We start from the raw sequence: 127,284 nt of genomic DNA on the forward strand, positions 1-127,284 counted from the left end.
CCACCACAACAATGGTCCCTTTGGCCACCATCCATGCAACCATGTCCGTCGTTTACCCTACATGGACACTCACTTTCTTCCTAAACTTCAAATATGTATTTATTACCTACAATTTTTTTTGTAACATCTCATTCCCCATTCTTTTGTCTTTTGTAGTTTCTCTAACCAATTTCATTTCATAGGTGTGGTCACGATTTTAGCGTATAAATATTACTAGTACCTTTTTTATGGAAGGCAGTTGCCCCCGTGCTTTGGTAATCGGTCCGCCAAGGTATAAATAATAAGCGTGTTTAGTACAATCCGTCAAGTGAAATTGCACTAATTTTAACGTTATTTTGCTAATCTCGTGGAAATAACATTAAAAGTGGTGGAAGGTTAATCAGGCATCATGTGGTAGCGTTGATAGTTGAAAGGCAAGGGTACATGCACCAATGGTTGGTGTCCCGATGGTTGAGTGTTATGTGCCTTATGTCCAAGCTTGATGCAAAACTACTATCGAGCCAAGAGTCTCACCGGAAGCAGTCTCTCTATACCTACGGGGTAGAGGTAAGGTTGTCTACATCTTATCCTCCTCAGACCCTACCGTAACTTTGCTATTGGTGGGATATACTAAGTACGATAATGATGATGATGAATACAAAATCAATATTAAATAGAGAAGTATGAGAACTGAATTAAACACTTGCATGTATTACTAGTTGGATGTAATGAAAGGAAGTGTGAGGGTTACATAATTACCTTATTAGAATGGTATCAGCTCGTATCATATTAGAAAAGCTTGTGGAGTTGTTCGTATAACTTAATGGAACATGAGAATTACCATAATAAAAATTTGCGAGGTTAGTTCTGTTAGTAATGGAACTTGAGAGTTATCATATTAAAAAGTTATGGGTTTAATGTTGTAACGGAATGAAAACTCTGGGGTATCATATGCAAATAGTTGTGTTGTATTTAATTGTGTAACTAATGAAACTTAAGGATTATTGAGTAACTAAATGAATCTTGAGGAGTACATGTAAATAGCATGAATTTCAAAACTATAGTTTTAATATATACAATAATATTCAATTGGATTCGTTTCTTAGAACAATGAATTCACTTAACTTCTAATTGTACTCCTAAATTTATACATTGATAAACTACGATATTAGAACCAGTAACCATTTAGATAGGAATATCATTTAGAACCAGTAACCATTTATCATTATGTATGCACTTTAATATGAATAAGTTACAAGTCCTTTAATAATTGGATTGAGTTCTCTAGTGAATAGATGAGTTTTTTAAATCAAATTGGGTGGGTGGAGGGGGGGGGGGGGGGGGGGTTTATGGTTTTAATGGTTTCTTGGAAGAGAGATTAAAAGTTTTTGGTTTCTAAGCGATCTGTCATTTGAAATGACGGATTTTAAGATGTGTTCATATGTTTGTCAGTGATTGTCTAGCAACGTGGAGGTTTCGAAAGTGTTTCCCCATTCCAAATGATGAAACCAGTTTGAATTGCTAGGCTTGAAATGGCGCATCCCATGCCACAAAAAGCTAATACATCAAGTCAAGGTATGTACTTGTCCATGTTAAGATTTAAGATATGCTATTTCAAATGGTGAATCATAGTATATTTAAATTGGTTATGTCCTTTGAAAGACAGAACACGTTCAAAACCTCCAAGTCACCAAGTAATCACTGACAATATCTGGACACTTCTTAAGATCTACCATTTCAAATGGTGAATCGCCTAGAACCAGATGCTCTTATTCTCTCTAAAGAGAAGCCATTTGAACTCTTATTTTTATCCAATTTTGAAGAGTACATCATGGTTACATGGATTGAAAATATAAGGTTAAAGCATCTTATAAGTCTTGATTTGGGGACTATTGATATAACTTTAAATGATTTTAATGCTGTTGGATACGTCCATTGATTTTAAGTTGAACTTACTTTGGACTTTAGAATGCTACACTTAACTACCCACATTTTAAGGAATTGATATAACCTTAGATAGAAATAAGTTTTCTCGAATTTATAGTTGTCTTTGGAATATATTTAATGAATCTAAGTTGTCAATTGATTGACATAAAGTATCATCACAATTTCATTATCATCTAGCCTTATGTCTTGCTTTGTACTAGTAATGGTCAAGGCAAACCTCAAGTGTTTTGTATGACAACTTGAACCACTTGATGATAAGGGATGCATTTTCTTTAAAGTTCATATGCATTATGTTACGTCAAAATCAATCTTGTTCTTCTCATTGTATTCTTACTCGCTTAGGTCAATTGATAACAGGACGCCCTCTAATCCAGACAATGATCTTAATTAGAGTTGTTCAATGAATAAGCTGACTCTGCACATAATCAGTAATCTGATCAAGAAGTTGAGCTCATATACAACTAGAACTGGCTCGTGGAGATTAACTAACGTTCCTGTTAACTTTGTATTCATTTATTTACTAGTCTCGAATGATACTTAACAAAAATCTTGACTACAAAATAATGTAATATGTGATTTGACTATATGAGAATTCGTTATACATAACTAAATTATATTTTTTATTTGGTATTTTTTGTGTGTTCATATAACTATTTCACATGCTATGACATTTGCTTATTTTTGCTTTCGCATATGACTTATATATTACATATGTAAGTATTTTTTTGTTCACCGTGTCTTCTTTATTCAGCATGTGTAGTATTTGAGTTACTAACCTAGTTTTAAATTATTAAAGTTAAAATTAACAAAATAACATACAATAATATAATAGGAAAATAAAAAATGAAGATCTAACCCAACGAGGCAACGATTTACCTTCCACTCAGATGTTTTAAGGGCCAACTAGCTATAGCTGAATTGTGAACAGGTTTTTACCATACTAATTATGAGCTACACGTTATATGAAAGATCACTCATCCTAGTAATTTTTGTCGTTTTTTTTTAAATTTTTGTCACCCATAAGATTTAATCTCTCACCGTTTAAAAAGACAAAACTTTATCTAAAACTTTAATACCACTATGTCAAAAGCCCTTTGGCACCACTCTTCATTATCTCGCAATAGTGTGACTCATACGAGTTAAACATAAATAAATGCACTTGATTCGCTTAATCTGGCTTAATCTTTTGAAGTTTCTGATAGTGTATATTCATAAATGGCCTTTGTCCTTACACAAAACATTTCAAATTGGTAATCTACTAATGACAATACATATTATGAATATATTCAAATTTATAAAAAGTCTTGTGGAAAAAATAGAGAGAAACTGTATAAAAAGGAAGATATTTGTACATTAATGCACTTTTTAAAAATATATATTTTATACCTACATAATTTGGTTTGTTATTTCGCTTTCAAAACCAAAATACTATGAATAAAGTTGATTGAATTGTCTTTTGCCTTTCTGCCCATCATTCCATTACTCAATCCCCATGCCTTCAAAACTTTATGAAGGTTTTGTGCATCATCATATTCATATATGTTGCTCCATTCCTTTAAGAATTTTAAATATGTAAAATGTTAATTAACATAATATCACTTTGCGTTTGAAACCAGTGTTTTATACGGGTTGAATAAGAAAATATTACATTAAATAGTTAAATTCAAGATTTTAAAGTTGTAATACAATGTTTTGAGATAAGAGGTGATTGGAATTAAGTGTAAGTTACTAGTTCAACCAATAAAACAATAACATTGACATTGAAAAGAAATGATCGTAACACAAATGAGCCGTGTCGAACAAAAAACATTAAAATTTATGTGATGATTGGTTAGCTTTTTCTAACCGTTATTATTATTAATAATAATAATTATTATATATAATATCTTTTACTGTTAAAAAATATAACAATAATATTACTTGCAACAACTAAAGATTTGACGTAATAATAGTTACGGTGTACTTTAATCCTTAATGTTAAAAAAATGTTATAAACTTTAGATATTATAAACTTATAACAACTCATATGCTTAACATATAAAAGCTTTATAAAAACTAATTTGCAATAGTAGGAGTCTCTCATATAAGTATATGCATCAATTGTTTACATTATCTTTTGTACTCATTATTCGAACTTGATGAATTTGCTAATAATTTATAAGATCTTTAATTATATTTATTAAAAAATTCTAGGAAATATTTTAATTTTAGCGAACAAATATGCATATTAAATTGTGTGTTATATGTGTTCTCTTTACTGTGGGGTGAAGTGTATGGCATAATGGCCTCCATTGACAAAATGAACATTGAAATAAAGTAACTTTGTTACAAAAGTCCACAAAAGTGCCTTTGTGGTCATAAAAGTAAAGATAAAATGTGCTTTCAAAGCCACCTCAAAATCCTTCCTTAATTCTATCATCTTTCCTTTGAGGATTACTGCAAGGTATATTTTCAATTGTTTGGTATTTGAGCATATGCATGAACATGAATTAAAAAATAAAAAACAAAAGGTGATCATAGCATATTTTTAGTACATTTTTTCTAAATAAAGATAAAAAAAGTTGCTTTCATATTTTAAGTTCTAGAAACTGGTTATGATTTGCCACATCAAGCATTTTCGTATGCCTTGCAAATCAAAGATCATCAAAGTTAACTACTATTTAGAGTTAAAAGTTTTACTCTTATTTCTAAAAGTTTTATGCTAAAGTTAGTTTTACATACATAGTTTCGTTGAAAATACTCAAAACACGTCATTCTTTTCTTATTATATCATTCGTATATCAACGAGACAATAATGCGATACAAACATTGAAGTATGCATATTAACTACACCGGTACACCCAAGATACTGAAAATCTGATTCAAAATATATGCATGTAAACTTTAACCCCGAAAAACCTTAGTTTGCTAGTAACAAAGTACTACTTATTTCTACCTATAGTTAACATGAAATTTTAATCACGAATACCCAAAACACAAACAACTACATTCCAATAAACATATCATGGTACATAATATTAATCATAATTACTCTAAGGTAATTACACTAAAACAAGCAAACAATAGTGTTCATATTAGTATATTACAACACTAACAAGCCAATATACAACAAAGATATTCATTTAGTCCATCAAATTGTCGTATTTCCTTGTTTTTCTCCTCAAAGGCATGCATCTCTTTGATTGCTTTCTTGGAACAATAGCACCTAATTTGTAGGTTGTAGTTTGGGGGAGCAAGATCCTTAGATCAAGTATCAAGTCAAAATTTTCATATCCTTGGTCAACGACTAAATTGTTTCCTTAAGACAAATCAAACAAACGACATTCGATCATAAAGATTTCTTCATCTTCCCCATGTTTTGTACTTTAATCCTATGCCTTACAAACCGAGAAGAATGTAGTAGACTAGAGTTATCGGTAACGCAATCAACATTCCAAATATCACCCTGTAAAATCCAAATTAAAAGATTAATTATTAAACTAATTTGTGACATTAAACATTTAGTTCACAAAATTTACTCACGCTGTGCTTAGAATTGCGGGATGAACGTTGTATTCTTTGGCAAAAACAAATGGTACAATTCCTTGTGGAAGTGGAGCCTGTTGTTTAGAAAATAATAAAGTTAAATTTGGTAACACTAGAACATAACTATAGTACATTGAGCGGGTAATGATAATTAACGTATGTATGTATATATGTATGCATACTTGTACGATGGCGACATGTAGGAGTGTCCCTTTGAGACCAACAATGACGGAAGCCACCGCCATCACAGCCGGTCCGGTCAAGAATCTCACGGCCATCGCAAAAGTAGCTACAGAATTTCCGCACGCTATTATCTTTGGTTGATGTGCCATAAACAATCCTTCAAAACACCAAACGCTATAATTTAATAAATTATTACTAACCCGTTTATAGTTAACGCTAAAAGATAAAATAAAAAAAGAGTCTATTCAAACAAATTACATTCTTGACAATCAGTAAAACACCTGTTGTGTTCGAGTTCATGTATCTCGAACATGATTTTGAGGTTCATGCTAAAATTTTGAGTAAACTGCGGTTTTCGTCCTTATGGTTTGTCCAAGTCTACGGTTTTAGTCCAATAGTTTTAAATCTGTGATATTCGTCCCCGTGGTTTCATTTCACTTGCAGTTAAACCCGATCCCGTTAACCCCGTTAAGTCGATCATTATACCTATCAATGTGCCCCTCACGTGAGGGGTAATATTGTCATTTTCCCCCATATACACCTTAGCCCCCCACGCAAGGGGCTTGCGAATTAGCGTTGGGGTTTATTTGGAGAGAAAAAGGACAAAACTGCCCCTCACATATGGGGCACGCTGAAGGGTTACATGACTTGATTTAACGGAGTTAGTGGGATCGGGTTTAATTGCAAGCGAAATAAAATCACAGATTTAAAACTATTGAACTACAACCGCAGATTCATACAAACCAAAAAAACAAAGCTTACTCTAAAATTTTGCATTAGTGTGAGAATGAAAACTATTCATCAATTGTATATTATTATTATTTATTATTATTATTATTATTATTATTATTTTCTAAATAAAAAAAAATAAACCTCAACTTTAAACAACTAATTGATAAGATTGATGTTGATTTTTCCATTAAAAAGATGTACCCACCTTATGGGACCGCAATGAAGTCTATTCCACAATCATTATGGTCCCCGATAATACATTTAACCATAACTTTTAAATAATAAAACAAAGATAATAATAATTAATAATCATAATTCATAACCCTTTTTCTTTTGAAGAGAATCATAAACATTAACATAAACAAAATCCACTAACTACTAATACTAAATTAGAATGTTCACAAACTTTAATAATTATAATTATGAAACACTTACCTAAGCTAAACATGGCCATGCCAAGACCAGTATCTGAGAGTATTGAGATTGATTTTTCAATTATTTTTGGCATTGCCACATCCCACCTGTCATCATTAAACTCGTTCAAACATATATTTATTACTATTTATATTTATTTACATCCATCGAAATTCATTCCATTTATTTCAAAACATTATCTTTTTAGCAAGTATAGTAACATAAATATTTACTATTTTTATAGGAAAAAAAAGTAATAAAAACCAGTCACAGTGTATAAAACTACAAAACACACATATTTTAGGCATTGTCACATGCCACCTGTCATCATTAAACTCATTCAAAATATATTATTACTACCAGAAAGATACTCGCACGATGAAGCGAAAAACACAGAAACTGATAATCACGTAATATATTAAGTTTTTAGAATTCAATAAAAATTATAGAAATATCATACTCAAATCAAAATAAAATAAAATGTTCATTGGCATACTTCTTTATTTAAATATCAACTTATGAAATAATTATGTAGTTTAAAAATCGCAAGGGAACATTGTTTTATAAAAAAATAGAAGAATATATAGTTAAAGATGAGAGGAAAAAATACAAATTTGTCTGTTTAACCTAAATTTAATCGTCATGTGTTGTGCAATAAGCTCTAAATCTTGTAATTACTTAAATTTATGCATATAACATACGGGGAAGGTTTTATAAATGAAATTACATTATATGTTAATTTTAATTGTGCTTAATTCAAATCCTATAAAATATATATATTTAGTAGTATATATTTGTTTGTATTCCCATCCACTTTATTTTAAAACATTATCCTTTAGCAAGTATAGAACCATAAATATTTACTATTTTTTATAAACATTTTTAAATTAATAACTAATCAACGTGTACAAAATATGAAAATAAAAACACATTTACATACCTGAACGAAACAAGTGACCAAATTAAACCAATGAGACTCGAATATGTGTTCGGGTACCGGATAAGTTTCCTCCAAACCATAATCAGTATCAATCGGGTCATAACACTTGCCGGCGGCATATGCTTACCGGCGTTGCCGTCAACCTCTTTCGGGTTTAGAACAGCCGTCGAGCTCGAGCCCATCTTCACTTCTTGCTCTCCGAAACTAAATTCGTCCCGCTTGGGATCCCTTCGACGACCGGACCGAATACATATCTGCGGGCCCAAAATTCGATAACCGCCCACCCGGAAACCCCATCATCGAATAAAAATCCGAGTGATTAAAATTCGACGAGCTTAAACTATAAATCTCCGCCCCCGTCAAATTAGACGGGCGCGGAGTCATTCCCGCGAGCCCAACCGACCGTCTAGACACGTTCGACTTCCTAACCGTCACATGGAGCTTCCCATCGTCTCCGATCTCCGCGTCGGTTTCCAAAAAGTCGTGTCCGTCTAGCGACAAGACATCCGATTCGACTTTAAAGGACACAATCGAAGCCGCGGTCTCGGGAAATTGTTCCATAATTAAAATTTTCGCCCCGCGGTACTCGAACAAAAATAATAATAAAGTGTACCAAATGATACACTGTAATACGACTACCTGGACCATAAGCGAACCCGAATATTCTCCGTACATTGCGATTAATAATGGTATCCCCATAACCAAAGTGTTTGGGAGTGTACGTTATCGCCCATTCGAGACTCCCATATTTCGTAAAATTCGCCCAAATCGCGAGTAACGCGAGCATAATAATCTTTTGAAGCGTATCGGCCTCAACGAATCGAAAATTCATTTCGTAAGGATTATTTAATGAAATGAAGTGGAACGAAAGCAACGGGACGGCGAAAATGGCCACGAATCGGTTAATACCCGAGCACTGGTCGGGTGAGAATATTTTCCACCAGCGTACGCTGCCGTACGCTAGGATCATGGCCACGTATAGCGGCACCATGGCCGCCATGACCGTGTAGAAATCATGGCCAGTAATCATTGTGAATGGTGGGAACAAATTTTGTGGGATTTAGCTGACAGCTTGCTGCCGTCTGCCTTCTGTTTTTTAAATATTAGGAAATGGAAGTTTGATTGTATTTAAATATTAAGAAATGGAGTGATTGAGTGAATGACTGATTGAGTATATGGATGGAAGGTGTATATATAGGTGAAAGATAAGGTGTACTGTATGTGTGTATACGTGCACGTGTAATGTAGTGTAGTGTAGTGTGGGTGAGTGAGTGAGGAGTTGACTGAATTGTTGACCTTGGAAACGGGTCGGGTTAAGAAGCATTTAAAGAAAGGGTCATGTTATAGTTATATCACTTATCACCGGAGTTTGTTTTTATCAGTGACGAAGCTTGAACGAAAATATTCAGGAGGGGAGGGAGAGGGGGAGGGGGAGGGGGAGGGGGAGGCAGTCGACTCAAAATATATTTAAAAATTCATAAACGAGAGAGGTCGATCTCAAAATTTCTGTTAAAAACGAGTAAATTTATACTTTGTATAAGAACTTTCAGGCGAAAAGCAGATAAATCTACAATATTGCGGAAAAAAAGGTGGGGCGGGACCACCCCTGGCCCTCACTATGCTTCACCTATCAATCAAGACTTTGTTTTCACTCGTGACAAAGTTTGGATGAGAGGGGGACACTCAAAATGTATTCGAAAATTTATAAACAAAGGGGGTCGGGCTCAAATTTTCTGTCGAAATCGGGTAAATTTACATTACGTATAACATTTTTTGGGCAATTAACTGATAAATTTAAAATACTGCGCAGAAAAACAGGGGGGTCGGGGCCACCCCTAGCCCTCACTATGCTTTGCCCATGGTTTTCACTTATCAAACGACGGTTAACGAAACAATAAGACAGTCATTTCAAACAAACAAAAAAGTCAAGCTTCGAAAATTATTGTCCAGCATGACCATTTGAATAATTTTCGGACGACCTTTCTGGCCATTAGATGTCAAGCTTTGAAAAATATTGGTCACAGCGGTCGTGTGACAGGTATTCGGATAACCGTTCTAGCAATAGACTGTCAAACATTGAAATTGTTTATGTGAAAATAGCCGTTCAACCTCTGTCTAAACGGTTGCGTTGATATTTTGAGAAACTATGCACTATTCATTGTAAGATTTAATGAGAATAAAAGAAGTATACGTAAAGAATTAGGAATGATTTTCTTTTACTGTTGTTTTCTATATATGAAAATTTATATATTAGTGACCGTTAAAAAGCTCAATAAAATCTAATCATGGGTAAGTGGCACGGGTAATATATTGATAATCATTTCACTTTGTGTTTTTATGTTATTTATCAACTAAGGACTTTCACCTATGCACGTTGCTGCATGTTAAACCGTGAAATAATTTAACGTGGTTGAAACATTTAAAAGATAGAAACCTTAACGCGAATATGAAAACATATCATGGCTCACGCTCCTACGCATAACCCATGAAATTAATAGTCAAAAAAGTTTGTTAAAGAAATAGCAAAAACCGACCGGCAAGCAACAATCCATGATTGGGGTGTGACACACACTAGACCACTAGTCACTTAGCTAAGACTTGGTTTTTAACATATAAATGTAAATTTCTGGCGTTTTGTTTTAGTAGAATACCATACTCAACCAGTCATAACGCTACCTTAGGTTGCTCATCATACCACCTCCCCGAACCGAAATGTGCTAGGATGGGATTCGTTTTGTTCCATAAGGATTATAGTAAAATTATTAGTTTAACACATGTATGTTACAAATATCAATTTTTAATAAAATATGAAGAATTTTTAAATAAATAAAGACTTGGTGTTAATAAACGATGAAATTTGTAATTTTTATTATCCATATAAACTATAGTTACTGTATTATCATCTAGTTTATTTTAGATGTTATGTTGTCATGTTATGTTATTTTGTTAGGTTTATCTATTTATTCACTGAAAATGAAAATCTGAGGGAGATAAATGCATTAGACTTTGATTTTATCCTATGTTAAAACATGAATATTGATATATCTTTTTGTTAACAGCTAAATATGTTGTACTCTTATAAGGTTTGATCCGTTGACCTCTCATTTTACACCCTTACCACCTCACAATACTCGGGTAAAATTTGTGAACTTTATTACAATAAATCATTTAGCTTTGTATATTTTGATTTTATAACGTAGGTTTGTTTATTTAGGTTAACCTTTTTTACAGGGCCATCTCTAGGAATAACAAAATAAAGCTAGGGTTTTAGGCCCTAATTTTATAAGGCCTGCAATTTCTAAATTAAAATTAATAATTATACGTTTGTAATTTGGGATTTGGATTAATGTGTATGATTTAAGCGATGTTTAAACTTAATTAAGTTTAGGAAGGTGTGATTTGAGCAGCGCTTAAACTTATTTGCAAATAGTGATGACATCCTAATTTAGTTAAAGTGAAAACAATATATTTTTTTTACAACAAGACATCGTTTTAGGTCATCAAATTGGTTGAGCCGGCTATGTTTATTTACAGTTATTATCTATAATTTCTAATTCTATAAAACAAACTTGTTAATATGTTATCAAGATAGAAACACCACGTTAGTCTAGAGCTATACACAAAAAAGTAGTGGAAGCCATAATCGTCATTAAGTGACTTAAATCTTTATTAAATTAAAACGTACGTTATCTCCATTTTCTAAGTTCTTTTGTTTGGGGTTGCATGGTAAATGATGTCATAGTGGTCGAACATGTTCCCATAAAGTATATATATATATATATATATTTATGAATAGTAATACTTATTTTGACCTAAATGACTATTGTAATATTATAAAAAATAATAAAAAAAATTGTATGATTAACTGATTAAGTAGCTATTCTTTAGATCTAAGAGCCCCTTTAACGTATCCCATGCGGAGGCCATCCGGATTAGGTGGCAAGACAAGGACGAGCCGGTGACGGACAAAGCTATGTCGTGGACATGATGTCTGGACGTGGAGTTCAGCTCAGCAGACGAGCTTTGAATGAGTTTGTGAGAGAGAAGAGGAGAGAGGGTGGTGATGTGGCGTCCGGTGGTGTCCAAGCGCCAGAAGTGCTCTAATCTATCCAAGCTTGCTGGACACGTGATTTAAATAAGTGTGATATTGGTCTGGTGGTTAGGTGTCCGCGCCTCATAAATTAGTGTGAGTTTAAATATTTGCGTAGCTTATTGCCCGTTTGTCTGTCACTTTATTGTAATCGTTTTGAGTTTTACGAGAAATAGTTTTTTTTTTAAAAAAAACATACAATTGTGTAACAAATATAATTACATTCTTTATATAATAGCTACATACGAATATAACTAAATAAATAATATACGCGCTCTGCACATAAGACGTAAAATTACTCACAAGTCAAGCTTAAATTTGGACATAGCCACATAGGGCTTGAAACATGCCGAGCTTGACCATTAAGACCGACACTCTCGCTTACATCTCTAAACCAGATAAACAAAGGATGAAATATATGTAACTCCGAGTTCATAAACACATATATAAGTATATAACCTAATAACCTCAATTCATATCAAATCAATTAGACACACTTTTGGACCAAACTCAAACTATATTCTATAAATTTGGTAACTTAACAATTGTGATAAAAAGTAAAGGTGCAAAAGGCCCATTCTTTGTACAGCTAAGTCTATACAATACTCTCATGTAACCTTTTGCCATAATGCCACCATCTACATGTGCTTTGAGGGCCAATACTCATTTTCGGATTTTGGGGCTTTCCTAATTGTCGTTGACACTTATTGTAAAGAATTAAAAATTTAAAAGATATAAAGATAAAAAAACATCAATTGTGATAGGTACACCAAAACCGATGTGTCGTTATTGTATAACTGCGTTACATCCTGTCGTCGCGTCTTTTGTATGAGTTGGATGCAGGACGAAAGTAATAACGGGAAAATATCTTGGGAATGTAAGTTTTGAAATGATAATGATACGGATGTAATTTAATAAGGTTATATAGTTATACACAATAGCTCACGATAGATTGTCTTGTACCTGTCATCGTCAAAGTTATATTGTTAAATACTGTTAGAAATTTTGTTGTACTTGTAGTTACGTTATTTTTTGCTATAAAGTATCTCAAACGAGTCAAAAAGATTAGGTTAAAAGGTCTACAAAATAACAAGCGTGCCAAACGGATTAAATACGCCAAAAGCTTCTCATAGTTTCATCTCCCATTCTACAACAATAACAACCATACCCAACAAAATCTCACTAGTATCAAAGTTAATACCTTATTTGTGTACAACCCATACACACGTCTATCCCAAAGGGTCAGGTAGTTGATTCAGTGAGACCCTGACTAAAAATCTACCATTTAACCTGTAAAATATATCATGATCATAGAAATAATTAAACAGACAACAAAAGAAGCTAAAAATATATAATTTGTAAGCTACTAATACATAAGAAATAGAAAAAGACATTAAAAATAGTAATAATTAAAATAAATAAATAAATATATAAAAAGTTTATAGCGAGACGAGAACAAGAAGATTATGACATGCGAAAACACTAACAGAAAGCATATCCCTCATTCGTTATTATTTTATTTAATATTTAAAATTTTGTACTAGTAACATAATCAAATCTAATAAAAAAATTATATTATATTAGATTACATTATGAACCCAAAGTACCATTCAAATCATGTAACTTTTGAATAAAGTTGATGTTACATATGTATAGCTAAGATATAAGGGAGCAATAAGATAAAAACACAAAATTGTTGATGGGTGTGATGGGGGGTAGGTTTGATGATGGTGTGGGGAAGATGGCTCGGTATGGTTAGATGGGCATGGGCCAGTGGGTTAGTGGGTGTGGGCGAGGATGAACATTAGGCCGACAAGAAGCACCTCTTTGGGCTCACATGCCCCCCAACCCTAACTTCCATGAACCACTCAACTTGGACCACTCTATTTTGTTTTATAGACTTCTTTTTAATTAAAAAATAATTTTATGGTTGAGTCATCTTTTTTTTTTTTGGAAGCTTTATGTACTTCTTCTTTTTAGTGAATTTAATATCCAAAAAATTATAGATAAGGGTGTAAACCAATGTTTATATAACTGGATCAGGCAACGAACTTAACGGCAAACCAATTCACCGATTCAATCGGTCTGAGCGACTAAACAACTTTTGTCTAAAAAGTAACGTTGGGACTGAAAATAATCTTTTCAAAAGAAATTAATATTTTTTTATATTAAAAAACCGGTTCAACTGGCTGGTCAATAGACCGAATCCCGGTCGTACCGGTTCGACCGGCCGTCTGGTCCGGTCTCAACAACATTGGTGTAAAGGAGTCGAGCCGTACGCTGTTACTTAAAAGAGGACCGAACAAAAGCTCGAAACGAGCGGAGACGAGATCGGTACTGTACCGGTTAACGATACCAAATTTCTAGAAAAAATGGGTACCAATACCGTACTTTTTACAAAATATTCATCTTTATATGGTATCGGTACCGTACCGATACCAAATTTCTATAAATGTGAGTAGCGAATACCAAACCGGATCTATTGGTAAAGTATCGATTCAGTATGACCACCCATGCTCAGTAGTCAGTACCATATGTCATCACTATTAAAGAGTCTGAGTCACATATAATGCTCGTTTAGGCTTGTTGAGCCTTAACAAGTTTGGTGCATTTTTAATTTGACCTTTTTCTACTTCTATTTATTGGTTTCACACTACACAACCGACTAGTCGAGCTGGAACCTAACTTTGGCTTGCTTAAGGTACTGTTCACGAACCCAATCGAAGTTGGTTAGTTAAGGTTTTCTCAAAATATATAAAAGTAATTAAAAATGTATATAAGTTAAATAATAAAAATTATAAACGGGTCATACACGAGTCGAGCTCGAGCGTGAAAAACAATTCACGAGCCAAGCTTGAGATTTAAAAAAAAATAGCCCGAAAGAGGCCGAGTTTGAGCTCAAGCTCGTATAAATCAAAACGAGCCAAGTTCGAAAATAATCGAGCTCGGTCCTGGCTCGAGGATAATCTATATATGTCTTAAACTATAGAAAACACCCATTGATTGATGAAGAAACACTAATCGACCCCGGGCAGATTACGAATAATTTGGGGGTTAAATAGATGTTTCCCACGAGGGTTAGGTCCGGCAAGATGGTTATTCTTCTGATGACCCGCAAAACAGACACCGTGAGCTCGTCACTGAGAAGGGGGGGTACCTCCTTGTGACCACCCTCCGGCGTGAGAATCAGACTAGATTGCTCTTGAATATAAGTGTATATTAAGAGAAATGACTAGAGCAGATATCAGATAATATATGAAGATATAAGATCATAAGATATGATACCGTTCCAAGGTATTGGAGTATTTATAGCTGAAGGTAGGTTTCCAAGCAGGTACAGCCGGCTGAATAGTATTCTTGTTCTACCAACTTTGGGCTACGCACGTGCCATGCTGATGGTTGGTGGGTAGGCAGCGGCTGATAGTGACCAGGCCGGCTGTGTACTATTCCTTTTCCACCAACTGCAGGCTATGCACGTGCTACGACAGGTTGGTGAGTAGGCAGCGGCTGATAGTGACATTAAATAGTAGAGCGTGCTGCTCGTCGTACTGTTGTCAGTGAGCTGTCGCAGCTTTGGTCAGATCTTTTGTCCATACCTTGGCAGGTACAGTACAAAAGATCCTCCAGTAGCGTACGGACTGGCTCATTTGGGCGGGAGTTTTCCCGGCTTTGGGCGGGAGTATTCCCAGCTTGCTCACTCCTTCTTCAGGTGACATTGCTGAATTATTTAAGAGTTAGTGCCTTGTGCGTGTAGCCTTGCTGCGCGGGTAGCCTTCCCTGATGGCTAGTATCTGTTGCTGCGGGAACAGGCGGAGTACGTCGACCATTGGGAGGCTTTTCCTGCGGGAACAGCTTGCGTACTGCGCGTAAGGACGTCACGTCTCTGAGCATGGTGGCTCCTGCGGATCCAGTTGGTTTTTGCGCAGACGTCTCTCTTCAAGGTGAGTCTTGCGAGTTTAGTCTTTGCGCAGACGTCCCTCTTGAAGGTGAGTCTTGCGGGTTCAACTGCGCAGACGTCCCTCTTTGAGGTGAGTCTTGCGGGTTCAACTGGGCTCTGCTGGGACCTACCTCTTCAAGTCCCCCTAGTCCAATGTTCTTCTCATGAATTGTCAATAAGTGAGGTGAACTTTTGGACTTAAGCAAGGGGTTTTGAAAAGGGTTTAGTTTTAAGGTTTTCTATGGGGATTCTTCCCGCGGAAGTCCTAATGTCACGTGCAGAAATTCCCGACTTTTCTGCTTGATCTTTGGGTATGATGCGGGTAGGTCTGTAACCTCCTCGCAAGTCAGGAGCGTTGAGTTCCACTTGTGTAGATTCTCCATGAGGTTTTGGTAGTTTTAAACATAGTGATCAATTATGTTAAACCACCAATTCCATCTTGGAGTTTCAAACAATCTAGTTCTCAACGTTCCCGCTATGCGGGGATGTTATTTCCGTTTCCGCAAGCATGGCCCAGAAGATCCTTCTTGGTTTCAATTCCCTGCAGAGTGATAAGTATGTGAAGGGTTTTGCCTTGACACTGTACCCGCACTCGTCTTATAGTTACTTTACTTCCAAGGTATTCCTGGCGTCAATTCCCTGCAGGTGCTAAGTATGTGAAGGGTTTTGCCTTGACACTGTACCCGCACCCGTCTTATAGTTACTTGGTTGCCGAGGTATTCTTGGCTTCAATTCCCTGCAGGTGCTAAGTATGTGAAGGGGTTTTGCCTTGACACTGTACCCGCACCTGTCTTATAGTTACTTGGTTGCCAAGGTAAGGGGTTAAGTCCCGCTTACTTTTGAATCTTTTTGAATCTTTTTGAAATTCGAAGAGTTGGTGAAAGGATAAGAACAGTCCAACTGTTGAAGGGACGTCAGCGTGGTCTGACGGTTTCTTTTGACAGTTTCAGGACGTGCATGAAGTTATGGCGACGTGACAGTATATGGTCATTCCAGACGCTTTTTCAGGCGCGTGGGCGCGAGTTTTCGGGCGCGTGGCCGCGAAGTTTACGGCGCACGTCCTGTCGACAGCTGTTGTCAGCTTGCTTTTTCCACGTGTCATAGTTTCATTGCACCTGCGCTTTTCCGTCTCTCCCGCATTAAATTCATCGCATTCATTGCGATGAGTATATAAAGGGAGGAGAGGATGCATCTCAATTCACAGTTTCACTTCTTCTTCTAAGCGATTTCCGGCGAATGCTCTACTTTTGTCGAGCATTCTCCTGAAATCGTTCTTCTTTCCATCTTCCAAAACATGTCTTCCATTCGTGATCCTGAGGCTATTGCCGAGGAGTCCGAAGTATACACCGAGAATCCGATGTCCGCGTCTGATAAGGATGATAAGAGTACTGCTGGCGAGTGCCAGTGTGCTCTTTTCGTCGACCTGTACCAGTACATCGTCAAGAAGTTCATGCTCGAGCCTTTCGAGCCTGAGTTTCTTGAGTCTCACCAGACGGTGTATGATGCCCCCAAGGGCAAGATAGGGGAGTATGCTGCATTCTTCGTCTATGGGAATCTGAGGTTCCCATTGACGAAGTTTGTGTACCGTGTTTTGGAGAGACACGGTGTACACCTAACGGAGGTGCACCCGATGGCGATCGCAAAGGTTCGCCATTTTGAATGGGTGTGCCATATTCTGGGCGTTGAGCCCCGCGTCGACCGCCTGATGACCTTCTACTCCTGGAGGTGCATCCAGGGCTGGATACCTTGGTCAATCGGATCAAGGGTTTGAAGATCTGCGCTACCGAACGCAGTCTTCGTTCTTGGAAGCGGGAGTTTTTCTATGTCTCCGCTCGCGTCGTCCCCATTGCGATGACGTTTAAGAACGGGAAGGCGCTCCCTAGCCTTCACGCCTCCAATTACCAAGAGGCGGAATGGTTCGCCAAGATCTCCCAGATCCAGACTCCGGTTTACCGCTTTGCGGAGTCTGGGATGGTGATGCTTGGGATGAGCCGGGTATGGAAGGATGCTGGGGCAGAGGCGCCACAGATTCCCATCGTCCTCGAATACGGTTTGAACTCTATCCCATACGGTATGCTTCATATCTTTTTGCTGATTTAGGGTTTTTCTTCTAACTGCTTTTCTGTTTATTTTCAGAGGGGAACAATTTGCAGTCGCTTCTGCAACCGCGTGAGAGCGGTGGTCCCGCTCGGTTGGGTACTCGTGCTCTTGACGAGAATGAGTTGCCCATCCTTGAGCAAACGGCGGATAGGTTCGTGGAGGTCTACCTGCCAGGCCACGAGATTCTAAGCGCCCCGCGGCCAGGTAAGGGATTATTTAACCCTCGCCCACTCAATGCTCAAACCTCTGCTGGAATTCCTCTAATTTTGTCTTCTGATGAGGAATCCGCAGATGGTCCTTTCTTCGCGAGGAAGAAGAAGGCTGCTGGTGGGAAAGGCAAGGCGAAGGTTGCCTCCGCCGATCAGGGCAACCGGTCTGACTCGGAGACCGAGAGCGAGAAGGCGGCGGGGAACCCTGGCGGTGGTAAGACCACTGTTCCGGAGGTTGAGACAGCTATCACCTCCGGGCAGCCCAGTTCGACGACGGTGACCGGCGTGAAGAGGCCGGCTCCATCGGGTTCGTCCCCGCCTGTCAGAACCTTCAAGCTTAAGAAAACTCGTAAGTGTAAATTAATCTTACCCGCAATTCTTTCCGCCATTGTTTTTAATATCTTGTCTTCATGCAGGCGTGGATGCTACTGCATTCCAAAGTGATGCGGGGAGGAGCAGATCTGGACCCATGACGGTAGGTTTGGTCAACCAACCCGAGGCGATGACCCAGGCGGCTACGCCTGTTTGCAGTATTGGTTCAGTTGCTCATCCTGTTGAGGCAACTGTTCCAACTGTAACATCATCCCCGCCGGCCGTCAGTGCGATCTTCACGGAATCCTTCACTGAGCCGGCGGTGATTGTTTCCGCGGGCTCCTCCGCAGCGGCGGCCACGGTTGTGAGTTCACCTCCAGTGAGTTCACCTCCGATAGTCTCTACCGCGGCGGCTTCAACCGTGCCTCCGGCACCGGCGACTACCTCGTCCCCGGCCGGTTCAGCAGGTATGTTCGGGGCTTCTCTGCCTCCTTCCCATCTGCCTGACCTCTTGGATGGTTATCTGTTAGGTTCGGGTGATTGGTTTGGCGGCTACCGGCCTGTTGTCGACCCTACAGGTGCGTAGGGTTATTTTGGCCTTTTTATATTTTTATCATCTTTTCCTAACTGCTTTTTGTTTTTGAAGTGTCGGATTCGAATGAGGTGTATGTTCCACGGTGGAACATCCGCTGGGGAACAACCCTTCGGACGGCTGTGGACTGCGTCGAGTGGGCGCGTCACGCGGCCCCAAGTGGCGCGTTGGGGGAAGCCATGTCTAGCTACCAGGAGGGTAGGCTGACAAATGAGCTTCGGATTCTCCTTGCCCAGATGCAGCCGCGCGTCGAGTTGCATTGTCGTGAAAACGACAAGTTAAAGGCTGCGCGTATCCAAGAAGTGGCTCAGACGCGGGCTATCCGGGAGGAGAACAGGAGACTTTCCGCAATTGCTGCGGAGAAGGAAAAGGCCTTCAAGGCCCTCAAGGTTGAAGTGCAGGCCCGGCTCGAGGCCCGTTCCAAGGCTACCAAAGCTGTTAACGAACAGCTTCGGTTGGCTAAGGAAACTGTGCGGAACGCGACCGAGAGGTCCACCAAGGCTGAAGCCGTTGCTGAACCTCTGCGCGCCGAAAATGAGGAGCTTAAAGCCAAACTAGAGAGGCTTCAGCAGGCTCATTGTCACACCCGGCCCTGAGCAGCGGAAACAGCCGGGCGCGCACGAGTGGGGATTGATAATTAAGCACGGGCCATTGCAAACATTCAAAGATTTTCATTGCGCATGAAAAGTTTAATACAAATACATTACATTGTTTAAAAATTACATAAAAACATCCAAGTATAAAAACTGTTGAAGATTTCCACGCCATATCCCCTTGCGCGGCGGGAACAACCACGCGCATCGAAGGGATAGAACTAAAATCTTCCAAAAAGCTAGTTTTAGATGTTCAGCGTGAGGTGCTCTAAGTGTGACTCCATGCGCTACCTAGTTATCTCCTGAAAGACACGTAAAAACATTCGAATCAGTATAAACTGAGTGAGTTCACAAGTTTTAGTAACTTGATAAATCGTATTGCATCATAATCTTGATACAAATCATTCTGAAACATAATTCTGATATCATCATTAAAACACATGCTTGGTAAAACATAGTTCTATCAACATATTCTGATAAAATCGTTCCGCGGTTTACGCGCGAACATTTCTGGGAACTGTGCTCGTATATGCAAAGTGGCGCTGCCACTACGAGCTAAAATAAGTAATACCGTCCCGCGGATTACGCGCGAACGTTTCAGGAAAAATGTGCTCGTCCATGCAAAGTGGCGCTGCCACTACGAGCTAAATAATATAATGCCGTCCCGCGTTTTACGCGTGGACATTTCTGAAAAACCGTGCTCGTCTATGCAAAAGGGCGCTGCCCCTACGAGCTAATCAATGATTCCGTCCCGCGGGTTACGCGCGGACGTTGTGCCGGAAAACAAGGCGCTCGTCCATGCAAAGAGGTGCGACCCCTACGAGCGGGCTCAAACCCATAGTACTGCCCCATGACCATACTAGGCACTCGTCCATGCAAAGAGGTGCGACCCCTACGAGTGGGTGGATCAAACCAGCAGTCCCTACCCTTAGAGTTCCAATGGTAAAGTGATCACTTACTCGAATCTGGTGCACTAACATCGAAAAACCATAGATAACCGTTCGCATTACTCATCATGAAACATAAACACATAATCGCTTGCATAGCTTGTAAGTATACCATGATAAAACATTATTTAAGTACGTGTCCCTCGCCCCGAAAGCAGTTTAAAAATAGTGAAAACAGTGAAAATAGGGGCTGTGAGACTCACCTGTGGTTCTTGTTAAGGAATTAAATCGAGATTCGGGTTTTCTTGGTGTTGGCCTCGGAATTGAAGGTCTAGAATACGATTAAATAACAAGAAGTATATATATTAAGATCAAGAAATAGGAGAATATAAGGGTTGGAAAGTAGATCTCAAGGTTATATTCTCGGCTTACCTAGTAACAGGATCGGAAATGAAAACAACGGATGCTTGGGAGAGGATTAGTGCAAGTTTGCAGTTCTTTGAAGTGTGTTTTGGGTGATAATTTAGGTTACATATTTATAGGAAAACTCAAGGGAACACAATCCCTTGCTTTAGGGGATTGTAATCTTTTCATATCTAGGGGTAATGATGATAAAGTATGGAAATTATTATTATTTATTTAAGAGTGGAGTAGTGGATAAAAGATTTTGATTTGATTTGGTCAGGACATGCAGGTCTGGGGTTGGTGAGAATAGGGTGGCTGACAGTTGACTTTTCATGTTACAGTGTGCTTTTTCAGGTACTTTTGTTAGTGTACAGTAAAAAGTGGAAAAATCTCTGAAACACGCTACTGTTTCTTTTTGGGCGGGAGAAATCTCCTTACGTCTGGAGAATAGACTAAGTGTTCTGTGCGTATCACTTTGTGCGCATAGCTTTCTGCGTGTAGGACATTACTTTGCTGCGGGTAGGCACGTAACCTTCTCGCAGTTAGGGACATTGAGTTTCATTTGTAGATTCTCCAGGTGGTCTTGGTATTTCAACATAGTGATCAGTTATGTTGAAGTCAATTCCATCTTGGAGCTTCAGACAAACTAGCTCTCAATGTTCCCGCCATGCGGGGAGGTTAGTTCCCTTCCGCACGCGCATAAACGATTTAGGATGCACCCGCCTTAGCATCATGCGGGATGGTCAGCCCATTAGACAACATAACGTTAAGGTACATAAAACCAGTACACTCGCGCATGGCGCATATAACATATGCCCACGCAGGTTCTTAACATGGCGCGCTCGCGCAGGGCGCACATAACAAATGCACGCGCTGACTAACATGACGCGCTCGCGCAGGGCGCACATAACAAATGCACGCGCTGACTAACATGACGCGCTCGCGCAGGGCGCACATAACAAATTACCTAATATTTAGGTTGATTACTTGGTTTAAGGGATTGGGAATTTACCGGGTGTCACATTCTCCCCCTGTTAAGCGAATTTCGTCCCGAAATTTAGGAGACGTTGCTGGCAGAAGCCATGTTCTGAAAGAGGTGTGGGTATTTCATGCGCATCTGGTCTTCTCTTTCCCAAGTGAATTCAGGCCCACGCCTCGAGTTCCATTGAACCTTTACTAACTTGATTCTGCTTCTGCGTAACTTTTGTTCTTTCCAATCGGTTACTGCTATCGGTTCTTCTACGAAGTGCAGCTGTTTGTCGATGTGAATCTCTTCCAACGGCAAAATCAACGTTTCGTCAGATAAACACTTTTTGAGGTTGGACACATGAAACGTATCATGAACTCCACTGAGTTCGGCGGGTAAACGGAGTTTATAAGCAACCGGACCGATCCTTTCCAGGATCTCAAATGGTCCAATGTAGCGCGGATTCAACTTTCCTCGCTTGCCGAAACGGGGGACTCCTTTCCATGGAGAGACTTTCAAAAGTACTCTATCCCCTACCTGAAACTCCAATGGTTTCCTTCGCACATCTGCGTAGCTCTTCTGTCTATCGCGCGCTGTCTTAAGGCGATCCCTTATCTGAAAAATCTTGTCTGTTGTTTCTTGGATTAATTCTGGACCCGTCATTTGCTTGTCACCCACTTCAGCCCAGCACAGTGGGGATCTACACTTGCGCCCATACAAAGCTTCGAACGGCGCAGCCTTGATGCTTGTGTGATAACTGTTGTTGTAAGAAAATTCAACCAATGGGAGATGAGTATCCCAGCTACCTCCGAAATCGATCGCGCACGCGCGTAGCATATCTTCCAATGTCTGGATTGTTCGCTCGCTTTGCCCATCCGTTTGGGGATGATATGCCGTACTCATGTCAAGACGAGTACCTAAAGCCCCTTGTAACGATCTCCAAAACCTTGATGTGAACCGACTATCTCTATCAGAAATGATGGACACTGGGACTCCATGTTTTGAAACTACTTCTCGAATATACAATCGGGCTAACTTTTCCATCTTATCGGTTTCCTTGATCGGCAGGAAGTGTGCTGACTTAGTTAGCCGATCCACAATAACCCAGATCGTGTCGTAACCCCCAGGTGTCCTTGGCAGTTTGGTGATGAAGTCCATAGAGATTTGTTCCCACTTCCACATGGGAATTTCTGGCTGCTGAAGCAACCCTGATGGTTTCTGGTATTCAGCCTTCACCTTCGAACACGTCAAGCATTTACTGACATACGTCGCGATGGCGCCTTTAAGATTGGGCCACCAATACAGCACTTTAACATCTTGGTACATCTTGTCTGCGCCAGGATGTACGGAATACCGCGTCTTGTGAGCTTCGTTTAATACTTGCTCGCGCAATCCTCCCCTGAGAGGGACCCATATGCGGTTAGCAAAATATCGAGTGTCGTTCTCTTTGAGCTCCAAATCCTTAATCATACCCCCAATGGATTCGTTTTTAACAAACTCTGGTTTCAAGGCTTCTTGCTGAGCGTCTCGGATGCGGGTAGAGAGATCTGCGTGAATGGTCAACCTTAGAGCCTTGACTCGTAGCGTTTTTATTCGCTCCTTCCTACTTAGCGCGTCTGCTACCACATTCGCCTTTCCAGGGTGGTACTTAATTTCACAATCATAATCATTCAACAACTCCACCCATCTTCGTTGCCTCATGTTTAAATCCTTTTGATCAAATATATTTTGAAGGCTCTTGTGATCCGTAAAGATTATACACTTTGTACCATAGAGGTAATGGCGCCAAATCTTTAGCGCGAAGACAACCGCTCCAAGTTCCAGATCATGCGTTGTGTAGTTCTTTTCATTGGTCTTGAGTTGGCGCGAGGCATACGCTATGACTTTGTCTCGCTGCATAAGGACACATCCGAGTCCCTGATGTGAAGCGTCGCAGTAAACGACGATGTCATCCGTCCCCTCGGGCAGAGACAGAATTGGCGCACTACATAACTTCTGTTTTAACATCTGAAATGCTGTTTCCTGATTTTCGCCCCAAACAAACTTCTTGTCTTTCTGAGTTAGCGCGGTCAGAGGTAGAGCTATCTTGGAGAAGTTCTCAATGAAGCGTCGATAGTAGCCAGCTAGTCCTAGGAATTGCCTCACCTCAGTTGGGGTTTTTGGCGCTTCCCAGTTTTCGATGGCCTTGACTTTGAAAGGATCAACGTGTATTCCTTTCTCGTTTACAACGTGACCGAGAAAATGAACTTCTCTAAGCCAAAACTCGCACTTGGAAAACTTCGCATACAACTTTTCTTTCCTCAACAGTTCCAAAATCAATCTCAGGTGTTGCTCATGCTCGGCCTTGGTCCGTGAGTAAATCAGAATATCATCTATAAACACAATCACAAACTTGTCCAAGTATGATCTGCACACGCGGTTCATCAGATCCATGAATACAGCCGGCGCATTAGTTAGCCCGAAGGGCATCACTAAGAACTCATAATGGCCGTATCTAGTTCGAAAGGCTGTTTTCGGCACATCTTCCTCATGGACCCTAAGTTGGTGGTATCCTGACCGTAGATCTATCTTCGAATAAAAACTGGATCCCTGCAACTGGTCAAATAAGTCGTCAATCCTCGGTAAGGGGTACCGATTCTTGACTGTCAGCTTATTCAGCTCCCTGTAGTCAATACACATTCTGAACGAACCATCCTTCTTCCTAACAAACAGTACTGGAGCTCCCCAAGGTGAAAAGCTTGGGCGTATGAAACCCTTATCCAATAGTTCCTGTAACTGATTGGATAGCTCTTGCATCTCAGATGGAGCTAATCGATAAGGCGCTCGAGCTACTGGCGCAGCTCCTGGGACTAAATCAATACGAAATTCGACTTGTCGCGGCGGCGGTAATCCGGGCAAATCTTCAGGAAAAACTTCTGGAAATTCGCGCACTACTGGTAAGTCTTCAATTCTTCGCTCATCTCCTTTCTTCTCTACTACATGCGCCAGGAAGGCGTAGCACCCTTTCCTTAGGCACTTGCGCGCTTTTAGGCACGAAATTAGTTTCGTCGCAACTCCCCTTCTTTCTCCTTGAATCACCAAGGTTTCTCCGTTCAACAGTGGAACCCGAACCTGCTTCTCATGGCAAATAACTTCCGCGTGGTTCTCGACTAACCAATCCATACCTATCACAATGTCAAAACTTCCCAAGTCTATTGGCAACAAGTTAATATTGAACCCGTGACCTCCCATGACTTTTACACATTGTTCAGTTCTTTCGCTTGCGCATAACTGCCTACCATTGGCTAGTTCTATAGTATAAGGTGTGTCTAGCCTACTGGTTGCTAGGCCTAGGGAGTCTTTAAACTCAGCGGATATAAAACTCAGGTCAGCGCCAGTATCAAATAAGACAGATGCAAAATGTCTGTTAAGCAAAAACGTACCGGTTACCACATTCGGCTCTTCTTTAGCTTCGCCTGCGCTGATCACAAAAGCTCTCCCGCGAGCTTGGTTTCCCTTTTGCGGGCAATCCCGGCTAAAATGCCCTGGCTTCCCGCATGCGTAGCAGTTGTCGCTCGCTCCAGCTTCTCTGACACGGCAATTCATCGTCTTGTGCCCTGGTCTGCCACATTTGGCACAATCGATTCTTGCGCATTCACCCTCGTGGTGATACTTGCATTTGTTGCACCATGGGCGAGGCCCGCTGTATCCTTTTCGTGGTGGCTCCGCGGCCTGAATCGCGTAAGTCCTTGCGCTCTCCTGCTTCTTGAACGGTGGCTGCTTGGAGTCGGACCCTCGGTGGTGAGAGTTCCATTTCCTCTTGGGATCAGAGGTTCGCTGCTCGATTCCGCGCGTAGTTAACATACCCGCACGGACCGTATCCCTTGTAAGGGTGATGGCCCGCGCTACCGCCTCATCAAAGGTTGGAGGCGCTGCGGCGTTGAGCGGAACCCTAACAACAGGAGGTAACCCAAAAATATACCTCTCGATCTTCTTTTCCTCCGTGTTTGCCATGTCTGGCACCAACTGGCAAAGCTCGTTGAACCGGTTGTTGTAGGCGTCGATATCCGTTCCTACCATGGTGTGGTTCCAGAATTCCTGTTGTAGACTCTGGATTTCTGCGCGAGAGCAGAACTTTCTCATCATCATCTCCTTCAGCTCCTCCCAGGTTTTGTGAAGAGCAACTTCTCGCCCCAAGGTCTTCACTTGAAGCTTCCACCAAGATGAAGCTGCTTCTTGGAACATGCAGGTCGCGTAAAGGACCTTCTGGTTCTCACTACATCCGCTAATGGAGAGAACTGTCTCCATCTTGTCAATCCAGTTGTAGAGCCCAATGGCCCCTTCGGTACCCTTGAATGGCCAAGGCTTACAGGCCATGAATGTCTTGTAGGAGCATCCTTTGTCCAAGGCTCCTGATTCGGGTTCTGGGGTCTCATTCTGACGACCCTGACTTGATTCGGCCTTGCTGGCCTCATGTGTCGCAATCGCCTGCGCGATTATTTCCGCGAGTTCCTCGGGTGTCATGGTAATTCCTTTGGCTTTAGTTGGAGGCATTCTCGCTTTAAAAGAGAATGAAAATATATCAGACTTAGCGCATGTACTCTGAGCACATAATGTTATCATTATTTACTAGACACTGTGTGACCCGTGTTCCTAAGTGTGTGTATAGTTTCTTTTGAAAATATTTTCTTTGAAAAATATTTCATGCGATTTCCCCCAACGGTTATAGTCTAGGTTAAAACTTCTTTTCCTAGTTCGCTATAACCAGTGCTCTGATACCAATCTGTCACACCCGGCCCTGAGCGGCGGAAACAGCCGGGCGCGCACGAGTGGGGATTGATAATTAAGCACGGGCCATTGCAAACATTCAAAGATTTTCATTGCGCATGAAAAGTTTAATACAAATACATTACATTGTTTAAAAATTACATAAAAACATCCAAGTATAAAAACTGTTGAAGATTTCCACGCCATATCCCCTTGCGCGGCAGGAACAACCACGCGCATCGAAGTGATAGAACTAAAATCTTCCAAAAAGCTAGTTTTAGATGTTCAGCGTGAGGTGCTCTAAGTGTGACTCCATGCGCTACCTAGTTATCTCCTGAAAGACACGTAAAAACATTCGAATCAGTATAAACTGAGTGAGTTCACAAGTTTTAGTAACTTGATAAATCGTATTGCATCATAATCTTGATACAAATCATTCTGAAACATAATTCTGATATCATCATTAAAACACATGCTTGGTAAAACATAGTTCTATCAACATATTCTGATAAAATCGTTCCGCGGTTTACGCGCGAACATTTCTGGGAACTGTGCTCGTATATGCAAAGTGGCGCTGCCACTACGAGCTAAAATAAGTAATACCGTCCCGCGGATTACGCGCGAACGTTTCAGGAAAAATGTGCTCGTCCATGCAAAGTGGCGCTGCCACTACGAGCTAAAATAATATAATGCCGTCCCGCGTTTTACGCGTGGACATTTCTGAAAAACCGTGCTCGTCTATGCAAAAGGGCGCTGCCCCTACGAGCTAATCAATGATTCCGTCCCGCGGGTTACGCGCGGACGTTGTGCCGGAAAACAAGGCGCTCGTCCATGCAAAGAGGTGCGACCCCTACGAGCGGGCTCAAACCCATAGTACTGCCCCATGACCATACTAGGCACTCGTCCATGCAAAGAGGTGCGACCCCTACGAGTGGGTGGATCAAACCAGCAGTCCCTACCCTTAGAGTTCCAATGGTAAAGTGATCACTTACTCGAATCTGGTGCACTAACATCGAAAAACCATAGATAACCGTTCGCATTACTCATCATGAAACATAAACACATAATCGCTTGCATAGCTTGTAAGTATACCATGATAAAACATTATTTAAGTACGTGTCCCTCGCCCCGAAAGCAGTTTAAAAATAGTGAAAACAGTGAAAATAGGGGCTGTGAGACTCACCTGTGGTTCTTGTTAAGGAATTAAATCGAGATTCGGGTTTTCTTGGTGTTGGCCTCGGAATTGAAGGTCTAGAATACGATTAAATAACAAGAAGTATATATATTAAGATCAAGAAATAGGAGAATATAAGGGTTGGAAAGTAGATCTCAAGGTTATATTCTCGGCTTACCTAGTAACAGGATCGGAAATGAAAACAACGGATGCTTGGGAGAGGATTAGTGCAAGTTTGCAGTTCTTTGAAGTGTGTTTTGGGTGATAATTTAGGTTACATATTTATAGGAAAACTCAAGGGAACACAATCCCTTGCTTTAGGGGATTGTAATCTTTTCATATCTAGGGGTAATGATGATAAAGTATGGAAATTATTATTATTTATTTAAGAGTGGAGTAGTGGATAAAAGATTTTGATTTGATTTGGTCAGGACATGCAGGTCTGGGGTTGGTGAGAATAGGGTGGCTGACAGTTGACTTTTCATGTTACAGTGTGCTTTTTCAGGTACTTTTGTTAGTGTACAGTAAAAAGTGGAAAAATCTCTGAAACACGCTACTGTTTCTTTTTGGGCGGGAGAAATCTCCTTACGTCTGGAGAATAGACTAAGTGTTCTGTGCGTATCACTTTGTGCGCATAGCTTTCTGCGTGTAGGACATTACTTTGCTGCGGGTAGGCACGTAACCTTCTCGCAGTTAGGGACATTGAGTTTCATTTGTAGATTCTCCAGGTGGTCTTGGTATTTCAACATAGTGATCAGTTATGTTGAAGTCAATTCCATCTTGGAGCTTCAGACAAACTAGCTCTCAATGTTCCCGCCATGCGGGGAGGTTAGTTCCCTTCCGCACGCGCATAAACGATTTAGGATGCACCCGCCTTAGCATCATGCGGGATGGTCAGCCCATTAGACAACATAACGTTAAGGTACATAAAACCAATACACTCGCGCATGGCGCATATAACATATGCCCACGCAGGTTCTTAACATGGCGCGCTCGCGCAGGGCGCACATAACAAATGCACGCGCTGACTAACATGACGCGCTCGCGCAGGGCGCACATAACAAATGCACGCGCTGACTAACATGACGCGCTCGCGCAGGGCGCACATAACAAATTACCTAATATTTAGGTTGATTACTTGGTTTAAGGGATTGGGAATTTACCGGGTGTCACACTCATGATGCTTTGGCTATGGAAGACGCCAAAAAGCTTCAAGAGATCTTGGATCAGAGGGGTATGCTTGACCATACTGAGCGTAAGCTGAAGGGCGTTGAAGAGGTTGCTGCTAAGGAAGTGTTGCTTGCCAACCTTAACAAGAATGAAGCCGAACGCGCCCGTGACCTAGCTCAGGCTGCCCACCAAGAAGCTTTGATTACCAAGGAATGGCTTCTACGAGAAGCGTTGTCGCAGGTATGCGTAGCTTTATAATATCTTTACGCTTTTCTTTGTGCTTAGAAAAGGTTTTGATACTTGTATTTTTTCTTGTTGTAGGTTGTGCATCGAGTCTTCACGAATACATCTTATGACGATGCCATGAGCGCAGCCCTCAATGCTTCTCATGAGGATGGGGAAAAGGCTGGCTTCCTGCTTGGTCTAGGGTTTGTTGAGAAGGGCATCCCGCCTTCCAACTTCCCTCTATATGATGTGGATACTGAAGCTGCTTATGACCAAGCAGTGAACCAGTATGCTGCCTTCCCGCATCTGGTGGTGGAGAAGGTGAGCGAGATTGCTGCTGCTGATGATGGGCTAACCATTCTCAAGACTTTCCTTGAACCGCCACAACCAACTGATGGTGCGGGTACAAGTGGGTTTGGAGGGAGTGGCCCTGAAGTTTGAACCTTGAGATCCCTTCCCACCGTTAGGATAGATTTATATTTCTGTAGGCGGGTAGATACTCGGCCATTCTTGTAATGTTTGAATTTTTTATGAAATATACATGTTTGTGCGGGTAGGACCGCCAATTTCACTGGATGACTTGCTTTATAAACGTTATATGACTTGCTCATGCATATTATAGCTTAATTTGGCACTTGTTTTGCCGCATAAACAATATATGATTCGCTCGTGCATACGTTAGTTTAACAGCAATTTTCCAAGTGTTTTGAATAAGTTAACCGTTCGACGCGCGGTTGTCAATAGGTTAGTGTTCAGTTTCCTCTATCATGATTGTGCGGGTAGGACCGTCACTTTCATTTAGTGGGATGACCAGTCTTCACCTATAACTGACATGCGTGAAGGTTTGCCGTTTTTTGTGTTTATGCGGGTTTTGCCGCCGTCCACACGCAACGACGTCTCCACTTATTTATGCGGTGAATACCGGCATCAGTGTTTTGAATAAGTTAACCGTTCGACGCGCGGTTGTCAATAGGTTAGTGTTCAGTTTCCTCTATCAAGATTGTGCGGGTAGGACCGGCACTTTCATTTAGTGGGATGACCAAACTTTACCTATAATTGACCTGCGTGAAGGTTTGCCGTTTTTTGTGTTTATGCGGGTTTTGCCGCCGTCCACACGCAACGACGTCACCACTTATTTATGCGGTCAATACCGGCATATCAGTGTTTTGAATAAGTTAACCGTTCGACGCGCGGTTGTCAATAGGTTAGTGTTCAGTTTCCTATATCATGATTGTGCGGGTAGGACCGTCACTTTCATTTAGTGGGATGACCAAACTTTACCTATAACTGACCCGCGTGAAGGTTGTCATAGAAATTTTTGCAGTTTTTTGTGTTTATGCGGGTTTTGCCGCCGTCCACACGCAACGACTTCCTTTCACACTTATTTATGCGGTGAATACCGGCATATCAGTGTGGAAAGTTCATAAGTATAAATGTAAGACCATCAGCGTCAATGTGATAAGGAGAATCATTTCCATTAGAAGTGGCTCTGGGCCTTTTCTTTACAAGTTTGGAATTGATCTACATGCAGCCTGTGTAATTGAGCTCCCTGGTTCTTGGGATGGGAGTGTCATCGAGCCTTTCGAGCCGATATGCACTTGGGAATCTCGTTGTTTACGCAGTATGTAGTCTCCAACATTGAAGCTGCAGTTTCATTCGTGTTTTTCCCAACTGGGGTTCAACACGTATTAGCCTGCTCAGCGTTCATTACGCAACGAGATGCGTGAGCGTCCCATCTCTGACAAATGCTTCGACGATGTCCTTCAAGTCTAAGCATTTCTCGGTGGTGTGGCCTCTTGTCCTGTGGAAGTCACAGAATTTGCTTTGATCAGCGTTTGGACGTTGTCGGATAATTGGAGCCTCTGGCCATAGGAGCCTCTCGGTGGCGAATATGTCGGTGACGCTTTTGGTGAGTGGCGTCAATCTGGAGTTCCGGTTCGACGACTGCATGTTGTCCTTTCCGCCTAACCGAGGGTGCGAGCCGGATGAGGTGTCAAAGTTTACCCTTGACTGCCAAATACCTAGCTTCCTCTTTTTGTTTAGTCGGGCGGTAAGGACGTTGTTTTCTCTTGTTTTCTGGGTGTAGAGGTTTGTGCTTTGGGGAAGATCTCTACCCAGTTGCTTTTCCATTTCCGCGAAGCGTTTAGCTGCTGTCATGATGGCATCCCATGTGGATGGCATGCCGTCTTTACCCGTTAAGGTGCGGATGAGCTCTGGATCTTTCGCGCCCTGGATGAAAGCAGCGCGAACAAGATCTTCGCTAATAGCGCCCAGACTCAGCTTCTTTTAGTTGAAGCGAGTGATGAAGTCTAGCAAAGATTCATCTTCCTCTCGGATGCAGTTGAGGATCGTCCATTGTTCTTCAGTGTACTTTCTTTGTTGACTGAAGTGTTGGCTGAACTTCTGTTGGAAGTCTGCCCAATCGTAGATGTGGTGGACCGGTAGACGGTCAAACCACGCTCTAGCCGCTCCAACCAGCGTCATCTGGAACATATAACACCACGTGGGTTCCGTCCAGTTGCTGACGGTTGCCCCCGCTATGAATCTGTTCAAATGATCGTCTGGGTCAGATATACCATCATAAGTGCCGATGTTGGACATCTGTTTGGCACTTCTCGGGGCGATTGCTTCCGCAATGTCCCTTGCAAACTTTGATGTTCCCGCATTTGCAGCAGTTGGTCTAAAGGTTTTGGAGAAGTCGCGTGGGTTTCCCCCCGCGTTCCTTGGTTTGAAGGTGTCTCCGAAATTCCTTCTCGGTTGGAAGTCCGTTTCCTTACGCTTCCCTTTTGCCCTATGGCGAGGGTTTGCGTCGGTGTCGGATTCCTCCCGATCATCGTCCGAGTACTCGCACTCACTGCTCATGTTGAGCTGTTGAGTGCTTCCGAATTCGTCAGCCTGTTGGAGTGAACACAAGCGTTCATCCAACTCAGCTTGGAATTCCTTCTGACGTGCTTCGGCCCACGCTTTAACTTGATCGAGTGTTTGGCGGGGGAGCCTCGTCTGTTGTCTCTCCAACTGGGCATTGGTGAATCCCAGTGAAGGATTGTTTACTGCACTTGCCCCGGCTCGGGTAACCGGGGTAGTTTTCGTAATTTTTACTGCACTTGCCTCGGCTTGGGTAACCGGGGTAGTGTTCGTAAAATTTTGTGTACTCGCCGGTGTTCCCCCCAGTAGCTGGGGTTGTGGTTACCGGGGTTTCTTGGTCACTCGTTGGCCTTGGCAACGGAGTAACCTTAACCATCTTTCCAGAAGTTTGAAAAAACTGAAAAAGAATAAGTTCTAGCTTTTATGAACGGATAGCGCCAATGAAGAAACACTAATCGACCCCAGGCAGATTACGAATAATCTGGGGGTTAAATAGATGTTTCCCACGAGGGTTAGGTCCGGCAAGATGGTTATTCTTCTGATGACCCGCAAAACAGACACCGTGAGCTCGTCACTGAGAAAGGGGGGTACCTCCTTGTGACCACCCTCCGGCGTGAGAATCAGACTAGATTGCTCTTGAATATAAGTGTATATTAAGAGAAATGACTAGAGCAGATATCAGATAATATATGAAGATATAAGATCATAAGATATGATACCGTTCCAAGGTGTTGGAGTATTTATAGCCGAAGGTAGGTTTCCAAGCAGGTACAGCCGGCTGAATAGTATTCCTGTTCTACCAACTGTGGGCTACGCACGTGCCATGCTGATGGTTGGTGGGTAGGCAGCGGCTGATAGTGACCAGGCCGGCTGTGTACTATTCCTTTTCCACCAACTGCAGGCTATGCACGTGCTACGACAGGTTGGTGAGTAGGCAGCGGCTGATAGTGACATTAAATAGTAGAGCGTGCTGCTCGTCGTACTGTTGTTAGTGAGCTGTCGCAGCTTTGGTCAGATATTTTGTCCATACCTTGGCAGGTACAGTACAAAAGATCCTCCAGTAGCGTACGGACTAGCTCATTTGGGCTGGAGTTTTCTCGGCTTTGGGCGGGAGTATTCCCGGCTTGCTCACTCCTTCTTCAGGTGACATTGCTGAATTATTTAAGAGTTAGTGCCTTGTGCGTGTAGCCTTGCTGCGCGGGTAGCCTTCCCTGATGGCTAGTATCCGTTGCTGCGGGAACAGGCGGAGTACGTCGACCATTGGGAGGCTTTTCCTGCGGGAACAGCTTGCGTACTGCGCGTAAGGACGTCACGTCTCTGAGCATGGTGGCTCCTGCGGATCCAGTTGGTTTTTGCGCAGACGTCTCTCTTCAAGGTGAGTCTTGCGAGTTTAGTCTTTGCGCAGACGTCCCTCTTGAAGGTGAGTCTTGCGGGTTCAACTGCGCAGACGTCCCTCTTTGTGGCGAGTCTTGCGTGTCCAACTGGGCTCTGCTGGGACATACCTCTTCAATTGATAAACACAAAGAGATTGTTGGATGGATAAATTTTAGAGTTGAGTTGGTTAGCTTGTTTTATACTAATTAGCGTAAGTTACATGTAACGCATTAATATATTTTTGAGTTATAACCTCAACCTATTAGGAATTCTAAGTAGTAATTAAATAATTACCATTACATGAATAATCATTTATAAAAAAAAGTATATATATTAAAGAGTGAACTGCGTTTTTCGTTCTTATGGTTTGTTCAAATATGTTTTATTCCAATAATTTTAAATTTGTAATTTTCGTCCATTGGTTTCATTTCACTTGCAATGAAACCCGAATTTACTAATCCCGTTAAGTTTGGTTATTAAATCCATTAGCGTATCCTTCACGTGAGTGGCAGTTTTGTCCTTTTTCCCCCCAAAATACACCACAGCTTCTCACGTGAGGGGGCTTGTGAATTAGAACTGGGGTTTATTTGGGGAGAAAAATGACAAAGCTGCCCCTCACGTGAAGGACACGCTGATGGGTTTAACGACCAAACTTAACGAGATTAGTGAATTCGGGTTTAATTGCAAGTGAAATAAAGCTACATGAACGAAAACCGCAAATTTGTAACTATTGGACTAAAACCACATGGACGAAAATTGCAGCATATTAAAAAAAAAACACTTAAAAAACCTTACATGAACAATGAATACAAAATACAAGAAAAGTACATGAAAATTTGCATGTGGAATAGTCAAATCTCAATTTTATGTATTGGATTTTAGTTCATGTGCAACGTTTATGTCCTAACACCACACGCATATACTGATATACACATATATAGACAGAGGGTATGCTAAAAAAAAGAATTTAGTTACATGAAAAGCATGTGAAATCATCATAATCCATTACGCGCTTCAGAGGTTGAGGTTATACTGATCGATTTCTAGGTTTCGTCGTAAATCTAATTGGTTACTTCCAATTATGTAAATCACTAGTTTAAACCGCACTCAAAGGTGGGATATTTCGCATTTTTATAGGAACTTCTGTACCAGAAACAATGGTATCAAGACCAAATTTTTTATACAATTTTTTTTAAAATAAAAAAAAAACTAGTAAGAATTTAGACTTACCGATGATAAATCCTGGCAGGTCGTTTGAAGAAAATCACGACGCACTGTGATATATACATTTCTAGGGCGTTTTAAATTTTTGTAAAAATTTCTAATACTACTTAAATTGAAGATAAGAATGATCAATTTTACGGTGTAATCTTATAAAAAAATAATAATAAAAAATAATTAATGTTAAAAAAGTAAGAAATCTTAATAAAAAACAGTAATCGCGGGTTTCTTTTTCTTGTCGTTTTTATTCATCCAGTATAAATTTTTAACAACAATTTATTCTACTCCTAACTTGTCTAGTATTTATAACTTAAAACTCGCATTTTTTTTCAAAAATATCTTAAAACAACTCGACTGTTATCTGCTTTAGCAATCGGGTCGGGGGCTAGGCGGGCATCGCAAAGTAGGGTTTGTTACTCTATGTTTCTATCTAGTTTGGAATCTTTATACAAACTAGTTACAACAAAAGGGTGGAAACAATGTTTTAGTTACATTATTTACGTTTTTTGATTTCTTATCCAGTGACAGCTATCACTTGGTGATATGGGCCTTGGTTAGAATTGCATATTTGGATCTTTATGTTTCACATCTTGTTTTTGTAGTTATTAATTTATTTTGTGGAGACTGTTTTCCATTTATATTTGTAAAACATATAATAATCATGATGTATATGGGGATGTATGCCATTAGGGTGTATTTAACTTTATGATCATTTTAAAAAAAAATTAATGTAAAAAAAATAATATCATTGAATCCAATGATCAATCCCTCACTTGTAGTCTAATGGTAGAAAGTTTGGATTCTGCGGTGAAGACCTAGGTTCGAATCTCAAGTGTATCACTTTTGAGTAGATATTGGCAATAAAAATTTTGAGCTAGGCCTTGTATAAAGGTTGTCAGTTCGAACCCAGAGCCCACCCGGTTTTTCATCCCATTGTGTGTTACGTCAGAGAGTTATGATCTTATGGTGGCACAACGACTGTCAAATGGCAGTCGGGGCATTGTTTCCCGGGGGAACGCCCAAGCTTCTGAAACCAACGTGGGTCTGGTTAATACAACATAATCTGGCCAGAGTGGGGCATCGGGGCTCTCCATATCTGAAAAATGCGGTAGCCTAAATACAAGAAAGTCGTTGTTTAAAAAAAAAATTGAATCCAATTATCAAAAGTGTTAGAAATGTAACATGGCCTTACCAAGCATCATGGGCCTTTTTCTTGGCTTAATGGTAGCCCGTTAGTTTCTCCTAGAAGAAGTTGTCGGTTCAAGGCTTGGCGCATGTGCAGGTGGGGTTGGGGGGGGGGGGGGTACATGGTTGTTCGGGTTTTCGCTAACGGGAGGGTTTCGAGTAAGACCTTATGGACGATTGAAATAACTAGAGATGATTGAAATCCGGAGGTAGACTTGGAAAAAAACACTGATAAAAAGTATAGCGTTACCGAAGTATCAATTAAAAACGACTAATAAATGATATTTTTTATAATTATTTTTAATTTTGTTTCTGTTTTGTTTTTAATTTTCGGTTTAAACAGACAATAGGCTTCTTTGTGGATTCACATACCTTATGGGTAATTATCTAAAGGGGCAAATTCATAGAATAGTAACCAACTTTCAAAAGTGTTCCAATTAGGTCACTCAACTTTAAAAAGTGTTCCAATTAGATCACTCAACTTTCGTGTTTGATTAAATTAAAAGTTTTAACATGTTTTTTTAGCCAATTTCTTTTTTGTTTCACATAGGAAATCTTTTTATCTTCTTTTTGAAGTTGACGTTGAGTGGCGACGTGAATTTTATTTTTTATTTTTAAATTTTAATATACTTAACGTTTTTTAAAAATTTTTAAATTTAACTACATATATTGCAAATTCCGACACCCACATCTTATCATCCATTTTTTTTTGACGCACACAAAAATTGGTGAGATTTGATTTGAAGATTTAATGACTCGATTTGGAAAAAATATGCATCAGTGACCTAATTGAAACACTTTTGAAAGTTGGTTATTATTATATGAGATTTTCCCTTATCTAAACTCTAAAGTACAATGGCCTTATGCGTTGGCCCAACTAACTATTGGGCCGGGCTATATATTAGGTCAGGACTCAGGAGTAATTTTTAACGAAATTAAATAAGGAAATTCGAACGTTATTGCACAATGAGCGATTGCTACAAAATCAAAAGTTTTTCTATTTTTATTTTTTTATTTATATATTTCATAAGAATGGTTATAACTTATGAATATTAAAGTATCTTAATCTTAAATATATATAAACGTAACATTTAAAAGTTCTTTGATTGCTTACGACATTTTCTCAAGTCATCAGTTATATTAAATAGAGATTTCTCATGCATTTGACCCGAATTCATGGATATGGGTTTCATCAAACCCAGATAGTTCTTAAATGTGTTATAACATTTCATTAAGTTAAAAATTAGTCTCATCAAATACTTGATATGAAAATCCTATAAAATAGGGATATACTAAAAATTAATATCTTATTTTTTTAAGATATTATTTATAATTAAGTAATAATTTTATAGTAAAAAAATAAGTGGGTCATGGTTTCACTAAATCCAGATAGTTTTTAAACCGGGTCATAACATTTCATTTATTTGTGAAATACATTTATCATCAAACCCTAAGTATATTATTAACTTACTTATAATAAATAAATTAAAATCAAAATAAAGATATAAATATTAGAACAAATAATGTAAAACAACCCCCGTAATACGGGGGATAATTTGATTATATGTGTCGCTAATATATAATCGAACACTTCATGTTGCCGAATAAATCGTGCAAAACAAGTTTTTATATTATTATTGAACATTTTAACAAGTACACATATAATACAATAAGGAAGTGGTTACTTCTTAAGGTGGCACATGCCTCTGCTACCTTTAAGGTTCATCATCATATATCATCATCGTACTCAGTATATCCCACCAATAGCAATGCTATGGTAGGGTCTGAGGAGGGTAAGATGTAGACAGCCTTACCTCTATCCCATAGGGATAGAGAGGCTGCTTCCGGTGAGACCCCCGGCTCGATAGTAGTTTTGAATCAAGCCTTGGACATAAGACACATAACACTCAATCATCGGGACACCGGCTGATTGGTGCATGTGCCCTTGTCTTTCGGCTATCAACGCCACCACATGATGCCTGATTAACCTTCCGCCACTTTTAACGTTATTTTCACGTGATTAGTAAAATAACGTCAAAATTAGTGCAATTTTACTTTTGCCCACCCAAGGGTTCACACATATATACATTATATGTGCGCACCGCAAGCAGGGCGTCCCTCTGCTACCTTTAAGGTTCATGTCACGTATCCCGCTCTTTGCATATCCACACTAGCAATGGTGAACCACCCAACCATTGAACCCATGCCACAAGTTCCAAGAATTCAATATAATTGCCCGATCCCACGAAGAGCAATCTAGAGGTTTTAAAAAGAACTGATGTGGTGTGTTGGCCTATCCAACCGATCGGTTTGACCTGGGCTATGAAATTCATGGTAAAAGTTTTTAGTTTTTGAACTTTGTTCAATTTATTACTTAAACGAAATTTCCACTTTAAGACACTTTGATTTTCACAATCCGGTCCAACCTAGTGTTTTAGTAATTAAAATACTAGGTGTGAACATACGCATATATTATATATATTCTATTATTACAAAAAAATAAAAAAAAAATATTTATAACATGTAATCATGTTACTAGAATGAGAAGATGGCTTGATATGTATCATCCTTCTTATGGAAATTAAAGATATGATTAGGATTATATTGAAGTTGAATATTATTAGTTTACAAAGGATTGTTTATCTGTTGTGCAAGTTGGAGATAGGAGGCCATTTATAATTAGTTAATTAATTAATTAATTCTCATCTATTAAACAATCTTTGCATCTTAAAAGGTGTATGATGAAATATAAAATACTATTAATATTATTATATTTAAATGTTTCTTCAACTTACTTATGATTTACAAAGTCGTATTGGATCGTGAGAATTTTGGTCAGTTTCCATTTTATATCATGGAATTGAATATATAAAATATTTAATCATTCAACTTGTTAATTTCAACCCTTTAGCTGGAATCATACATGAAGGGTGTAGAACAACTTAGGACTAATATATAATATTTTATATTTTTTCAATGCCTTTCTCTGTTTCTTTTTCATGCTTAGTAACTATATATATTATATTTTATTTATTTACAAGATATAATTTTACTTAATAATAACTGATTATAATACATAATGGGTAAAAATATTATACGCAGTCTCTTAAATATAGGAAATATAAAAAGACACAATGAATCGCAAAATATAACACAATGTCGAGTAAAATATAATTCAATGTCGAGGAAAAAAGACACGGTGACGAAATTAAACAAAAAACACAAGAATAAATAAAAAGACACAATTATTTGAACAAAAATTCTAAAATCTCGAAAAATATAATACAATACCGAGCAGTATATAACTTAATGTCGAGGAAAAAAAACACTGAGGAAATTAAATAAAAAGACAATTATTTGAACAAAAATTCTAAAATCTTGAAAAATATAATGCAATACCGAGCAGAATATAATTCAATGTCGAGGAAAAAAAAACACACTCACGAAATTAAACAAAAAAAAACAATGATAATTATTGATACACAATTATTTGAACAAAAATTCTAAAATCTACAAGCTAGTAATGGAAAAGCGAAAACCTAAAACCTAATATTGTGGAGTTCGACCAGACGATTTTAACGTCCTTAGTTTGAGTTCACTCGAAGTTCGCTTGATGACTTCATACGACTTTCTATTTTGACAGAATTACAAATTTTGTCCTTTAAAAAAAGCCAAATTACGGTTCGTGTCCTTTGTTAAGTTTCCTTGCAGGCGGTGTACTTTAAACATTTTTTTCCTACACGTTATGGCCTTTACGCTAACTGGGTTAGAAAAACTCAGTTAAGTATGACATGTGCCAGACATGTGATGGGCATAATTGTAATTTTAGTGTATCTTTAAATTAAAAAAAAAAAAAGAAAATATATATAATCCCCTCCTTTCTCTCTTCTTTCTCTCTAAGCCACCACCATCACCATAAATTCCGGCCACCGCAAACGATCCCTATCACCCGAACCCGACCCATCCTTTTCCAAAGCCCACTTAACCTAACTCCAGCCACCATAAATTCGGGCTAATCATAACTCCGGCCGGAAAATCAGCCGGAATAACACACACACATAACCCCTAATTATCAATCAATTGAACCACAAACCCTAATTAAATTAATAGCTAATGCAATTGTCCAATAAATCCACATGCACGAATATATCAATGTCAAATAAGTGAAATAAACACAAATCATGCATCTATCTGTTCAATTTCAGGTCACAAAAGTATGCTCTGTGCCTCAAATCAATCAAAAGTACCAAATTGGATCCAGAAATCGAATTAAAACTGCATACTTTGGACTCAATTACAAATCGTACAACAAATTAAACACCAAATCGAGCGATAGCAGTAATCAGATTCAACATGCTATGCGAATTAGAGAACTTACGAGTATTGATTGAGAGCGAAAAGTAAAAAAGAAAAAAAACCCTAATTTAGAGGCGACGAATCGGAGAGAATTGAGGTGTAAATCTAAATAGTTTTATTAATATTAAGAGAGAGAGAAAGAAGAAGAGAAGATGTGGGTTAATATATATATTTGAAAGAAAAGAAAACTGGACTTGAGTCACCGCACACATTTGAAGCCCACGACTTGTATATTCGGACGCGTGTAACACCATAAATTCCGGCCGGAGTTATGATTAGCCCGATTTTCCGGTAAGATGTTATGATTAGCCCGATTTTCCGGTAAGATGTTATGATTATCCCACTTAACCTAACAGATGTGGTTATATCTGATCATGTTAACGGTGGTGGTGGTTGTTTCCAGCGAGATTCGGGAAGATCTCGAACCACCAATGATTTTCCGGCGAGATTCGGATCTCAGTGGAGGGTTTTGGAAAAGGATGGGTCGGGTTCGGGTGACAGGGATCGTTTGCGGTGGCCGGAATTTATGGTGGCCGGAATTTATGGTGATGGTGGTGGCTTAGAGAGAAAGAAGAGAGAAAGGAGGGGATATATATATTTTCTTTTTTTTTTAATTTAAAGATACACTAAAATTACAATTATGCTCATCACATGTCTGGCACATGTCATACTTAACTGAGTTTTTCTAACCCAGTTAGCGTAAAGGACATAACGTGTAGGAAAAAAATGTTTAAAGTACACAGCCTGCAAGGAAACTTAACAAAGGACACGAACCGTAATTTGGCTTTTTTTAAAGGACAAAATTTGTAATTCTGTCTTCTATTTTTATAAACCTATGTATTATAATATCCTATTAAATTAATTTTCTATTATTTTCTAGATTACGGATTCTTATTTCCATGAATATTTTAATGGTAATCGTCCTTTTAATCAACATAGTTTACTTTCATAAATGTCGTGTTTTGCAAGAATAAATAGAAAATTTGCTAATTTCATAATTATTTGGATTGTGTAAATATTTCTTGTCCACCTTACCGTTTTTTCCTTGGTCAAATTATTTTTAATTTGCGATGCAACGTACTTAAAATCACCAATCTCATTATTATTGAATGAGTCGTTTTAAAAAAAAGAGATGTGAAAACAGATTCATCTATTAATATATTATATTTGCTTTTATGGTTAGTGACGAGTGAAGGTAGTGTAAGTGGGGCGGTAGTAGTCAATACAATTATCATTATCATTATCATTATCATTATCATTATCAGGTAGTAGTCAATACAATTAGCAATCTGACTGTGTGTCTATATCATTATCATTATCATTATCATTATCATTATCAGGTAGTAGTCAATACAATTAGCAATCTGACTGTGTGTCTATATCATTATCATTATCATTATCATTATCAGGTAGTAGTCAATACAATTAGGCTGAGGGGTGTGGAGCGCGACAGGGGGCGCGTGAGCCCATCCGCTCGCGCCCCACCACACCACCGAGGCGCGAGAGGGGCGCGAGCGCGGAAAAAGAGGCAGGCGCAAGAGGGGTAGCGGGAGAAAATGGGCGTAAAGTTGGCCTGGGAATGCGTGAAGATGGATCTGTGTCACCATTGATGCAGGTTGGAGTTAATAAAACGGTATTGTACATATGTATGGTAGCCATTTTCTTCATTAATGCACAGTGAACACCAAGAATCCAAAGCACCAGAAAGATAATAATTTTAATTAATTAATTTATATATTCCATACCATAAATAAATAAATAAAAAAAGAATGATTAGATGGGTGAATAAAAGAAGAGTAATTAATAATACGTTTATATATTCCATACCATAAAAAATTTTTTTTATGAGTTGTTTTAATAATACGTTTTTTTAATACATTTATAAAAAAATAAAAATAAAAAACCGCTCGCGCCCCCTCTCGCGCCCCTCCACACCAGGGCCAGGGGCGCGAGCACCACAACCAACACCCATCTTATCAAGTTTCTCTCTCTGCCACACGTCACAATATTATTGGCTGGAGCCCCCACTCGCGCCCCCTCTCGCGCCCCCCACACCCCTCAGCCTTAGCAATCTGACTGTGTGTCTATATCATTATCATTATCATTATCAGGTAGTGCTTACTCATTATAGAGACATAAACGGGATAAATTGAGCAGGGCCCGAGCTTAAAAGAAATTTTGGGTTAGCCGCCAAATACTCATTTTTTTATGTATATTAATTATGTTATTTATATCAATTTAGTATTAGTCTTATATATTTACAATTATAGGTTCTATGCAAAAGATAATATATCTTCTTTAATTAATTTTTATTACAATTATTATTTATTTTGTAAATATAAAATCTAAGTCAAGGTCCATATGTAATACTTAGGCTTGATTTAAACTTTTAATGAATCGATCTAACGTAACTCATGAGTAGCTTAACATATTTTATGTAACCTGAAAGAACAAAATATAACTAACAAATTCATAACTTCAAAAGGTTCTAACCATCACAAAAGAATAAAAGCAATAAACTATAATTAAGAGAACATTTTTTTTATCAAGAAATAAAGAGACACCTACCTAACAAAGGTTTTAATCATAACATCCATGTACAAGGAGCAAGTGCAATTACTTCTGAATCCCAAACCTTATACTAACAAATGTTTTGTTAGAAACACCGAACTCGCTCGTTCGTTCACCATTTTGTTGACCTGCATTTGGCTGCGGCTTTTCCACCGTCGCTTAGGTGAGGCCTAAACGTCTTTATAACCTCCTCGTATGTCGGCCTTTTGTAGTCCACTGCCTGCTTGTTGTTATTAATATATATGTCACATTGTCACATAAAAATGATACACATATATATAAGCATACGATATTTAGACACCAGGATGTTATATACAGACACTGGCACTGTCTGTCATCTGCACAACTTGTATAGGCCTATACGGGTCATATAGATGGCATAGTGCGTCATGAGACGTTGACCAGTAAACTATACGAGTCATATAGGCACCCATACAAAATGCAACTATACGAGTCATATCGACACCCATACGAGTAATGACTCATACAAGGCCGGCTTTAAAGGAGGGTCGGGTGGTCGACGGCCTCCGGCCTAATCACCCCAGTAGGCCCGATTTTTTTTTAAAATTTATATATATATATATATATATAAACTAAGCCCATTTCTATAGAAATTTTTTTTACTAAAGGCCCAAATTTTTTCTCGCCTTCGGTCCAAAATTTTTTAGTGATTCTCAAGGACGGCCCTGGACTCAGATAGGCCTATACAGTCGTATAGGCATGAGGCTCTATACGAGACATCGGGGCCTATACGCCTTGTATAGGCCTATACGGGTCATAGACTGATGATGTCTGGAAAACGAGGTTGGTGTATGAATATAACATCCCATATAAAAACAAGAGGATATTAACCTGTTCAATGACTTCTTCCGGGCTTGCCCATTTCCACTCCGAAAACTCGGGGTCAACTTCACCACTTGCCAAATTGATCTCACTTTCATCTTTTGTTAGTCTCATGAGGAACCTAGTAATCATTCACTAAAAATGTTTAAACTTGGTAACTAAGATTATTAGTTCATTTCACTAGCAAATGTTTTATAGTCTTACCATTTTTGTGCTTGTCCGTGCCATTCGCCACCTCCCCACAAACGATTCACCTTAGCTTTAACAGCGGGCGGGAAGTCATAAGTCAGCCATTTTGGTACCTATGTATGCATAAAGTCATAAGCCACATCGAAAGTGATTCAACAAGATTGCATTTAGTAATATTATTATGAACAAAATTAACTATACATTTTTATGCATTATTTATTATTAAACTTTCGAGTTTGTCATGCGAATATATGTATTGTTCAAGAAAACAATCACTAGACCAAGTTTTGTGCAGAGCAACACAAAATCAAAATTTTTGCTGATAAATTATTTAAAAAAACTAGAGAATTATGCATATGTGTAATAATCTGAAACTAACCTCTGCAATTATCTCAGCGGAAACAACTCCGGTTTCTTCCCGAAGCTCCCTAACCGCAGCAGAAAGTGGCTCTTCTGACTCTTCAATCCCGCCCTGACAACAAAAATTCAAATATAAATATACACATTTTATCAAAATAACAACAAAAATTCAAATATAAAATAACTAATTTTTATATTATTTTAACAAATTCAAATTTATAATTCATAGAAAATTTCTTTTACATCGAAACAGAAGGCAAGCAGGCAACAAGCTGGGCCGCTAGCTCTTTTTGTATAGATAAAGTCTTTTAAAAATTTACATTTTTAGATAATAATAATAATAATAATCAAAATGGATACAATCATACAAACAATTAAAGTGTGTTATTTTCTTTATTTACCTGAGGCATTTGCCATGCTCCTGGTACATTTAATCTGGAAGCTACAAACACCTGCAGGCAATCATTAACAAAACGAATAAATCGCAAAGATTTATCGACAGATCATCAAGTCAAAAGTAATCTGTTAAGGGAAACAAACAGGTTTTATCTGGCCCGTATCGAACTAACGTTGAATAATTAAAAATTAAAGAAAAAAATTAAATATTGAGTTCATGGAGACAAAAAGAATATCCATGTAAACAACAATTTTATCCAGATCCAATACAGAGTCTCAAAGGCCTCTTCCACATGCTCACAATAACAATATTATAAAAAAGTTTAATAAACAAATAGATTAATGATAATTATAAGACTAGTAAACTAATTTTTAAATCCAACTTCAATGAGAAGACTCATCATAAACATGTTATAATAATAATTCTAAGCAAACTTTAAACAGAATTCTCAACGCATCGAACACCTAACAGACGTAATAAATAGGCGTGCAAATGAGCTGAGCTGCTCGCAAGCTACTCAAGATGAGCCGAGCTTTTTAGAGATCGGGCTGAGCCCAAGTTTCAAATAAAGCTCGTTTAGTTATTGAGCATGAGCTCGAGCCTTGTGTATTTTTAAGTTTGATCTCTTTTTGACTTCTATATATTGATTTCACACTACACAGCCGAGCTTTGGCTCGTTTAAGGTACAACACGAGCTCGGGCCAAGCTTAGGCTCGTTTAACTTTTTTCTCAAAATATACAAAAATAATTAAAAATGCATCAAAATTAAAATATAAGTAACAAACAAGTCGAGCCTGAAAGCTATTCACGAACTGAGCTCGAGCTTTAGAAAAAGAGCTCGAAACGAGTGAAGCGGAGCTTAGGCTCGTTAAAGAGTTTTCTCAAAATATTTAAATATAATTAAAACCGTATGTAAATTAAATTATAAGTAACAAACGAATTGAGCCCGAGCCATGCTTGAAAAACTACTCAGCCGAGCTCCAGCTTTAGAAAAAGAGCTCGAGCTTGAAAAACTACTCATGAGCCGGGCTCGAAAAAAGCTAAGCTCGAGCCAAGCCGAGCTTGAAAAACTATCATGAGCCGAACTTGAGCTTTAGAAAAAGACATCGAAACAAGTTGAGCATGCACAAACAACCAACTAATTACACAAATTTAATAGCAATTCATAAATTCAAATCACTCTAGTTGCGTGACTTGTATTTCTAACAGAATTCAGTTACAAGTACCAACCGCCCAACAGAACAGATGGTGATTTTCAAATGTAACTTAATTAAATTCTTACTGCTTGAATTTAAAATCACCAATCGTGAATCCGAATTCACAATTACAACACACAAACTGTTGTTGAATTTATGTGCTGTAGGTGCTGGATTCAGATTCACGGTAGGTGATCTACTCCGTTCGTACCTACTATTACTACAAACAAACAAACAGTACCAACGGAGTAGATTACCGCTTGATTTTAAATTCAAAACAGTTTTGAATTTAAAATCACCAATATTGAATCCCAATCCACAACTACAACACACAAATTGTTGTTGAATTTGTGTGTTGTAGATGCTGGATTTGAATTCACGGCAAGTAATCTACTCTGTTCGTACTTACTATTACTACAAGCAAACAAACAAACAGTACGAACGGAGTAGATTACTGGTCGATTTTAAATTCAAACTGTTTTAAATTTAAAATCATCAATAGTGAGTCCGAATCCAGAATTACAACACACAAACGGGTGTTAAATATTTGTGTGTTGTATACACTAGATTCGGATTCACGGTAGGTAATCTACTCCGTTCGTACCTACTATTACTAATACTACATACAAACAAACAGTACGAACGGAGTTGATTTCTGCTTGATTTTAAATTCCAACTGTTATGAATTTAAAATCATCTATAGTAAATCCGAATCCAGCATCTACAACACACAAACTCTGTTGCTGGTATTTATGTGTTGTAGATGCTAGATTCGAGTTCACGGTAAGTAATCTACTCCGTTGTATTTACTATTAATATAAGTACGAACGGAGTGGATTACTGATGAATGAAAAACTAAATTACCAGGTTATCGGAATTGATAAGGCAAACACCGACGTTAGGGCGGTAACCGGAGGGAAGATCGTCCATAGAATTGAAGAATTGATTGATGATTGATAGTTTTAGAGAGAGAGAGAGAGAGAAAGTGATTGTAATGAAAGTCAATGAAATGTCAGTAAGTACGTACAACACAATACAATACAAGTGTGTGTGTGTGTTTGTGTGGATGTAAATATATATACATACATATATATTCTCACTGATTTAGCCTTATCGTGCGCACCCGTTGAAATTACTTACTTTTTGAAAGAAAGAAAGAAAGAATCTGATACTTGCTGCCCCACCGGATTATTGTGAACCGCCGTCTAGCGCACTTGTATCAAAATCGAATAATAAGCAGCATATCCAGTGATAAAAGCTTCAAATCTAAGGAATATTAGGTAAACGAGTATGCTTTGAGTAATTGAGACTGTGGGGTTACTTATCATAGTTCAACGGGTCATGCATAGTAATGATATGACTCAAAGATAAGCGAATGAGGTTTTTAAAATATTAGGTGTTGCAGTTCAAAAAAGTGATAGTGACACAGCTTGTTGTCTGTTTGACTTCTGTTTCAATGTAATCACTATCTTACTTATTACAATTAAAGTATTGGTTTATAAAAAAATAAATAAAAATAATAAAAAATGAGACGAATACACCCACAGGCCACATACCCTTGAATAGTTAGTTTATCATCCTAAATTTCAATTAAGATATTGATAAAAAAAGTTAAAAAATGGGGGTGTAGGATAAGTACCATGAACATGGCAACATGGTACAAAATTTGAGAGTTGGTAGCGTACGTTAGCATGATGCACAATGAGGCAAATGGGTTTGGGGGAAAGTTGGAAGAAGACAAAAGGGAGTGCGGTTAAGAAATAGAGTTGACTTTCAGTCATAAAGTGGGAGCACCTATTTATATTGTTTCCTTTTTATCATTTTCTATAGTACTGGTTGTTTATATATTATCCATTTATGTTTTAAATCATTTAAAAATAATACATGACGTTTTTCATGTTGTTGTGTGTGAAACTATTAAACTTTGGAATTTTTTATATATTGTATGTTTAAAGTCAGCGTTACGACTAGAGGTGCACAAATCGGTTTAAAACGCAAAATAGGTTTGGGTTATGACCGCGTTGTTTTGGTCAACAAGAGTCAAAACCGGTTTATAATCTGTTTCACTTCGGGTTAGGTTGAAACTGGTTTCTTACCATATTACAATCGGTTTTGGTTCGGGTTTTGATTGGTTTTAGTTCGGGTTTTGACCAGTTTTGGCTGGTTTTGGTTTGGTTAACTGGTTTGGAACCAGTTTTGATGGAGAAATTTACAAACCAGTTCTGAACCTACGGTTTCAGTCTGTTCCACGCCGGTTCCTATATAATCAGTTTCAAACCGGTTCGGTGCAGTTTCCGGGTCGGTTCAGTTAATCGGTTTATTGCCCACCTCTAATTACGACGGGGGTGTGGCGGGAATTCAATCAGTAACAATTTAATTCGTTATAGTAAAAGTTGAGGCAAATGTTTCATTATTAAACTTGAGGCAAAAAAAAATAACAAAGATGTAAGTTGAAAGGACAAAAAATCAATTATCAAAGTTAAAGGACAAAAAAGTAAATATCTGAAAGTAAACTTGGTGGATCAAAAAGTATATATGTCAAATCTTTGTGACAAAAGTCTAATGAACCAAAGTTATGAAATTGCCTTTTAGATACATGTATAATTGGCAAAATAGTTATTACGATTGTGTTATAATAACAACTAAGGGTGTGAATGAGTCGAGTTGTTCGTGAGCCTTGAATGGGAAGTTTGTTTAGGCTCGTCGAGCCTTGCATATCATTAAGTTTTATCTTTTCTAGAATTCTATGTATTAACTTCACATTTCACTGCTAAGTTTTAGTCGAGCATTAGCTTGTTTATGGTAATACAAGAGGTCGAGCTGAACTTTGGCTTGTTTAAAGTTTTTATTAAAATATATAAGAATAATTAAACACTTATATGAATTAAATAATAAATAATAAAATGAGTTGAGTTGGAGCTTAAAAAAACAACTCAAGAACTAATCTCAACCTAAAAAAAACTCAAAACGAGCTAGCTTTAGTCTAGTCGAGCTCAGGCTCACCTCGACTCATTTACAACCCTAATAACTACATATATAGTAATGATATGTGGACTCTCGTAATATTTTCACTGGCACGTCACATTTTAGCTAAATAAAGTATATAAACCATAACCACTAAGGTCACACGAAATGCTTTCGGGAGATTAATTAGGGAAGCAAAATCGATACAGGACCCCCGGGGGAGGGGAGGGAGGGGGGTGTTCTCGCTCTCCTGAAACCTCTTTCCTCGAAATCTTCTTACTCTCTTTGTTATTTTTCTTCCGCTCAGACTTTACACTCCAAAGCTCCCGAACGAATTTCTTTTTTTCCAATTTATTGATGTGGCACGCGATACCAATCCTTCATGTTTTAGACACTTCCATCTCCCTAACAACACAAATTAGATGGGTGAATCTGATTCCTGTAACATTTATTATGGATGATAATTTAAACTACATAAACACTATTCTTTAAAATGGAAACCTTGTGATACAAAAAGTTATAATATGAAACTATTCTCATTTAATATTGTTTTTTTTTATTTCGTTCTTTCCAAATCTTTCTTGTGCATTTTTACATAATCCAACTTGGAGAATATTTATTTTTTAAATTGGCAAGTGGCATTGGATAATTATTTCCAAAAGGTAGTGAAATTTAAGTTTCTTACAATAATTTAAATCATACTTGACAAATGTAATTATATAAACGTATTTTAAGGTTTCTCGCTAATAATAAAAAATTAAAATCATATGATGGCAAAGTTTAAATATTCAGGTTCGAACTGATTAAACTGAAATGAGCTGTAGATTTTAAAACCAAACCAAACCAAACCAAAATACATATTCAGCTTTAAACCAAAACCGATTTAGGTAATCGGTTTTTGGTGGTATTTGGTTCTAGAAAACATTATTAAGTTAACCGAGGAACACATTATATGCAGTGGGCTATGGAATTTCTTATTTGTACGCCCCATTTATAAGACCGACAAAACCAAGCTGATGAACCCGAAATCCATACATCATCTCGTTAAATTTCGGGTTTTTGGTTTGGAACCTTAACTGGACATAATTAGAATTCAGTCGTTGGTTCGGTTTTAAGTTTTGACAAAAAAATATTTGAACCAAGAATCCAAAAGTAATAATCAGCCCCGTATGAGAAGCAACTTAAATTATATAGAAAATATAAATATAAAGGCTACAACGTAAATAAATTAAGAGAAATAAAACATGGCGATTCTTAGTTTCCAATAGAGGTGCATAAATCGGATTTTAAATTGCCCGGTTTCAGGTATGGAACCGGGTTCGGGTATGATCGGGTTTTGGAAAATCGGGTATTGGCAATATCTGGGTCGGATTCCGGCCTGTGTATTGTTTCTAAAAACCATACCCTACGCATCGGGTTTGGGTCGGGTATAGAACCGGGTATTCTAAAACCGGGCATTCTAAAACTAGGCATTTGAATACCCTATTTCTGGGTATTGAAAAAACTTTAGAATTTTTTATATATTGTATATTTTTTTCGGATATAGATTGAAATTTTTTTAAGGGGTTACAATTTTTAGGGGTATTTTTAGGTATTTTTCGGATAATTTCGAGTGTAGATCGGGTATTTGAGAAACCCGGTTTCGGGTGTTGGAAAAACCCGGTTCCGGGAATGGAACCGGTTCCGGTGTTCGGGTATTACCGGGTATAAATCGGGTCCGCTTCTGGGTACGGGTTTTGGTACTGAAATGCATACTCTATTCGTACCCTACGGGTAGGGTCGAGTACGAGTTCGGATATTGACGTGAGGTCGAAGACTCACTCAAAAATAAACCAAATACTACTAAATGGATAGCGATAAGTGGGTATCGAACACGAGGAGTTTGTGGAAAGTCAATAAGTAGCTCAACGATTAACTAAAATAAATATAAATGACGAAAAAGTAAATTTCAAGTTGGTTTTGATTTGATTTTATAAACTAGATTAAACTAAACGAAAGTTGTAAACGAATAACTAAGCAAGCATTCCTCTCGGGGTTCGGGTTATTACTCAACACTCTTGTTAACATTCAATGGATAAACCATAATATCTCGGTTTTGTGTACATGCAATTGTTTGTGATTAATCAAGAACTAAGTACTCGGATTCCTAGAATGCGAGGTTGTTACTCAACAATCAATCAATACGATTATCCCTAATTCATTCCACTAAATCTTGGTTGTCAACGACACCAAGAACGCATGGGTCAAAACTAGATATAAGCGATAAAGACCAGCTACAAACAATCACACAAACATCATGACTATACTAACATAACATTTAGATAATCAATCAAAGTCAAGAACAATAAACAAAAGTGTTTTGCGATTAACCTTACATCCCGAGAGGAATACCATAGAACTAGCCACTCATGGCTCGAGAGATCATTGATGCATCAAGTACCTTGTTTATATCAATCCCAAACATAAACAAATGAATACAATCACCCAAAATAGTGTTATTGTCTTCAAAAATCGCCTCCAAGCCGTCCCAAGTGAAAAGGTAGTCCAAGAGACACTCCAAATCGGCTAATGAAAGGACATGCAAATGTGTCTCCATGCCTGGACCGTGGGCCACGATGTGGACCGTGGTCCACGGTTGACTAAAGTCAGCCAGCCATCCAAGCACGACTGTGGGCCACGGTCCTCCCCACGGTGTCACTTCTTCTCCACGGTACGGTGTAAACTGGAAAGTTTGCTTCAGGTGGACCGTGGTCCACGGTCTGGACCGTGGGCCACGGTGGAGCTCGTTTCCAGCTTCTAGTTTTCTTCGTATCTCTTTCGTTCCAGCTCCGTTTTCTTCACCGTTTTCGCCTGTGTTCTCGTAACGCCGCTCTCTAGCTCCTCAAACCTACAAACACACGAGCAACCGTAGTCAACTAATTCCACAGAATTAGCTTAATCCCGTAAGCATATTTATATCTTTTGAATCACTTAGTTGCTTTCCTACGCAAACTGGCCAACGCCAGACAGTCCTAGGCACATTACGCTAGAGGTAAGTCAGCCTTGATCACTCAAAGGCAAAACGATTGTAGCTTATGATCGGATTCGAACCCGCGGCCTAATGGTTATTGTTTCAAGTCCTACGTCTCTTTAACCAACTGGAGCTACACGGCGGGGACTAGGGCATGGTTAATTAGTAAAACACTAATAACACTTTCAAATTTGTTTGACAACTATTACGTGTAATAATAACTTCAACAACAACTAAGACACTTTCAAATTCTACTCTATTACTTACACGTTTTTGCAATCACCAGACTTGAACCCATAACATATGGATGAGTAAACTGCGTTTTTCGTCCCTGTGGTTTGTCCAAATCTGCGGGTTTAGTCCAATAGTTTCAAATTTGTGATTTTCGTCCCTGTGGTTTCATTTCACTTGCAATGAAACCCGAATTCACTAATCCCGTTAAGTCTGTTCGTTAAACCCATCAGCGTGTCCTTCACGTGAGAGGCAGTTTTGTCCTTTTTCTCCCCAAATAAACCTCAGTCATAATTTGCAAGCCCCCTCACGTGAGGGGCTGGGTTGCATTTTGAGAAATAAAAAAACAAAACTGCCCCTCACGTGAAGGACACGCTGATGGATTTAACGAACAGACTTAACGAGATTAGTGAATTCGGGTTTCATTGCAAGTGAAATAAAACCATAGGAACAAAAATCACAAATTTGAAACTATTGGACTAAAACCGTAGATTTGGACAAACCATAGGAACGAAAACCGCAGTTCACTACTTCACTCCATATGAAAAGACAAAACTTTATACAATTCTTTGATACCGTTAGGCCAAAAGCCCTTAGTTACGTATGCATTATAACTAGCATTTTAATTGCTATTTTACCAAATCTTTCCTTAATACATTTTTTTTCATAATGTGACTTGAATAATATGGTCTTAACTCTTTCAACTTTTTCTCCTACCAACCTGAACGCAGAGCATGTGTTCTTTAACCATACTATGTTATTTCTTATAACATATAAATAATCAAAATATTACATAGGTGTTACAAAACTATATTTAACTATTTGCCCCATTACCTTCTAGGCACCTTACAATATTAGGTCCCTAACAAAACCTTAAAGAACACTACAACCTTTATAATACTTGAAACACACCACATTCATTCCTTAACATGACACAACTTTCATTGATGAAAATAGTGACGAAACCGCTTCTCCTACCGTCAAGTAAAGATTATTCTGTTGCAAAAGATCGTGCATCCCGTCCGCCTTTTGCAATTTCTCCACCACTTCTCCAACCGGATTCACCAATACAAGCTGCAAACAAATTAAAAGTGTTACATCTTTTTTTCAACTATAGCTAGCAAACTTACCTTTTTTTTTTTTTTTTTGTATATCAATAATATCATATGATAATTATTATACAACTTACCTCAACACCTTTCTTTTCTAATACCCTTCTGAGTTCTTGGAAAAACATAACTCCATTTGCATCAATGGCACTTACAGCTGAAATTTATCGAAAACAAGACAACGTTTTTAGAATTTTAATTTGAAGTTGCATCAACGGGTCGAATGACTTTCCGTTAAAAGGAATTACCGGCAAGATCTAGAATTAAAAATTTGAGATCAGAATGACTTTTCATTTCTTCTTCCTCATAATCTTGTATCCACCTCAATATCCTTCAAGAAACAATAAAAAAAATATCAAATATGACTTCAAACCATAAAATGACAGGGGTGTGAATTCATAACACGACACAAACATATCCAAAAATAGTAGGTTTGTCACGGGTTTGACCCGCTTAACCGGCTTATTTATTTTTTAAATTTGTTTTTCTATAATAATTTAAATTGGCTGGGTATTTTATTTCAAAATTTATAAAACTAAAAAAAAACTGACATAAGATTTTATAACTGGAAATGTAATTGTTTAATATAAATTTGTATTTTTTGCCGTAAAACGTAAACTTATAGTATTAATACGTGAAAGTTAAAATAAAAACTTTCGAGTCAAATGGGTCGTGTTCAGGTCAACCCACGAACACGGCCCGTTTGACACCAAAATGAACTAAATCATATGATAAAATCAAGCTAATTACCTTTCATTGAGATAGTTGGAGTTTGCAAAACTAATTGGAGCTTGAATGCTTAAAATCAAGAAACCTGGTACTGACACAGCATCCTTGTATTGATGTTTGTTCCTAAATATGTGAGTACCAGGTATATTCCCCAACACCACTGTTTTCGGTCTTGTCATCTGTAACACCATCTTGAATATCGAAATCCCCACCTAAAAAAATAATAATCAAATTATAAATTTTACTTGTTTTTACAAACTTTATAATTATGTTACACTATGAGATCAATCAAACACTTACCGCAAGTGCGAGTCCTTCTTGAACCGATAAAAATATAACACCAAAAAAAGCACTTAACATCACCACGAAGTCGAATTTATCGACTTTCCATATTTGGTAAGCCGCTGGGAGATCAATGAGACCAACGACTGCTGTGACAATGATTGCACCTAGTACGAGATTCGGTGTGTATTGAAACAATGGCATTAAGAATAGAAGCGTGACCATAACCGTCACAGCCATTATTATGTTGGAAACTGCGGTTTTGGCTCCTGCGTTGTGGTTCACAGCTGACCGCGAAAACGCACCTACAATTAATGATTCGGGTTATGGGTTTGGTAAATATTTTAATGTGGACCCATTTTTACCCGAACCCGAAACCTGACCTGTAGTGACATAACATGAAGTGGTGGAGCCCACAACATTCATAAGTCCAATTGCAATCATTTCTTTGTTGCCATCAACTTGGTAATTCTTTAAGGCAGCAAATGTTCTTCCTACCGCGATACCTTCCTATGTGAAATGACAAAAATACCCTTTTTAAGACTGATGAGCTTATAATGTGTTGTAAACTATGCGGTGAAAGTTGTATGCTTACGGTTAGGGAAATGATGCCCGTGATGAGACCGGTTTTCAAGACTAAACCGATGTGACTTCCGTGAAAATGTAACAAGTTCCATGAAGGTGGGTTTAATCCTTGTTCTAGTTTTCCAATCTATGTAACACATTAAATAAAAGTTAAAGTTTGAATTTAAATATGATTGGTTAAAAATTATTAAGTAGATAATTAATAATATATACCACAGAAATGCCATGTTTTTGTGCTTTGAAAGCAAAAACAAAGAGGGTTGAGACCATTACTGAAAGCAAAGGTGCTCCTGCTGATACCCAAAACAACTTTGGCTTCTTAATGCTCTGCATATAAGAAATATTAATTTTATTATTAAATATATAAGTAACATAACTTATAAATGAATTATCTTGATTTTTTTAAAACATTTGTAGGGTTTTTCATTATTTTTTTGGATAATAGTTTGATTTTAGGCTTAAAAAAGATTAGGCCCAATGGGAATCATATATGTTTGTAAAAGTCTTAGCAAAGTAAATCCTAAAATGCACCATAATACCATATGGCCATATATACATTATACTTACAATGTGTCTTGTCACAAGAAGGAATATAAGAAAACAAAAGCCCATGAGGATAGTTTGCCATGACCACTGCTCCACAAATTAATGTACAATACTATTAGAAATTTAAAAGAATTGCGCGAAGGGTTAATAATAATAATAATAATAATAATAATAATAATAATAAGTTACACTTAATAAATGGTGAATAAATGTTACAATAAAATAAATTACCTCTTTAGTATTGTGGAAAACAGAAGACATGACAGGAACCAAACCCATTTCTTTAGTGAAATGAGTGATGCCAAGAAGGGCTTTGAGTTGTTGAAGTGATACTATGATTGCTGCTCCAGCCATGAATCCAATAAGTGTAGCCTTTGACAAGAAGTCAATTATGAACCCAAGCCTATAAACATATGAACAATTAAACATCATCACATAATATTAAATGTTTTGTACAACATGATTTAAAAAAATTTTACATTAATTATTTGGAAAAAATGGCTTGGTCCCCCTTTTGGCACGACCCATTGAATGTTTTTGACAAAGAGAGGCCAGCATCGCCCATTCGACGTGACATGCGATAAATGTCATTAAGGCGTGAATTTTATGGACTTATGACATCATTTGGTTGCTAATATGCTTACCCGCACAAATTTTACAACGAAGTGTCAAAAATGTTATTTTCGCCATTTTGTCTCCTTAAAAGCATGATTTTTTATGATAGGTGTCAACTTCTAATTGAATAAATAAACTTTTATAACAAGTCATTTAGGTTATTTCAAATTTAGTCAAATGGCCATTTAGATAGTCTGTTGCTCAAGTGGTCGTTTACTTGATTTTACTACATAAATCCTAATCCTTTTTTTTACCATTACGATTACCGAAATAAATTAACATATTATATTTTCAGTAAACTCATGGTCAATGATGACCGTTGACTATATTTGATCACCAGTCCACCAATAGACTTTTTCAGAGTACTGAAATGAGATTGACAAGGCCGGCTGGAGGGTGGCGCCGGTTAGACCGTCGTCCGGGGCATGTAACTTTTAGGGGCCAAAATTTTTTATATCTATATTTTTTATATATACATTTAAAATATAAAACTTATAAAATATGAATTGCTCTTTACCATTTTATAATTATTAGGCCCGAAATTATTTTTTATCCATAATCCATTTAGTTAAGTTTAAATTATTGGGCCCGAACTAAAACTAAAAGCTAAAATAAATTATATAAAAACCCGATGCAAAATAAAAGAAATAAGGCAATTGAAATTTCTCTTTGGTTCCTTCCTTCTTTGCAAATGCTGAACAACGACCAACCCAACCGACCACCACTGTTGGTTCGTTGTTAACCACCAGGCTCCTCCACGGTTGACCAAGCTAGCCACCAAGAACCAAACTATTTTTTTTCCAATGTTATAACTTAGGAGAGTTTCACAAATCATTGGTTAATCATTAATTATTAAGGCATTTGATTTTAATAATATATTTTTCTATGTTTATTGTTATAAAACATTAAGCCTTGTTTAAAACAATTAGCTTATATATTTCGTTACTCGTTAAGGATATGAGCCTTTTTTTTTGGCTCGGCCGAGATATTTAAATCCTCGGAGACGGCCCTGGAGATTAACATATTTGATCAAGTTTGGATGGTCAATGATGATAGTTGACCATATAGTAGACTGTTGCATGTTTATAAGAGTGAGTGTGGGGACCTTAGAAATCCGAGAGAGGCTTGAAAGAGTCCTGCAAAGAAGGTTGAAGTGAAAGCCAACTGAAGATACAAAATAGGGTCAAGGGTTGGTGACACTTCTTGTCTTAGCATTGACCCCATCAATAACGATGCTATCGACACTGGTCCAACTGCTAAATCTTTTGAGCTCCCTAGCACAGCGTACACTAGCGGTGGCACAAAACTCGAATCTACACCATATAACCAAACAATATTAATCATATAAATATTTCCAATCATTGAAATGCGTGTGCAATTTATTTATTGTTTTTGCGTAGTGTTTGTCAAAACCATGCAAAAACATGTATGAAGGTGTTTGTGGCTTCAAACATGCATTCTGGATTTTACTTGTGTATTTGTTTAATCGATTGTTGATTTGTTCGTTGTAAACAAGTAATCATTCTTATGATAAATGCAAAAAGAACATTTTATTTTAAATGTATAAAGTACAAAGATTCTTATTGTACTCCTTTCACTATTGAAATTTATTTGTTCATGTATAGTATGATGTCTTTTACATTTTCACAAATATTCAGCCATTATTTTATAAGCCCATAGGAGGATAGGCTGGTTCGCTTAAAGAAAATTCTTTCCATGATCAAATACGAAACATGAAATGATCAATAATCTTGACGATCAACGAAAAACGAAACTTACATAGACCAACGATAGGAGGGAGATTGGCAAGCTTTGCATAGCTTATACCCTGTAAACAAAAAATATAAAACCAAAATGAATTCATATCATATCATATCATATATATTAACCAAATGAAAAGCCAAAGATATACCTGTGGAATGGCTAAACTGGCAATTGTGAGACCCGAAACAACATCGGATTTGAGTAGATTAAGGTTGTAATGAGGAAACCATTGAAGTATAGGGAAAATGTACTGAAAGGCAAGAAGCCATTTTTGCTTAGTGGATTGGCCTTTAAACTGCCTTAGAGGGTCATCAGGAAAGAATGTTTCTTTGAGCCTATTTGTCAACTTTTGTAAACTACTTCTCTTAGGTGGTGTCTCAACCTTATGAGTCTCCATTGCTATCTCTATACATGGATTATGATGTTCTTCAAACTTACCCTCCATTTATGTGTTACACAACTAACGAATCGTGTTGTTCAAGATTATTACAAGAGTGTATAGAGGAAGAACAAGAAGATGGAAGCAATATGAGGGGGGTGTTAGCACTTATAAAGAGTCATGAGCTAGCTAGTTGGTGTTGTTTATGTCATGTCATGAAACATGCATCCCCACACACATCCATCAACTTTTTAAATTGAAAAGATGAGAGAGAGATTTTCTTGATTTTCTTCCTTTTTTTCAAGAAAAGAAAGGGTGGGTATGAAATAGTGTGTGGGTGAGGGGTAGGCAACTTTTTAGGATTCTTGGTAAGTTCAAAAGGACATAAACCAAAAGGGTTTTGGTTGGTTTCATGAGTGGATCAATAATTGTAAAGGGTTTTGATTCATGTTAAAAGTGGGAGTATATGAAAAAAAAATAGGTATATTGGTTTCTTTTAATCATAACTATTGTCTTTTGGTTATTACTGATCCTAGCTAACGAACTGGCTACTAACGATCCAACTTTTAACGTATTTGTTCCTAATGGTCCGCACCTAACAGAATCTTAACGCCGTTAGTTTCAGGCCGTTGGAAAAACATTTTTGCCGGAAAAGGCGAATCTGTTGCTAGAAAACACCACCTGAACACCGCAACCACCACCAATTGACTCACTGCCAACCAACTACCACCACTTGAGCACCATCAACCGATTCCGACGATGGTTATAAGGTTTACGGCGACCTCAATAATTGGAGCTTTTACTAGAAAAAAGTTTCTAAAGGTCTAATACAAAGTTACCAAGATGCTTGGGACGAATAGGTTAATTTTCGGGGAAAAAATTGAGTTTTCTGGCAAAAACGTTTTCCGGCGACCTAAAACTAACGACGTTAGGATTCTGTTAGTTGCGGACTGTTATGAACAAATACGTTAAAAGTTGGGACAATCAACAGCCAATTCGTTAGTTGGGACCAGTTGTGGCCCAAAGACGATAGTTGAGATTAATAAAAACCAATATACCAAGAAAAATATTGGTTATTTTATGTAGGGATGAGTTCGGTACCGTACCGGTACCGACCGATACCGAAAATACCGATCCCGAAAATCGCCAAATATCGGTACCGGTACCGGTACCGAAATATTCGGTTCGGTATTGGGACGGTACCGGTATTGAAGGTAAAAATTCGGGAAATACCGGTACCGTACCATACCGTACTAGTACCAGTTCCGTACGGATCCCGAAACTCAAAACTTTGGTACCGATTCGGTACCGGTACCGGTTCGGTACCAGTACCAGGTACCAAATGCTCATCCCTAATTTTATGTGTTTCTTCATTGCTACTTATCCTTGAATGGTGCACCTATCAATAAGCTGCAGGTCATCACTTCAATGGTGGTCAGTTGACATGGCTTAAATGCATTTCTGGTGTATGCACAGATGTTATCATGTTACAAAGGAAGCTTGTCTCTCACTGCCATACACGGTCGGTGAGACGGTTTTTGATAACCTTTATTTACTCCCAACTTTGTATTTAAATTTTATATCATATATTCTTGTTCATGTGATGTTTGAGACGGTTGTAACATGTAAAGATGTAAAGATGATCACTTTATTTATAATTTTATATCACTTTTGTATAACTTTACTAAAATATATGAAACTTACACATATTATGTTTCTTAGTCTCTTGTTAAGTTATTATTATATAAACTTATAGAGTTCCACTTAACTTTTTATGATTGTATGCATGTCATTCTTGTCATTATCATTACACTATTGAAATGAATGCCAATATGTTTTCTTTGATTCTATCTAACTATATGAATTAATCATTGATTTGTTTTTTATATAACGAAGTCACGAAGCCTATTGGGTTCGATCAACATCCAGACGTAAGCCTATGTTATGGCACCGTATTTGACAAGTACATTAGGATTAACTTTCTAGGAAAAGGCCTGGGATGTTGGACATGACTTGACCCGACCAGGAGACCCGTACTGAATTTCGTCATAGACGCGGTAAAGATATTTTTTGTGATCTCTTTTTGGATTCTTTTGTAAACCTAATATTTATTGGGCAAAAAGAAAAAGGGATTTTATAGGCAAGTTATGCCTTTTTGAAATATAGGTTTGATTTAGCAAGTATCGTTATAGGAAGTAGGCAATGAATTGCCCTTTTTTATTATGGTAAATGCTGTCTATATTGGTGGTACAGATTATAATATCATGTGTTGGAGATGGATACAATATTTGAGTTGATATATAATTGAGAGTTTAAATTTTATAGTGAACAGTGATACAAAGTTGGGAGTAAATTTAACAGATGTATGAGTTATAAGTTATTCTAAAAATTGCAATTTAACAAACTTTTAACTAATATGTAAGAAAATTTTAGTAACTTACACATCAAATATTGTCTAACCAATATTACATATTTTACTCAAAGTAATTGGAAATGTAACATATACTTATTTATCTTTTAGAAGCAGTTTAGAACCACTCTTAATGTCATATATAAAATTGTTATATTCTCCTAGAGAAAGGGGTGTTATTCGAGTTAGTTTTTCGGATCGGGTTCTTCGGAGTTCAAAGTTTGAAATCCAGACCCGAAACCCAATCAAAATCTCTCACGGTTTCTTCAGGTTTGAATTTTTTCGGGTTGGTTAATCGGGTTTCGAGTAACCTAGGAAAAAAACTACATTGCTAAATTTAAATGCAACATATTCTTCTTTACTCGTAATGGAAATAAAACAATAACAAAACAAAAATAAACCGATAAAACATCCTAAAAAGAGTAAAATTTTAAGGTGTTGGATTATAGTTGTTTTTAGTCATAAACTGAAACATTAATATACAATAAACAATCGACTCATAATAGGTAGAATGAAAACAGTTGATTTGGACTAAATTCTGATAATGTCAGCCTAAGATTAGTCTATAATACCTAAAATATATATGGTTGTAAAACTAAAAGTTTATTTGGATTAACCAGATACATAGAATTTGGATCCAAGAACCAACCCGAATTTATTTGGTTTGGGTTCGGGTAAGGTTTTTCTCAGATTGGGTTTCGGATAAAAGTGACAACCCTGCCTAGAGATGTACTTCAAAAAATATCGTAAGCATACGAGGATTCTTTATTATTAAAAATAATAATACAATATCGTGAACGGCAGGATTCAAACCTGCGCGGGCAAAGCCCACATGATTTCTAGTCATGCCCGATAACCACTCCGGCACGTCCACCTCTTTCGACCTTAAAATCACATACATATTAATATACTTGAATATCTACTGAGACCTTTTTTCAATGCTGGTAGTCTAAACTTATTATCCAGTGATGTGTGATAAATTGTCAAACAAACAAGATTCACGTCAATAGTTTAGTTTATTCAAACAATTATAATTATTAAACTAACCAACTTTTATAAAATTTAATGGTTTATAAAGTTACTTAGAAAATTTTATATAAATACTTTGTTCTTTGTTATTTAAAGGTATTTGTTTTATTTTATGGTAATGACTATAACGACAAAAAACAAAACTAGTGGAACAGCCCGCGCGTTGCAGCGGGGAACACACAATTGGTCGGTAATGGTTCGATTCGTTATGGTACCGGCCTTTTTAATAGCAAAATTTATATTTGGTATATATAGTTTACGATACAAAGAAAACCTTGCTTGCGTAGTTTGTGTTCGCCAATTTGTTCGGTTAAAGTTAAACAAACGAACACGAACATGACTTGTTATGTTGCTTGTTTACAGGCCTACATTTAATACCAATTACAATATATAAAGCGAGCATGGCAAAAATGTTTAAATTACTCTTGTTTGTTCAATTTATCTTTTACACTACACTTTAACGACGTCAATTTTCAAACTACTAAAATTGCCCTTAATCAAACTTCATTGACTTTTGAATAGTTATGATTATTAAATTAACTAACTTATAAAATTTAATGGTTTGTAAAGTTACCAGAAAATTTTATATAAATACTTTGTTTTTGTTATTAAAAGGTATTTGTTTTATTTTATGGTAATGACTATAACAACATAAAACAAAATATGGTTTTTTTTCTTCTTAGGTGTAAATTATGGTATGAAACCTTCAATTGGGTGCCACGATGGAAAGTTTTCGAGTCCTCCAACAGAGGTCATGGTTGAACATAACGTGTACTGATTTTCTCTCTTTAACCTCGTCGATTCCTAGTATAAATTGTGTTTTAGGTGATTTTAAGTTCTCAATTATTAGCGAGATTACGAGTTTACTTTAAAACATAGCAAATTCCTTTAAGCTCTAAAGTTGGTAAAAAGCATAGGGATATGCATTATTTTATCCTTAATGTGGTTGTAGGTTTTAAATAATTGATAATCAATCAATAGTGACAGACATGGCACGTTCGATATCTAACCAAATTTAATAACTTTATTGAGTAATATATACACAAATCAAAATCCACTAAAAATATTGTTCTTTTACCTTCCCATAATACACTTATATAGGTTTCTAACTATTGTCGAAGTTTAAAAGATATTATAAATGCTTGGTTTTAGCTTAAATACAAAGGTGATGTTAGGGCCGTCTTCGAAAATCGTAAAAAAGTATTTATATACTTTAAGAAAAAAATACAAAACCAATTGAATAATTGGGTTTAAACATTAAGAAGGCATATATTTTTTTTTTTGAAAATATATATATATATACTTTAAGAAAAAAAAATAAAACTCAGGCGGATATCGGTCCGGGTTTAGTCGACCACCCGGTTCTGCTTCATAGCCGGCCCTGGTTGATACTATAAACTCTGCATTAAGAATATGATTCCGGTAGCTAGTAACATAATGAAGCATTCAAAACCTTAACAACAAACATAACAGATAATCAGTAATCAAAGGGCTTTTAACCTAATGGCGAGTAGATTTGGGTAAATAATCCGGTTAACTGAACTGACCTGAAGACCAAACTGGTTTGAAACTGATTACGTAGAAACCGGTTTGGAACCGATTGAACCGTAGGTGCAGAACTGGTTTGTAATTTTCTCCACCAATACCAGTTTCAAACCGGTTAACCGAACCGAAACCGGTCAAAACCCGAACCGAATCGAAACCGATCGTAACATTGTAAGAAATTGGTTTTAACCCGAACCGAAACCGATTATAAATCGGTTTTGACTTTTGTTGACCAAACCAAAACAATTTCAACCCACACTGGTTTTGAGTTTTAAACCAGCTTGTACACCTCTAATGGCAAGCATTTAAATACTATGAATGAAATAATAAAAAACATAGCCGTTCAAAAAAAGTAGTAGAAAAATATCACATAAAGTGACAAATAAGAAAATCTTATATATTAAAAAAAAGCATTTAACTTATACTACAACTAATAGGCATTGAACATGTCATGCATAGAAAGATTAGGTATATGCCTAATCAAGTGTTGACATTTAACCAAATAACTTTCAATCTAATTAATCAATTACCAAAGATTAAGGTTTGTTTTGATTATGAAACTAAGACAATTAAAAGTAATCAAGTGACAAGACTCAAAAACAATAATAGAGAAAACATTTATTCGAGAATGGCTCCCACTAACCAACGTTAATTATGAAGTAGGAATGAAATTCCAAAAAAGAAAATAAAATATTCAAATACTAGGATAATAACCCGTGTTACACACGGGTGGAAAACATATCAACAAACAATACAAAATATAAACTACGTATTCAGTCAACACAAATATTTGACATAAGTTTATTACCCTCAGATGTTACAAAAGATATTAAACTATATCTATAATATAAAAAGAAAATACTTTATAAATAAACAATGCAATGAATATGAAATAATATAACATAAATGAACTATTAGACCTGAAAAAAATAAAAAAACACATATTAGTAAAAGATTTTGTAATCTTAATTGAAAACTATGTTTACAAATACATACCAACTTTAAACTGTATCACATTAAGTTTTCGAAAATCTCTTTGTAAACAGTTTTATTTAATTTTTTTAAATGTTCCTAATTGTTCTAAAGAATGTTTTTTTCTTTTTTCTTTTAGAGTGTTTTTTATAAATAATTTTCAAAGATATCTATATTTTTATAGCATTTTTCATGTCATTTCTTAATAAATAAATAAATAAACTTAAAGAACATTCGGTTTGATCACCATTTACCGGCTCTTCTTCTTTCCTCAAGAGTAAATTAAATCATTAACAAGGTGGTTATTAATTAGAATAAATAGACTTAATCATGAAGTTAATTGCATTAATTTGAATAAATAGATTTAATTGTAGAATTAATTGAATTAAATTGGAATGCTTATTTTAATTTAGTTGATTAAAAATAATTGTGAATATGTGGAAATTATTGATATGGAAATATGATTACATGAAATCCTATATGGATAGGCTAGAATAAGGACATGTGGAGAGAATCATCTTGCTTTAATATATTAGTAAGATTATCTTGAATGTGGCATGGAGGTCGCGAGAAAAAAATGTGGACCACTTATTTTTCCTAAAACCTAACAATCAAAAATTAATCAAAAAACTTATAATGACAAACGTTAAATACTTTATATTTGAGTATTTAAAACAAATTATCGTAGGGGAAGTATAAAATGAAAATCCATTTGAATTGTGAAAACCCTATGTAACATTGTTTTTTTTTTATTTTTTTACACACGTAATATATGTTGTAACATTTAATACAAAGCATCGAAAACTAAAAAAAAATGTTTTGCTATTTTTTAACATTTTTTTACTAATTTTTATATATGTTTTCAGTAGAGAGAAAAAGTTATATTTATATTTACATTTTTATTAACTTTAATTGTGGACTACAAGTTTCAAACTTTAATTAAAAACATGTGAATGAGAATGAGTTTCTAGAATTTTCATAACTTAAGTGGGTTTTTATTTTAACCTTACCCAATTATCCTATACATATCGAAACAAACATTAGTCATTTCTTGTCTCTCTAGATTATATGTTGAAGGTAAATTGGATTTTAATAATCACAACTAAATGGTATTGGCCGAATGGCCGATAAAAATCACAGTTTGGTTTATTGCCACTGGTGGTTCCAAATTTTAAAAAATTTTCTCTCAGTCCCCCGTTAAAAAAAAACTTAATGGCATTAAGTTTTTCCCGAATTTCAAATTGATTTTTTAGGGCTTTTGATCGGAAAGAAGATACAGGTCCATTGATGTAAAACGTAGCTTTACACTAGTCAAATCGTATCGTTCTTCCGATTAAAATCCCTAAAACAATGTTTCAATCCGGGTGTTTGAATTTCCAATTAACAAAAATCAAGTCATTTGAATCACCATTTTCGTGATAAGTTTTACGTCAGTCGAATCGTATCGTTCTTCCGATTAAAATCCCTAAAACATCGGTTTGAAACTCGGAAAAAAACTTAACGGCGTTAAGCGTTTTTTAACGGAGGTCCATTGAGATAAAAATAGTTGAACGTTGGGACTGCTGGTAGTGATTTTTAAAGTTGGGATTATTATCGGCCAATACACAAAAGTTAGGATTATTTATTTATAATTTGCCATAGAAAAACTAATTAAATCTTCTCAAACCGATTTCACTAAGAAATTCCATCGTGTAAACCCCCATTCGACAACCTATTTCATAATCGAGTTCATCCAAAATGAAAAACATCCAAACACTAGCATGTTTCAAATCAACCATCACACAACTTCTATTACAACCATTCCTTGTCTTTTAAGTGTTTGTGTCATGCTACGTGTATAGGGTTCTTCAAAAAGTTCGTGACTCACTCGAAGTTCCCAGGAACAAAGCTTCTGAAGCCGAGCCAGGGTTGGCCTGACTTGTGATAGATAACCGGCTCGTTGTCTCGGTCCATTGTCTTTATTAGGTATGGATAGAGAATAACAAAATTTTAATGATTAAGATTGAAGTTGACATATCACTAAAATAATATTGATGGAGAAGGTACAACCACGTGCTATTGAAGCCTATTTGGGTAGATTATTGTCTTTTGACATTTGGATTATTGGAACACACCACTAATGCTTTGTGTGGTTGTTTTTTATTTCAAAGGTAAGACTTAAGAGCATGATTCAACGGGACGTCTTTGGACTGACGTGGAAGAAAGAAAGACGAGAAGAATGTGATTGACGAATTAAAAGAGACGATGAGAAATCTGTCTTCAGAGCACGAGAAGGAACTACCCCGTAAAGCTTCTTATGTGAAGATAGAAGCTACACACATGTCGTGTGGCTATATGAATAGGATAGGAATGCAATATATTTTTACGATTAAAAATAAATAGGATGTGAAATTATAATTTTTTATTGATGTTTTCATTAATTATCTTTTACAATTATATACAAAGTTTAATAGAACTTGATAGTAGGGCTGGCAATTTATACCCGATACACGAATACATGACATGTACCTACACGACTTTAACAGGTACCAGGTGAGGCCTCAACAGGTTTCGTGTACTAAACAGGTAGACACGAATCTACCTGTTGATTTTCGTGTCTAAACAGGTAAAATACCTGTTTACCTGTTAATTACATGTTAAGTACCTGATTAGATTTTTATAATTAAATATATATATTATAAGTTATTCTAGACCCTAAATTCCTAAAACATTCTCACTTTTTCTCAACCGTCACATTCTCACGACATTCATAACTAGGTTAATACGAATAATTTGGCTATCGTAGGATCGATTTCAGCTCTTATCGTGTATTATCGTGTATACCAGGTATTTACAGGTTCGTGTTTGTGTTTGGCAAACAGGTACACGATAAGTTTTCGTGTCGTGTACAGGTAAACACATTTCGTGTTCGTGTCTTATCGTGTTCGTGTCTTATTATGTTCGTGTCTTATCGTGTACGGGTATACACGATATGTCAGCCCTACTTGATAGCTTCTTTATTGGAATGCAACTTAAATATCTTTCAATACCAACTTTATTGAACTCTAATAACAATTATACAATACTCTATTTAACCATAAAAAAAACTTTATAGTTCGATGGATTTATGTAATTTTGATGTGATTATACTAGGTTTTAATTGTTTGATGATATAAATTTTAACAAAAACAATGTTATTTTAAAGAAAAATATTTCTGGTCTTGTAAGCGGTTTATATATGTGCTTAGATCTACATTTCAGATGACAAGTAATTGTTTAAAAACAATTAACATTTATTGTTTTATAACTAATGAAATACATTATAATAGAATAAAACCACTCTGCATTACACACAATAAGTGTGTGCAAGTGGGGGGATTCTCTGCTTGTCTATGTGACGCAAACATGACAAATTATTATCACTATCAGTTACCATTACGTATGGTCTTAGATATCCAAAATCTTTGAACCTAAGAAAAAAAACATTATATTGTCATGGTACAAAGAACAATATCAAGTAGTTGACCTTGTAACTTGTAAGTTGTTGATAATACACCACATAATATTTTTATGGCTATCTCTAACACAAAGTGTGATTCACTGTGAAGTTGAAAAGCATGCCACTTATTTCACATCATATGAGCCGAAATAGACATGTTATTCCATTGGACCAAAATGGTCGTCAAGTATTTTAGGCCTAAAGTCATCCACAATCAAATGATTGTAACTTGTAAGCACAATTTGTTCTCTCCTTTTGCCTTTTACCTTAAAGAGTACATGTTAGAAACTCATGGAAGAATATATGCTTTAAAGTGTATTGAAACGTATTCGATTTGAACATTAAATGCGAGAATCTTGAAGGGATAGAGACGAGAATTGTGGATGGGTGGTCCGATAAAGGGGCGCAAAATACCATTACTACCACAGAAGGTGTACTCGCGGACCACCATCATCATTTTGATCATTAGTTGCTTAAATGTTATTTTCACTAATATTTTGAGCACTTGGTAGATTGAACCACCCGCACTATTGACTTCTTGATAGGATTGTTCAAATCAATCTAAAAAGTCTAACCGGTTTATTGATGTTATAGTTAGATTTAAAACGTATATAAACATTCATAAACGTTAAAATACTATTGTTGTGCTGGTTAAAATTAAAACTTAAAAAATATACTGTTTTTAAAGAGTTTGCTTTTCATATGTGTACGATAGCTCTTAAGTTCAAATATTACGATCTGAAAAAATATTTACATGAATATATTTTTTTTACTTAAAATTGGTCTAGCCACTAAACCGGCTCCTCGGTCTAACCACCACTAGGGAGTCAGTCTATTCAACTAGAGATCTGGTTTCCAATCCAACCGGTCATACTGACAAGTTAGATTCACATATGTTTTTAACAACATTTAATTTTTCTTCAACTCTTGTAATCTTTATTGGTTTTTGTTTTCTCAATAATGATGGTATAATAAAGATAGTTATGTTGAAATTAATCTTTGGAAAAGGATTTATCATAGCTTAATATTCCTTTTGGTTGGGGTGTTCCCAATCAAACGGAGGCCACAATTTGGGAAGGAGAAAGAACCCATGTTTATAAAGATTTATGGCCCACACCTTTAAACCACCTACCATCACTTTAGAATATACCAAACCTTTTCTACACCTTTCATTACTTAGCATATACAATGGTCCTAAAAGCTGTTATATCTAGCCCTCCAAAAAGGTTCTTGTTATCAAAGATGGTCCCTAAAAGGCACTGGTTCTTAAGAGGTGGTCTTTGTCATAAGTATCAAGACTTGTAAGTAAAGAGTTTGTGACACATTAAATCACAAAAATGCAAAAAGAATATTGTGTTAACAATGTATACAATGACATTTTCAACCAAAATTGTAATGATGTTGTGGCAAATTGCCAAACTCTCACATAACATAAGTTGTTTGGTATCTTGTTGAGTTCATCCTTATCTTCGTATCTTTATATGAGTACGTTTTAGTTCGATATGCATCTTATAAAAAAACACGTCTCTAAGATGGTAAAATACGGAATAATCTACTTGCAAAGGTGACCTCACAATATATAAAGATTATAAGGGAGCCCTAGAACCTTAAGGTAGACATGTAGGCTCGGATAAATAAATCTTATTAATAATATAGTTGAATAGTTGTTAGTTCTTAATTTCTTGTCTTGTGAGAAGTACTTATTTCATATTGGAAAATGGTGTTTTGGTGATAGATATGGATTAATAGATTGAATGGGAAAGTGGTCATAGACACTCCTATGAAGGTCAATGGTATTTCAAAACAAGGCAACACCTCATTTTCTCGTTTTGATTTTTGCTTTTAAAGTTCTAGACAACACACTAAAAAATTTTGTTTTGATTCTTGCATGGTTTTTTTATATCATAAATTAAAATTGTATTTTAGTTATTTTCTTAGAAGTTACATGTATGGTGGAAGAGGTGGAATTTGGAAGATGAGGTAATGGTTTGAAGGGTTTTCATCCACTAGGACCACTTTTAGCAAAAAAAAACCCTTATGGTGATGTGACACCATATGACGCAAAACACCCCTATAGGGGTTCCATCTACTACATATAGTCTTATGAACACTTGCTGCAAAGATACACATGAGTTGTGCTGCATGTTACCTAGTCAAAATAGACCATTTGAATTTTGATTTGGGATTAAATCCTAACAACATTTGGCAATATATTCCTAAGTGTGACTATAACTTATATCCGAGTAGTTGTAGATTTCGACTATCTTGTGTGCATCTTACGGAAGTGGTTATATGCGAATTTGTTGAGTAAACTAATGGAGTTAGATTGGTCTTTGACTTTATTAAACCTAAGTCATATATACACTCAAATATATGTGGTATGAAATATTTAAACAGCTTTTAAGTACGTTCAATCTTAAGGTCCGGTCTATTAAGTTTGAAAATTTTCAAACCATAAACAAAACCGTTAGTTACGGACTAAAACTTTTGAAAGCGACCGATCGAAATTATATAAGAACCCGACCATGAAACCAAACCAATGACCAGTTTAGCCGGTTTCACATTTTAAACTAAACCATGAACACACCCCTGGTAAAAGGTAATTAGTTTTAGCTTCATGAATTTTTATTTTTATTCATTTATTAAGTTTTGTTAATACATTCATTCTATCTTTATGTTTTCGTCTATACTCTTCATAGGTGCAAAGTGGTTTATACTCTTCATAGGTGCGAATTAAGTGCAAGCTCATTTCTACCTGTGATGGGAGAAGCACATTGTTGGCATTGCGAGATGGCGTATCTATTATCTTTATTGTTATTAATATTTTCATAACCGAACAAAACTGACTACTATGGTTAAGTGAATATGAATAATCGACTGTTTAGTTATGGCTATAGTTAATGTGTCGTCGTAAAACTGAAGGCGAACTGAAGCTTGCATGTTTAACTTTTTATACCTCTGTTTCATTGGTTTGCTTGCATTAATTATAACCGAACCAATCACCTTCATTCCTCATAATTTCTTTCTCATCATGCAACCTTCGTAAACATGCCGGAGAAGAATGACACGTACGATGATACGTGCACGTTTTAATTTAATTATTAGTTTTTGTTTAATACTTTATTTTAGTCATTTAGTAATGGGTCTATGAATTAGTAGTGGGTAGTTTAATATTCATAGTGGTTAGTTTATTTTGAGTCATACTAGCGGGTAGTGGGGTAAGTGGTTTGCATGTCTTATTTATAGTTTGTTTGTATTTGTTTTTAGTATGAATGAAAAATATAGAAAATGTCTTGTTCATTTCTTCTCTAAAATTCTTGGGAGTGTTTCCCTGCTACAAAAGGTTAAAACGGGAGATTGGTCATCTCGAATCTGTCCTTATCATACGACGCCCTCGGTGCTACAGATCCTGAAATCAAACGTCTATTCGGGTATGGTTTTCAATTCCAAGTACCTATTTTGACCTCGAATCTAGATTAGAGGACAAAGTTGTGTGTTTACGAATAGGTTAATAATAATGCAGAAGATTTGGTATTTGATTTGAGGAATTAATTATTATTATATTGTTTCTTGATTTGCATAGGGTCTTTGACCCTCGTTAAGACATTTATTTATTATATTATGTGATATATTTATTATGTTACTAGAATATTGTTCGTGCAATACATGTATGGTTTGAAAAATGCAATAAAAATATTAGATTTAATAATATATATAATAACACACCTTATAGATTCATAAGATATAAATAATAATAAATAAAATTTAATAGTTCACGAATATATAAAAATCTCATTTAATACAACATCTAAAGTTATAATTGTAACTTTGTTAATAATTCTATAAAGTGATAGTATTATTAGTTGGCATCCTAGTTGGCTGCTCTAATTGAATGACACGTAGAAATGGTTTTGTTTTAATAGCATAGATAGATTATTGTTTATTAACCAAGGCTCAATGGTGTGAAGGTTTTTGTGGAGGTAGCTCCTAACTGGGTTATGCTAGATTAGGGTTTTATGATGGTAACCACTGAGTTCTATATATAAGGGCTCTTAGCTTCCACCATACTTTTGAGTGTGTGAACAGGGACGGATTTACAGGGGGATAAGGAGGGTCCGTTGACCCTCCGGCCGGCTAATTTAGCGATACACCGGACTACCGGAATACGCAACCGGAAAAGAAAAATTATAGCTTGACCCTCTCCCAGATTGTGCTTTTAAGAGTAATTTACAATAGAAGAGTGATTAAAGTTAATATATTTGATGATTTTCAAGCCGGTGGTGGTGGTTTGACAGTCCGAAACATCGGAGAAGAGAGGTTTTGAGACTCGAGCTATATGGCTTTTTTTAAGTAATTAAATATTTAAATGGTTAAACATCAATCGTACAAAACACATGTTATTTTAGTATTATTATTATACTTTCTTTTCCTTTTCAATTTTAATCTACTAAAATCAAGACTACCAAATTTTTAATTAATAGTTATTACTTTAATAAATAATAACATACCAAGTTCTTTCTCTTCTGATTTTGCATTATTAGAATTATTTATTATATATATATTATCTAATTTAGAATTCATTATTTAGTTTGTCATAACCATTTATTTTAAATACAGTATAAACATGTTTTCGAAATGAATTTAGTAACACGAACCAAACATCTAAACTTCATTAAGTCCATTAAATGCTAAAGAAATAATGAATTGTTGGTGGCCTGGCCTTACGTAAACAAGTTATTAATTTTTAATTAATATTCAAGAGGAAGTAAGGAGACAATATGGATGACCCCTGTCAACCGAATTGATAATTTTTTCCTAAAAAATAAATATGTTAATGTTTTTGTAAGTGCTAAGACAAAAACATTTTTACTATAGTTTCAAGATACGAGACATTGGAGGTTATGGTTACCAGCTTCTAGTAACAAAAAAGTAATTGATGTATATACTCACAACTTACAAATCCAAGACAATACTATTACGACCCCCCAGCTAAAAGATTTTGGTTCCGTCACTGTGTGTGAATACAGAAGAACATTCATCCAACCCGACCCGGGTTGAATCCGTGTTTCTTCAACCACATATGGCTGTTAGGATATTATTATGTTTATTAACTTTATGATTTCTGCTAATTTTACTAGGATTTAGGTATGGTTTTTAATTCAAATTACTTTTATTACCTCAAATATAGATTTGGAGAAAAAAATTATTATGTGTGTATGAATAGGTTAATAATGCAGATTTGGTAATTGATTTGACGAACTAATTATACTTATTCGAGTGAAGTCAATGAAGATAAACCCGAAGATATGAAACAACTCCCGAAGGACCAAGCTAGGGATATACAAAGCTCGAGTAAAATCAAAGAAGATAAACCTGAAGATATGACTGAGACCGTGGATACTCAAACACATAACAACTATGAAGCTTATGGCACTGATTTGCCGTGCACAACTGTAGTGGATCATAATGCAGATTCGTCGATTTTAAACATGCTGAAAGAGAAGTTCAAAAGTAGTTTAGCGCCCGAAAAGGTTTTCACCTTGATAGTTGTGACATTTGTCAATTTCGGGTTATTTTATACTTGTATTCTTAATGTAAACCCGACCCGTTTTGTATCCGAACCTTTCGATATTATCAAAATAATGAATTTTATGTTACATATTTGTTTTATAGTTGTTGGATCTAAAAAAAACACCCTTTTCGGTTCTTAAAATGCCCCGAAAACACTCAAAACGAACTCCAGGGACTAAAACTACCAAAATGGAGACTTGAAGGACCCATTCGTAGTTTGTGCTTTCTTGGGTCTATAACCAACCCATTTTCATGCAACACCCTTTATGAGAGACCCATTCAACTTACCCTATATATACACACCCATCTTCTTCATTTGTGCCTGCTCATTTCCTCATTTCTCTCAGATTCTTAAATTCTAAGGTTGTTCTTCATAAACTAATATTTCATTTTAACTAACTTCTTGTAACATCCTAAAATTTATAATGTTAAATAAAGAAAGTTACGTTTAGTGATTTGGCGTTATTAATTAATTAATGTCGAGTAAATAACAGATCATGGACTTAGATTAATTAAGATGGGTTAAATGAGAATGGGCCTTAGGTCCATGGGCTTTAAGGGATATAAATATCCCCTAAACCAACCTAAAACCCTAAACCCTCATTTCATTTCCATCATAATCTCTACACACTCAAAAACACACACATACACTACACCATATTCGGCCGAGAGAGAGAGAGACATCCGAGACCAAGAATCAAGCCGACCATTATTAGATCTTCAATATACGAGATAACCAAGCAAACCGCTACCACACCGAACGTATAAAAGGTATGTTTTTGACCTTTAAAGTTTACGTTTTTAATATTGAACGTTTAGCCTTTTGAATGTCCTTAAGCTTAAAGATCCAAGCTTTATAGTATATACGGGATATATATACGACCGAAAATGGTTAGGGAACGTTAGTGGGTGATGTCGAACCATAACAAGGGTATTAAAATCGCCAAAATGCTTGATAAAAACCAAACCCGTAGCTGAACTGGGCAACTTCGCCTGCGAACTGGGCAACTTCGCCTGCAAACTGATAACTTCGCCTTCAAAGCTTAACTTCGCCTTCAAAGCTTAACTTCGCCTACGGCCAAGTTCGCCTAACTGGTAACTTCGCCTAAGGCCAAGTTCGCCTAATTGATAACTTCGCCTAAGGCCAAGTTCGCCTAAGTGATAACTTCGCCTACGGCCAAGTTCGCCTAACTGGTAACTTCGCCTAAGGCCAAGTTCGCCTAACTGATAACTTCGCCTAAAGCTAAGTTCGCTTAAGGTTTAACTTCGCCTAAAGTTAAGTTCGATTAGAAAATAAATTAAAAACCTAATGAAAAATGTGTTAAGACAGTTAATGGAAATAGCTTTAGGCTCTGCCCCTTGGACCCTGCTAGGGGCTGCCGCCCCTAGACCCCGCTGCCAGGGGCGCTGCCCCCGGACCCCCGTTCGTTGTGGGTCATATACAGATAGAAATACAACATGAGTAGTAGTAGTTAATTGATACGTGTAAATATTATACAGTTAGCCGTGCACAGCTCAAGAAGGGAATAACTATTAACGGAGAGCGTAACAGGATTCAGGTGAGTTTCTAGCCCCATTTATGTGTTATGTTTTCGGGGCTGTGTGCATACTCGATATGTTTGTTAATACGCTTATCCTAAGAGATAAGTGTATGCCTTATGTGAATAATGTGATATGTATGAATGATGGCTTGACGGTACGTGAACGATCTTCGGATATTGCACGTACTGTCAGGTTGTAACGCTAAGTATAAGGTAAGTATGATATGTATGCTTATGTGTATGAATGTGATAAAGTTAATAAAAGAAGGAAAGGATGGTTGTATGGTTACGAAGAGGGTACCGGGCCCTAATAATACTCGAGGTATGATGTATGGTTGTATGGTAACGAAGAGGGAATCGAACCCTACTAATATTCGAGAACTAGGGAACCGAACCCTACTAATATTCGAGGTAAGAGGGTACCGAGCCCTAATAATACTCGAGGTATGATGTATGGTTGTATGGTAACGAAGAGGGAATCGAACCCTACTAATATTCGAGAACTAGGGAACCGAACCCTACTAATATTCGAGGAAAGAGGGTACCGAGCCCTAATAATACTCGAGGAAAGAGGGTACCGAGCCCTAATAATACTCGAGGAAGGAGGGTACCGAGCCCTAATAATACTCGAGGAAGGAGGGTACCGAGCCCTAATAATACTCGAGGAATGTAGGGCGTAATGCTCTTTATAACGTAAGATATGAAAGTAAGTTAATACAAAAGAAAGTATGAAAGTATGAATGAAAGAATATAAGTTTATGTGTATTGTATAGTGTATGATTAACTAGAACTCACTCAGCGTAGCTGACTTTTAGTATGCACGCAGGTGAGTAGGATGAGGCAGCTCGCTTGAGGAGACACGTGGCACTGAATAAGAGGCTGGCATCGGAAGACTCAAGACGTTTAAGTTTAATGTTTCGTTCATTTTGAAAGACAAAATGATGTTTTAAGACAAGACGTGTTTTGTTATGAAATGTTTTATGAAAGCTTTTATATTCCGCGAATGTTTTAATTAACTCTGATATTTAGAACTGCGTTTATGAGTAAATCCAACACGAAAGTAGGGCTACCGGTAACGGGCCTTACACTTCTCAATACTTAAAGCTTGATGTTACAACATATATATAATATACACTCCTTGTTTACCTTCGGTCTTTCATTTCTCCGGTCTCGGCCGGTTGAAATGTCGGGCTAGTAAGGCAAGGTTACATGGAGGACTTGGTAGTCCTTGTTTATATATTTAACAAATCTAACCATATAACTTGTTATACTTGCTTAACTTCTGCATATTTTAGTTTATTGTTCATATTTGTCAAGTTCCATGGTATTGGGTATGTGGTGACTAGCCTCGGTTTCACCCCGAGTTGAGAACCGAACCAAAAACCGAACTTTTGTTTAAAAGCTTTATTGTTAACTTTTTGAATGTAAAACTTGAGTATTATTATTTATAAGTTATTTTACAAGTTCCATGGTAATTGGGTATGTGGTAACCATCCTCGGTCTTATTCCGAGTCAAGGACCGAACAAAAAACCGAACTAAACCGAGTTCACTCGCTTAAGACGCACAAGTGTGTTTTTAGCCACCAAAACTCGTATATACGAGTTTTGGTGGCTAAAAACACACTTGTGCCAAGGGTTTTACACACTTGTGGCTAATACGAGTTTTCCTGCAAGAAAGGAAAACAACCCGAACATTCGTTTAAACCTCGTTTTGGTATTCTTATAACCAAGGGTTTTGCAATATTGCATTTTAACCCACATTATTACTTAACATAAGTTGAGTAAAAAAATAGAAAAAAAAACTAATGAATAGAATACCGAGACCCAGTTTCGAGTAAACGTATTTTACAAAACTCGTTTCTTTAATTTCTCAAATATTTATATTTTAAATCATAAACTTTATTTATTTACTTTATTTGTCATGTATTTTATTTTAAAACCTTCCAAGACTACCTACTAACACAAGACCCGTTTAATATAGGCCTTGCTCGTTAAACCAATCTCTCCGATTATTCACGACACTATCTTTCAAGTTACTTGTTAATGTGAGTACTTTTTCATCCCCCGTTTTCCATCTTTCGTTTTGGGGGTGGCATTGCATACTTATTCAAATTCAAATGATTTATACTTGAGTCTTAAACCACAACACTTATTGTATATGTTTACTTAAATAAATGCTCGATTTTGTGTTATTTGCTTTACATGATTATGTGCAAATTCTTGAATGCTAAGGCGGATAGCCTCTTGAATGCTAAGGCGGGTAACCTCATCAAAGTATGATCATACGTTAATTCCGAGTATATATGGTATCCCCATATAGAAATGTGTCGTCAATGTATTCTTATTGACGATTTCATTATTGTCGTCAATGTATTCTTATTGACGGTTCGTCAATGTATTCTTATTGATGGTTTATTATCTAAATTGTTGCTATTATTTATTGTTTTCATATACTAGTTGTCGATTTCATACTATATACTTATTGTCCAAAACTATGAAAATTGCTCACCAACCTTTGTGTTGACAAACTCTATTTTATGCAATGTTACAGGTTTGATGTTAGCTTGATTGGATTACTTGAATAAACTTATCATCTTGGCTTTAGGATATTAGAAAATGAAAGAACAAGTTATTTGTTTATCTATCTATTTGGCATTTTGTATGAACAATTGTTGTGTTATTTATGATGATATGGATTTAAATGAGTTGTTTAAATATTGTAACTTTATAGTGTCGTTGCGCAATGAGCAATCATGTCGCGCCTCGACGTTTCCGCCTTCATTGGTCGGGGTGTGACAATAGTGAGTGTTTTAGGAATTCTGATGAAGCACACATGCGTTTTTCTGAAAACGAAGTATCAGAGCTGAAAAACTAGAGCAACATCGAATGAAAGGGTTGTGATGAAGAGTTTTTATGATGCTGTGGAATCACTGTCATCACCTGAGGATGATCACGCAATGCAAAACACAAATTTGAAAACTAAAGAGACTTTAGATAATCTGAGAAAAAATGTAAAAGATGTTTTTCTATTTGTGTCGTTGCTTTATATTATTAGATAAACTTTATGTACTTGATAGAAATAAATCTATAAAATAAAAGACAAAAAATACCTTCTTTATAAGAAAAAATATATCTTTAAATAACTTTTCAAAACATAAGTTAATAAAGGAAAACGCATTTAATTGTAAATAAAATTTTTTCTTTATATTATTAGATAACTTATCATTATAGTACTTGATAGCAATAAATCTATAAAATAAAGACAAAAAATACCTTCTTTATAAGAAAAAAGATATATCTTTAAATAACTTTCCTAAAACATAAGTTAGAAAAGGAAAACGCATTTAATTGTAAATAGTTTTTTTTTTGAAACAACAACTTTTTGTGTGTTAGCCTACCGCATTCCCTAACCGTGCCCACCGAGAAACTATAAGCTGCCACTTGACAGTCGTTGTGTCACTATAAGAGCAAAAGTCTCTGGCGTAGCTCGGAATTCGAATTGACAACCTTACAAAAGGCATTGCTCAAATCGTTCACTGGCATAATCCATAAAAAATAACCCAAGTGAAGATCATATTCGAGTCTCCATTAGAGAATCCAAACCTTCCAACCACTAGACGAACTAGTGGTGGATTCAATTGCAAATTGAGTTACTTAAAACTTTAGAAAGTTTTTTTTATATTGGTTTTATTAATCCCAACTATCATCTTTTGGTCGTTGACGGTCCCAACTAACTAACTGACTGCTGACAGTCCCATCTTTCATTGCTCCCAACGGTCCGCGACTAACAGAAACCTAACGTCGTTACTTGTAGATCGCCGGAAAAACACTTTTAACCTAAAAAGACATCTATTTTGCCAAAAAACTTAACCTGAACACCGTCGCCACCATTAACTAACTTACCACCAACCAACTACCACCACTTGAACACCACCAAACGAATTCGACGATAGTTCCAGGGTTCCGAGAACCTCAATAATTTAGATATTTTTTTTTTCTAGAAAAAGGTTCCTAAAGGTCCGATCAAATGCTACAAAAATGTTTGAGATGAAAATGTTGAGTTTTTCAGCGACCTACAACTAAAGATGCTAAAATTCTGTCAGTCGCCGACCGTTAAAAATAAATATTAAAAGATAGAAGATCGTTATCAGTTATTTCGTTAGTTAACACTCGTCGTAACTAAAATATAATAATACTTGATATTAATAAAATAATAGTGATATTCTGTTGTACATAAGAAACCGAGTACAACACGGAACAAATCTCGCGTCAACTCCGGCCACCGTCCGCCACCGTCCACCACTGTCTCCGGCCACTTCACACTCTCTAATGCACACCAAAATCCGCCTACCGAGCAGCGGCCGCAACACTCCGTCACCACCACTATCTCCTCTCCGATCACCTCACCTCCGCCACCGCGCCGGAAAATCCTCCGGCCGGTTCAATTACACCGTCACCAACCGGTCACTCGCAAACCGTATCGCGTGGATCGTGTTATCGGTGTTATTACGCCGGCAAGGCGTGTTTCTGTTTGCGCCGTTGCTTTATATCTCCGGTATGCTGTTTTACGTCGGGACTGTATCGTTAGATGTTGTTATTCCGGACGTCATTAAGGTCCGTAGGACTCATGGATCGGTTTACCGGAGTCCGGCAGTGTATGTGAAGATGAGGCGTGAGATGGATGCTGATAATTTGACGTCTGATGTGGTTTGTGGTTTATTATTATTATTAATATTATTATTATTAAGTTTGACCTGATTTTATGTGTTATTATGTTTTGAACTAGAGTAATTACGATACAAAAAACGAAGTAGAATAGTTACTCTAGTGTTAGCATAATTACTTTAGGTATTTTTACGTTTATCACATAGTGATAAGCACGTTAGAAGTAGGGGTGCAAACGAGCAGAGCCTGAGCTCGACTAGGCCTGAAGAGGTAGGTCCCAGCAGAGACCAGTTGGTCCCGCAAGACTCACCTTGAACACGGACGTCTGCGCAAAGGCCATCTGCTCCCGCAGGACCCACCATGCTCATAGAATCTTACGCGCAGTACGCAAGCTGTACACGCAGGGAAAACCTCCCAATGGTGAAGTACCCCGCCTGTTCCCGCAGTTGCGGATACAAGCCATCAGGGAAGGCTACCCGCAGACAGCAGGGCTACACGCACAAGTCACATGAAGGAATGAGCAAGGCGGGAACAATCCCGCCAAAATGAGCCAGTCCGTATGATTCTGAAAGATCTTTTGTACTATACCTACCAAGGTATGGGTAGGACAGACGATCTGATCAGAACAACCCATGAGCCAATCACAGGGTGACAACTCACCGACAACAGTACGAGGAGGAGCACCCTCTAGTACTGTTTGTCACTATTAGCCGCTGCATACTCACCAACTCTTACTGAGGAGCGTGCGTAGCCTACAGTTGGTAGAATAGTGTTACTGTTGGCCGTAACCTACTCACCAACCAGCATGGCCTGCGTATAATCCACAGTAGGTGGGACGTGCATAATCTACAGTTGGTGGAATAGTGCAGCCGACTTTGTTACTGTTGGCCGTAACCTATCCAACAACTAGTATGGCTTGTGCATAATCCACTGTTGGTAGAACAGGAATACTATTCAGCTGGCTGTACCTTCTAGGAAACCTACCTTCGGCTATAAATACTCCAACATCTTGGAATGGTAAGATCATCTGCTATCCTGTTATCTAGCAATCTCTTAATATACACTTATATTCAGAGCAATCTAGTCTGATTCTCACGCCGGAGGGTGGTCACAAGGAGGAACCCCCCCTTCTCAGTGACGAGCTTACGGTGTTTGTTTTGCAGGTCCCCTGAAGAACAACTGTCTCTGTTGGACCTCATTCTCGTGGGAAACATTACTTAACCCCCAGATTATTTATAATCTGTCCAGGGTTCACCTAGTGTTTCTTCATTGGCGCCATCCGTGCATAAAAGCTAGAACTATTTTAGTTTTTTTTCACAATTTCTGAAGAAATGGTTAACGTTACTCCGGTCCAAAGGCCAGTAACCGACCAGGAAACCCCGGTAACAACCCCAGCAACTGGGGGGAACACCGGCGGTTATACAATCCTTACGAACACTACCCCGACTACCCAAGCCGGGGCAAGTGCAGTAAATATTCCACTGGGGTTCACCGATACCCAGCTGGAAAAACGAACGAGGGTCCCTCGCCAAACACTAGATCAAGTGAAGGCGTGGGCCGAAGCACGGCAAAGAGAATTCCAAGCCGAATTGGATGAACGCTTGCGTTCAGCTCAACAGGCTGATGAATTCGCCAGTACTCGCCAACACCTCAATATGAGCAGTGACTGCGAGTACTCAGACGACGAGTTGGAGTCCGATACCGACGCAAACCCTCGCCATAAGGCGAAAGGGAAGCGTAAGGAAACGGACGTCCAACCAAAAAGGAATTTTGGGGAAGCTTTTAAACCAATCGCGGAGAGAAACCCGCGTGACTTCTCCAAAACCTTTAGACCAACTGCTACAAATGCAGGAAAGTCAAAATTCGCAAGGGACATTGCGGAAGCAATCGCCCCGAGAAGTGCCAAACAAATGTCCAACATTGGCACTTATGATGGTCTATCCGACCCAGACGACCATTTGAACAAGTTCATTGCGGGGGCTACCGTCAGCAACTGGACGGAACCCACGTGGTGCTACATGTTCCAGATGACTCTGGTCGGAGCGGCCAGGGCATGGTTCGATCGTTTACCGATCCACCACATATATGACTGGGCGGACTTTCAGAACAAGTTCAGCCAGCACTTCAGCCAATAGAGGAAGTACACTGAAGAGCAGTGGACGATCCTCAACTGCGTGAGAGAGGAGGATGAATCTTTACTAGACTTCATCACTCGCTTCAACTCCAAAAAGCTAAGTCTCGGCAATATAAGTGAGGATCTGGTTCGCGCCGCCTTCATCCAAGGCGCCGAATACCCAGAACTTATCCGCACATTGACGGGTAAGGATGGCATGCCATCAACTTGGGATGCCATCATGACGGCGGCAAAGCGCTTTGCCGAGACGGAAAAGCAACTGGGAAGGGATCTTCCCCAGAGTACACACCTCTATACGCAGAGGACAAGAGAGAACAATGTCCGGATCGCCCGGCAGAACAAAAAGAGGAGGCTAGGTATTTGGCAGTCAAGGGTAAACTTTGACACCTCATCCAGCTCTCGCCCTCTTGTTGGCGGAAGGGACAACACACACCCTTCAAACCGAAAACATCGGTGGACGCCACTCACGAAGAGCGTCACGGAGATATTTGCCACGGAAAAATTGCCATGGCCTAAAGCCCCATTGATCCGGCAGAAACCTAATGCGGATCAAAGCAAATCCTGTGATTTCCACGGGACAAAGGGTCATGGTACTGAAGAGTGCACATCCTTGAAGGATATTATTGAGACATTTGTCAAGGATGGAAGACTTGCACATCTCGTGGCATCGATCAGGAAGGGAGGAAGGAATGACAACCGGTACAGAGGTAACAGACGAAAGCCCGTCGACATCAGCATCAACATGGTTCATGGCAAGGTCAGAGGAAGAAAAAGACGGGTGACAGAACCATGCGCGTGGAAGGAAGCGGAGGTGCGCTTCCCGCGAGTGCCAGGAGGCCCCAGCAAAGAAGGCCCCATCGTCATCAGAAGCCAGCTGGGGCATTACATCACTTCCCGCACTCTTGCTGACAACGGCGCTTCGTCGACAGTGATGTACAGGCAGTTCTTTGATAAGCTGGATGACGAAGACAAAGAACGCTTGGAAACGGTCTACGCTTCAATGGAAGGGTTTGACGGCAATACAGAAACCCCCCTGGGTATCCTATCTTTCCCCGTTACTCTTACTGTTGGGAATCATTCACGCACAGAAGACGTGGATTTTGTCGTGATGAAAAAGCCACACCACACGTACGACATCCTATTCGGAAGAGACGGGATGGCAAGATTCAACGCCGTGGTATCTTCAGTCCACGGCATGATGGGATGGCCGACAGCTGAGGGTGTAGCGATGATCACCGGCATTCCCCAGGTATGCATCGCATCTGTCTCATCTAAGCCCAAACCGAAAAAGGCTAAACCAACCATCACCGAACCGGAAAAATGGGCCTTCAATGGCAAATACCCCGACCAGGCCGTTACCATTGGACCAACAATCGTTGATCCCACCCGCACCCTACTCAAACGCTTACTGCAGAAAAACGCTGACATCTTTGCGTGGGCACCAGCTGACATGACTGGTGTACCCCGAAGTAAGGCGGAGCATAAGCTCAAGTGCGATCCGGCTGTTACGCCAGTCGTACAAAAGCGCAGAGTAATGGGGCCTGAACAAACTAACGCGTGTAGAACCCAAGTCAAGGAACTCCTTGACGCAGGCATCGTACGCGTTAGCAGATATCAAACATGGGTTGCAAATCCCGTAATGGTACCGAAGAATGACAAACAATGGCGCATGTGCATAGATTTCAAAGATTTGAACAAAGCATGCCCCAAAGATTGTTATCCGTTACCAGAAATTGATCTTAAGGTGGATTCGTTGGTACCATTTCGCCTTAAATGCTTCTTGGATGCGTATAAGGGGTACCATCAAATCCACATGGCCGTAGATGACCAGGACAAAACCGCATTTCGGACGCCCGATGGTACATTTTGTTATAAAATGATGCCATTCGGGCTTAAGAATGCAGGGTCCACGTACCAACGACTGATGGACAAAGAGTTTCATGCCCAAATCGGGAGAAACTTGGAAGTCTATATGGATGATTTGGTCATCAAAAGCCCCGAGCCAGAAGCGATGTTGAAAGACATTGAAGAAACTTTCAACACGCTCAGAAAGATAAACATGAAGCTCAACCCGAGCAAGTGTTCATTTGGGATGGAAGAAGGGAAGTTCTTGGGAGTCATTGTTACTAAAGATGGCTTCAGAGCGAACCCTGAAAAGGTCGAAGCCATTATTAAAATGGAATCACCTACCACCATCAAACAGGCTCAGACACTGAATGGACGACTAGTCGCACTTAATCGCTTTTTGGCAAACCATGCGGATAAGTCGTTTCCTTTCGTGTCAACATTAAGAAACTGCTTAAAGAAAACGCACTTCCGCTGGACACCAGAAGCGGAAGCAGCTTTTCAGGAGATTCGGTCACGCCTGATCGAACTCCCAACACTTACAGCACCACAAGCGGGAGAGGAGTTAATCCTATACCTTTCCGCAACAGATAGAGCAACCGGGGCAGTCCTGCTAATAGAACGAAAAGGCATCCAGATGCCAATCTACTATGTTAGCCGTGTACTAACAGACGTAGAAACCCGGTACTCTACCCTCGAAAAATTAGTCTTAGCAGTTATACACGCTTCACGCAGGTTAAGACGATATTTCCAGGGCCACCCAATCACCATTCTCACCAACTTCAAAATCTCAAACGTTCTAGGCAAACCCGAATTATCGGGACGTCTAGCCAAATGGGCAATTGAATTGGGAGAATATGCAATTAAGTACAAGCCAAGACCAGCCATAAAAGGCCAGGTCCTGGCCGATTTTATTGCAGAAGTCCCCGCTTCGCGGGAGAAAGAGTGCCAGGAGGAGGCTCAACCCTCCCCAGCACAGGACATCAATGATGTCTGGCGACTCTACACTGATGGAGCAGCCAGTAACGAGGGTTCAGGCGCAGGGTTAAAATTAACCAACCCAGCAGGCCAAGAATATACTTACGCTATTCGGTTGGATTTTCCAAGTACGAATAACGAAGCCGAATACGAAGCATTCTTAGCCGGTTTGAGAATTGCACGTAAGATGGGAGTGAAAAACTTGGAAGCCCACGTGGATTCCACGCTGGTGGCCAACCAAATAAATGGGACGTACACGGCTGTGAACGACACAATGGCCCTGTACCTCGCCCAGGCAAAAACCCTCATGCGTGATTTTAATGATTGTAAAGTCATACACGTCAAGCGCAACGAAAACAAATCTGCGGATGCGTTAAGCAAGCTGGCGTCACTAGCCTTCACCCATTTGGGAAAGGACATCCGCATTGAACTCCTCAAAGCACCATCAGTCCCGCACAAGGAAATTTGTGTCATCCAAACCGGTACAGAAACGTGGATGACACCAATAATAAATTACCTTGCAGCAGGAACACTACCAGAGTCAAAAACACAGGCAAGAAAACTACGCTGTAAAGCACTAAATTATCAGCTCGTCAACGACATCCTTTACAGACGTAACTTTCTTGGCCCACTCTTGAGATGCGTGGACAACCAAGATGCTGACTACCTCCTAAGGGAAGTACACGAAGGCATCTGTGGAGTACACGCAGGTCCTCGCGCTGTTGTAGCCAAGCTAAACAACGCGGGATACTTTTGGCCGGGGATGCATACGGATGCACTGGCATACATCAGAAAATGCAGGTCTTGCCAGCTTTACGCACCCAACACGCACCGCCCAAAGAATGAACTTGTTCCAGTCACTTCTTCATGGCCATTTCAGAAGTGGGCCATCGATGTGACAGGCCCATTTCCTACAGCAGCAGGAAATGTTCAGTTCCTAGTGGTAGCCATCGACTACTTCACCAAGTGGATAGAAGCAAAACCTTTAGCCCAAACAACCGCGAAACATATCAAAAAATTTATTTGGGAATTTATTATTTGTCGTTTTGGACTTCCACAGAATTTGGTGAGCGATAACGGCACCAACTTTGCTGACAAGAAGCTACAACAGTGGCTAAAAGAACTTCAAATCACCCACACCTTTACCTCAGTGGCACACCCGCAAGGTAATGGTGAGGTGGAAAGAGCAAATAAGAGCATTGTCGAAGGCATCAAGAAGAGACTATCGGAACACAGATCCGGCTGGGTGGACGAGCTTCCGCACGTCCTTTGGGCAAACAGAACGCTGAAGAAGGCCAGTACGGGAGAAACCCCGTTCAGCCTCACTTATGGCACTGAAGCCATGGTCCCGGTCGAAATTGGTCTACCCTCACCAAGGGTCTTGAGTCAGCCAGAAGACAATGATGCGGAAAGACGGTTGGATCTTATGCTAACCGAGGAACGCAGAGACTTAGCCGCAGTGCGTGAAGAGAACTACAAACGACAAATGCAAAAGTACTACAACACGCGGGTAAAACTCTGCAACTTCAATATAGGAGACTACATACTGCGTAACAACGAGGCTTCAAACCAAGAGCGCCCGGGAAAGCTGGCCCGGGTCTGGGAAGGGCCATACATTATCAAAGAAATCCTGGGAAAGGGCGCATACCGGCTCGAAAGGCTCGATGGCACTCCCATCCCAAGAACATGGAATGGAGCTCAATTACGCAAATGTTATATGTAGATCAATTCCAAAACTTGTAAAGAAAAGGCCTAGAGCCACTTCTAATGGAAATGATTCTCCTTTCATAATGTGTTTACCTTTATACTTATGAACTTCCCACTGATACCTGTATTCACCGCGTAAACGGGAAGAAGTAAGTCGTTACGTGTGGAAGGCGGAAAAAACCCGCATAAACACAACGTTAAGGGAAACCTACACGCAGGTATGATGTAAGTAAAGTTTAGCCATCCTTGTAAGTGCAAGTGACGGTCTTACCCGCACAATCACGAACAAGGAAGCAAAACTTCAACCTATCATCTACCACGTTCAAAGGTTATCCTAAAAAAAAAAAAAAAAAAAAAAGACACGCAGGTCAGATATGGGTAAAGTTTAGCCATCCTACTAAGTTGTAACGATTCCGGCAAATTCAGGTATACCCTAGCCGGTATATACTATTTACGTGTCATTTAAATATTGATTATATGAGTTATAGTACGTATATACGAGTATATATGATTCATAGTACGAATCATACTCGATTATATAGTGAATCGTATTGGAATTACAATTAACCAATGAACGATTATTGAAACCCGAACGAATCGGGAATTACATTATAGACGAAGTATATAATGTTTAGTGATATTTATGAAGTATTAATGCTTCGGGATAAGTAAATTATAGCACAGAAAAAGGATTTCGATTTAATAGTACGTCGGTACGCTAAACGAAACCTTTAACACCAAACCAAGCAAGAGACGATCAATCAAGCCGAAAAAGATGCGTAATTATTAATAATATGATGTTTTAATGTCATGGGTTAAGTTTTTAAAGTTTTTAAATCAGTTATATATAAATTTTATGTTAACCCGAAAAACAACCATTTTAGGCCCGTTTTAAGCCGAATTACGAGTTTAAACGAGAAACGAACTGAACCAGATTATCCACAACATTATCCGGATTGTGTAATCCAAATATGTGGCTATGGTTTGAGATGTGGGCCCCCCCCCACACCACCATATGGCCGGCCACCCTCCTCCCATTACACTTTCATTTTCCTTTTTTTTCACATCCATTCTCCCAAAATCCTCTCTAACTCTTCATCCTCCATCCAAAACCCAAGCTTTTAAGCAAAATCCTAAGGTAAAAACTTGATTCTAATGGTTGATTCTTGGTTTTGATTCTATAATATGAAGAAAAGGAGGTTTCATGTGAAAAATGGGTGAAACCCGAGATGAAACCGATTCTCGTGTGATCAAAGGATGTATACAAGTTATACAAAGGATTTTGATCCAAGTAATTAGTTAAAAGAGTTTAGAATGAAATTTTACGGTTAAAATCTTGTGAAAATGAGTTTTCATGTGAAAGACGGGTGAAAACCCGAGATGAAACCGACTCTTGCATGATCAAGAGATGTATACATGTTATACAAGGGATCTTGGTCCAAGAAAGGAGTAAAAAGAGTTGAGAACGGATTTTTACGGTCAAAATCGTTGTTTTGATGTTTTAACCGACACTAGGAAAGAAATGGCTTGATTGTGGGTATAACTTGCTTGGTGTGGTGTTGATGTGCTTGTAAGTGTTGTATCTAGCGGCTAGCAAAGGCTAGAAACCGAGATCCTTGCGATCTAAAGCTAGAAAACACAAAATAGTTCGGTTTTCGTGTGTATATGAATTATGGACAGATTGTTGTGTGCTTAGAGTTGGGTCACGAAATTTCACAGAGATGATCTACACATGAAAATAAGAGATCTGTGAATTTTTGGTAATTTTTGGATAAAAGATGAATATTTGGTGAATTTAATGCTCGGTTTTGGCCAAAAATAGTGAAAAATAGCAAAACATGATGAAAAATTCCGGAAAATTTAAGATAAGCTTTTTATAACATATAAAAGTCACCCACAAAATTTGAGCTCAGTTGGAAAAGTCTAAGTAGGCTTTTCGGTGAAACGAGTTCTAGGGCTTTCTAGCCCGGTTTTGGGTGAAAATGGCTTGAAAAATAAGTTTTAAATTCTGGAAAAATTCCAGGAAGTTATGAGGATGATAGAGATCATCCCAGAAAAATTTGGGATTTTTCTAAAGTGTTTTGGTATTTTTGATATATTTAGTGTTTTAATAAGATAAAAAAAAATAGATAAATAAATGTAAATATAGGAAAATAAATCTGGGAAAATTCCAGAAAGTAATGAGGATGATAGAGATCATCCCAGAAAAATTTGGGATTTTTCTAAAGTGTTTTGGTATTTTTGATATATTTAGTGTTTTAATAAGATCTAAAAATAGATAAATAAATGTAAATATAGGAAAATAAATCTGGGAAAATTCCAGAAAGTTATGAGGATGATAGAGATCATCCCAGAAAAATTTGGGATTTTTCTAAAGTGTTTTGGTATTTTTGATATATTTAGTATTTTAATAAGATTTAAAAATAGATAAATAAATGTAAATATAAGAAAATAAATCTGGAAAATTTTTACAAAATTCCTTACTGTCAAATTAAGTTTTGTGCAAAATTTCAAGACCCGAGACTAATCGGGTAATTATTTGTGCTAAAAAGAACATAAAAACAAGTTTTTAAAGCTTAAAACGTGTAAACCGGCAAAGTTCGCATAAGCGAGCTGACTGGTACATGAAAACTCTAAAAATGGACTATTTCATAAATCTAAGTAAATTAAGTAAAAATAAATCATCCGAAAATAATTCGGATGATTTGGGTAATTTTACCCGATTTTACCGTTTCCGGCACCGAAATGACGGAAACGGGCCCCACGGCCAAACGGGGTGTCAAACCGAGCTATAATTTCATCACTTTAACTAAATTGACTGTCAAACTCTAAGCAATGTCACAATCTGAGTCCTTAGAAGTGTCACGGGGTTAACATTGTCCCCGAATCGAGTACAGTACTGGGTTAACAATGCTCCCAGATGTACCGATTGATACGTATTTAAGTTATGGGAATTATATAGTAACGACTAGATATTATATTACAGATCCAGGCACGTAGCTGTTCCTTATATTACTCACCGACTCACAAAAGGTGAGTTTTCACGAGCCCCTTTTAATGAATTGTTTTAATTATATTTTCCCGGGGCGGAAAACATGTCTTATTTAAAGTATTTAAGTACATACCGATCGTATGGAAATACTTGTATATTTATATATATATGGTTTGATGCACAGAATATATAAATTGTTTATCAAGGGTTATTATTGTTCTGGGGTAACATAGTTCCCAGGGGTATTTATTGTTCTGGGGTAACATAGTTCCCAGGGGTTATTATTGTTCTGGGGTAACATAGTTCCCAGGGGTAGTTATTGTTCTGGGGTAACATAGTTCCCAGGGGTTTTTATTGTTCTGGGGTAACATAGTTCCCAGGGGTTATTATTGTTCTGGGGTAACATAGTTCCCAGGGGTATTTATTGTTCTGGGGTAACATAGTTCCCAGGGGTTATTATTGTTCTGGGGTAACATAGTTCCCAGAAAGTTAATGGAAATGTTCTGGGGTAACATAGTTCCCAGCATGATTATATTGCTAATAAATGATTATTAAAATGATTTGTCAGTGTTTATTTAAATTAGTGAAACTCACCAACTATTCGTAGTTGACCCGTTTTCTTTACATGTTTTCTAGGTATGCCCAAGTTGGATTGATTGATGTGTGCTTAACTATCTGTGCTACCTGTTGGAAGCTTGCTGCTCTATGTTTTGTAATGAATTTATTAATGTCTTATCGGTAAAATATGTGTGTAACACCTAGACAGTAATGAAACTCGCAACAATGTAATATGTTATAAATTAATGTAGTGGTATTTTCTTTATAAGCAATGCTGTTGATATCAGATGTGTCTGTTGCATCCCGTGTACGTTTCCGCTGCGGTTACGGGGTGTTACAAAAAAAAAAAAAAAAAAAAAAAAGACACGCAGGTCAGATATGGGTAAAGTTTAGCCATCCTACTAAGTGCAAGTGACGGTCATACCCGCACAATCACGAAAGAGGAAGCAAAACTTCACACCTATTATCTACCACGTTCAAAGGTTAACTTATCCTCAAATAAGGTAAACCTACACGCAGGTCAGATGGTAAAGTTTAGCCATCCTACTACGTGCAAGTGACGGTCCTACCCGCACAATCACGGAAGAGGAAGCAAAACTTCACACCTATCTACCACGTTCAAAGGTTAACTTATTCTAAACACTTGGAAAATTGCTAATTTAAACTTAAGTATGTAAGTCATATAACGTTTATAAAGCAAGGAATCCAATGAATCAAGCGGTCTTAGCCGCACAAAGATTTACATTTCATAAATATTCGTTACAAGAATGGCCGGGTAACTACCCGCCTACAAGAAAGTAAATCTATACAAACTAAATCTATCCTAGTAGTGGGAAGGGATCTTCAGGATCAGGCTTCAGGGCCACTTCCACTTGGACCAGCGCCGTCAGTAGAGCGTGGCTGTTCAAGGTAAGCCTTAAGGATAGGTAGCCCATCATCAGCAGCAGCAATTTCATTCACCTTCTCCACCACCGGATGCGGGAAGGCGGCGTATTGATTTACTGCTTGGTCATATATGGCTTCGGTATCTACATTGTACAAAGGGAAGTTGGATGGCGGGACGCCTTTCTCAACAAACCCTAGACCAAGCAGGAAGCCGACCCGTTCCCCATCCTCGTGAGAAGCGTTGAGGGCTGCGCTCATTGCATCGTCGTAGGATGTCTCTGAGAAGACCCGATGCACAACCTACAAAAGAAAATATACAAGTGTCAAACACCTTTTCTATGTACAAAGGAAAGCGTGAAGACATGAAGATAGACTTACCTGAGACAACGCTTCTCGAAGAAGCCATTCCTTGGCAACCAGAGCTTCTTTAAGGGCGGCTTGAGCTTGGGTGCAGGCGCGTTCGGCTTCGCTTTTGTTAAGGTTGGCAAGTAGCACTTCCTTTGCGGCAGCCTCTTCGACGCCCTTAAGCTTCCGCTCGGTATGGTCAAGCACGCCCCTCTGGTCCAAGATCTCCTGGAGCTTCTTGGCATCTTCCATCGCCAAGGCATCATGAGCGCGTTGGAGAGCCTCTAATTTGGCCTTGAGCTCCTCGTTCTCCACGCGTAAAGGCTCAGCAACGGCTTCAGCCTTGGTGGCCCTCTCGGTCGCGTTCCTTGCAGTCTCCTTAGCTAGCCGAAGCTGTTCGTTAACAGCTTGGGCAGCCTTGGAGCGGGCCTCGAGTCGCGCTTGAACCTCAACCTCGAGGGCCTTGAAGGCCTTCTCCTTCTCCGCAGCAGCTGCGGATAGCTTTTGGTTCTCCTCCCGAAGAGCCCGCGCTTGGGATACTTCCTTGGCGCGAGCTGCTTTCAACTTGTCATTTTCACGACAAAGCAGCTCGACGCGCGGCTGCATCCGGGCTTGGAGAACTCGAAGCTCGTTGGTTAGCCTACCCTCCTGGTAGCTAGCCATGGCTTCCCCCAACGCACCATGGGGAGCAGCGTGGCGAGCCCATTCCACGCACTCCACAGGGGTACGAAGGGTTGTTCCTCGGCGTATGTTCCATCGCGGAACATACACTTCATTGGAATCCGAAACTGCAGAAAACAAAAAGCAGTTAGGAAAAGATGATAAAATATATGTGAAAAAGGGCCAAAGGAACCCTACTCACCTGTAGGATCAATTACAGGCCGATAGCCGCCGAACTCATCACCTGAACCCAATGGAAAGCCATCCAAGAGGTCAGGCAGATGGGAAGGTGGCGGAAAGATACGAGAAGCCCCACGCGTACCTGAGGGACCAGCCGTCGTTGCCGGGGGCATGGTAGCAGTCGCCGTGGTCGCCGCCGCGGTCGCTGCCGCGGAATCTGCGGCAAAAGTAACCGCCGGCTCTGTGAAGGATGCTGTAAAAATCGCACTCACAGCCGGCGGGTGACGTCATCTCGGCTGGAACAGTCGGCTCAGTATGAGCAACTGAACCAGCGGAAGCAGGCGCAGGCGCCTGGGTCGACGCCTCAGGTAGGCTGACCAAGCCTACCGTCATTGGCGGAGAGGTTGTACTCGGCCCCTCACCCTGGAATGCGCCAACATCCACACCTGCGTAAAGAAGAAAAGTGTTAAAAAGACTTGAAGATTAAACTACGAAGATAAAAGCTAAGAGAGTTGTACTTACAGGTTTTCTTCAGCTTGAACGTACGAACGGGCGGGGACGAACCCGATGGAGCCGGTCTCTTGATGCCGGTCACCGTTGTCGTCAATGGTTCTCCAGAGGTAACAGTCGTAGCCTCCGGAACAGTGGTATTCTCACCACCGGGCTTCCCCGCCGCCTCTTCACTATCTGACTCAGTGTCAGATAGGAGCACTGGATCGGCTGTGGAGGCCGCCTTCTCCTTCCCTTTCCCGCCGGCAGCCCGCTTCTTCCGCACTAACGAAGGACCATCTGCGGATTCCTCAGAAGAAGACACGGTGTAAGGAATTCCAGCAGCGGGTACAGCACTGAGGGGTGGAGGAGAGAATAACGCCTTACCTGGCCGCCGGTAGCTCAGGATCTCGTGGCCCAGCGGATAGACCTCCACAAACCGATCCGCTGTTTGCTCCAGGATGGGCAACTGGTTCTCGTCAAGAGCACGAGTACCCATCCGCACAGGATCGTCAGCTTCCCGCGGGTACAGGAGCGACTCCAAATTGTTCCCCTCTGAAAGAAAAGAAACAGTTAGAAGACAAACTCATATCAGCAAGAAAGACAAGACATACCATAAGGAGTAGAGTTCAAACCGTATTCGAGAAGGATGGGAACCTGAGACGCCTCCTTCCATACCCGGCTCATCCCCAGCATCACCATCCCGGACTCCGCAAAACGGTAAACCGGAGATTGGACCCGGGATATCTTGGCAAACCATTCCGCCTCCTGGTAGTTGGTGGCGTGGTGGCTCGGAATTGCTTGGCCATTTTTAAACTTCATGGCAATGGGGATGGCGCGGGCAGAAATGTAGAAGAACTCCCGCTTCCACGATCGGAGACTACGCTCGGTCGCGCAAATCTTCAAACCCTTGATCCGGGTTGTCAGGGTGTACCACCCCTGGATGCACCTCCAAGTATAGAAGGTCATCAGGCGGTCCACATAGGGCTCAATGCCCAGAATCCGGCACACCCACTCGAAATGGCGAATCTTGGCGATCGCCATGGGGTGCAACTCGGTCAGATGAACACCGTGCCTCTCAAGGACACGGTAAACAAACTTTGTCAATGGGAACCTAAGATTCCCATAAACAAAGAATGCTGCATAAACCCCGATCTTGCCTCTGGGGGCATCGTACACGGTCTGATGGGGTTCAGGAAACTCAGGCTCGAAAGGATCGAGCATGAACTTCCTAACAACATACCGGTACTGATCGCCGGGCAGAGCACACTGGCACTCACCAGCAGTACTCCTGTCATCGGTGGTAGACTCGAGATCATGTGAAGACATCTTGCAGAAAGCGATTTCGGGAAAATGCTTGCCTGAAAAGGGGAGTATTTGCCGGAAATCGCTAAGAAGAAGAAGAGAAGGGTGAAGGTGTGAATTAAAAAGGACCCTCTCCCCCTTTATATACTAATCGCAATTAATGCGGTGAATTTAATGCGGAGGAGAGAGAAATCGAGGGTGCAATGAAACTATGACGCGTGGCAAAAAGCAAGCTGGCAACAGCTGTAAAAAGTACGCGTGCCAGAAATTTCGCGGCCACGCGCCCGAAAAATCGCGCCCACGCGCCAGAAAAAGCGTCTGGAATGACCATGTACTGTCACGTCACCATAACTTCCTGCACGTCCTGACACAGTCAGAAGAAACTGTCGCACGACGTTTCAGATGTTTGGACTGTTCTTATCCTCACCAACCTTTCGAATTTCAAAATTCAAAATTCAAAAAGATTCAAAAGTAAGCGGGAAAATACCCCTTACCTTGGCAACCAAGTAACCATAAGACGGATGCGGGTACAGTGTTAAGGCAAAACCCTTCACATACCTAGCACCCGCAGGGAATTGAAGCCAAGAATACCCCGGCAACAAAGTAACTATAAGACGGGTGCGGGTACAGTGTCAAGGCAAAACCCTTCACATACCTAACACCCGCAGGGAATTGACGCCAGGGGTACCTTGAAAGTAAAGTAACCGTAAGGCGAGCGCGGGTACAGTGTTAAGGCAAAACCCTTCACATACCTAGCGCTCCGCAGGGAATTGAAACCAAGAAGGATCTTCTGGGCAATGCTTGCGGAAACGGAAATAACATCCCCGCATAGCGGGAACGTCGAGAACTACATTGTTTGAGGCTCCAGGATGGAATTGGTGGTTTAAACATAATTGATCACTATGTTCAAAACCACTAAAACCTCAAGGAGAATCCACACAAGTGAGACTCAACGCTCCTGACTTGCGAGAAGGTTACATACCTACCCGCATCATACCCAAAGATCAAGCAAAAAAATCGGGAATTTTTGCAAGTGACATTAGGAAACCCGCGGGAAGAATCCCCACGGAGAACCTTAAAACTAAAAACCCTTTTCAAAACCCCTTGCTTAAAGTCCAAAAGTTCACCTCACTTCATTAAACATTCATGAGAAGAACATTGGACTGGGGGGACTTGAAGAGGTAGGTCCCAGCAGAGACCAGTTGGTCCCGCAAGACTCACCTTGAACAGGGACGTCTGCGCAAAGGCCATCTGCTCCCGCAGGACCCACCATGCTCATAGAATCTTACGCGCAGTACGCAAGCTGTACACGCAGGGAAAGCCTCCCAATGGTGAAGTACCCCGCCTGTTCCCGCAGTTGCGGATACAAGCCATCAGGGAAGGCTACCCGCAGACAGCAGGGCTACACGCACAAGTCACATGAAGGAATGAGCAAGGCGGGAACAATCCCGCCAAAATGAGCCAGTCCGTATGATTCTGAAAGATCTTTTGTACTATACCTACCAAGGTATGGGTAGGACAGACGATCTGACCAGAACAACCCATGAGCCAATCACAGGGTGACAGCTCACCGACAACAGTACGAGGAGGAGCACCCTCTAGTACTGTTTGTCACTATTAGCCGCTGCCTACTCACCAACTCTTACTGAGGAGCGTGCGTAGCCTACAGTTGGTAGAATAGTGTTACTGTTGGCCGTAACCTACTCACCAACCAGCATGGCCTGCGTATAATCCACAGTAGGTGGGACGTGCATAATCTACAGTTGGTGGAATAGTGCAGCCGACTTTGTTACTGTTGGCCGTAACCTATCCACCAACTAGTATGGCTTGTGCATAATCCACTGTTGGTAGAACAGGAATACTATTCAGCTGGCTGTACCTTCTAGGAAACCTACCTTCGGCTATAAATACTCCAACATCTTGGAATGGTAAGATCATCTGCTATCCTGTTATCTAGCAATCTCTTAATATACACTTATATTCAGAGCAATCTAGTCTGATTCTCACACCGGAGGGTGGTCACAAGGAGGAACCTCCCCTTCTCAGTGACGAGCTTACGGTGTTTGTTTTGCAGGTCCCCTGAAGAACAACTGTCTCTGTTGGACCTCATTCTCGTGGGAAACATTACTTAACCCCCAGATTATTTATAATCTGTCCAGGGTTCACCTAGTGTTTCTTCAAGGCCCGAGCTCGGCTCGTTTAACTTACACAGAGCTTGGCTCGTTTCGAACTCTATTTTCATAGCTCGAGCTCGGTTCGTGAGTGGATTTTGAAGCTCGAGCTTGGCTCGGGCCCGGCTCGTTTACTATTTAACAACTATTTTTTATATAATAATAATTATTTTTATATATTTTATTCTATTATAATTTTATGTATAAAACAATATATATTATTTAGTTATTTTTATGTATTTTTTCATAACATTATATATGTATTGATTAATAATTATTATATATATTTAAAAAATTAGATAAATGACAGGCTCGTTTAGGCTCGCGAGCTGGCTCAAGCTCAATAAGTGAAGCTCGGGCTCGGGCTCGGGCTCATTCATTACATAAGCTTATTTTTGGCTCAAGCTCGATTAAGCTAGACTCGATCGAGCTTTTTAATGAGCCGATCTCGAGTAGCTCACGAGCAGTTCGGCTCGTTTGCACCCCTAGTTAGAAGCTGTTAACGATAATTACTCTAGTGTTAGCATAATTACTCTGGTTGGTTATTTGTACACTTCTCACGTTGAGCTGTTTTGAACTAGATTAATAAGTACGGTATTAATAATAATTTGACGGATGCGGATAATTTGACGTCTGATGCGGTTTGTGGTTTAGTATTAAGCTTGCCCTAATTTTATGATTATTACGGTTTTCAACGAGAGTAATTACGCTAGTTAAAAAATAAGAGTGATAATAATTACTTAAGTGTTAGCATAATTAGTTTGGTTACGAGTTAAAAGTTGTTTTGAACTAGAGTAATTACACTGCAAAAAAGTGAAGTAGAGTAATAATAATTATTTTAGTTCAATTACTCTGGTTAGCATAATTACACTGCAAAAAAACTGTTGAGTAATTGCATTACTTTTACTCCAGTGTTAGCATAATTACTCTGGTTACGATCTTCACGTTAAAAGTTGTTTTGAACTAGAGTAATTTCACTACAAAAAGTTGAAGTAAAGTAATAATAATACTTTTTAGTGTTAGGCTGTTAGCATAAATACTGTACACTTCTCACGTTAAGAGTTGGTTGTATTTGATCGTAATACTGCTAGAATTAACTTGATTAGTTTTTAGCTTAGTTGAACAGTTAGTTAATATACAAGTTCATTTGATTCTGTTGTGAAGAATTCACAAGCATACTATACATAATTTACTGCTTGAAAGTTAGATTAGACATATATCGTATATGTTGAGTTTCACAAGCATACTACTGTGATGAATTCACAAGCATAAATACTCAGTTATTCACTTATTTGTATGCTTCTCACCAGGGCTGTAAACGAATGGTTTCGGTGAACTGTTTGGCAGGAAGTTCGTTTTTATTCGTCTGTTTAATGAATGAGCTAACATGAACAAAGAACTTCGTTCGAATAACTAAATGAACGAACACAAACGGAGGCCATGTTCATCCAATGGTGTTCGTGAACGTCCGACAATGTGTTCGCTTTATGTTCGCTAATGTTTGTTCATTTAAGGTGTTTAATATTTCTTAATGACTTTTCTAATCTTATCTAATGGATTACAGCTGTTCGTATTTGATTCTAACATTAGCAGAATTAACTTGATTAGCTTTTAGCTTAGTAACAGTTACTATACAGGTGCATTTGAATATTTATTTGATCCTATTGCGAAGCACTCATAAGCATACTATGCATGTACTGTTTGAAAGTTAGATTAGACATATATGTTTTGTTTCTATTACTTTGACTAGAACTGTGGCAACAATTAGTTCAAATTCATCTGCGTTTTTGTCTCAGTAATTGCTAAGCTAAAGTTATGGTTCTTGACAAGTTGCATCAGTAATCGGTAGGTTTTAGATGCTTCATGTTATCATGTAGTCAAACCCTAAGTAGTTAGCATATGCATGGTCAAGTTGAGTCATTCTTTACAAATTTCACATTGTATATAAAAATTTGTATCGGTAGTTACTCTGATAGTGTGATAGAATAAACTTGTGATTTTGACACATCGTTACTCTTTTCGTATTTGGAACTTAGAAACCAAAGAATTATGCTTTCTTTTTCATTGAACTAGTTGTATATCCGTGTGTAGCATCTACAGATTGAGGATCAAAAAGAAATTTAATAGTTTTTAGGGAAGTCAGTGAAGTCATGTAGTTTGCTGGTTTGTGTGTTAAAAGTAATCAACTATGAACAATTAAGTATTGATATGTGTATATGCTCGGTTTATGTTTAATTAAACGATTTAGTTAAACTTATCATTTATGTACAGGGGTAATGGTATTCACAGAATTATCTGAGGTCAAAAGAAAACCACCTTAGATGGTTATGTGAAACATATTGTGTATAGGGGGGGGGGGGGGGGGGTGCAAACGAGCCGAGCTACTCGAGATCGGCTCGTTAAAAAGCTCGATCAAGCCCAAGCTCGAGCCTAAAAGTAAGCTCGTTTAAAAACGAGCCCGAGACCGAGCTTCACTTATCGAGCTCGAGCAGGCTCGCGAGTCTAAACGAGACTGCCATTTACATAATTTTTAAAATATATATTTAATAATTATTAGTTAATTTATATAATATTATGAAAAAATAAATAAACAAAACTAAATAATATATACATACAATTATAATAGAAAAAAATATATAAAAATAATTATAATTGTACAAAAAATAATTGATAAATAGTAAACGAGATGAGCTCGAGCTTGAAAATCTACTCACAAGCCGAGCTCGAGCTTTGAAACTAGAGCTCAAAACGAGCCGAGCTCGAGCTGGAGCTCTGTGTAAGATAAATGAGCCGAGCTCGGGCTCGTCTCGGCTCGTTTGCACCCCTAATTGTGTAGATCATTATTTGCTAGCTTTTAGTGGTATTTGTAGCATTTAGCAAGTATGGTTTTAAATATTTTTTTCTTTTACAAGCTATTACCGATTTACAACACGAAATTTGATGTAGATATCTTCTGTTTGGAAACATGTTAAAGGTGGAGACTGGAGGCCCTGTGTAAAAAAGTTTTCAGGAGGTATGACTTATGAGCACCAGTCATTATATGACGTTTTTGTATCTTACTTTATTAAGGCTTGAAATGACACTCTTACAAATATAATCGTCCCAGTTTTTTCTGTTTTTTAGGCTTGCCGGAGTCAAATGGGTACATATATGTAGAGGCAAATGGTGGCTTGAATCAACAAAGGACATCGGTAATTTAAGTACCTTTTATATTAATTTACTTTCAGTTTTTAAAACTTCAACACATTAGCTTTCTCTCTCTAGATTTGCAATGCAGTTGCTGTGGCGGGCTATCTTAATGCGACACTTGTCATCCCAAATTTCCGTTTTCATAGCATCTGGAGAGATCCTAGGTTTGTTAACATGATCTTCAACTATACTATGAAGAATTTTTTTTAGTTTAAACTTTGAATTGTTTTTGTTTTTCCAGCAAATTCAGCGACATATACGACGAAGAATTCTTTGTTAAGACATTGGAAAATGATGTGCGCGTGGTTGACTCAGTACCTGGATACCTTATGGAAAGATTTGACCACAATTTGACCAACGTATTCAACTTCAAAATTAAGGCTTATTCACCCATTCGGTACTACAAAGATACAGTTCTTCCAAGACTTCTTGAAGAAAAGTTAGTTTATTATTTTCTAATTACAAATATTGGTTTATTTCTGAATATATTTAACTTGTTATTATGCAGATTCATAAGGATTTCACCATTTGCGAACCGATTATCATATGATGCTCCCCCTGATGTCCAACGGCTTCGATGTTTGGCAAATTATGAAGCTTTACGGTTTTCAAAGCCACTATTAATAATGGGAGAAACATTAGTTTCAAGAATGAAAGAACGCAGCGCAAATAATGGTGGAAAATACATTTCTGTTCATCTACGTTTGAGGAGGTTCGTTGTCTATATTTTTATAAATCATAGTGCAAATAATATCGGGTGCAACTTTATATTAAAATATTATGTAACGAAAATGTTTATAGGACATGGTAGCTTTCTCTTGTTGTGTATATGATGGTGGAGCTAAAGAACGAGAAGATATGATAGCTGCTAGGGAGAAGGGGTGGAAAGGTAAATTTACAAAGCCCGGTAGAGTTCTTAACCCCGGAGCCAATAGGGTTAATGGAAAATGCCCCCTCACACCTCTAGAAGTATGCTTTTTTTTTTTTTTTAATTTCTTATATGTTTATTAACTGAAAATGAAATTAGTAAAAAGAATTTTAAATGCTTAGTTTTTGGTATGGGTCAAAACGGGCTGGTTTGGTCAACCCAAGACACCTTTTATCCAAATTTTAAACATTTGTTTGTGTATTGAATACCCGAAACATATCTTTGTTACTAGGTTGGTTTGATGCTTAGAGGAATGGGATTTGATAAAAGTACGTCTATATTCTTAGCTTCCGGGAGAATATACGATTCTGAGCGACACATGGCACCACTTCTAGAAATGTTTCCTCTTTTACAAACAAAAGAGATGCTTGCATCTGCTGAGGAACTTGCTCCATTTAAGGTTTTAACTGTCTTTCTCAACTTTAATTTTAAGGTTCGATCAATTGTCGGGCTGACTCATTTTACTGCTTCTAGAACTATTCGTCCAGGATGGCTGCTATTGATTACATAGTTTGTCTTCATAGTGAAGTATTTGTTACAGCCCAAGGTGGAAACTTTCCTCAACTTTTGTTGGGTCATAGAAGATATCTGTTTAATGGGCATTCAAAGACGATCAAGCCCGATAAACGCAAGTTAGCGGTTTATTTCGATAACCCAAAAATCGGGTATGATTTCTTATTCTAGATTACTTGCAAATATAGATTCTAACATCTCATACATATGAAGTAGAGGAGTCAATTTTTGACCCAATCACTTCATGTTGATTTGAGTTGTGCTTTATCTCAAACAGGCCAAACGGGCCAATTAAACAATTTAGCTAGAAGGGAATCAATCAAACGGGCTGAACGTGGCCCAAAGTTTAATTCTAGAAGGAAATCAATCCAACCGGTTAAAACCTGGTCAAAGCCGATCCTTTACCCTAAAAAAATCAGGTTGGAACCGAAACCGGTCTCAGCAAAAATCGGGTTTGACTTTGTTTGACCCAGCCCGGCCCGATTTCAACATGAACTGGTTTGGGCCAAAAAACCGATTTGTGCACATCTAGAGTCGTCTATGCGTCACTAAAATTGATTTGCACGACACAAGCTCTACCTTCACATGATAAGAAAAGACGGACAAAAGTACTTGTACTGTAAGGGTATAATTGTCTAAAGAGATTGTAGTGTCTCCGCTTCTCATTTTTAACGAATAAACCTGCTAAATCGTTTGTACATTGACATAGATTAGACTTGTGGTAATATTCTTTTTATTATCATCATATTTTAGTAAAAAAATCAGGAAATGGACAAATAAGTGTTTCAGGGCAGCCTGAATCCGGCCCGTTTTGAGATATTCGTTCTTACTGAATGCCACATTGTTTCAAATGTTTTATATGATGATTCTATTATTTCATTATAGCAGTATTTCCTGATTATTCATTCATTTCAGCTGGCATACATTCAAAAGGCGCATGTTAAGCATGCGGGCCCACAGCGACTCAAAAGGAATCGAACTGAAAAGGCCAAACGACTCGATATATTCATTTCCATGTCCAAATTGTATGTGCCGTACAAACAATACCGATGATTCAAGAACAACATCCAAGTCATGATTCTACAAGTCAACTGAAGTCAAAGAGTTTTCCGAGATACGTTTTTCAATTCTCGGGCGCACATTCTGCGAGCCAACATTGAAAATTCTTTATTTTTTCCTCTACGCTTGAATAATCGGCATTTAGAGCTTCAACAAGGATCATTAAAGATGGAAGTTAAATGATTACATTAGTTAGAAAAAAAATGTTGATATTTTTTATGGTAGTTTTATAATCTTCATGCGGATGCCGTATCGAACAAGCTAGATTGCATATATTTCCAACCTGGTTGTTCGTTGATGTCGTTAGTTCGTGCACAATCGAGCAAATTTGAGTTTATAAAATCGATTCCGTGACAATATGATCTGTTCCCTTCCTATTTTTATAAAAGTTTTGTTAATAGCTCCCAACTTTTACATATTCATATGATAATCAAAGTATCACCTGGTACATGATTTCGGGCCGTTAAGGTTCATCGAATAAATGGGCATTGATTCAGCTAGGGGATTCGGTAAGTGATTATGGTTTGTGAACCCGTGATGTTTGCCGAAGAACAATGAAAAAGGGATGGAAACTGGGGTCGGGTTGTTTGGTAGCCTCTTAATGATTCAATTGATTGGCTACCTTTTAATCGGTCAGAGGTCAAGTGTACTTGATTCATTTAAAAAACATCTCTTAATGGTTCATGGAGCCTCCTAATGCAGTTTTACAAAACATGCTAATCGATTCAGAGGCTACATCTTAATTGGTCAGGCCTTTTAGTGGCTTAGCACAAGATCCAGACAGCCCCTAAGTGTGTTGTATTAAAGGGTTAAACCACAATATCATAAATACGAGTGAAAAAAATTATATAAATACGCAAAATAAGAACATATATGTTTTGTACTGCAAAACTTGTAGACAATATGTTATGGTACATCTAGCAAGAGATCTTAATCGCTATTTTTATCTGCGTGTTTTAATGAACCTGCACGCTTCTTTGGCTTCATCTCGAGCAATCATTGTCCATAACTCAAACGCAAAACCCATCACAACGTGCGGGCACATTAACTAGTTTATAGAAAAAGTTAACACACTTCCAAACAAAAATGAAAGTTTATAATGTTCTTGGTGTTGCTAAATATGGGTGGTTTAAGTTATCAAAGCATAACACGCAGAGTGCTATGACGGATCTAGAAAGGGTTTTGTTATATAAAAATGACATATCTTAAAGTTTTAAGGTATACGATACATAAAATTGCGGTTTACCAACAAAGTTGAAAGTTTTATCCCAGAGACCCTAGCTCAGTGACAAACCCTGAAAAGATGTAATACATCTAAACTCACATATACAAACAATGTTTTCAATATAAAGTTAAACTTGTATAATTGTGGTTGGATTTTTTATTTTATTTTTTTGAATAAAAGATTTAAACCTTTAAAATAATAGGCATAGAAAATTAGGAATACCTAAGTTTCTGGTCATTGGGCTAGTAAAGTTTAAACCAATTTGGGCCTAAGTCACAACATAGTTTTAACATTTGATATTGGTAATTATACAAATTGTATTAGGGCTGTTCGTGAGCCGAGCCGAACCGAGCGAAGGCTTGCTCGTTGCTTGGCTCGTTTACAACCGAACCGAAGCGAACGACTGAAATTCAAACCGAGCGAAAAACGAAACGAGCCAAAATTGAACCGAGCATTTTTCGAACGAACATCGAGCGATTTCGAGCATTTTTTATTTCTTTTTCACTTTAAAATTTTCAATAAGAAACAAGTTTGAAGACTGTAAATAATATATTTTATAAACAAATTAGTAGTTTTTAGACAAACGTATAATAGGTTGTAAATTTTTGGAGAAAAAAGTTTGAAGTGAAATATAATAAACATGTAAACAAACGTATAGGTATTCTGAAAATTTGAATCAAACCAATAAAACTATAAAATTAACGGAATAGGAACAATTTAAAAGGGTTTAAAAAATTGTATACTTATATTTTGTCTATATATTTATATATTTGTTCATATATAATTATATATAAAATAAATTAAAAATATTCGAGCCGAACCGAGCAGACCTTTGCTCCTTGCTTGGCTCGTTTGCAAACCGAACCGAGCAGAGCGGCTCGTTTGCAATCGAGTGAAAAAACGAGTGAGCATTTTCCGAACAAATTCCGAGCGAGCAGTGAGCGAGTTCGAGCGTCGAGCAGTTTGGACGACCCTAAATTGTATTGATAATTAATGTTTATATTAAACTTAAATATAAAAAAGTTATAAATTTCTAATTTGGTTTTTCTTAGGAGTTTCTTTCTAAACTTCATGAGACTCGGTTTTAAATGTGTGTGTGTGTTGGGGGGGGGGGGGGGGTGTTTATGGGTAGCTTTTGGGATTTTCATGTATCTATAATACACGAAAAAATTATATATATTAAAAAAATATTTAATTAGGAAAATGCGTTAAAATATCAGCTTGAAATTAGGAAAAAACTTAACGCTGCTAAGTTTTTTTAACAGGGGTCCAATGAAAACAAATGGTGTGAAAGTTGGGATTGGTGACAGTTACTTTCTAAGTTGTGATTATTATTAGCCAACTGCATTAAGTTGGGATTATTAAAATCCAATTTGCCAAAAAAAAAAAAATCAAAACCGGTTTTTATCAGTTTCTATTCGGGATTGAAACCGGTTTCTTGACTGGTTTATGATTGGTTTCGCTTTGGGTTACGATCGGTTTTTGCCTTCTTTGGCCAGTTTCGGTTCCGTTAACCGGTTTCGGTAGTGAGAATCACAAACCGGTTCCAAACTGACGGTTTCAATCGGTTCTAAACTAGTTTCTACATAATCGGTTTTACGCCAATACTATTTCGGTTCGATTTTCATGTCAGCTCAGTTAACTGGTTTTTTACCCACCTCTATCAGTGCATTACAGCAACTCCAAACATAACCCACATTTGTTCCCTCTTCCTTGTTTTCTTTTCCAAACTTGTAATACAAATCAAAATTCACAAACTTATTTGTATAACTTCATTTTCTAACCTATAATAAACAATGATATTTCTCCATACTTTTGAAGAACATGGTTCTACTTTCTAGAGCATACATGCACACACAAGCAACATGTATGCCATAACTTTATTCTTAAAATAGGAGACAAACACACATCTTACAATAGGATATTAAAACACACATCATGCATGCATAACTTTGGTTCCCTCCATTTTCCTCTTTGATTTGAACTATTGGGTAAAGTTAAAACACAAAGGGAGACAAAAATAAGAAATCTGAGAAGGATTTATGGTTACACTAAAAACCTTAAAAAAATAATAAAAAAATATAACTAAAAATATAAATAAAAGACGAAAAAAATTTAAAAACGAAAACGTTTTCCCCGTCATTCTCGTTCAAAAAAAAAAGAAAAAGAAAAAGAAAAAAAGAAAAAACGCCGAAGAGACACAATGCTAGAAAAAAGACACAATACGAAAATAAACAAAAAATACAATTATAAATAAGAAAAAGACAATAGATCGCAAATATAACACAATTTCGAACAAAACATAACACAATATTGAGTAATATAACACAATATCAAGAAAAAAAGACACAATGTCAAGGAAAAAAAACGCAATCAATGATGAAAATAAACAAAAAACACAATCAATGACGAGAAGACACAAATGATCTTTTTACCTGAGTATTTTTTTAGAACAAGGAAGACGGTGGAAACATTTTTTTGTTTTTTACTTTTTTTGTTTTTTTATTAAATTTTGAGTTATGATTTTTTTATTAATTTTTTTGGGTGGTTTTTTTTAATAGCTACAAATCCTTCTAATCAATGGTGGATCTTTATACGGGCCGAGCCGGGCCACGGCCCCATCACGTTTTTCTCTTGGTAGGGTCTTTTTTTCGAAAAAAATCAAGAAAATATATAGATGTATTGAGTCCGGCCCAACCAAGTTATTTAAGTCCGGCCCATCCATACTATTTGAGTCCGGGCTAGGCTTGAATTTTTATAAATGTAAAGTTTGTTTAAAGCCGAAGATCAGAAATCGTTTACGAAATAAACGTAAAGATAAAGAAAGGAAGGTGAAGAAATAAAACTCCATAAGACCAACCCCAAACCCAAATAAACTTTACAAAAAACTAAACATTAAGCCAAAAATCCAACCGTAACATATGGTTGATGCTTGAAAACAACAACAAATGGAGGTTCCATTGTGCGATGGCAGTTGTGTGAACTACTGACTTATGAGGTTCGGCACAGAAGTTAAAACAGAAGCTGAGAAGCAAGCAAGTGAATTGATGAAATCGTTTGGATGTGAAATCGATTGATTGATTGGGTACTGTCGTTGTCTGCTGAGGCCTGAGGTTCAGAACTGGCTCGTGTGGGAGTGAAATCGATTAATCGAAACAGTCAATAGAAGCAAGCAGAGACCAAGTTCAGTAATTTGCATTTCACCATTTTGTATTTCTTTCAATTTGGTATGTTAGGGTTTGGAATTATTGTTTGACCCGACCCGAACCGAATTGCCGACCCGATACTTAGAAGTATGAAAAAAAATATTTTATTGTCGTAACTTTCGGCCCATCCATACTAAATGCTCAAGATCCGCCACTGCTTCTAATCATTCTTATTTTTGTCTCTCTTTATAGAATACCCAACCCTAAACTATTTAGTGTTGTTATGGGCATCCACATCCCTAATAAGTTTGCAAAGGTAGTCCATGAAAGAAGTTGGATATGGTACGCTTGTGTCTGGCTTTTCAAACTCACATGTCCATGTAGCCAACTGCTTATCACCCTTTGGTTCAACATGAAATGTGAGTGTGAAGCTCTTGTATAGCTCATCCACAAGCTCCCCTCCAATTACCTTGAACACAGTCGTGTGGTTTTCCTCATTCACCGACTCGATTATCTCTTTCCCAGATCTCCTCTTTCCATCTTTTTCCATGCATAGAAACACATCACTAATTATTCAATATGTTACACTAGATTTAAAGAAGCAAATCATGTGATACATACCATGAGAGTAGTGCCAAGTGATGACTGATCCAACGGCCCCTCTTTCACCCTCATGTAGCTCGCAATCATGAATGTTATCACGGACAATTGCAGCCAACTCATGTGGTTTGTGCCTTAAGAGATCATGGAAGAGATCACCGCTCTTGCTGATCTCTACGTAACCGATTAACTTTCCAAATAGAGCCATTGGTTAATTATTCTCACAAAGGAATGCAAACAAGTTTTATCAAGATAGTTGGTGAGTTTGTGGAAAGTTTAGGCACACATAGGTGGGTTTATATAGATAACTTTGGCTACCACACACATTCTTAGAAAATTGCCTTTAATTCGTTTACCTACTATATTTAGGAACTGCACCATGATAGATTCACACTACAGTCTACACCTTTTCTTATATATATTTATTTTTTTTAAAGTTGATAGTTTTTTTTTTTTTTTTTTTTTTTTGAAAAGACAAACGAAGATAACCATTAAAAAAACAACAATACAAATAACCACTGTGCCTAGCAAGAAGCTAGACTCAACCACCCTCGCCCAACCTGGTTACACTTTGAACCTACACCAATCCTCCCACAATAATAAAGTTCCAACCGATCTATGTTATAGTAAATTATATAAAACTTCGTTTATTTATCTATGTTTTATCCAAAGGTAACCAAACGTCTTGATTTCACCCACTATGCTTTCCACCATAATCGGTTTGCCATTAAACACCATATCATTTATTGCATTCGAAAGACACCAAATCGACCCTAAACAAATGACATGAAAAATCTTCGCTTTACGCTTTGGAAAATTAGTAGGTTTATACAAATCCAAAAGATCAAAAATGTTGAGAGCAAAGAGGCTTGGAATTTTACACCATGAAAAAACCGCCTGCCAAACTAGTTTTGCCACCCCGTAAGACACGAAAAGGTGTTCAACCGTCTCATCCATATTGCCACAAACCGAACCCACATCAATGTTTCTCTTGGCCAACAATATGTCATTACCGATATCCTCTCCAACTCAATTCTTCAAGCCAATATTCCTACCTTTCCTGGGACCCAATTACTCCACACGAACCTGTAGTTTGGAGTCGTACGGGTTGCTAGTGAAAGTCTTAGAATGATGTTGGCCTAGATAGAGGAATAAAAACTAGTTCGATTCTTATCCCTAAAATCCTATTTCAACCGGATCTATAATTAGAATAAATAAATAGGTAACTCATGGATCTTCTGTTTCAACCCGGCCACAGAAAAATCACTTGAATCATTAATGGACAGGCAGGACCTATCCATACCTTCCATCCCTAAGCTGCATATTTTGACAAACCTGAAGCAATGATAACTTAGTTTCTATTAAGTTTAATTCATCATTTTCTATCATATAATTTAACTTTATTTCTATTAAGTTTAATTCATCTGCGGTTCTTTTTTTTTACCATTTTCCACGGGCCTAGTAATGATAACTCAGTAGGAATAGGCTGTCATGCCCTTGACGTGTAATGAATTGACCAAATTACCCTTCTCCATAACCCCTCACGTTCCCCCTTAAACCGCCACCACCACCTAGCAAGAAGCGGCAAGTTTATGTTTTGAAGTTGGTAGTTATTCATGAAATTTAATATCCATACCCATCAATTATATAAACCATACATATATAGCCAGTATCTATCTCGATAAGTTGATAGTTATTGATGAAATTTAATACCCATACCAATCAATTATATAAACCATACACATATAGCCAGCATCTATCTCGATCATCCTTAAATGTCTTTTGACGTACACAGAGTGGGGCTGGGTACTGACGGGAACACCGGCTCTAGTTCCGAAATCCCCCCCCCCCCCCCCCCCCCAAGCGGCTATTTTAACAGTCACATGGCCGTTTAAAATATAGAAAAACAAATAATTAAAGACTCTACCTATATTTAATAAATCAACAAAATTGCTCAATCTTGACATCTAAAAATCTTTACTCTATCTACAAAAATTCTCCACCCATATTATCAAAAATGGATACTTTTACTATTTTGTTGTCTAGCTCAAATTTGAGCGATGACAAACAAACGACCGTCAAATTCGTTAGTTTAGTCGGACAAGCGGCAATTTGTCAACCAAAAGTAAAAAGAGGTTATGTTGACAGAGATTGCGAAGCTGGACACAAACATGAGAGATTACTTTGTTGGACATGCCAAATTCAAAGAACAAATTTTTAGGTGAAGGTTTCGGATGTCGCATCCATTATTTTTATGAATTGTTGCCAATTTGGAGACAAACTTTGATTATTTTCAACAATGTTTTGATTATTTTCAATAGCTGAAAACAAATACCATCAAACAATAGGCAGGAAGTTACCAATGTTGAGGCTTTGTGTATCGTCGCAAACCACCAAAAATATGCACCTTTTAATTTTACGATCTATCAATGTATGAGTTGTTACCCTTAGCCCTTAGAATTTTCACTAAAAATTAGATAATGTACTCAATTATTATTCTTGGATTGTTTGTATGATTATTATTAATTATTAAATAAAGTTAAACATTTATAATGCTAATGAAAGATATGAAGGCATGACGAACTAGATATGAAGGCCAAACGGAATAGATATGATGGACCAACAAAACAGATATGAAGTCTTGACAGAATTGATCCGCTTGTTGATCGTTTACTAAACATGGGGCGGGGCCACCCCTGACCCTAAAGAAGCTTCGCCCCTGCCTGAGACTCATTTTGCCATTCTCGGTCTGGGTGCACATTATGTGAGCCAACATTGAAAATTCTATTATTTTTTTTTCCCTTCTCTATTGAATAATCACCATTTGGGACTTCGACATTAATCAAGGAAGACAAAAATTGAACGATTACATGCGGATGCTGTATCTAACAAGCTAGATTGCATATATGATATATGTTCAACCTGATTGTTTGTTGATGTGGTTACTTGGTGTACATTGGTTTATAAAATCCATTGTGACAATTTTTGGTACCCATTGGTTTTCGTCCTTTTGATTTCAACAAGAGGAGCAAAATTGTCATTTTTATCTCACTAACCTTAAAAGCTAACTTATGTTAGGGCGTGTTTGGGATTGAGTTTGAAAAATGCTTATTAGCTATTGGTGTTTTCAAAAGGCCAATAAGTTTAAATGTGTTTGACAATCATAAATTTTTTTTTTATTTAAGTCTTTTGAAGTCGTTAAAAAGCAGTTTTCCAAAATCCTTAAATTATGATTTTTCAAAATAACATTTTGAAACAGCCAATAAACATTTTTCAAACTCAATCCCAAACATGCCCTTTGTAGAAAAGACAAACCGTGATAACTTTTTCAAAACAAAGGACGCTTAATGTAATTCATTTGTTTAAAGGACATGCTTTATAATACTAGTAATACAAAAGGGACAAAATTTTAATTTTACTCAATTATTCATTTGTGTTTCCAATCTTCCATGACGGTATATTACACATGGCAAGTGAGCATTTTTAGTAGGTTTTATATATTATTGTGAGTGGGTACAATATATTATATAGGATGGTTATGAGTGAAGAAGATAAAGTAACTTTTGTTGATGAGTAAATATAGAGAAACATTGTTCATTCTCTATAATTTTTAAATGTTTTTTGAAAGTGGTTGTGAATAGAGAATAGAGAAAATGTAATGATAAAAGTATAAAAAATATTATTTAATTGAAAATAAGAGAGAAAATATAGCATTTTTAGTGTAAATATAAAGATGAAGATAAAGATGCTACTACGAATGTTCTAATGGCTGGAAGATAAAGATGCTGCTACGAATGTTCTAATGGCCGCATAGATTAAAATGAGTGGATAAACTCAAAAAAGCATAAACACACCACATAGACCGCCTTCATGTGCTCAATTTGAATATTAAACTAGTACACGATTCTCGTGTTGCGACAGGAGCGTTGATACACGTTAAGTTGTACGTCGTGATGGGACGTTGATAAAACATAAAGTTACTAAGGATGTATATATGCAAACTTAAGTTGTCATGAAAAAAAATATTATATTTGACCCATTTGTCTCATTGGGTGAGCTAGGTATTAACTAAAATTTATGTTGAAGCGTACGTAGAAATATTGACATGTGTTTGTATTCGAAATTTAGAGGCACATTACCTGTGAAAAAAAAAAGTTAAAATATATTATATTGACCATGATTAGTGTAGCATAAAACTTTTACTAAAATGTAAATATAAATAAGTGTATCGCAACGGTTATTCGAAGTTTAAGAAACATAATAATTTAAAAATAAAGTATGTCAAATACTAATTATAAAAATAAATAATGCAAAATCAAACATAAAAAAGAGTTAAAATCAAAGTTGAAAATGAATAAAAGTTGTAACAAACTACTTTAAAAATTGAGATACTATACACACATGTAAAAAACTAATTGGCTTCTCTCATTAATAGTGAATTATATGAGATAACTAACATTTGCTTTTTATTATATATATATATAATATCAATTGGGCCAAAATGAAGTTGTTAAGTTATCAACATAATTATAACAAAGCCCTTAGTTTTAAATCCAAATAACTCCCTTAAGTGTTAATTATTCAGTCAATTATCCACTTAATTATCACAAACCCTAAAAGACCCATTGTAAATTCTATTATGAGCATCCTCATTTATTGTCCGTAGATTCCATTATCAAGAAGTGCATCCACGACTTTTTGTAGCAATTTTTCTTGAGATATTATTAATTCTTATTGATGCAAGATCAATAATCGAAGTAAATAACTATGCCTTAAAACATTACAATTCAGAAAAGTTTTCAAATTTACGATTATTGAAATGTGCCTGTGTGTATTCTAAGGGTTGAAAAGTTTTATAAAACATTAATAAAACCCTAAACATCTAAAAAAGAGTATAAAAAAATGGGGAAACACGAGAATCAAAATTGGTCCTAATTACTCTTCGGGACTGAGTGGAAGAATTAAGAGAGGGGATTCTCGAACGCGGAGAATGATCCAATAACTTCGAAAGAATTGAACGAGGAGCCGTATAAGGTGAAAATCTCATGTACGGGTTATATAGAATGACAACAAGGGTGACTTACTGTCAACTTTTCCACTATCACCCCAAAAAACCAAACTATGCCTTACATAAAGTTGTCAGAGTACGATTAACCTTTGGATTTGAAATCAATAGGACGCCAGGTTTATTAAACTCATGCCTTGTCCATCATACCACTTGCTTAGTATTATAAGAGGTTAACTCTAGTTTTTCTATATAACTTATTGGTTATTTCGAAAGGTTCCCTTGAACCTTTAATTAGTTTGTAGGTTCGCAGTTGTGGTCGTTTAAGTAATCCACAACAACTGTTTGAAAACGTTGTGGAATTAGATTTCACACGGTATGTGTATAACATGCCACGAAGATACTACAAGTAACTTACAATCTTGCATAAGACCATTTTCATTGGCAATCCAATTATGGGTTGGGTTAATTGCCAGATAGCATTTAAAAAAAAATAAGAAAAAAATAATTCTTTTATTGTTGAGGCTTACAAACTATTCTCCAAAACAACCTGGGTTGCAACTTTTTTTTATGCCATGTGCCGGCTAAACATTAGCATGCTTCTTTTCTCTTTTTCCTTTTTCCTTTTTTGTTAACACTTCTATATAAATTTATTAAAAACTAGGTTTTTCATAAATATGTAATATATTTTTCTTATTAATTTTCTGATATAATCTTAACGGTTCGTAAACTTATTATTTAAAGTTTTATTTTCCTACATATTTTAGAAATTATAAACTATATTTATTTAACAAAAAAGTTGATTTGAGTTAGATTGTGAATGGGAGTGAAAATTTAGGTTCAGTTTTGTATATGTTGATGAGAGAGAAATTAATTTTTTATTAAAAAATTAGATTAAATTGAGTTGGGTTGGGTTGGTTCGGGTCGGGTTGGCAATAATGTGGATAGTCAAACAATGTGTTATTTTTCTTAAAAGTGGAGTGGAAAACACAATAAGTATGATAATCGAGATACTTAAAAAACATAAAAAAAACAATAGAAAAAACATACAAAAATTTAACAAAGTAGGTAAACATATGTAAGTAAACTAATTAAATATATATTATATTTAAACAAATGTAAACTTTAAAATATTAGCATCTGAAGAAACACTAATTGACCCCGGGCAGATTACGGATAATCTGGGGGTTAATAGATGTTTCCCACGAGGGGTTATGTCCGACAAAGATGGTTCTTCTGGTGACCTGCAAAACAGACACCGTGAGCTCGTCACTTAGAAGGGGGGGGGGGTACCTCCTTGTGACCACCCTCCGGCGTGAGAATCAGACTAGATTGCTCTTGAATATAAGTGTATATTAAGAGATTGCTAGAAAAGATAAGATGTGATAAGGTAATGTAATGTAATGTAATGTAATGTAATGTGTCCATACCATTCCAAGGTGTTGGAGTATTTATAGCCGAAGGTAGGTTTCCAAGCAGGTACAGCCGGCTGAATAGTATTCCTGTTCTGCCAACTGTGGGCTACGCACGTGCCATGCTGGTGGTTGGTGGGTAGGCAGCGGCTGATAGTGACCAGGCCGGCTGTGTACTATTCCTGTTCCACCAACTGCAGGCTATGCACGTCCTCCGACAGGTTGGTGAGTAGGCAGCGGCTGATAGTGACATACAGTACAAGAGCGTGCTGCTCGTCATACTGTTGTCAGTGAGCTGTCGTATCTTTGGTCAGATCTTTTGTCCATACCTCGTCAGGTACAGTACAAAAGATCCTCCAGTATCGTACGGACTGGCTCATTTGTGCGGGAGTGTTCCCGGCTTTGTGCGGGAGTGTTCCCGGCTTGCTCACTCCTTCTTCAGGTGACATTACTGAATTATTTAAGAGTTAAGTGCCTTGTGCGTGTAGCCTTGCTGCGGGTAGCCTTCCTTGATGGCTAGTATCCGTTGTTGCGGGAACAGGCGGAGTACGTCGACCATTGGGAGGCTTTTCCTGCGGGAACAGCTTGCGTACTGCGCGTAAGGACGTCACGTCTCTGAGCATGGTGGGTCCTGCGGATCCAGTTGGTTTCTGCGCAGACGTCTCTTCAAGGTGAGTCTTGCGAGTTTAGCCTTTGCGCAGACGTCCCTGTTGAAGGTGAGTCTTGCGGGTTCAACTGCGCAGACGTCCCTCTTTGAGGTGAGTCTTGCGGGTCCAACTGGGCTCTGCTGGGACCTACCTCTTCAAGTCCCCCCAGTCTAATGTTCTTCTCATGAATTGTTAATAAGTGAGGTGAACTTTTGGACTTAAGCAAAGGGTTTTGAAAAGGGTTTAGTTTTAAGGTTTTCCATGGGGATTCTTCCCGCGGAAGTCCTAATGTCACGTGCAGAAATTCCCGACTTTTCTGCTTGATCTTTGGGTATGATGCGGGTAGGTCTGTAACCTCCTCGCAAGTCAGGAGCGTTGAGTTCCACTTGTATAGATTCTCCATGATGTTTTGGTAGTTTTGAACATAGTGATCAATTATGTTAAAACAACCAATTCCATCTTGGAGCTTCAAACAATCTAGTTCTCGACGTTCCCGCTATGCGAGGATGTTATTCCCGTTTCCGCAAGCATGGCCCAGAAGATCCTTCTTGGTTTCAATTCCCTGCGGAGTGCTAGGTATGTGAAGGGTTTCGCCTTGACACTGTACCCGCACTCGTCTTATAGTTACTTTACTTCCAAGGTATTCCTGGCTTCAATTCCCTGCGGGTGCTAAGTATGTGAAGGGTTTTGCCTTGACACTGTACCCGCACCCGTCTTATAGTTACTTGGTCGCCGAGGTATTCTTGGCTTCAATTCCCTGCAGGTGCTAAGTATGTGAAGGGTTTCGCCTTAACACTGTACTCGCACCTGTCTTATAGTTACTTGGTTGCCAAGGTAAGGGGTATAGTCCCGCTTACTTTTGAATCTTTTTGAATCTTTTTGAAATTCGAAGAGTTGGTGAAAGGATAAGAACAGTCCAAACTGTTGAAACGTCGTCCGACGGTTTCTTCTGACAGTGTCAGGACGTGCAGGAAGTTATGACGACGTGACAGTATATGGTCATTCCAGACGCTTTTTCAGGCGCGTGGCCGCGAAGTTTACGGCACGCGTCCTGTCAACAGCTGTTGCCAGCTTGCTTTTTCCACGTGTCATAGTTTCATTGCACCAGCGTTTTCCTCTCTCTTCCGCATTAAATTCATCGCATTCATTGCGATGAGTATATAAAGGGAGGAGAGGTTGCATCTCAACTCACAGTTTCACCTCTCTTCTTCTTCTAAACGATTTCCGGCGAATACTCTAACTTTTCTGTCGAGCATTCTCCTGAAATCGTTCTTGTTTACATCCCAAACATGTCTTCTCATGATCCTGAGGTTACTGTCGAGGAGTCCGATGTATACTTCGAGAATCCGTCGTCCACGTCGGACAAGGATGACAAGAGTACTGCTGGCGAGTGCCAGTGTGCTCTTCCGGTCGACCTTTATCAGTACGTCGTCAGGAAGTTCATGCTCGAGCCTTTCGAGCCTGAGTTTCCTACACCTCATCAGACGGTGTACGATGCCCCCAAGGGCAAGATAGGGGTGTATGCTGCATTCTTCGTCTATGGGAATCTCAGGTTCCCATTGACGAAGTTTGTATACCGTGTTCTGGAGAGACACGGTGTGCATCTGACTGAGGTACACCCAATGGCGATCGCCAAGATCCGCCATTTCGAGTGGGTGTGTCTCATTCTGGGTGTGGAGCCCCATGTTGACCGCCTGATGACCTTCTATTCTTGGAGGTGCATCCAGGGGTGGTATACCTTGGTCAATCGGATCAAGGGTTTGAAGATCTGCACTACCGAGCACAGTCTTCGATCTTGGAAGCGGGAGTTCTTCTATATCTCCGCTCGCGTCGTCCCCATAGCGATGACGTTCGAGAACGGGAGAGCTCTCCCGAACCTTCACGCCTCCAACTACCAGGAGGCGGAAAGGTTCTCCAAGGTTTCCCGGATCCAGTCTCCGGTTTACCGCTTTGCGGAGTCCGGGATGGTGATGCTCGGGATGAGCCGGGTGTGGAAGGAGGCGTCACAGATTCCCATCGTCCTCGAATACGGTTTGAACTCTGTCCCTTACGGTATGCTTCATATTATCCGTTAATTTAGGGTTTTTGTTCTAACCGTTTTTTCTTTTTGTTTTTAGAGGGAAACGACTTGCAGTCTCTCCTGTAGCCGCGGGAGAGTGATGGTCCCGCTCGGATGGGTACTCGTGCTCTAGATGAGAACGAGTTGCCCATCCTTGAGCAAACGGCGGATCGGTTCGTGGAGGTCTACCCGCCAGGCCACGAGATCCTGAGCGCTAGGCGGCCAGGTAAAGAAATTTTTGACCCTCGCCCTCTCAATGCTCAAACCTCTACGGGAATTCCTCTAATTTTGTCATCTTCTGATTAGGAATCCGCAGATGGTCCTTTCTTGGCGAGGAAGAAGAAGGCTGCCGGCGGGAAGGGCAAGGCGAAGGTTGCCTCCACTGCCGATCAGGGGAATCAGTCAGAGTCGGAGACCGAGAGTGAAGAGGTGGCGGGGAACCCTGGTGGTGATGAGACCACTGTTCCGGAGGTTGAGACAGCTGTCACCTCCGGGCAGCCTAGCACAACGACGGTGACCGGCGTGAAGAGGCCGGCTCCATCGGGTTCGTCCCCGCCTATTCGCACCTTCAAGCTCAAGAGGACTCGTAAGTGTAAACTTTAACTTTAACTTCATATCTTTCCGCCATTATATTTAAATATGTTGTCTTCATGCAGGCGTGGATGCAACCGCATTCCAGGGTGGAGCGGGGAGGAGCAGTTCTGGACCCATGACGGTAGGTTTGGTCAACCTACCCGAGGCGATGACCCAGGCGGCTGCGCCTGCTTCACGTGTTGGTTCAGTTGCTTGCTCGGTTGAGGCAACTGTTCCAACTGTGACGTCGTCTCCGCCGGCTGTCAGTGCCATATTCACTGATTCCTTCACTGAGCCGGCGGTGAGTTTTTCTGCGGGCTCTTCTGCAGCGGCGACCACGGTTGTGAGTTCACCTCCGGTGAGTTCACCTCTGTTGGTTCCTACGACGGCGGCTTCAACCGCGCCTCCGGCACCGGCGACCACCTCGCCCCCGGCCGGTACAGCAGGTATGTTTGGGGTTGGGGCGTCTAGCCAATCTCTGCCTCCTTCCCATGTGCCTGACCTCTTGAATGGATATCCGTTAGGTTCGGGTGATGGGTTTGGCGGCTACAGGCCTGTCGTCGACCCTACAGGTGCGTAGGGTTATTTTGGCCTGTTTTGTTTTTTTTTTTATCATCTTTTCCTAACTGCTTTTTGTTTTTGCAGTGTCGGATTCGAATGAGGTGTTTGTTCCGCGGTGGAACATCCGCCGGGGAACCACCCTTCGGACGGCTGTGGACTGCGTCGAGTGGGCGCGCCACGCCGCCCCCAGTGGTGCACTGGGAGAAGCTATGTCAAGCTACTAGGAGGGTAGGCTGACAAACGAGCTTCGAATTCTCCTTGCCCGGATGCAGCCGCGCGTCGAGCTGCTTTGTCGTGAAAACGACAAGTTAAAAGCAGCTCGTATCCAAGAAGTAGCTCAGGCGCGGGCTGTCCGGGAGGAGAACAGGAGGCTCTCCGCCGTTGCTACGGAGAAGGAGAAGGCCTTCAAGGCCCTAGAGGTTGAAGTTCAGGCCCGTCTCGAGGCCCGTTCCAAGGCTGCCCAAGCTGTTAACGAACAGCTTCGGTTAGCTAAGGAAACCGCTTGGAACGCAACTGAGAGGGCCACCAGGGCTGAAGCTGTTGCTGAGCCTCTACGCACCGAGAATGAGGAGCTCAAAGACAAATTAGAGAGGCTCCAGCAGGCTCATGACGCCTTGGCCATGGAAGACGCCAAGAAGCTTCAAGAAATCTTGGACTAGAGGGGTATGCTTGACCATACTGAGCGTAAGCTAAAGGGCGTTGAAGAGGCTGCTGCTAAGGAAGTGTTGCTTGCCAACCTTAACAAAAGTGAAGCCGAACGCGCCTGTAACTAAGCTCAAGCTGCCCTCCAGGAGGCTCTGGTTACCAAGGAATAGCTTCTACGAGAAGCGTTGTCGCAGGTAAGCTTAGCTTCATAATGTCTTCACGCTTTTCTTTATACTTAGAAAAGGTTTTGATACTTGTATTTTTGTTTTGTAGGTTGTGCATCGGGTCTTCACGGACACATCATATGACGATGCCATGAGCGCAGCCCTCAACGCTTCTCATGAGGATGGGGAAAAGGCTGTCTTCCTGCTTGGTCTAGGGTTCGTTGAGAAGGGCATCCCGCCTTCCAACTTCCCTTTATATGATGTGGATACTGAAGCTGCTTATGACCAAGCAGTGAACCAGTATGCTGCCTTCCCGCATCCAGTGGCGGAGAAGGTGAACGAAGTTGCTGCTGCTGATGATGGGTTAACCATTCTCAAGACCTTCCTTGAACCACCACAGCCAACTGATGGTGCGGGTACAAGTGGGTTTGGAGGGAGTGGTCCTGAAGCTTGAACCTTTAGATCCCTTCCCACTGTTAGGATTGGTTTATGTTTTTGTATAGATTTACACTCTTGTAGGCGGGTAGATACCCGGCCATTCTTGTAATACTTGAATTTTTATGGAATGTAAATCTTTTGTGCGGGTAGGACCGTCACTCTTGCTTTATAAACGTTATACGACTTGCTCATGCATACTTTAGTTTAACTTAGCAATTTCTTAAGTACTTTGAATAAGTTAACCTATCAACGTGACAGATAATAGGTTAAAGTTTTGCTTCCTCTTTCGTGATTGTGCGGGTAAGACCGTCACTTGCACTTAGTACGATGGCTAAACTTTACCTATATCTGACCTGCGTGGAGGTTTTCCTCATTTTTTCCTTGAAGATATTCTCAGTGTTCTGAATAAGTTAACCGTTCGACGCGCGGTTGTCAATAGGTTAAAGTTCAGTTTCCTCTATCATGATTTGTGCGGTTAGGCCCGGCACTTTCATTTAGTGGGATGACCGAACTTCACCTATGACTGACCTGCGTGAAGGTTTGCCGTTTTTTGTGTTTATGCGGGTTTTGCCGCCTTCCACACGCAACGATTTCTTCACACTTATTTATGCGGTGAAAACCGGCATATCAGTGTTTTGAATAAATTAACCGTTCGACGCGCGGTTGTCAATAGGTTAGTTCGGTGTCCTCTATCATGATTTGTGCGGTTAGGACCGGCACTTTCATTTAGTAGGATGATCAAACTTTACCTATGACTGACCTGCGTGAAGGTTTGCCGTTTTTTGTGTTTATGCGGGTTTTGTCGCCTTCCACACGCAACGATTTCTTCACACTTATTTATGCGGTGAAAACCGGCATATCAGTGTTTTGAATAAATTAACCGTTCGACGCGCGGTTGTCAATAGGTTAGTTCGGTGTCCTCTATCATGATTTGTGCGGTTAGGACCGGCACTTTCATTTAGTAGGATGATCAAACTTTACCTATGACTGACCTGCGTGAAGGTTTGCCATTTTTTGTGTTTATGCGGGTTTTGCCTCCTTCCACACGCAACGACTTGTTTTCCCACTTATGTATGCGGTGAAAACCGGCATATCAGTGTGGAAAGTTCATTAAGTATAAATGTAAGACCATCAGCGTCAATGTGATAAGGAGAATCATTTCCATTAGAAGTGGCTCTGGGCCTTTTCTTTTACAAGTTTGGAATTGATCTACATGCAGACTGTGTAATTGAGCTCCCTTCCATGTTCTTGGGAGTGTCATCGAGCCTTTCGAGCCGATATGCACTTGGTTCGGAATCTCGTTGTTTACGCAGTATGTAGTCTCCGACATTGAAGCTGCAGTTTTATTCGTGTTTTCCCCAACTGGGGTTCTACACGCATTAGCCTGCTCAGCGTTCATTACGCCACGAGGTGCGTGAGCGTCCCATCTCTGACAAATGCTTCGACGATGTCCTTCAAGTCTACGCATTCTTCGGTGTTGTGGCCTCTTGTCCTGTGGAAGTCACAGAATTTGCTCTGATCAGCGTTGTGACGCTCTTGGATTATTGGAGCCTTTGGCCATGGGAGTCTCTCGGTGTCGAATATCTCGGTGACGCTTTTGGTGAGTGGCGTCCATCTGGAGTTCCGGTTTGACGACGGCATGTTATCCTTTCCGCCTAACCGAGGGTGCGAGCCGGATGAGGTGTCAAAGTTTACCCTTGACTGCCAAATGCCTAGCTTCCTCTTTTTGTTTAGTCGGGCGGTAAGGACATTGTTTTCTCTTGTTTTCTGGGTGTAGAGGTTTGTGCTCTGGGGAAGATCTCTACCCAGTTGCTTTTCCGTTTCCGCGAAGCGTTTAGCTGCTGTCATGATGGCATCCCATGTGGATGGCATGCCATCTTTACCCGTTAAGGTGCGGATGAGCTCTGGGTCTTTTGTGCCCTGGATGAAAGCAGCGCGAACAAGATCTTCGCTAATATTACCCAGACTTAGCTTCTTTGAGTTGAAGCGAGTGATGAAGTCTAGCAAAGATTCATCTTCCTCTCGAATGCAATTGAGGATTGTCCATTGCTATTTGGTATACTTTCTTTGTTGGCTGAAGTGTTGGCTAAACTTCTGTTGGAAGTCTGCCCAATCATAGATGTGGTGGACCGGTAGACGGTCAAACCACGCTCTAGCTGCTCCAACCAACGTCATCTGGAACATATAACACCACGTGGGTTCCGTCCAGTTGCTGACGGTTGCCCCCGCTATGAATCTGTTCAAATGATCGTCTGGGTCGGATATACCATCATAGGTGCCGATGTTGGACATCTGTTTGGCACTTCTTGGGGCGATTTCTTCCGCAATGTCCCTTGCAAACTTGGAGGTTCCTGCATTTGCAGCGGTTGGTCTGAAGGTTTTAGAGAAGTCACGTGGGTTTCCACCCGCGTTTTTTGGTTTGAAGGTTTCTCCAAAATTCCTTCTTGGTTGGAAGTCCGTTTCCTTACGCTTCCCTTTCGCCTTATGGCGAGGGTTTACGTCGCTGTCGGATTCCTCCGAATCATCGTCCAAGTACTCGCACTCATTGCTCATGTTGAGCTGTTGTCGAGTGCTTCCGAATTCGTCAGCCTGTTGGAGTGAACGTAAGCGTTCATCCAACTCAGCTTGGAATTCCCTTTGACGTTTTTCCGCCCACGCTTTAACTTGTTCAAGTGTTTGGCGGGGGGGCCTCGTCTGTTGTCTTTCCACCTGGGTATCAATGAATCCCATGGGAGGATTGTTTACAGCACTTGCCCCGGCTCGAGTAACCGGGGTAGTGTTTGTAAAATTTACTGCACTTGCCCCGGCTTGGGTAACCGGGGTAGTGTTCGTAAAATGTGTGTATTCGCCGGTGTTCCCCCCAGTAGCTGGGGTTGTGGTTACCGGGGTTTCTTGGTTACTCCCTGGCCTGGGGACCGGAGTAACGTTAACCATATTTTCGGAGGTTTTGAAAAAACTGAGAATTAGTTCTAGCTTTTATGCACGGATGGCGCCAATGAAGAAACACTAATTGACCCCGGGCAGATTACGGATAATCTGGGGTTAAATAGATGTTTCCCACGAGGGGTTATGTCCGGCAAAGATGGTTCTTCTGGTGACCTGCAAAACAGACACCGTGAGCTCGTCACTTAGAAGGGGGGGGGGGGGGTACCTCCTTGTGACCACCCTCCGGCGTGAGAATCAGACTAGATTGCTCTTGAATATAAGTGTATATTAAGAGATTGCTAGAAAAGATAAGATGTGATAAGGTAATGTAATGTAATGTATCCATACCATTCCAAGGTGTTGGTGTATTTATAGCCGAAGGTAGGTTTCCAAGCAGGTACAGCCGGCTGAATAGTATTCCTGTTCTGCCAACTGTGGGCTACGCACGTGCCATGCTGGTGGTTGGTGGGTAGGCAGCGGCTGATAGTGACCAGGCCGGCTGTGTACTATTCCTGTTCCACCAACTGCAGGCTATGCACGTCCTCCGACAGGTTGATGAGTAGGCAACGGCTGATAGTGACATACAGTACAAGAGCGTGCTGCTCGTCATACTGTTGTCAGTGAGCTGTCGTATCTTTGGTCAGATCTTTTGTCCATACCTCGTCAGGTACCGTACAAAAGATCCTCTAGTATCGTACGGACTGGCTCATTTGTGCGGGAGTGTTCCCGGCTTTGTGCGGGAGTGTTCCCGGCTTGCTCACTCCTTCTTCAGGTGACATTACTGAATTATTTAAGAGTTAAGTGCCTTGTGCGTGTAGCCTTGCTGCGCGGGTAGCCTTCCCTGATGGCTAGTATCCGTTGCTGCGGGAACAGGCGGAGTACGTCGACCATTGGGAGGCTTTTCCTGCGGGAACAGCTTGCGTACTGCGCGTAAGGACGTCACGTCTCTGAACATGGTGGGTCCTGCGGATCCAGTTGGTTTCTGCGCAGACGTCTCTTCAAGATGAGTCTTGCGAGTTTAGTCTTTGCGCAGACGTCCCTGTTGAAGGTGAGTCTTGCGGGTTCAACTGCGCAGACGTCCCTCTTTGAGGTGAGTCTTGCGGGTCCAACTGGGCTCTGCTGGGACCTACCTCTTCATAGTAAGGGTGTTTTTGGGATTGCTTATTAAAGAGAAAAAGGACTTTTTGTTAAAAGAACTTATTAACTTATGAATATTTTAAAAGAAGTTTTTAAAACAAATATTTGAATAAGCTTATGTGTTGGGGAAAACCAAAATGACTAAAAATGGCACTCTTTTTTAAAAGAAGTGTAATGGGTTTGAGTGTTAGAGGGGTATAATAGGTAAATCAAATCCATTAAGTTAATAAGTTGCAAATTCCTAACTTTTCAAAACCCCTTTATTTTGCCTTCTCCATAAGTTAAAATCCATAAGGCCTTATGGTTTGCTAAATATCTTATACACCTTATTAACTTTTTAAAAAGTTTATAAGTTATAAGTTGATGAAAATAATGAATCCCAAACACCCCCCTAAGTAAACTAATTAACCAATTTTAAATATCTATACCTATATCTATATATATACTCTCTAATAAATCCTACAATGTTTTGCCACTTGTTACTCTCACATTAATCCTCACAATTTAAAACCAACTAAATCTCTAAAATCCTTCATTACCATTTATTTTAATTAATAACTATTAAATACTAATTTGAAGGATGCAAATTGAAAAAAAAAATCTAGATTGATTTAAACGCTATTGTACAACGGTTGTCTCTTAACATGCATAATAATTTATTATTTTTTTGTATTTTGCTTAATAATTAAATATTATTTTTTTAATCAACTACCCGTGTAGTACACAGGTCTCAAGCTAGTATATTATATTTGGTTTTATGTTCTATGTAGTAGCCAACAATTTCTATATAAAGCCATGACATCTGCCTATATTACCCACAAACCATCTCTTGCAAAAAGTTATTTGCTAACCTTTGTAAGAATCATTAAGAAATGGCTCTATGTGAAAAGTTAATCGGTTACGTAGAGATCAGTAAGAGCGGTGATGTCTTGATCTCTTTAGGCATAACCCTTGATCTCTTTAGGCATAACCCGCACGAGATAGTTGCAATAACTCCTGATAAGGTTCATGACTGTGTGTTACATGAGGGGGAGCGAGGGGCCATTGGATCAGTCATGAGATAGTTGCAATAACTCCTGATAAGGTTCATGACGTATATCACATGACTTACATTTTTTTTTTTCAAGTGTGTTACCTATTAGTTGATGATAATGTTTTGGATTTCTATATGTAAAAAGAGGGAAAGAAGAAAATAGCAAAACAGATAATCGAGTTGGTTAACGAGGAAAACCACATGACCGTGTTCAAGGTAATTGGCGGAGATCTCGTGGACGACCTATACAAGAGTTTCACACTCATATTGCATGTTGAACCAAAGGGTAACGGGCAGGTGGCTACATGGACCTTTGAGTTTGAGAAGCCGGACACAAGTGTACCATATCCAACTTCTCTAATGGATTACCTTTGCAATATTGTTAAGGATTTGGATGCTCATAACAACACGAAATAGTTCATATCGATCGAAGATGAAAATGGAGGGAACCAAAGTTATGCATAATGTGTGTTTGTTTAGATTGAAAGAATAAAGTTAGAGGCAGATATATATGACTTCTTGTGTGTGAATTGGCTTGTAATATATTTCCTTTAAATATCATGCATATACATGGATATCTTTGTGATCATGAGTTATATGAAATAAATTTGTTGCATATATATGAATCTTGTAATTTAATTCAAAAGTTGATGTATGTTTGATAAATCTCTGATATAGACTTCAATAGGAATCTGGATTCAGGAGTTATTTGATTTTCCAAGTTGATATCTTCTTAGAAAATAATTAAAGGTAATTTCATTTATTCCAACACTTAGTAGTTGGGAGACATGAATTTTAACAATTGAAGATTGTAACAATAATTAGGTCTATTTTAAACAACATAGGTAGTTTGGAATCCAAAAACCACTACTACAAACAAAGATAAAAAAAACTATAAAAACGGTTTAAATTTTATTTTAAACCACCTAATCACGAAACCATCGTTTCAAAAATTACGAGAAACCGATTCAAATAGTACGTAGACCACTCTACGGATGAGCTCGGGATGGTACCGGTACCGATCTCGAAAATCCCAAATATTTAGTACCGGTACCGAAATGTTAGGTTTGGTAGCGGTACGGTACCGGTATTTCGTGCAAAATTTGGGAAATTCCGGTAACAAAAACTCAAAACTTGGTACTAGTAACAATCGGTACCGATACCGAAAACACTCATCCCTAAACCACACCAATAAGAGTTAACCGGTGTAATTAATAAACCTCATTTATAGCGGTTAAATATGAACCAGTATAAATAACTCTCTATTGAAGCAGTTATACTAAAACAATTTATCTTTTTAAACAACAATAGTATAAAGTTCTAGTTGCAGGACCAAAGCATTTTATTAGCCTATATATGTGTAACAATGGTAGCCAAATTGATTCATACTACGTACAACTGTACAAGGTCAACATTAAGGTAAGGTATCAGTGAAAGATATTGACACACAAACATATTTCGTTTACATAACCGAACGAAATCAAAAAGAGCAGATTTCATACATGTCGTTGTCTTATGCAAACCCGTAATTAAAACATGTACTATTTTAAAGACAAAACATGATCTTTGTCGCGGTGGAAACCATGGAGATTAAGAGAATATGTTATACGAGTAGCACTCATGAATAAAAATTTAAAAAGGTTCTAATTGAAACATTTCAGCAAATACAAGGAATGCAATTCTTCAACGGAAACATATGATCGATCGATCGTGATAAAGATTTAGGGAGAGTCCCGTTGCCCAACTTTGACCAGACTATGCTATCTTAACTGGGCATACGTTGACTTTCAGAGTTTGGCTTGGGCGCTCGGGGAAACCATACCGCTGACTGTCACTTGACAATCGTTGTGCCACCATAAGAGCAGAACTCTCTGGCGTAACACATGGCGGGACTAAAGCCCGGGTGAGCTTAGGGTTCAAACTGGCAACCTTTGCAAAAGGCCCCGCTCAAATCTTTCATTGTTAATATCCACCCAAAATGACACAAGTGATAATCGAACTTGAGTCTCCATTAGCAAACCCAAGCCTCCTACCACTAGACCATAATTAAGGGATAAAAGTTAAATTGTTACATGCCACATTTACAAACTTTAATGTTTTATATCTTATGTTTCTGTCATATTCAGTGTAGAATTTAGAATACTTTATAAAAGTGTGCAAGAATCGTTTGCTTGCGATTTTATGTTCTCTTACGGGGATGATTTTAATAGTCCTTTGTTGAGAATTGAATTCGATATATGCAAAACTTATATACCTATGCGCTATATTTCATAAAAGTCTTTTTTGAGTTAAAAAAAACTTTTGAGGATGATCGTATTTCTATGTATGTTTCTTTATACTTTTGGACTTCTTACTTCTTGTAATTCTCTTTCTTTTCTTTTCGTTTATAATACTAACCTTTATAAAGAAAAAACAAAATCGCATCAAAGTTTACAAACTTCAACTCTAAAATAACAATAATTGAAAAAGGTGGTGTGAATCACATGCTACAAAGTGCTTTCCTCAATATGGTAAGTAAACTAATTTTAATTAATTATATATTGTACATTTTCCACAAACTCACTTGCTATCTCTTACAAAAAGTTGTTTCTAACCTTTTGCGAAAATAAATAAAGGGACATTTACATATTTTCTTTTACTAACTTAACTTATTACATATTTATCTAATTCTTTAACATCAATTATATATTTCCCCTCCATAAATCACATATATTACATATCTCATCATTTTATTAAAATTATTTAATTAAATAACTGTTTTGTCTTTAATAACATAATTAAATAAGCATTTACATATATCCCATTCCTTAAAACATCAATTACATATCTCCTCAAGTTTAATCCAAACCGAGTTGATGTAAAGACGAACATATCGAACACTAATAAACCAATAGGCTTCGAACTTTTTAATCAATAGTCAATATAAAAAAGTTTTGGATTTTTTTTTACCAACAAAAACAACACAAGTATAATAAAGAAAAAGTGTACATGAGACGGCATGATTCAGAGGGAAAAAGTGGTGGTAGTCATTTATGGCGGTGATGAGATGGCCAGAAGCTTGCGGGAAAAATCGAGCTTGCTGGAAGTAGGTTGAGGAAGATGATTTGATGGTGTGGGTTTAACTCTGTTTATTAATGGTAAGAGAGATGAGTAATTTGGTAATTTGACATGAAAAGGGGAAATATGCAATTATTTGTTTAGGTGTGGCAAAATATGTAATTAAGGGTGTTAAGTAAGAGGAAATATGTAAAAATCTCATAAATAAAATACGACATTATCAGGAAAGTTAATCGGTTACGTTAAGATTTGTAAAAACGGTTATGCCTTCCATAGTCATCTCTTTAGGCACAACCCGCACGAATAGCTAGCCTTTGAAAAGGCTCATGATTGTGAACTGCAAGAAGGCGATAAAGGGATTGTGGGATGAATCATCTCTTGGGGCCTCTAAGGGAGAGAGCACCTACCTCACACCAAGATACCATCAGATCGAATGCTTTGATATAATTGCAACCAAATAAACAGTATTTCTAGTAAGTAGTCTAAAACAAAGATCTAATAAAAGTAGTCTCGACAAATAATGGTCATCACTCACCAATTGGGAAATTCACCGGAATAACCATATAATGGCCTTGGACTTTTTAAAAGGCAAATTGGATTTTAATAATTTTAACTTAATGTAGTTTGTCGATAATCGCAACTTAGAAAGTAGCTGTCACTGGTCCTAACTTTCACACCATTTGTTTTTATGGAACATCCGTTAAAAAAACTTAACAATATTAAGTTTTTTCCAAATTTCAAACTGATATTTTTAGGGCTTTTGATCGGAATGAGGATAAGAGTCGATTGATGTAAAACTTACCTCAAAACAATGCTTTAAGCAGCTTGATTTTTGTTAATTAAAAGTTTAAACACCGGAATTGAAGCATACTTTAGTCGTTTAGACCACTGTTTTGAGGTGAGTTTTACATCAATCGACTCGTATCTTTATTCCGATCAAAAGCCCTCAAATTTCAGTATGAAATTTGAAAAAAACTTAACGTCGTTAAGTTTTTTTTAACGGATGCCCAAAGAAAACAAATAGTGTGAAAGTTGGGACCGATGACAGCCATTTTTCAAATTGAGATTATTATCGGTCAACTGCATTAAGTTAGGATTATCAAAATCCAATTTGCCTTTTTTAAAATAAACTGTTAACACAATTTTACATGTGTGCTTTGATAACATATTACAATCTCGAGCTGCAGATTTTAATTATTCTTTAGTGAAGCAGTTTTACGCGTGAAACATGCAGCAGATCCATATTATTGCTCTGGGGACCCACAAATTTAAAAAGAAAGTTTGATTAGAGAAGGATTCTTTTTGAAAGACCAACAAAAATTTGCCAACAATTTGACAAAACGAGTGAACTAAAATATAGGTTTACTTTAACACTAAATGTAAAGTGGCGTTATATGAGAGGATAAAGCCTCTACACCATTCCCATAGATATTATGGGGCTTTATAAAGACAAACATTTTTACAATAAAACCTATATGTGTCTTGAAGTGACAATAATTAAAAGACATTATCTTAGTTACATACGTTTTGAACAAAAAAAGGCAACAATAATGTGACATAAAATGTCTTTTAAAAGATGTAAAATCATTAAGTGTGTGTACTAGGGCAAC

The 127,284-nt window shown here is 38.4% G+C and overlaps 5 protein-coding genes, 1 non-coding gene and 1 pseudogene across 7 annotated transcripts; 2 read left to right on the plus strand and 5 right to left on the minus strand.

The window, feature by feature from the left end:
- Positions 1-5,154: 5,154 nt before the first annotated feature.
- Positions 5,155-8,750, minus strand: LOC143611690 (auxin efflux carrier component 7-like; annotated as a pseudogene). The gene is made up of 5 exons (XR_013149809.1): positions 7,721-8,750; positions 6,802-6,887; positions 5,634-5,791; positions 5,449-5,525; positions 5,155-5,371 (listed from the first exon to the last, which is right to left on the minus strand). The product of XR_013149809.1 is annotated as an auxin efflux carrier component 7-like (transcript).
- Positions 8,751-42,801: 34,051 nt separating this feature from the next.
- On the minus strand, positions 42,802-46,623 carry LOC143611688 (nudix hydrolase 25-like). The gene is made up of 6 exons (XM_077085862.1): positions 46,549-46,623; positions 44,493-44,543; positions 44,111-44,203; positions 43,747-43,844; positions 43,552-43,663; positions 42,802-42,919 (listed from the first exon to the last, which is right to left on the minus strand). Exons 1-6 carry the CDS (start codon positions 46,612-46,614, stop codon positions 42,812-42,814), a joined length of 528 nt encoding a protein of 175 aa, XP_076941977.1. The 5' UTR covers positions 46,615-46,623; the 3' UTR covers positions 42,802-42,811.
- Positions 46,624-52,678: 6,055 nt separating this feature from the next.
- On the minus strand, positions 52,679-57,974 carry LOC143611691 (putative sulfate transporter 3.3). Its single transcript, XM_077085864.1, has 13 exons — positions 57,668-57,974; positions 57,535-57,583; positions 56,861-57,068; positions 55,372-55,543; positions 55,162-55,227; positions 54,808-54,921; positions 54,605-54,721; positions 54,393-54,519; positions 54,028-54,314; positions 53,749-53,939; positions 53,247-53,329; positions 53,079-53,155; positions 52,679-52,963 (listed from the first exon to the last, which is right to left on the minus strand). Exons 1-13 carry the CDS (start codon positions 57,962-57,964, stop codon positions 52,814-52,816), a joined length of 1,938 nt encoding a protein of 645 aa, XP_076941979.1. The 5' UTR covers positions 57,965-57,974; the 3' UTR covers positions 52,679-52,813.
- Positions 57,975-61,100: 3,126 nt separating this feature from the next.
- TRNAS-AGA (transfer RNA serine (anticodon AGA)) lies at positions 61,101-61,182 on the minus strand. The gene has a single exon. It is a non-coding gene; the product is annotated as a tRNA-Ser (tRNA).
- Positions 61,183-78,758: 17,576 nt separating this feature from the next.
- LOC143611694 (protein ESMERALDA 1-like) lies at positions 78,759-101,251 on the plus strand. Its single transcript, XM_077085866.1, has 10 exons — positions 78,759-79,151; positions 98,305-98,371; positions 98,482-98,549; positions 98,623-98,711; positions 98,789-98,986; positions 99,056-99,263; positions 99,349-99,516; positions 99,708-99,875; positions 99,950-100,140; positions 100,904-101,251. The coding sequence occupies exons 1-10, from the start codon at positions 78,774-78,776 to the stop codon at positions 101,064-101,066; spliced, it is 1,698 nt and encodes a 565-aa protein (XP_076941981.1). The 5' UTR covers positions 78,759-78,773; the 3' UTR covers positions 101,067-101,251.
- Positions 101,252-105,686: 4,435 nt separating this feature from the next.
- LOC143611689 (MLP-like protein 43) lies at positions 105,687-106,258 on the minus strand. The gene is made up of 2 exons (XM_077085863.1): positions 106,040-106,258; positions 105,687-105,958 (listed from the first exon to the last, which is right to left on the minus strand). The coding sequence occupies exons 1-2, from the start codon at positions 106,224-106,226 to the stop codon at positions 105,687-105,689; spliced, it is 459 nt and encodes a 152-aa protein (XP_076941978.1). The 5' UTR covers positions 106,227-106,258.
- A 16,198-nt stretch (positions 106,259-122,456) lies between these two features.
- LOC143611692 (kirola-like) lies at positions 122,457-123,034 on the plus strand. The gene is made up of 2 exons (XM_077085865.1): positions 122,457-122,588; positions 122,765-123,034. Exons 1-2 carry the CDS (start codon positions 122,457-122,459, stop codon positions 123,032-123,034), a joined length of 402 nt encoding a protein of 133 aa, XP_076941980.1.
- Positions 123,035-127,284: the final 4,250 nt, after the last annotated feature.

This window comes from Bidens hawaiensis, unplaced genomic scaffold (genome assembly GCF_021521415.1).
Source record: "Bidens hawaiensis isolate Kalapana, Puna unplaced genomic scaffold, B.hawaiensis_p1.1 tig00032029_1, whole genome shotgun sequence".
Taxonomy (NCBI): domain Eukaryota; kingdom Viridiplantae; phylum Streptophyta; class Magnoliopsida; order Asterales; family Asteraceae; genus Bidens; species Bidens hawaiensis.

What these genes read in the sequence shown, in the direction of transcription:
- LOC143611688 (XM_077085862.1), bottom strand. Translation starts at nt 46,614, where the DNA reads ATGGACGATCTTCCCTCCGGTTACCGCCCTAACGTCGGTGTTTGCCTT. An exon ending in CACGGACAAGCACAAAAATG is followed by an intron (nt 43,664 to 43,746) that starts GTAAGACTATAA and finishes AATGATTACTAG; the next exon opens with GTTCCTCATGAGACTAACAA. An exon ending in CGGAAGAAGTCATTGAACAG is followed by an intron (nt 42,920 to 43,551) that starts GTTAATATCCTC and finishes AACAACAAGCAG; the next exon opens with GCAGTGGACTACAAAAGGCC.
- LOC143611691 (XM_077085864.1), bottom strand. Translation starts at nt 57,964, where the DNA reads ATGGAGGGTAAGTTTGAAGAACATCATAATCCATGTATAGAGATAGCA. An exon ending in CGGGCATCATTTCCCTAACC is followed by an intron (nt 54,520 to 54,604) that starts GTAAGCATACAA and finishes CATTTCACATAG; the next exon opens with GAAGGTATCGCGGTAGGAAG. An exon ending in TTCATGTTATGTCACTACAG is followed by an intron (nt 54,315 to 54,392) that starts GTCAGGTTTCGG and finishes CATTAATTGTAG; the next exon opens with GTGCGTTTTCGCGGTCAGCT.
- LOC143611694 (XM_077085866.1), top strand. Translation starts at nt 78,774, where the DNA reads ATGCACACCAAAATCCGCCTACCGAGCAGCGGCCGCAACACTCCGTCA. An exon ending in AGCATCTGGAGAGATCCTAG is followed by an intron (nt 98,712 to 98,788) that starts GTTTGTTAACAT and finishes TTGTTTTTCCAG; the next exon opens with CAAATTCAGCGACATATACG. An exon ending in GCCCCCTCACACCTCTAGAA is followed by an intron (nt 99,517 to 99,707) that starts GTATGCTTTTTT and finishes CTTTGTTACTAG; the next exon opens with GTTGGTTTGATGCTTAGAGG.
- LOC143611689 (XM_077085863.1), bottom strand. Translation starts at nt 106,226, where the DNA reads ATGGCTCTATTTGGAAAGTTAATCGGTTACGTAGAGATCAGCAAGAGC. An exon ending in CACTTGGCACTACTCTCATG is followed by an intron (nt 105,959 to 106,039) that starts GTATGTATCACA and finishes GCATGGAAAAAG; the next exon opens with ATGGAAAGAGGAGATCTGGG.
- LOC143611692 (XM_077085865.1), top strand. Translation starts at nt 122,457, where the DNA reads ATGGCTCTATGTGAAAAGTTAATCGGTTACGTAGAGATCAGTAAGAGC. An exon ending in TTGCAATAACTCCTGATAAG is followed by an intron (nt 122,589 to 122,764) that starts GTTCATGACTGT and finishes ATGTAAAAAGAG; the next exon opens with GGAAAGAAGAAAATAGCAAA.